The sequence below is a fragment of the Tiliqua scincoides genome, chromosome 5 (genome assembly GCF_035046505.1).
Source record: "Tiliqua scincoides isolate rTilSci1 chromosome 5, rTilSci1.hap2, whole genome shotgun sequence".
Lineage (NCBI taxonomy): Eukaryota > Metazoa > Chordata > Lepidosauria > Squamata > Scincidae > Tiliqua > Tiliqua scincoides.
Window position 1 is genome coordinate 92149510 of NC_089825.1, and position 140569 is coordinate 92290078.

Sequence of the window (140569 nt, forward strand, 5' to 3'; positions counted from 1 at the left end):
AATTCTCCTCTGGAGAGCAGCATCAGGACTGGCAGACTCAAAGGAAGGCCCGAGGCAATTATGTCATCTGGGTCAAGCCAGAGTCTGACCAAAGGAGCCAACATTCAAAAGGAGTCGGAGTAATCAAGTCATGCAGGGGGTTGGGTTCCAGAAAGCAGTGTCCAAGATGAGGCACAAAAATCTGTACAGATTGGTTAGCCTTAACCAGGGGTGCCCAAACCCCGGCCCTGGGGCCACATGTGGCCCTCGAGGTCTCTCAATGCGGCCCTCAGGGAGCCCCCAGTCTTCAATGAGCCTCTGGCCCTCTGGAGATTTGTTGGAGCCCGCTCTGGCCCAACGCAACTGATCTCAGCAACTGAGGCAACTATTTGACCTCTCGCATGAGCTGTGGGGTGAGGGCTCCCTCCACTGCTTGCTGTTTCACGTCTGTGATGCAGTAGCGGCAGCAAAGGAAAGGCCAGCCTTGCTTTGTGCAAGGTCTTTTATATGCCTTGAGCTATTGCAAGACCTTCATTCGTTCATATAAGTTCATCTTTAATATATTCATTTATGTAAGCTTATTTAAATTTATTCAAATTTTAAATGTAAATTAATTTTTTCCCCCCGGCCCCCAACACAGTGTCAGAGAGCTGATGTGGCCCTCCTGCCAAAAACTTTGGACACCACTGGCCTTAACCATTATAGGGCTAGCCGAGCTCTTACTGGTTCCCTAGATCATCTGGTCTGGCTAGACTTATGTTGCAGTACATCTTCTGGCCATTAGGTGGTGCTAATGAACAATGAGCAGGCCAATAGCTCTCTGCCTGAGGACTGTTCTGGTGGTGCAGGGTTTAAAGACTCCTTAGCCCTACTGCTGGGTTCCCTGGTTCAATTCTCCCAGCACCTTTCGAGTTAGGGAAGAGATGGAGAAAACATCTTTCTCCAAGACTACTGCCCCTGACCTGTGTGTTATTTGGCAGTAAAAGCAGGTGGGTGTGTCCAGGTGTCTGGGATTAGGCATGGCTTCCATAAGTGTTCATGCTCCCTAACTGCCTGTGTGCTTCTGCTGTCAGGAGATGGTCCTGTGCTCTAATGTCTTTTCTCCTGTAAGAAGTTTGTAGTGGGACTTGGGTTGAACAGGAAGTTTGTGCAGAGATCAGGGCAGCTCAGGCTGTATTTATAGAAGGGGATTGAGAAACCCAAGGGAGCAGAGGCAACTGCTTTTCTTCTGGCTCCATTGGCGCCTCCTGGTTTAGTGCTTTCCTAGATGGGGCTGAAGTTGCCAGAGACAGAGTGGAGCCTTTCGGAAGCATATAGTGCTTTATCCAAAGTCCTTCTCTTTCTCCAAAATGCTGTGCTGGGGCGTGAGTCAGCGAAGGCCAAGAAGCATGTTGCATGGAATGTGTAGAACTAGGGTAGGCCCACCCATAAGGCCACCTGGAACGTTCACATGGAGCAGCAACTTTGGGTACCCTTAAAGAGGTGGTGAACAGGCAAGTCCCTAGCCTGTCTGTCCATCACCCTGTCCAGCTTGGTGTTCCGTTCCTCTTCTGCCTTGCTGAGCCAGAAGGTTGCTGAGTGGGAAGAGGGTTCCCTAGGTCACCTGGTCTGGCTTGCAGTACATCATCTGGCCAGGTGGCGCTGTTTCACAAAAAAAAGACAGGCCAATCTCCCTCTGCCCGGGAGCTCTTCTGGTGGTGCAGCAGCCTCTTTCTCCCTCCAGCACTGCTGGAGGAAAAGAGAGAAACCAAAAGCTGCTCTGGCTCCAATGTCCTTCACTCAGTGCTTGGTGGTGGAGCCCGCCCAACCGCCTGCCCTTTCCTGGTACACTTACAAAGATCGTTGTGCAGCCTCCCTGCAGCACCTGTCTTCTGTGACAGGTGAGCCAGGAGTGCAGGCTTCCTAGAATGCCCTGCACCTGTCCATTTCCAACAGAATAGGTGCAGCTGGAGGAGGCTGCAGAACCTGCAATGTGCAGGTCAAAGGAAGGGGGAGGGCAACAAAAGCATGCCTGCTTGATCACCTGTCCCCCCTTCGTGGGAAGGGTGTGTGTGGATGCAAGCAAGCCACCGGCAGCTGATTCAAGCAGCACAGAAGTATGTGCTGCCCCTGTGTTGGCATGGAACCGGATACCCCTTCCTGAAGAGGAAAAGGCATTGCCAAGGAGGGGCTGTGAACGGGCAGGCACAGAGGGAATGCTTCACATTTTTCCAACTCCAAATTCCCCCCTCCCTCCAGGCAATTACATCTTTAAATGCAATTACCTATCTTCAAACCCTTGCAGGGGATGAGGTGTGGGGGAGGTCGATTTAGAGCAGGGAAAGGGCTAGTGGAGGAAGGGCTTAGCACCCCTTCCCAGCTTGCTGCAGCTCTGTTCTTGAGCTGTGATTTCCTTCTTGGAAGGCGGTGTCAGGCTACAGCAACAGGTGCTTGTGTCCAGCTTGGACCCGAGTCTCACTGCTCATTCATCACCCTGAGAGATGAGCCTGCCCAATAAATTGTATATGTCAGTGTGTAACTTTGGTTCTCTGTCCTAGCCTGCGAAGCAAACCTGAATCAGGGCTACTCTGTTGCAAGTGGAAGGTCTCCTCCAAGGATCACCCTCTAGGACCAGAGACGAAACTCAGTGCTTGACCATCTCTCTATTTTATTGGGGGTCATGATTTAGCTCAGCAGGGCAAGAGCTCCTCTTGTTAAGGGTGACAGAAATACCCATGGCAGCTCCTGAGGATGGGGGGGCTCCTTCCTGGGAGCCCAGGGACAGCTGCGAGTGGAGGGAGCTCAGCTTGCTTTGTAGGTAATCCAGGCCAGAAGCCTTATCCCTGCCAGAGGAGAGGAAAAAGAAACACATGAGCCTACAAAGAAGTCTACATCTAGCCCCACAGCCTGCTATTCAGCTGCTCTGAATCTCAATAGACAAGTAGCCTTACCAATCAATGTACCAGCTTTGGGTGGTTTACCAACCCAATCCACCTACAGCATGTCTTTTCCTCCAGCCATTTTATGTAATGTCACTGGAGATTTTAACCTTAGCGGTTAAATGAGATATTTACTGTAACTCTTTTTCCCTGTGCCAAATTGCCTCCCTCTGTAACATAAGAGCCCTGCTGGATCAGGCCAGAGGCCCACCTAGTCCAGCTTCTTGTATCTCACAGTGGCCACCAGATGCCTCAGGGAGCACACAAGAGACCTGCATCCTGGAGCCACTCCCTTGCACCTGGTATTCTGAGGTAATGCGAGTCTACGCTCCTTTCCAGTGAAGAAATGAACTGCCAGGCTCTTGTTATGCCTGTTTGCCTGTAGTATGCACTTATGCCCTAAATAAAGGCTGTACCCACAGATCTAGGATTAGGGGGCAGAACTTCAATGTTGGAGAATATGATTTCCTGGCAATTTGGGGCTCCAGTGCCTTTCTTTTCCTAGGGCTGATGTGGTGAAAATGTTTGTGCTGCTCTGCAGAGGGGAAAGAAACTAGATCTTGTGCTGCAAAGAAAGGCAAAGGATAGTAGTCCTGGCAATATTGGGGATACCCAAGACAGTTGAGGGCTCAAGGTAGTGGTGAAGCCAGAAAGGGAAAGCTGTAGTCTGCTGTGATTTGTTTTGTTTCTTGAGGGATGCAGTTTCTTTTGAGAGTAACCAAGGAATCTCTCGGGCAGTGGCCAGATACTAAGGCTGCAATACTATCCACACTTACCTGGGAGTAAGCCCCATTGACTATAATGGGACTTATTTCTGGATAGACATGCATAGGATTGGGCTCTAAGAGAGATAGCAATAGGATCCCAAAGGAGTACAGGTAAATTCCAAGATCGGGTGCTTTGAAGGAATGCCTGTTTATGAAATATTAAAGGGTACCCAAAATCATAAAGTTGAACTTGCTTCTTACTTTTTTCCCTCTAGGCAATACTCTTATTAAAATTCTAACAAAAGCCTAAAATGAGGATTAATTTGGCAGCATACTGTTTTGTTGGTCGATCCGGCTTACGCCTGAGACACCTTTGATCAGCTAAGGGCGCAATCCTACCCTGCGCTGGAGCAGGCACGCCAAGAGGCTTGCGCTGTATCCAGCACAGGATAGGGGCCCAAAGTGGCTCAACCAAAGGTAAGGGGAAACTTTTCCCTTACTTCCGGGTAAGGCAGCCTGGCCCCTATGGGTCTCCTCAGACTTGCACCACCTCCAAAGCTGACACGAATCCGAGGAGAGTGGAGTGACTTGAAGCTGCTCCAAACTCCCTGGGAAAGGGGGTTGGGATCCGGCATAACTGCCAGGTTCCAGTCCTGCCTCCCACTCCCCACTTGCCTGCCCCTGGGGCCACCCACTGCCCTCCCTCCCCATCCGTGTTGAGTGACAATCTGTGTTGAGTCAAATCCGTGGATGGACAAACCGCATATGAGAAGGGTGGACCTGTATCTCAAAAGGTCTCAGCCTAAATAAAGACACAAGGGAGACTCCAGCAACAGCCACTGAGATGGATGCTATGCTAGGATGAACAGGGACAGTTGCTCTCCCCCTTCTATGTATAAGAGAATCACCACTTAAAAACTGCCTCTATAGCCAGGGAATAGCTAATTAGCAGGCTCAAAAACTGGAAACAAGGTTTTTGTAGCAATCTCTCCTATGCTGCCACGTCTTACGGGCCTGTGGGACTCCCCTGTGGGGCAGGACAGGTGTTTCCAAGTTTACTCACTCTGGGTTGATCCTTCCTCGCTCTAAATAGTTCTTAGCTCTCAGGCCTTCGTCCTGTGGCAGGCGTGGATTCAAAGCCAGTGCCTCTGTTCGTGCATGAGTCTCCACAGCTGACGGTTCCAAATCCTGCCTCCCAGTGATCCGTTTTGGGGAGGGGGATAAAAAGAGAGAGAGAGAGACAAACAGTAGAAAGAACTACAGAGCTCATCACTCTGCTGGGATGGGGTAGGAACTGCACTGCCAATTTAAGCAGTTTTTAGCAGATTTACATTGCATCAATTTACGTTGCAGCCCCTGCTGTCAATCTGGTGAGTGCACCGATAGTGGCCACTAGGTAATGCTGACATCCCAGCCATCTGCTTGTAACATCACAGTTGTACCTTACTGCACAGCCTGCTGAGCTTTCCTTCCCCCTCAGCAGTGTACCCCTGGACATCTCTTGCTCTTGCCCCCCCCAGTGGCTATGCAGGTGTAGTATCATAAGGAGACAGGGTGGCCAAGTTCAGAAGAAAGGTAACCAGGCAGCATAGCTGGTCCGCAGGACAGAAGATGGCCCAGAGTACTGCAAGTGAAGGAGGTTTGTATGTTGAGGTGAGTTACATCACTGTACATGTATGTATCCCATACAGTGAATCCTGTATGTTGAGGTAGAGGACTACTGTGAAGTTCCCAGTGTGCAGCCAAGTGAGTCTGCATGTGCATTTCAGCTATGTGACTTAGGGTGCAATCCTAACCAACTTTCCAGCACTGAGATAAGGGCAATGCAGCCCCCAGGAAAGGAAACCAACAGTCCCTTACTTTGAGGAGACCTCCGTGAGTGCCACCCAACTGCAGGATGCAGCACATGCCCCATTGGCACATTTATGCCAGTGCTGGAAAGTTGGTTAGGATTTGGGCCTTGTGTGAAGCAGTGTCAGTGGGGCCTGGGTTAACCGCACCATGGGAAAACCATGTGGGTGTGCTTCCCAGCAGTGACTAACTGCAGAATGGAACATCTGTGCCAGATAATGCACTAGGGCACAATGGGTGAAGCAGGCCTTGGTTACTGGTATAGCATAGGCGTGCCCTTGCTAAAATGGAGAAATGCAGAACATCTTGGTCTTGTGAGCAGGAAAAAGAGGAAAAGCCATCTGCCTAAAAGAGAAAGCAGTGGGAATAAAATCTTGGAATAACCAAAAGGAGGTTTTGAAATCCCACAGTGAGTGCTTAACCCTGTAGAGTGGGATACAGATGAGACAACTGCTCTTAAAACACACATTGAAATGATTGTGCTTTAAAAGCAGAATGCCAAGAGGCATTATTATCATCATCACAACACCTCTTTGATGAGTAGCTTGATGCTCATCATTGCCATGACCCCAGGCTGTGAGAGTGAATGAGTGGCAGAGCACCACTGGCTGAGCATCTGGGTCAAGGAGGGATTTCAAGCCATGCCTCCCATACCCAAACCCCTGTTGGCTTCTCTCTTTTCAGCTGGAAATTGCATCTGTGTGACAAAGGTGGAGGGAGAGACAAAGCCTGCCCCCATACGACTGCAGACACCAGAGCCCTTTCGCCAGGGAGCTTGCATGCACATTCCCTCCTTTTATTAAGCTGCCTGAACAGTACTTGAGAGACAGACACCGAGGCTCTGCCGAGAGACCAGAATCCCCAGAACATAAGCCATGTTAAAAAGTTAAAGGGCTTTTCATGCGCTGTAAGTACTACATGTTGACAAAGAAGCCACAGCAAAACAGACAATCAGCTGTTCAGAAAGTGAGCTCTAGTGAGGGAAGGGAAGAGAAAGCCAGCCAGCAGACAGATGTTAATAGTTTGCATTTCTTTAAAACAAACAAAAAAACTCCTGCTATAAACAGAGGCTCAGATCCCAGTTAATGTCATTGGGAAACCTAAAAGTTTGCAAATGGAATAATTTTATGTCACGAGGAAGGGTAGGGCAGGGGAATGTAATGCTTCCGCAAGATCGGTCCACTGTATTTAGATATATTGCATCCCTTTCACCCCTGAAATCACGAATGGATGGATTTTTAATTTTTTGCTTTCTTGTATCCTTTCTCCCTTAAACCCTAAATGCAACATCCTTCCCAAAAGGTAAGGGCACTGTTTTCTTTTTTCCATGGAAATTGAGACAAATGAGAGAGTGTGTGTCATCTGAAAGCTGAGGAGTCAGCCAGTGAGTGATCGCTGCAGGCTATGGCAGGGGCAAGAGTGAGTGGAGGAACACATATTTTGCAGGCAGATGGTCCCAGGTTCAATCTCTGGCAAAAAAGGATCTGGGGGAGTGGCTGGGGGAAAAAAAACCCTCTTCCCAAGACCTAGGAAGGTCAGATAAGTCAATACAGGGCAAGAGCACCGAATGCTCAGACTCATTGGAGTGAAGCTTCATAAGAATGGAAACAACCTGATTAGGCAAGGTTTAGGGCCAGAAATAGCCCGTGTTGGTTCTGGGGCCCGAAGAATGCTCCAGAAAGGTTGCACTCTGGATCTTTTTTATTGGGGGTGAGGGGCGGCTGCTTGGGTTGGCATACTCTGAGCCTCATGGTACCATTATCTTCTTCTGCAAACGCTGGCAGGTGGTGCATGGTCCCGGGGGTGGAGTCCTCTGTTTCAGCTCTTCCACGATGGCAGCCACGGCATGATCAACCATCTGCCGCAATGTCTCTGGGTTCACAAAGCTATAACTGTGGGTGGGGGTGGGAGAGAGGGAGGGAGAAGAGATGGACACATCTTATGCAGAGGCAGGTGTAGGCATTCCCTCTCTCCTGACACTGCACTACACCTTGGAATACACTCCCCCCCCCCCAATAAAATCTCTGCCAAGGGCCCCTGTTTATCCTCTGCAAGAACAATGGTTCAAATTATGGCCTCAAAGAAATCCTCCATTCAGTGCAGGAAAAAATGCAATCAAAATGAGTGGTACAAATCATGACTTATAGATGAAAGTGTGCTTATTTTGCATTAAAAATAAATTTTGCATAGATTCAGTATAAATCCAGTATTGGAGCATTTGAAGGTTGTTGGTTTTTTTGTGAGAGAGGTCTTTTGCCTTATCATATCTAGTTTTGGAGATACAGCATAGCTGCCTCAGTGAATGGTTCAAGCAGCTTCCTTGTGAGGAAGCCTACGCTATGGTTTTTTCACAAGCAAGCTGCTTGAACCATTCACTGAGGCTATGCTGTGTGATGTGGCAGGGCAAAACGGATGCTATTTTTGGAATCAGCACCCGAAATTCATATAAAACCAGTTGCGGACCTACTATTGAAGTCTATGGGGGTAAATGCCCCAGGCGCTAGCCTCTAGGAACCTGCAGAAGCCTCTCTGAGGCTTCTGATAGGGTCGGAAATTGTGCTTCCGGTTTTCCAGAAGCACAGTTTACAGCATCAGGGAACCTCAGAGAGGCTTCCTCGATGTGGGCTCAGGTCATGAGGCTCCATGAGCCTCAGGTAAGTGTGTGGGGGGGTGGATTTTTGTGCGGGGGTGGCAGCAACAGCCTGTGGGAGGGTGCTATCACAGATCTTTGCCCTAGGGTACAGGGTTGGGGAGGTCTGCCGCTGTATAAAACTACAATAAATTTTGAAAAAAAGGTTTTTCTGACCCTCAATTTCGCAGGCCTTCGTTATTTGCCAGTTCACAGAAAAGGAGCTGTGATTGTGTGTGAGTTTACAGCTCCAACACAGGACTGTTCACACAAGTGGACCATATGTGAAACTTCAGCACCACAACTGACTCAGAGAGCATGTGGGATTAGAGAAACCAAACCCTTCTTCCGATAGTCTCACACGCTGTCTTTTACCCTGTGCCCTCAACTATCCCAGACTTGGCCCGTATCCTTTGATTCTGACTGTCTCATATACTGTATGCTGAAGTTAGTACCTGGCACACCTGGTGCAGCTGCTGGGGTGTCTATCGGGTGCCTCTGGGGCCTTGAGTGCTAAGAGATGCCGAGACACCTCTTCCAGGAGTGTCTTCATTTGCCACAGGCCATCCAGGTCAGTACGAAGTTGGGTGAGGGACACTGATGTCCGCTTTGCCCTGAGCCAGGAAGAAAAAGTCAAAGGTCATTAAAAGCAACTATTCACACTTTTCTGCCTACACCATGCAGAACATACAGCGGACATTCAGTGCCCTGCTGCCTGTCTAAAACATGCAAATTTTTCCATATAATTTGGGCTGAGTGAGAGTGGCTCCATTTTAGAATTTTATGTGAAGGAGGCTCCAAGTAGGAGGCAGGTCTCCTAGGGATAGTATGAGCTTGACCTTGTCTCACTTTGCTTGGCTCTTGATTCAGGCTAGGAGGCAGAGTGCCAGCATAATGCTAACTATGTATCACTAACTCTGTATCGCACTGGAGAGCTGGAAGCATTCCGGTCTCCTGCCAGGACTGGGGTAGCTGTGAAAGGACTCTTCACTTACAGAGTCCTGGGCAGAAACCTTCCAGGCTGAGGTTTCCAAAGACCACTTGACATGTGTTGCATCTTCACTGCACTTGGCCTGATCCTATTTCACCCCTGCCAAACTCCCACAGAGCTCCCATTGGCCAACAGGGAGGGTGAGAAAAGAAGAAGCTGTTGCACAGTGGCCAAGTATTGACATTGACATCATCTCACCTTCCCCAATCTCCCAGCACACCATTAGGGGCCCAGTGGTGGACTATGCCCCAGAGCCTTCTGCAAGCTGGCACCAACGCTGACGGAATGGGATGGGCCAGGTAACCATCATGGGATGGAAACACACACATACACACATATGAATGGAATTCGGTAGACACTGATGCAACCACAAAGGCTGTTGCTTTTTTTTTAGATAAAAGCCAAAATGCTCATCGGTTTCCATGGCACTAAGAAGAGCAACCCTATGCAAGGCAGTGGCAGGACACAGGCCAGGGCTTCTTGCTTTCCTGTAACTGGGGTTTATTTATTTATAAACCCTAGTGGGGATTATATTAACCCTAGTGGGGTTATTTATTTATTTTTGCATTTTTAATACTGCCCTTTCTCCAAGGAGCTCAGGACATGGTTCCTTCCCTCCGTTTGTCCTCACAACAACCCTGTGAGTAGGTGCGGCTGAGAGATAGTGACTGGCCCAAGGTCATCCAGGAAGCTTCATGGGTGAACAGGGATTTGAACCGGGATCTTCCAGGTCTAAGTCCAACTCCCAAACGACTACACTATCCTGGCTCCGTCTTTGCTGATGGAGCCCCACTGGAAGAAAAGCAGCTGGGGGGGGGGGTGGCGTTCTGCAGGAGCAAAGTGCAAATGGGGAAAGATTCCGCTCCCCACATGCCACCCATACTGTGCTTTCTTGCCCTTCCCAACAATCCATTTTATAGGGAATGGAAGGATCCAATGTGTTCTGCAACCATCACATAAACTTTGACCCACTGGATTCTATGGGCACAGATTCAGAGCCAACCACAGGCCTGGTAGCTAGAAGCCGAATCCACTGCTTCAAAAAAAAAAAAGGGGGGGAGCTTATTGGTCAGGGGAGGGAGACACATACATGGCAGAGATATCGTCCAGTTCCTCACGCAGCATCCTGAGTGCCTGGCCATGCTCCATGTGTGTTCTCTCCCACTGTGGAAGCACCCCCTCCAGGCGCAAACCCAGCTCGGCCAGTAAGCGCAGCACTTCCTTCTGGGTCACTCCTTCCCTCTGAGACTGCCCTGCTAGATCTGTTACACATTTCCTGGGGGGGAGGGAGGGAAGACTGGTGACGGGAGGCTAAGCTAGTGCCTGTCACTAGGCACAGCCTTCCCTGCCCCAGTCCCACTTCAGTACCTGATCTCTTCCAGGAGAGGGACACAAGCCAAGGTGGAGGCTGAGCTGGGCCTGCCATCACTGTTGGGGGTACCCCCCTCATCCCCAGGCCCTCCTCGCAATTGCCCACTCTCCAGGGCCCCTCGCAGGTTGTTGATGGATGACAGGATGGCAGCCGTAGACCGCTGCAATTCACCCTCCTCCGAACCAGCAGGTCGAGGGGATGTGGCTGCTGGGTTGCCCACCAGCTCCAAGAGCTGTTTGGGGACGCAAGTGGCCACCCGCTGCTCCAGCTCTTGCCAGTCACGCTCCTGCCGGCCAAGATCTTCTGAGTGTACCTGCCGCTGTAAGAAACGCAACTTCTCCTGGAAGCGGGCAGGGGAAGAGAAACAGTGATGTGAGCTTCCTCCAGTAAGAGGTCTGCATATTCTTCTGAATGTCATCCCCCCCCCCGAAAAAAAGAATAAGTGCATTGTGCAAACTTTCCCACTCAAAGAATAACACAAAAATCTCATTTCTATGATGACAATAGCAGTGGTTCTCAAATGGTGGGCCACAACCTGATTTTGGGTGGGTCATGGTACCAGTATGACCCAGAAGCAGCAAGGCATTATCGGTCACATCATACCACAGAATGCCTTGCTGTTTTCAGGTAGTGCTGGCATGCGACCCACTTTGTTGGCCATGTTGTGCTGCACCCCAGAATGCCTTGTCGCATTGTATTCTGGGGCACAATCCAGAAGCCACATTCTGGGATGCTATGCGGCCACGGCTGCCAATGAAGTGGGTTGCAGTGGTAAAAAGTTTGAGAACTGGCACTGAGATAGAGCCATAGCTCAGTGGTAGAGCACCTGCTCTGCATGCAGGTCCCAGGTTCAACCCCTTGCACCTCCAGGTAGTACTAGGAAAGACCCTTCTCTGGAGAGCTGCCACCAATCAATGTCCTATATATAACAATGAGCTAGATCAGGGGTCTCCAAACTTTTTAGTACAAGGGCCACATTCTTTGCTCAGTCTCTTGCAGAAACCTGGTTTGTTATGATTTGTTCACAACGTGCAAAAATGACCCTCACTGAGATCGTTTTATGGTGTTGTTGAAAAGTCAACATGCAGAAAGCCAATTTGTTTTATTGGCAGGGGGGAGGCCAACAATGAATAATTATGGTTTTAATTCGTATGGCTGACTGTTAGGATTAGCCAGGCTGACACCACTGTGGCCATATAGAAATGAGTGTGACGTTAGAAATGTGTGTGTTTACTGTCTGACTGCATGGTTGGGAAAGAAAAGATATTTTAAGTTGTTGCAGGTAGGATAAAATCTTGTAGCAGGCCAGATGTGAACCCGGGCTGTAGTTTGGAGACTCCTGAGCTAGATGGATCCATAGTGTGACTTGAGTCATATTTTTCATAGGGCTACAGTACTGCCTCTGCTCCATCCCTGTCATTCAATTTCCTTCTTTAAGGCAAGGCAGATTGCCTCATGTAGTGGCCTGGTTTGCAGCAATCAGATGGCATGGGGAAAATGGGCAGCGACATTGACTAGGACTGGTCAATGGTGCACCTGTGCCAGCACTGTACACCCACAGGGTCAATTTCATAGAAGGCTGAGTTCTGCAATCCACATGTAGATGTGCAACATTTGATAGCCTCTGTGGGAGATGGGGAAATGAGATCTGGAGCCCAAATAAGGTTGGGGTTGGGATGGATAAACTGCACGCAGCTCTTTCTGCTGACATAGAGCCTTGTTCCCAGATGCCCTGCTACTGGTGGAAGAGGAGAGAGCGACCTAACCCATCCATGACAACCACGGTTCTCCAAACAGTATGAGCCATTGTTGCCATGCGTGGGTTAGGATTCAGGACTTGGGTGGCTCCTGTATCCACTCTCTCCTCTAAAGGCTGGCAGAAGCAAGACTGCTATAGTTGTGGTTATTATTATTACTAGGTATGTCTGCTGTACTTCAGAGTGCTCGAAGCAATTCACGTACAGTAACTCAGTAATCCTCACAACAACCCTGTAAAGTAGGCAAGTATCATTATCCCCATATTGCAGTTCAGAGAGACTGACTTGCTTCTGGCCACTTGGTGAGTTCATGGCAGAGGTAAGATCTGAACCAGGGGCTTTCCAATTCACAGATCAGTCTCTTAACCATTCCACTAAGGCTCCTAGAACTAGGGTATGCATGTAATTCTGTTCAAAAAAAAACAAAAAAACACCAAATCCTTTTAGCATTCCAAACTCCTGCTTGGAGAAGAAAGATGTAACATCTATAGAGCCACGGGGTGGGTTGAAAGCTTCCTCACTGCATCAAGCTCAAAAGCATATATTCTTCTCTAGGGTCAAAGTCTTAAAGAAATGGCCCTGCAAGTTTGCAGCAGAAACTGGTGTGCACTACATGGACTGAGTGGAGCATGTGATGTCACTAACACACACAGAGCATTGAACCTGGATCAGTTTTGCGCTTTTACAAAAAAGATTTGTGTGTGTGATATTTTTTACATAACAAAACAGTGATTCTTCCATCAATAAGTTGAGGTAAGGGAGGAAGATTGAAAAGTTAGCCTGTGCTTGATTTGAACACAGGACCACGTGTCTTACACCACCGAGTCAGAGCCCCGGCCCAGCCATCTCACTGCTGCCTGCACTGGATTGGCACTCTCAGAGTGACGCTAGCACTCTCCTGCTTGGAGAGTCCAGGAAATGAATCTGGGAACCTCTGCAGGCAGGTGCTATATCGCTAAGTTGTGGTCTCTCCCCTTGACTTGCTGGTGAGCAGGTCTGTCATTTCTGCTGAGAACTGGAGAGGAAGTAGGACTTGTCCCATGACTCAACTTTCTTTTTATATATCTTTTTATATTACATCCCTCTTCACGCTTTGTGCCTGGAATAAATTACACCAACTGGGCAAAGTGGCATGAACTTGCTTAACGGTCGCACTACAAGTATGTCACAGAGTGGCAAAACTAGAATTTTGTGAAAGGGGTTTTTTTTGGTCCAGAAGCGGAACCCACAGCAAATTAAGGACAACAAAATGGGAATTCGGATCATAGTGAGAGGTTGAGTTTTAAAAATGTCCCCCTCTCAACCACAGAAATCACAACCTCCTTTTTTCCACCCCAACTTCAGCAGATATTGTCAAAGTATTTCCTGTTTTGATTTTGCAACCAGGAGGACTAGAAACTTGAATTTCTAGTTGAATTGAATACTCCTGCTAAATGGGTAAGAGGCGCTTTTTCAAGTGGGTGCTTTTATTTAGCAGGGGAAGGGTAACCGATCCTCCTCACCCCAGTAGTATCTTTTCTAGTGGCTTCCTGCTGGTGTTCTTTTGCATCTTTTTAGACTTAGCCCTTTCAGGACAGGGCTTCTACCTGCACTACATAATCCTATACGTGGTCTGTTTGTTCCACAATGGATTACCTGTAATTTCAGATCGACAATATTAGGCATTGCTGCAAACTTGCCTTTTTTGAAGCAGTTTCCTTACAATTCCACCTGCTTTTGCTCACAGTGTCCCTATGAGCATGGTATGCAGCAACATGTCCTCACCCCCATGTTCCTCTCAGCTCCTCTCACCTCTAGGAATACTGAATTCTTCTTGAGCACATTGGTCTTAACTTCAGCATCCTCTACTGATTTTGTGACCTTTCGGCAACTCTCCTATAGGGTAATATGAAAAGTGTTAGGATCCAGAAAGGGAATGGAGAGAACAAACACAGTTTCTTCATTCAGGCACAGATTCTTCATTCACTCATTCATTCATTCCCAAAAATGACCCCTCCTCCCAGGAAGAGGCACCTAAAAGCGCTAGATTTCTGCTTGCTGCAGTTTTTTTTTTAAAAAAGTCCTCTCAAAATAATCAATTGGAGGGGATTTCCATTTGCTTTTAGCCTCTAGCAGCTATGGAAACAACCTCAGCGGCCCACCTGCTTCAGCCCACACCTTCCCAACTCATTCACAGGGATGTTGTTCTAACATTTAATCATTTCATCATCATGATTCTTGGCTAGCTTCTTCGGATCCAAATGATTCGGCTGTTGGCCGCCACCCATCTAATTCCCACTTCGCCATCCCCATAGTCTGGCATCAAAATGGAATGGGTATTTTAATACTTGCATTCATGCAGATTAGATACGCTTTACTAGATACGCTTTACTGGATGGGTCTGCAAATACTTCTGTAGCCTGCCTAAATTCCTGGCAATGAGCTAAGAGCTGCTTGCAAGGCCCTAGATCTGAAGGAACTAGCAGCATCCAGCAATGTCTGTTTCAGTTTGCTTGACAACGAACTGTGATCTTGCAAGGTGATCTGATTCAACATCTCAGGTTGTGCAAGGTTTATTTATTTATTTTTCACATTTTTATACCGCCCTTTCTCCAAAGAGCTCAGGGCGGTTTACACAGCTGATCCTCCCCTCTTTCTTGTCCTCACAACAACCCTGTGAGGTAGGTGAGGCTGAGAGAAAGTGACTGGCCCAAGGTCACCTGGGAAGCTTTGTGGCTAAGGGGGGATTTGAACCTGGATCATCCAGGTCTAAGTCCACCTCCCAAACTACTACACCACCCTGGCTCTCATTGACAAGGTTCCATTGTCTTAGGGCTAAGCTGCACATTTCATTAATGATGTGCTTGGTCCCAACACATTTAACTTTTCTTTGCCTAATAGCAGCCACAGTGGGGTGGGGGCGTGTACTGATGCAGTCAGGACCATGGTAGAGTGAACCTTTAATCTTTGGTCCCTGCCACAGTGATTCACACAGCATCCCTAATCTGATGCATGAAACACTACACCACACTTTACGTAAGAAACAGGCAGCTTGCAGAACTGGGTTGGGATTTCCTCACTGCCTGCCGGAATAGCCCCTAATCCCAAGACACAGTCACCAATATAGTTATTTAAAAATATTTTTACCCAGGGAGTAAACAAGGAGGGACCCTAGGAGGCTCGCAATCGTTTTAAGAACAAATTACAAATAAATAACAACATCTGAAACAACAGAGCCAAAAAAACTAATAGAAGCCGAAGGCAGTCCTGCAAGATATATTAGAGAAACAGAATGCAAAAAATTCGGCTCATGGTACACAAACACATTACAAGAGGTGTTGATTCCAAACAAACATCATACCTATTACAGAGTTATCATGGAGTCATGAGAAATTAAAGGCTAACATCTCAATTTACTGAACGTCTTTTGACCAAAACGCTCCTATTCAGCAGCTTAAAATCATACAGTCCTTACAAGAATGATCAGATCTGGAAGGGCAGAACCAGGTTTTGTCTGTAATTATCCTCTGATAGTTTGATACACCTCCTCAAGTAACAATGCTATCCTTAACCTTAACCTTTACTAAGTTAAAAGTCAAAACAGGTTGGGCATTCCTTATCTGAAGTGCTTGGGACCAGAAGCATTTTGGATATTGAATTTTTCCATATTTCAGAATACTTGCGTATACATAATGAGAGATCTTGGGGATGGGGCCTGAGTATAAACACAAAATAATTTATGTTTCATATACTGTTTAACACATAGCTTTACGCAATATTTTTAACAATTTTGTGCACAAAACAAAATTTGTGCATGAAACACAGTTTGTGATTTTATTTCTTTAGGGCCAGGTAAGAAGATTTCAAAAAGACATGTTAAAGCTCAAAAAAGTTCTGTTTTTTCAGAATACTCTGTATTTTGGAATTCTGGATAAATGATGCCCACCCTGTACCCCCATAATAAAAGTAGATCTCTCATGGATCAGAGATTTTCAACCACTGTGCTGTGGCACACTGGTGTGCCACACAAGTTCTGTAGGTGTGCTGCAGGTGTTTGTGGAAGAGTCACATATTAGTAGGGCTACTGGGGAATGCAAGTCCCTGGCCAGCTGTGCAATGAGTCTTGTTCATTGTCAAAAAAACTGATGGTGTGACAATTTTAGCATCTTCTCTGTGCGCCATGAGATGGAAAAAGGTTGAAAACAGTCCATATCTTGTGTGCAAAGCATTGTCATCATAAACAGACCTCTGCCCCCAAGATGAGGCTTCAGAACTGATGGACTGTGGGAAACATGACACAGGAGATGACTGCGTGTGCCCACAGGCAGCTGGCACAGTTGCTGCCGCCTGCTGAGCATTTCCTCCTGCCATCCAGCATTCCCAAGCCCCTCCCCACTCCTCACCTTGAGCTGCGTGCAGTACTCCTCCAGGTCCTCAGCCTCCTGCCTGCGCTGTTCCAGGTTTTCGCACAGTGCGGCGCACTCACTCTACACACAGGGAGAGCAGAAAGGGCATGGCTGAAAAGGTAGTAGCATCTCCAATGATATTCAGTATCACCTTGGCCAGATACCTCTTTTGGTTAGCAACCCCCTCCAAATAAACAACCCATGCTCTCCCTTTCCAGCAGCTACCTGTGTGACCTCCCCTAGAACGGATGCTCTGACAGGGACTTGGCTAAAGCAGAAAAGTTTGTTAACCTGTCGCTGCTTCAATCTAATTAACATGATGTCTGAAAAACTGGGAAGTCTCATGGTCATGCTGGATGTTATTTTAAACCTGAGATGGGGACTAATGGGAGTTGCCCCCCACCCAGTCATTCAAAGAGGCCCCCAAACTGGGACCAGAGCAGGGCAGAATGTTACTCTTCCTCTCCCCTCCATGATGTGGTCCCAGTCAGGGGTGGGTGGGTGCTGATCTGATTGCTGTTTAAAGGAACAGATCCAATCACATCCTGAACATCACATCTAGTTTGACCCTCATGTCGGTTCAGATGTCATGCAAAGCCAGAATTAAACCATGATTTTATGTGACATCCCCAAGCTCCAGAATGCCCACTCTCCCCATCTGTGCATGAAGCAAGAAATAATTCTGTTTCCTATTGTGGCTTGTAATAAGCCAAGATTGGGTGTGATGTGCATACCAGCTGATTCTGTTTTGTTCTAACCAGAGTTTCCTCCACAAGCCATGATTTGAAGTTGAGATGAATTGTGTGCAGAGGGGAGGGAGAACATGAATTCCTGAGGCTAGGGCAGTGGTTCCCAAATTCTTTCAACTGGAGGCTCCCTTGACCTATTGGGTCATTGGCCCCAGCTTCCCATTATGGCTACAATCTGTACATTGTATAGGGTGGCAGGTTTTTTGCAATGATTCAGTAGTTCCCCTGGCTGCCTTCCTTGGTTCCCTGGGAAGCCACAGTTCACAGTTTGGGAACCACTGAGCTAGGGAATTGTGTTAAGCCATGGTTTAATCTTGGCTTTGGTGATGTCTGAGCCTGGCCTAAGAGAGTCAACACAGAAATTCATAAAACACGAGAACTCCAGCAGTGTTCTCCTCGTGAAAATTACCAAATTTGAATTCACCCAAGTGCCTTCAGGTTTTTGCTCAGTTCTTTCCTGCATTAAGACACCAGGTGGGGATGTCAAAGAAGGGGTTATGGATTTTACAGAATATCCTGGGGCAGGATACACCTAGATGATAGTGGAATAATGCAGAACACCCACCCACTCTCTATAATTGGAGGGTCAGTGGGTGCAAAGTTTAAGGCCTAAAATTGTTTGAGAAAAGGGGGGATGTGTTAGGATATATGTATGGCTAATTCAGTGGTTCTTAAAATGTGGTTTGGGTGCACTTTCTGTTCCTCCCTAAAAATAACTGAAGAAGCCTGTGTTTTTCTGAAGTTTCCTCAACAGGCTGAAGAGGCAACTCACAGAAAAAATCTAAAATAAATAACAGTTTGCCTCTTCAGCAGTACAAGCAGCTTCAGTGGAAAGTTCCATGAAAATCCAAGCTGCATGCTCTTTCACCTGGTTGGATAGTAGCAGCATCTGACAAAACACAGCAGCTAAGTATGAACTCAGAAGCCTGTTTGCACACCTTCCCATGAGGTGATAGGGAAGAAAACTGGGTGGTCTGTAAAGAACAAATAAACCCGCATAGTGGTCCTCAGCAGAACAAAGCTGAAGAACCAGCGGCCTTCAGATGATGGGCGTGAGAGCCAAACAGGGCAAGCTGGGGTGGTGGTGGCTGCATTGGAAGTGGTGATGCTGTATTGGAACTGGTGATGGGAGGGGGACAGTCTCCAGACCTGCAGGTTCTGAACATGGCGGTTGACCTTGGACGTCCTCTCCTTGAGGCTGGTGATGGAGTCCTTGGCTCGCAACAGGCCGCTATTGCTCACTTCCTGCTGGGGAGAGCGCAAGAGGGGGTGGGTCAGGTGAATAGTACAGTTACTCCTGCCCTCTCCACACCTCCTGGGCATTTCATTCTACCCATGGATTTTAAGCAAACAAAGGGGATGGATAAAATCCTCTAAATTAGGGAGACTTTTGGGCAAGAGTATGTAGAAGTATGTTAGTGGCAACTGGCAACCTTGAGGGATAATATGCTTATGCATGAACCTTTTGCAGTTACAATAAAAAGAGGGAAAGGGAAAAGAGAGTTCAAGTGTGACAGATGAGGGGAACCACCTCAAGGTGGAGCTGGAAGGTTGCAAAGACCTCAGGCATCATCCTTGTAGAAGGATGTGGAAGGAGAATGCAAAGGGGCAGCTACCATAGCCAGAGGGGGAGATTTTCACAAATTTTACTGTTGTATATATGTTAATGCAGTGGTTCTCAAACCATTTAGCATCAGAACCCAACTAAAAAAAAGTTTATTTTCCCAGCTGCTCGTGCCTCTGTAGCTATAATGGTGATTGTGCAACAGTTGTGCAATAGTTCTCCCCAAGTAACATGTTGTTTAACCTTTGATGCACATAGCTTAATCTACCCTGTCAGTTTCATGAACCACCAAAAACTGATGGCCACAGACCCACAGTTTGAGAACCACTGTAATGTATTTAGCTTTTAAAAGAGAAACTTTATAAGTACATTTTAGAGTAAAAAGTGTTGGGGTTGGGATCCCTATTGGGAGGTAATACCTCAACTGTTACCCTGCACATACCCGATCTCATCTGATCTTGGAAGCTAAGCAGGGTCAGGCCTGGTTAGTACTTGGATGGGAGACCGCCTGGGAATACCAGGTGCTGTAGGCTTATACCATAGTCTTTCGAGACTGAAGGTTGCCAACCAGTCAGTCCTTTTCAGAAGACGGGCCACAGTTTGAACCTGCAAGCCTGGACTGATCAAACCCCTGAATCAAGACCAACCCTAGATCCAAGTCCAACGGGCACAGCCGGCATAAGTTTTCTTCCAAAAGAGAGTCACCAACAACTTTTCCTAGCTTTGTTCCTGTGCCTTTTACAAGGTGTCATGCAGAAATTTAGTAGGGGAAGTCCTTCTTGACCTGAAGCTAGAGTGAAGTTAAAAACTTCACCTGTTTTATTTCTGTCTGCCAGGCTGCTGCTAAGGCACAAGAGCAGGGTCAGTAAGAAAGGTGGTGACCTTATTTCAAAAATATGTTCTAGCTAGAAAGAAAATACAGCAACCCACACAATCCCTCCATTTTAAATAAATATACCAAACATTGACTATATTCATTAAAATACAGGTACGTTGATTGGTTTACGATAAGACACATTGATATAAAAGTGAAAAGGGTGGCCACCTTGCTGAGGACAACTCTGCTTTAATTGGGAAAAAGAGGTTCAGACCCAGCTAGGGATGCCCATATTTGCTTGGGCCTTTGAGACCCTATCCAGAGCAAATCTTTTGCACCACTATTTTAGGTGCTCTGCTATGTCAACATATAAATAGAGGTCCAATTGAAACCCACATAAATGATTAAAAAATGGGAGGAAATCGGTTGCTATACAAAAAGCGTCCCAATCCCAGGGCAGTTTGATTGGCAACTTTGATTGGGACTGGCAATTCCAGGGCAGTTTCATTGTTTTTCCTTTGAATGTGACCATTTGGATGATGATCAGTGACAGACAAATAGGTCCCTAAGACAGTGTGTGTGAAGGGGTTAATTTCCCCCTGCCTGTTTCATGGTCCAGAGGAAGTGAAAAGAGTGCATTACTCTAGTTTTCTGTTTGCTCTAAGGAAACAGATACGAGTGCAGTTCTTTTGCCTTTTTCCTTAGCTCTGCTACGTACGGATTGTGCCTCCTTATCCAGTGGATAAAAAGATATCAGTGGATACCAAATCAGTGGAAAAATAGTTTTGAAGACTCAGGATTCTTGCTCCTCTATTGTCACACCAGAATGCATTGGTAGCGTATACACACTATACAGCATTCAGCCACTAGATGGGGGTGAACAATGGAATCTAATAAAATGAAATCATAATTATTTAACAGCACAAACGTGGGAAATTGGATTTTGGTGCTTTTTTCCTTGTTACAAGGCATTTAAAGGTGGACCTCGGTATCAGAGTCAAATCAGTGGATACCAGATGCATGGATATTGAGGTCCCACCTGTACACAGCAAAAAAAATTAAGCAAAGTGAAATTTTCAATGCACCGGAACTGAGTGTGCACATGATACTAATCTGGGCATCTCACGCTGCAGCTCTCCCCAAGAGGCTGCTATATCCAAGTGCACCACTGGACCAAACTGAATGAACTGGGGGGCGGCCTAGTGTATTTTCTCAATGTGTCTGCCCCATTCACCCATAATACTATGCTTATGTGCATACATGTGAATGCATGCATGTGCATGTATTTTTACTTACACAAAAGGGAGTGCACAGGTGAGAGGAGCAGAATGTTCTCCCGCCTCACCTCAGTTGGGCTTGGCTGCCTGCAGCATTTTTCTCTGAGCTGATACTGAGCATATAGTGAGCTGGGAAGAAAGGTTTTTGAAGCCAGGGAGCACCACAGGATCAGGTAGGAAAGCATTTCACTCTCCTTACCAGCACTTCCCTTCTATAGAAATACCCCACCCTACTCACTCACACAAACACGCCCTTTCTAATTCCGGAAGCTCAGATTTATGATTTACCTGAATAATAAAGTAAAGCAAAGCAAAGATAAAACACTTGAGCTGCTTCCGGCTCAAGACCTACTACCAGTCCCAAACTGAAAGATGTGAGACGTTTTCCTAGAAGTCTGCAGGAAGCTGATGTTGACTCTGGAACTAAAATGTTCAGCCTCCCTGTAATGTGACCCCAAATGGTCCACACCCACACCCACGCCAGGGGAGGTTCTGCAGACCCAAAGCAAAGATCTCCATATGTATGGCAGAAGTAAAGCCCTGAGATTGCTAAGGCAACCCATGACCAAATACACTTTGGTCTGGTGCGTATTCTGGAAGTTTCTGCCAGGCTTCAACTCTTCCTTGGCCAAATGTTCAAAGGAAATCAGCCTGTCCCATTCATAGGCCTCTAGTGTATGGGATGGGGGCAATGGCTGCAGGCTGGGATATGATGGAATTAAAATGCATGACCAGGCCAGGCATGGGTGAGGGACTTCAACAGACTGACAGCACACTCCAGTATTTGCAGTCTTTCTGCTTACCTGTTGGCTGGGGGTGTCTTCTTCATCCTCAGACCAAGCCGGCTTGGTGGAGATCAGGGGATCCTTCCGTTCACCGCCTGCACCCCCGGGAGGACCCCCATCATCAGTAGACTCGTTCTCCGTGGTGGAATCGTCCCGCTCCCCATCAATCAGGTTCAGGAGTGAAACGTTGGTGCAAGCAGAGGAACGCTTCAAGTTGAGGTTGGGGCTTTCACTGGTCAAGTGGGGCTCAACCCTGCAGCAGGAAAACAGCATATACATTAGCCTTGCAAATAAAATGACATCATCCTTTGTCACACAACCAGAGGCCAACCTACGTGTTACGTTAAGAATCAGAGTGGTGTTTCTTTTTTCAGAAAAAGCAGGTCGGTGGCAACCTCTCCAAGTGCATCAGGGCTACGGCATTTGTGTGTGTATGTGGGGGGGGGTACCTTTTTTCCCCTGTGCTGTCGCTGAAAATCCCCCCATGGCTATTTATTTTATTGCAGTCTTTCTAGACTACCTTTCTCACAGACTTGAGCCTTGTACGCTCAAGGCGGTTTGCTTAGGCAGGCTGACCTAAACCTCATTTTTTCAGATGGAGTTTTTTTTAACCAGTTATTCTATGAGAGAAATTCATAGAACCCTCCGTTTCTCCAGATGTTCCCCACTGTGGTGTCACCCTGGCTGCACAGCCCTTGCGCTTTCCAAGCTTCCACAGGCAGTTGCAAAATGTCTCAAGCTGGTACTCAGGATGTTATCCATTTCTTGCCAACTGACTCCTCCACACTCCTTCGTCTCTAGCCAGTGGCTTCCAGTCACCCATCCAAGGTGAGACCTGAGCTGATCCTGTTCAGCTTTTTTCAGACAAGGCAACCGCTCCACCTCCAGACCACACACAATGCCCTCCTGTCTCCATAATATCAGCAATAAAACCCCCACAATGCACCCACCCCATAGTGGCTACTTTTTTGTGGCAGGGGAAGGAGAGATAATTCTGCTTTTAAGTTCATCTCTTCATGACAAGCTTAACGTGTAGTTATTTGTTTCCTGACTAGGTACAATTTCCCTGAGCCCCAGTCTCCAATTATCACCCCGCCACCTGCCCCAAAGAAATGCCAGCACGCCAAGGTAGAGAATGGATGTGAGTCAGGAATCCTAAATTTCAGAAGAAAGGAGTCTGGTGGATTAATTTATAATGACAAAGGAGGCAAGTAAGAAGCAAGAAGTTCTGGGTTTTCAGTGTCAGCTGCTTTGAGATGTATGCACGTTTACTTGGGAGTAAGCTGAGTTGAACACAGCGGGACTTACTTAAGCACATATGCTTAAGGTTTGAGATGCCCTTTGGCCTGTTATAGTTCTCTCTTTCCCAGTGTTCTCCTTTGCTAGACCCAATGGCATAGCTAAGAGGGTTTGGGAGTCACACTACTCTACCACGGCTTGAAAACTCCAAAAGGCACTTCTGGTTTTGGGCAGAAACTGGAAGAGCCTTTCAGAGGTCTCAAAGATGTTGTATGAGGGGTGTTAAAATTTGGGGGTGTTATGGGAGGTATGGGGTAAAAAAAAATTTGTGTCCCTGGGTGCCAGATGTCTTAGCTATGCCACTGGCCAGACCCTAATCAAGGCCTCCCTAGATGTCAAATGCTATCCCCCTTGCCCAGCAGGCCACCAGCCAGCACCTTTTCTCCTCTTACTTCCTGGGCTAGAAAAAGAAATGTAGTGGAAGAGGAAGTGCAAAGGACAAGAGAGGAGAGCAGTGGGCTACAATGTCCTGAAGATGTCAATGTCTCAGTCAACCTGATGGATGGGCCAGCTGTGAGCATGGCTGGTATGTTCAATTAACATGGAAGAAATCTCTAGATTTGCCTGGGCCTGAGGAAGAAGCTAAAAGGTAAAGATGACAAGGGGATCAAGGATCCAAAAGTTTGGTAAGGAAAGAAAGATGTCACCACAACAAGGGCTGCTGGAAAGGATGCAGGGCAAAGGGGTGAGTGGGCTCATGAATTAACTAGGGAGATATTATTTCTAATAGGTCTGTGCTCTGGGGTTATGAAAGTCAAATTACTTCATGAAAGCTAGTTTTGGTGTGATATGCCCACCCCAGCACAGGATGTTACCCTCAATACCCTTCTCAAGTTTATATAATAACCCCCCTCAACATATCCAGAGAGGTGCACTGAACTCCACCTCCACCCCCCGCCTTCCCGGGGCTCCCACCCATGGAAAGAAACAGCTTTCTTCTTTTTCGCGAAGCTCTTGACACTGGTTGACTTTCCCAGCTGCTCCTTGCTGCCCTGAGCCCGACTCTCAACCCCTGCTGATGTGTCTCCAGCTTCGTTAATTTCCTTGGACTGCCAGATAGTCTTCACCACAATGTTGGCCATTGATGAGCTGGGTATCGATTTCTGGTGGAAGCGCAAGTTTTTCTCTCCTGCGCCACACCAGAGAATATCTACCACCTCTAAGCCAACTGGCTCTCCAAGGAGGGCGGGGTACTCCCAGGTGCTACCCATGACCTCACAACTGTTGCCACGGTGCCTATGATCACATGAGCTCACTCTTCCATCTTTGCCCTGCACCGCCAACATTCTATGATGTCAGTATGGGACAGAAGTACAGTCTAAGGCTACACTGTTCAAAAAAGGGAAGGAACTATAAATTGGGTTCAGCAAACCATTTTCTTCCTCTGCTCTGCCCCAGCCTCTTTCAGGGAACTGATAGGTTCAAATTTCCAGTCTTTGCTTTTTGGTTACTAGCTAATAGAACTGAACTGACAACTCTCTCGTTTCTTTTGTGCTATTCAAATACATTTGTTGTTGCTAACAATAACAATATTGCTGGCTTTAGCTGCATGACAATTTTAATTTTGCCTTATCACTTCTCTGTCTTTCAAGGGAGTAAGATCAGAAATAAACTACCAATGGGAACACACTTCTGCCTTGCAGCTGATTTTGTATTTTAACTTTATCACTGCTTTTTCTCCAGGCCCTTAGGACATGAACTCACACAGAATCACCAGGGGGTCTTAGGAAGAAGTAAAAAATAACTCCAACATCACAACTAGCTGTACTGCCTTGCAACCTGCAATAAATTTGGTAAAAACAATAAACCACAGTTTTTGCATTTGAAGTGGTGTCAGGATCTGTCAACATAAAATGTCATATGGAAGACATAGTGAACAGAACATAAAAAAGGTCCGTTTAGATCAGACCGAAGGTCCATGTGGTCCAGCAGCCTGATTCCCAAAGTGACCCACCCTAAGATGCCTCTGGGAAACCCATGTTGCCAAATACCCCCCTCCTGTTATTGCTCCAAGCAATTCAGAAGCACAAAGCGCTCTTTCACCCATTGATAGACTTGTCATCTATAAATTGATCTAATCCCCTTTTAAATCCATCTAAGCTCGTGGCCATCACCATAATCTTGTGGCAGTGAATTCCACAGATTAAATTATGTGCTGTATAAAAAGAATTTCCTTTTGTCTGCCCAGAATCTCCTGCTGATCAGAATCATTGAATAACCACAGGTCCTGTGTTATAGGAGAAAAGAAAAACCTCACTGTATCCCATTTCTCTGTGCCATGCATAATTTTATAAACCGCTATCACACCTTCTCCTGTCCAATCACCCTCTTTCTAAACATGGACACCCAAAATGTTGTAACTTTGCCTCACAGGGAAGGTACTGTAGATCTGATCATTTGAGTAGCCCTTTCTCCACCTTTTCCTGTTTTACAATATTCTTTTAGACAAGTGGTAACCACAAGTGTACACACCTCTCCAACTGTGACCACACCGTGCATTTGAATAAAGGCCTGACCGTATTCACATGGGTTGGCTCAAGCAGACAAACTGGGTTCTCTCTGAAAGGTCTAGCCATCTGTGAGGCAAGGAAGGGCACACTGGATGGGGCGCTGAGAAAATTATGCACATCAGAAAAGACTGACAAGACTAAGGGAACTCACATGCAGCACATAGGTGGTTGAAGTGAGTGAAAACAAGACTAGATAAAATCCTGGAGATTGAGGGCCCAATCCTATCCAGTTCCAGTGCAGTCGTGCCAATGGGGCGTGCACTGCATCCTGTGGAGGGGAGGCAGTCACAGGGGCCTACTCAAGGTACAGGAACATTTGTTCCCTTACCTCGGGGCTGAAGGCCACATCAGTGCTGGAAAGTTGGATAGGATTGGGCCCTAAGTCCTTCAATAACTATTAGCTGGAACTGCAAGACATCTGCTCAGAGGCTGATCCCCAGATGATGGAATCAAACGACTTTGGCAACCATCTGTCTCCACATATTGGCAGCATTCCTGAGTGACTTGGATAACAGCAGGGTACTTTTCTTTCAAAGACCAAAGAAGCCAACCCTAGATTGTCAGGGCCAGCCACAAGTGTTCTACTTCTCTGTACCATACAAAACTTTTAGTGAGTAAAAGAATGGCTGCCACAACACTTTGTAATACATCGACATCGCCTCTCCTCGTATTCCTCTTGCTGTGTACACCACCTTCTGAAGTTTTTTGGGATGAAAAGCGATATATTAATATTCTAAACCAGCGGTTCTCAAACTTATTAGCAGTGGGACTCACTTTCTGCAACATCTGTTGGGACCCACCAGAAGTGATGTCATTAACCTGGAAGTGATGTCATGGCCGGAAGCGACATCATCAAGCAGGAAAATTTTTAACAACCCCATAAGACAAAATCAAATCTAAGTCAGCAAGGGCACAATCCTAACCCACTTTCCAGCACTGACATAAGGGCAATGCAGCTCTGAGGTAAGGGAACAAGCATTCCTTTACTTTGAGGAGGCCTCCGTGAGTGACACCCAACTGCAGGGCACCCTTGGCACCACTATGCCAGTGCTGGAAAGCACTGACATAAGGGGTTAGGATTGCACCCTCAGTCATGTGTTAGTGTGCCATATAGCTACATAGTGTGAATTAAGGCTGCAGTCTGATCATTACTTTCCTGTGAGTAAGCCTCATTGACTATAACAGCACTTACTTCTGAGTAGACAAAGGCTATTTGTTCAGGGGGGCTCTTGGCATCACCCCAGTAAGGGCCCAACACTATGCATGCCTACTCAGAAGTAAGTCCCATTCTAGTCAATGGGGCTTACTCCCAGGAAAGTGTGGAGAGGACTGCGGCCTTAGTTCACACTATATGGCACACTAACACATGAGTGAGGCTGCCATCCTATCCATACTTACCTGGGAGTAAGCCTCATTGACTATAATGGAAGTTACTTCTGAGTAGGCATGCACGGGATTGGGGCCTTACTGGGGCCCCTCTGAACAAGTCACCTTTGCCCTGAGAGAAACTCCTTTGAGAAGAAAGGGTCAGCAGGATGGCACAAAAAGCAAAGGATTCGAACTCAAGACTTCCTATTCTCCCATCCCCTGCGCCTATTGGCTGAGATCTCGTGACGACACTCGCGCCTCCTCCCCGGAAATGCAGCCCAATCTCCCAAGCCTCCGCTCCCCAGCGTTCCTTTTGCCGCCGTTCCACTGTCAGCGCCGTCCACCAATGAGGTGAGGGCGGCCCCCTTGAAGGACAGGACCCCATCGCCCAATAAGAGTGCGGAATACGTGTTGCCTGGGCAGCAGTAGGGCGGAGCGTTCGAAAACTCCCGAGTTCGCTGATTCCAGTATTAAGGAGGGAGGGGAGGGCGGGCTCTGCTTGAGTGACGCTTCTCAGGAATCGCGGGAAAAGAGAGATTCTCTAACGGGGCGGGACATAGGGAGATATAGGCGGGCTTATTGTGCCCGACGCCCAATGAAAAATGCAGGCTCGCTGGGACTTATTTGACATACGGGTCCACCGGGTCCAATAGGGCTGGAGTGTAGGCGGGACTTATCCCTGCAGGCCAATCCCTTAGGAGGCGAGTTTGACGTCGGCCAATAGAGAGCTGGATGCGTCTGAGTGGCGACCATGCCGCCCAATAGGGAGTGGAAGCGTCCCGTGACGGACGGCGCGGCCGGCCAGTCGGGTCGCTCCGGGTCGGTTCGGTGCTGCCTGGGCCAGGTTCGGGCGCGGAGCGGAACGGAGCATCGCCCGGGGGGTCCCGATCCGCCACCGCCACCATGCCGGCCGTTTCCAAGGGAGACGGGATGCGGGGCCTGGCCGTCTTCATCTCCGACATCCGAAATTGTGAGCTGGTTGCGGACCGTGGAGGGGACTGGAGAGGGGAGGGGCCGTGGAGAGGAGGAAGAGGTGCCCTGTGGTGGGGGGCAGAAGGAGATCGCACTGTGGGGAGGGGGTCTGAGGGAGGGGGGCCTGAGTGATTGCTGGGGAGGGGGGCTGCCTGAGAGCCACGGGGAGGGAGGGGCTCTTCCGGCCTGCTGGGGGTCAGGAGGGAGCAGGAGGCCACCAGGGGGTGACTGTGTGGGGCGCCAGTAGCCTGGGCAGGGGGCGAGGTGAGGGGTGGACTCCAGCCAGCCAGCAAGGGGGTCCTGCCCCTGCCTGCAAGGGGAAGAGGACCCTTGGGGAGCTCAGGGTGGGAGAAGATGGTGAGGGTGGAGGGGGCTGCCAGCCACTGGCTGCGTCGAGGAGAAGGTGCCCCAAGGGAGGTGGGTGGGTGGCTGGGTGGGGGATGCTGGATCGACTGGAGGCTCCCCAGAAGGGTCAGGTGGAGAGGATGATGATGATGATGATGCTCCTTGTGTGCCTGATCCTGGGGGAGAGAAAGAGGTGGGGAAAGGATGTTGATTGCCAAAAAGTTGTGAGAAGGGGCTTGCTGTCATTGGGGTGACAAGAAGGAGCACTTGGGTTCAAGAGCGCCGTCTTCAGAAACCGACATTCTTCACCCAGCGCGTCAGTGGTCTGTGGGACTCCTTGCCACAGGATGTGGTCATGGCATCTGGCCTGGATGCCTTTAAAAGGGGACTGGACAGATTTCTGGAGGAAAAGTTCATCACAGGTCACAAGCCGTGATGGGTAGGTGCAGCCTCCTGATTTCAGATGTCAGCTACTTCAGAATGCCAGTTGCAAGGGAGTGGCACCAGGATGTAGGTCTCTTGTTGCTTGTGTGCTCCCTGAGGAACCACTGGGGCTCATGTCATGGGGTAACAAGGAAGAGAAATAGGAGTACAGTACTTGGAGTTGAGCAATGGGGTCTGCCTTTTGCTCTGGTGTGATCTCTTTTCCTCCTTCCTTCCCAAGGCCCCATGACAAACAAATGCATTCAAAGAGTTTGTTGGTAAATTAGGCACCAATATACAGGTCCTGACACTGACAAATGACCAGATATGCATGTGGATGGGTAGGGCTAGGTTAAGCCTTGTGTGAATTACTCTTACCCAGGAAGGACAAGTGGAGGGTTAAATTGATCTCCTGAAGCTGGCACTAGGGACTGTGATGATGCTTTTGACAACAAAGTGAGGATCTTGCCATCCGGTGTGCAAACAAAAAAAAAAACAATATATGTGTTGTGGGTTTTGAGTTGAGTTGAAGCTCTGTGCTTAAATTATGGAAGAGTTTCTGTTTTGCTGTAAGTTAGAAAATCCCTTGCTACACATGGATGCAGTGCTAGAGTCTGGATGAGTCGTGACAGTGAGATGCTGCATACTCTTGATAGAGCAGTCTTGGAAAGTACATGTCGGTAGCTACTAGAATGATGTGGTGCTGAAAACAGTATTGTTCAGTACAAAAGTGTTTGAGGCGTGTGAGATTTTTCTAGCATCTGTGTTCTTTGAGCAGGTTCCACTGGTCAGGGAAACGAGAGAGCGAAATCTGAAACCCATGAGATCTGAATTCAGATTCAAGTTTTCCTCCCTCCTTTTTTTGCAGCTTAAGAAAGATCAGGGGGTGACGTGGATGTGTTCTTCTGTGGCTGGATTCATTCCACTTCCCCTGACTGCTTCTCATGAATCTCTCTCATAGTCTCTCTCCCACCCTTTCCTCTCCTTGGCCAAAGGAAAAAAAAAAGTAATGTTGTGCAACCTATCAATTTTGCAAGAATCATACATGCAAACGGAACAGTGCTTGCCAATTTGCTTTTCTTCGGTTGACAACCAGCAGGGTTAATTTTATATTTCCATGGTGAACTTGCCAGAATTTGATTCTCTCCTTCCTTCCTGTCCTCACAACACACACACATACAAACTTCTGTGGGGGTGGGGTGTCAGAAAAATTTGAATGCAAGATCACAGCCCACCACCATCCTTGAAAACCCTCATAAAGTGAGTTTCACCAGACCATGGTGAGCTGTGGCTAGATCATGTGTTGGAGCATTCCTAAGATAACTTCACTGCACAGGAATTTCAGGGAAAGGTCATGCAGTGGTGAACTGAATATGGCAAAAGACTGAGGCCCAGATCCTAACCAACTTTCCTCCTCTGTTATGTGCTGCATCCTGCAGTTGGGGGGCAGTCATGGAGGCCTCATCAAGGTAAGGGAATGTTTGTTCCCTTCCTCGGAGCTGCCTTGCCCTTAGCTTGGTGCTGGAAAGTTGCTTAGGACTGATCCCTAAGAGAAGCAGCACAAGACTAATGGGGAATGTGTTGGATCCGGACCTGCAAAGTCAGTACCAATTCCAGTTCAGTCGTGGGTCTCCCTCTAACCATGCTTTGTAGGAATGCAAGGTCCATGTGCTGGTATATTGCTCTTGTTTGGTTAGAGGTGCCAGTGTTTTGATAATTTTGCCTTTGAAAAGACCTGGAAGTAGGTGGAAGGTCCATTTGGGGGGGGGATTGATGCATATAAGTGGAATTGGGGTGAAATACGGGGTGGCTGAATTCAGTGCACAACTGGACTCCACTGCCTTTAATAATTGTGCTTGAGGTGGTTTCAGCAGGCACAGCTTGTTATCCAGGGGTAGGGAAGCTGCAGCTACTGACATTTGATTATTGGGTGGGGGGAGATTCAGGAGCAATCTGAGAGGTTTCATAAGGCCTTAGGGCTAATATTTTAGGATGGGATGCTGCGCACAAGGTCTTTGAGTTACAGGTGATTCTTCCACTGGGGGGGGGGGAAATGTGTGTTGATGATTGTGGAGGTGGGGCAAATTGTAGCTCAGTTTCAAAGGACCCAACAGCTCAGACAGTCAGAGGCTTTCTCCAGCACCGGCATGTGAAGTAACAGGCAGCCAAGGAAACATTGGGGAATGTGTGGGAAGTGCTGTGTCTGAGCCGACAAAGCCAGAGTGAAGGCTGCATCTCGGTGCCAGCACATACGCAAAGTTTTGGAGATGTAGGAGTACAGTAATTCCAATAGCTGCAGAAATGGGCAAATGTTGCATGTTAAGGAATGGGTTCTGTTGTCTGGAGACCTGTTCAGATCTGAAATCCCACAGTGGGCTTTGAATTTGCCTAATAATTGGCCTGGGAGCACCAAATCCAATACTAGTGTTGAAGTATGACTCTCATCATACCTGCCTGCATGGGAGACAACTGACAGTCCTATGGAAACTGCTCTGAGCTTTGTAAAGGAAGCATCAGATGCAATAAATAGACAAGTGTCACAGTCATGTCGCCTGGTCAGTCTTGCCTTGCCTTGTCTGTGTAGATGTTCTAAACCTGGATATGCAGTTAAGAGAGCAAGCCAGCCCTCTGTTGTGGGTGAGTTGTTTTAATGTGAACAGTGCCCCCCCCATCCCAAAGGTGGCAGCATCTTGGAGTTAGATACGTTCATCTTACCTTGTGAGTTCTCAAAGCATCATTCACACTTCCTAAGCCTTGCAAAGTCCCACAGTTCATCTGGCACTACTCACACAGCAAATTAATATGATTTTTTTTTCAACGAATGTGATTTTTTTGGGGGGGGGGGGCTGCTGACAATGAACTTTGGGAAAGATACTGCACAAAGTAGTATTGGGAAGGCTTTTGGTCAGGTCAGGGATCAGCTCGTATTCCCTTCTGAAGGACCACCTTGGAGTGTGCTAACCTATGTAGTATAAATAATTGCCCCCGCCCCACAGGTAGCTGTCCTACTGTCTATTTTCTTGGGTCCAATAGCTCTCTCTCTCTCTCTCTCTCTCTCTCTCTCTCTGTGTGTGTGTGTGTGTGTGTGTGTGTGTGTGTGTGTGTGTTCTACTTCCTCACAATTACAAATGCCAGCTTCTACTGTTGTGGTAGCTGGGTTTCAATTCTTGTGAAGGAATCTCTGTACAGACAGCCTCTACCCCTCCCCCCAGCGAAGCGGCAGTCAGTGTGCTCCATATTAAAATAACCCCACATCGGACGTGCCTGCGAGCGTCCCTGTGTAGTTCTTGCCCCGTTCTGTAGGCAGGTTATTTGTTGGTTTTTGGCCTGGTGGGGTGATCTGTTGTGGGGCCAAAAGAACATAAGAAGAGCCCTGGTGGATCCAGCCATAGGCCCATCTAGTCCAGCTTCCTGTAGCTCACAGTGGCACACAAGCAACAAGAGACCTGCATCCTGGTGCCCTCCCTAAGCAAGCCAAAGTAAGCGTCTTCTTATGGGGTATCATGCATGTCTTTGTAGAGGCTCCCCTCATGAAAGTCCATCACTTCTGAAGCCATGGATGTCAGAGTAGGGACTTTGGCCCAAATTCTTCAGTTTGGAGGCTTTCCTTGCAGTGGTGCTGAGTCTTGAGAAGTTCTGCGTACCTTTCCCCCCCACCTCCATTTCACATTGGTGATTCTTAAAGGACACGTTCCCAGCCCCCCTCCCCAATTTTGTGGCATAAAGGGGGTATTGGAGGAATTTGATTTGGGGTTTATGCCACTGTCTTCATTCCAGTGCCAGTTAGCTGGAGGACCATCTGGAATTTAAATGTTTCCTCTTTGAGTGCCCTTACATAGAAGTCTTTTTGCCTTGTTTGAATGGCTTTGTCTTTGATTCTAGGCAAAAGCAAAGAGGCCGAAATCAAACGAATTAACAAGGAGTTGGCCAATATCCGGTCCAAATTCAAGGGTAAGTTCTGGTGCTTGCTCTCTCCTTTCATCCTGATCTGCAGGACACGCTCAGGCTGCTTCACACCATGAAGCCTTCCAACAGCTCTTCCGTGACTCAGCCCAGCTTACTCATTCTCACTCTCTCTCATTTTTCTATCTCCCCCACCCACCCCCAACCGTGCTTATCAGTAGTTGCAGCCCAGGCTTGCTCAGCTCTTGTCGTCCATCTTTTCTAATACCCTGTCAGTGATCCTCTGTAGAAAGGTGCTGTGCACAGCGTGTCTGCAGGCAGTCGATGAGGGATGACCTGTGCTTTAGGGTTGAATTGCTAAACAGCTGGACCGTGTTTGCTGCTCTCCAGCTGTGGCATTGAAATGAACTTAAAGGTGTGATTCCCAGGCCCTCTGCTGTAACCAGTCACCTCCTTTCTTCTCCAGTAAGCCCTGAAATCAGCTCCGTTAACCCTGGTCCCAAGAGTTTTCACCCAACACCCATTCTGTTACCCCAATGAACTTCACCCCTTTCCTTCCAGATTCAGATAGTGACTGTGGATCTGTGCAGAGGGGAGGAGCATGGAGTAGGATTCCCTCTGGAGTTTCCTTCTACCCTCCTGGAGGGTTAGTGGGTAACTTGTGCTGAGTTGGAGAAGGCAGTTTCCTCTGCTTCCACTGCAAAAACAATCCCTAAAAAACACAATGTCTGTGTCTTATGGTTCAGAAGCTGTCAGGGTTTTTTTGTTTTAAATTTTTTTCTTTTCCTCCTCATTCCCTTACATCCGATAAGCAGAATTTAACATGCTCAGTTCCGCTACTCTTTGTGTGGTTAAGAAATAAAATGCAGGGAAGGGCATCTAAAGTGCTCAGTTGGCAACTCATGCCAATAATTTTTTTTAAGGGAGGAGGAGCTTTGAGTTAGGAGGATGACAGAAATCAGAAATCCCAGCTGTTCATCTTCCCCCAATATCAGCAACTGCAAGGAAACACAGGCATGTTGTCAAGGGCTAGGCAATGCCATTATTCCACATATCTTGATCTGTGGGGAGCCAACCGGTGTTCAAATAGTAGTGTGTTCACATAAAGCTCAATCTCCATTCTCCTGAGGGACCCAACCTATCTCATCTCATTCCACTAAATTTGAAGCTGCTTCCAGAGAACCTGGAAGTCTTTGTTCCTTGCCTTAGGCACTCCTTGTAAAAGATACCTGGATTTTTCAGCATTTTTTTTTTAAATTCTCCTTGCTGTTAAACATCCCAACCCAGATGCCTGGTGGCATCTCCTTCCTGTTGAACAACCCAAGACGGAACAGCAGATTGGCCTTTTATTCCAACAGCAAAATCCTTTGGAATTCTAAATAAAAGGGTTTTTTTTGGGTATAGTTGTAATTACTTGAATCATTGTTAGGCTTGCTTGTGTCTATTTTTTTTTTTTTTTTGCTCTCCAGTGTCAATTGATTTTGAGATTGAGGCAATTGTTTGTCTCGGTTGTTTGAGATTGCCTCAAACTTGTGTTGTGTAGCACTCTTGAAGCATTTCCTCCCCTTGCACACACACGCACATATCTTTGGACCCAAGGTTCTGCCCAATTCTTAGAAACCCCATCATAGTGAAGACCAGCTTGCTCAGGGCCTGAGAGGAGTTGAAGAGGCCATGTGGAAATTGGAAGACTGTCCCATTCCTTAGTCATGGGCTTACTCCTCGCCATGCCTGAGCAAAGGTCTGCGATTCTGCCTGCCCTGCATGATGTCCCCGCCCATACTTGCCCAATATCCGTGGTCTTAAACAGTACTTCCAGAAAACCGGAAGTATTGTTACTGATCCTGTCGGGGGCCTCAGAAGGCTTCCTGCATGGTCCTGGAGTCATGCGAGTCTCAGCGCCTGGGGCATTTGCCCCGTTTGCTCTGCCCCAGGTCTGCTACTGCTGTTCTTTTCCTCCCTTGAGTCACTTTGAGGCATGAAGTCACTCTGGGGGCGAAAGGCCAGGGAGCTCTTGCAGCGGATTTTCCCCTTCCCTGCTGCCTTGCAGTTGCCTCTCCTTCTAGCTGTACCAGTGACCTTCCTGCCCACCCCCCTTCCTGTTTTCTCCCCTCCCAGGAGACAAAGCCTTGGATGGCTACAGCAAGAAGAAATATGTCTGCAAGCTGCTCTTCATTTTCCTGCTGGGCCATGACATCGACTTTGGGCACATGGAGGCAGTCAACCTGCTCAGCTCCAACAAGTACACAGAGAAGCAGATTGTGAGTGGGGTGCGGGGTGGAGGCCTTCTTAAGTAGAAATTAAAAAAGAGGCTCCGCTTCTCCTTTGGCTTAGCTTCCCATCTGAAAAATGAACATAAGAGTGGCCTACCTCCCAGAGCTGTTATCAAAATGTTCCAACATCTGTAAGTAATTAGTTTGTAAGGACGGTAATATTTATTTATTTGTTGCATTTTTATCTTGGCCTTCCTCCACGGAGCTCAGGGTGGCGTTGATGGTTCTTTCTTTCCCCTTGGCTGGGTTCAGACATCACACAAAACCATGGTTTGTGCTAAGTAACCATAGTTGTTTACTTATACCAGCGCTTGCCAAGCTATGGCCTGTGGGCCAGATCCGGCGCAGCGCCGCATCCCTCCCCTGTGTGAGCAGCTCTTACCATTCTGTTGCTCTGTTTGGAATAAACTCACCTGAGTGCTGTAACAAGACATTCTAGGCAGTCTTGTCTACCCAGAAATGCAGGCACAAAGCCTGCTGGGGCAGTGGGCTACAGACGTGACTGCCTAGAGCAGTGTTTCTCCAACTGTGTGTCAGGACCCACTAGGTGGGTCACGAGCCAACTTCAGGTGGGTCCCCATTTATTTCAATATTTTATTTTGAATATATTAAACTTGATGCCACCAAGGTATGTGACTGCATTTGGGGAAATGTTACAGACCTGTACTCTTAACAAGCTAAGATCTATATTCTTTTAACAATGATAGTAAATGGGACTTACTCCTGGCTAAGTGTGGGTAGGATTGCAGCCTAGAATTGTTAAAAAATTTCCTGCTGGATGATGTCACTTCTGGTCACTACATCACTTCCAGTGGGTACTGACAGATTTTCATTCTAAAAAGTGGATCTCAGTGCTAAATGTGTGAAAACCACTGGCCTAGAGTGCTGCGTTACAGCACTTGGCTGGGCTTATTTCAAGCAGCGTGACAGAATGGTACAAGTGGGTCCAAACAGGGACCGCTTTTTTCCATGCACAGTGGTCATGAGTTTGGTGACTGCTGACCTATACCATGGCTTGAGCTTCCAGACATAACAGTAAACAAACTATGGTTAAGAGCAGTTTTATCTGCTCCTGTTTCTCATCTGCTCCAGACACAGCTGCATAAGTTCACTCCTGTCTCCATGGTGCAGCAGCCCCCTTGAGGCCCTAACTAGGCTTTCTCAGCATTATGTGAATTCAGAAGTAATGGAAAGCTGGTTACCGCAGACCATGGCTTGCAAACAAGCTTTTAGCTGTGGTTTGAGATCTTGGTTTGTTACCATGCTTTAAGTAGCCAGTTGAAGAAACGGTAAGCCAGCGTACTCCACAATAAACCCGAATGCATGTGCCAGTTTCTTTTGCTGGAGGGATTGTAGTACAGAGGGGGAAATCAAATCAAAGGTTCCTTTCGCTGAATTGTTTATCTCCTTTGAGGGTTCCAACCAACCTTACTGGTCCTTTTCTCTGTGGGATGTGGCAATGACATTGGAAGAGCCCTGGCATGCTGTTTCGCAGAGACATTCCCCCTGCAAAGTATGCCTGTGCCTTTTTCTCAGGTTCCAGCTCACTCTGGCTTGCCTGCATCTCTTCCTCTGCCTTCCCCACTGTTTCAGGGCTACCTGTTCATTTCGGTGCTGGTGAACTCAAACAGCGAGCTGATTCGCCTCATCAACAACGCCATCAAGAATGACTTGGCGAGCCGCAATCCTACCTTCATGTGCCTGGCCCTGCACTGCATTGCCAACGTGGGCAGCCGTGAGATGGCTGAGGCCTTTGCCTCCGAGATCCCTCGCATCCTGGTGGCTGGGTAAGCCAGCACATTGCCATTTCCCTTATTCTAGTCTTGCCTCAGCCTTGAACCGGCTAGCAGTGCAATCCTAGGCATATCTATGCAAAAGTAAGCCCTGTTAGGTTCAGTGGGACTTAATCCCAGGTAAGTGTATAGAGGATTGCAGCCTCGGTGACCTTCAGCAAACCACCTCTCCACAGCCTCAGTGTTCACCATCTGTAATATGGGGATAATAATACTTTTATGAGGTTGCTGTAAGGATCATATCCATGTAATGCATGTGATGTTCTTTTCCAACGTTAATTCAGAAAGTGCTATTCAAAAGTTTTATTATTATCATTTTTCTTGGAGAAAGGGATTGCTGGGTGAATCACAGAGGGTGCATGACAAGCGGGCACCTGACCCAGTTTTTTCTCTGCCATTGCACCTCAGTGACACCATGGACAGTGTGAAGCAGAGTGCCGCTCTCTGCCTCCTGCGCCTTTACAAGACCTCGCCTGACCTGGTTCCCATGGGCGAGTGGACGTCGCGTGTGGTTCACCTTCTGAACGATCAGCACATGGTATGTTCTGTCATTCCCTCCCTCTCTAATTTTGTTTTCAAATGACTTGTGCATGCAGCCTTCTGTCGTCCCCACGATCAACTGCCTGTGATATATCTCACTCTTCAATTGTTGCTGTACAGTACCTCCCTATGCAAACTTTATACCCTCTTATTTTCCATGTTCGGTTTATTAAAAGTAAGTGTAGCCAAGGACTCTACGTGGACTAGAAGACCAGTCCCTTGTGCCAGGAGCCCTCCAAGAGTGGGATCTGTGTTTGGTGGCTTAGTGTGCTCAGAACCCCTCTCCTCTCACACCAACCTGTGTGTGTTTATGAGGCTTTGACTACCAGGCCACCCCTGCCCAAATGAAGCATACAGCAGTGTGCTGCACACTGAATGGCCAACATGAACAGACCTAGTAGGAGCCAGAAAGTCATGCATGTTGCACTTCTTTCAGCATGTACACAAATGCATTCAGGTGGCCTCATCTATCTCACCATCTTTGTCTCTGTCTCTCCCCCCCCCCCATACAGGGTGTGGTCACAGCTGCTGTCAGCCTCATTGCCTGCCTCTGCAAGAAGAATCCTGATGACTTCAAGACGTGCGTCTCTCTTGCTGTGTCCAGGCTTAGCAGGGTGAGCCCTAGACTCCTGGAAAAGATAGCTGGGGGCCAGTTCTTTTGCCTTTTGTTGAAGGGGTAAGAGGTGGTTCTCAAAGTTGCTAAAAACCCCGGGAGTCCTGTGTCTGGAAACCAGGAGTCCTAAGTGACCAGAGATGGGAAATCTGTGAACGGAACTGAAATGTCAACTCTGCAGTGTGTACATTTAATGCACAATTGCCTAGATCAGTGGTTCCCATACTGAAAACTGCAGTAAACTCAGAGGGGCACCATGGAATGTTCCCAGCGGCCTTTTCTTACTGGCTCCCGAGGGCCCTGCCATCTTGAATCATGTGATTCAAGATAGCAGTGTCCGAGAAAGCTGGGTGATGGCACTGTGACCACAGGGTGCTGCGACCGCAGTAAGTTTTGGAACTGTTGGCCTAGAGCCTTGTTTTGCCTAATGAGATTCAGCTGTGAGGGGATTGGGGGTGCTTGCCTTGAGGCCAGGAGGCTCATGCCAAGGAAGGAAGGTAGAGAAGGTGAGGGGAGCTTGGCTCATGTGAATAACTGAGGGTCTTGTTTTGTCTTCTTGGGCCCTTGGAAGCCAGGTCGTATAGGTTTTGTGGTATCAAAATGGGGACAAATGGACTTGCTCTGACTAATAAGACTGTGAACTCTCATCAATGCCTTTTGTGACCATTGCTTGTATTTTCTCCCCACAGATTGTATCATCAGCCTCCACAGACCTCCAGGACTACACCTATTACTTTGTGCCAGCCCCTTGGCTCTCGGTCAAGCTTCTGCGGCTGCTGCAGTGCTATCCTCCCCCAGGTAGGATACATCCCGGAATTTTGGGGCTGGTGATAGGAAGCACCAAAGCAAGTGAAGCCAGTTCCTCCAGATAAAGTTTTTGCAGCTTCTCTGCATATCTTGGGGCAGCTCTGCTGTCTTTGCAAGCTTCTGTCTTTGCAAGCCAGGTGGATCATGAGTAAGGTGGACTCAGGCAGTTCAGTTGTCAATGCAGAGTGGATGTTTGTTTCGGGCAGCCAGCAGGCTCAGTTTAGAGTAAAACTGAGCAAATTAAATCTAACCCCCTCCATTCTAAAAATGCTTTTAAACAGAAAGTACTATTTTAATGGGACATGATGGATTGAATAGGAGAGCACATGAGTGTTGGCTCCAGGATGTTGCAAAGGCGGGCATGTGCCAGGGCTCCCCAGAACCACAACAGTGCTGCCATTCTCTCTTTGCACAGAGCACCCAGGAAGGTCAGAGGCACTGTTAGCCTGTCTTTTCCAGGCTGAAGGCCTCCACTGGGGGTGCCTTGACTCCAGACCCCCTCAACAGGGCTGCCTCAGGGCTTTGTGACTCCTAAGGTAACATGACAAATGCTTCTCTCCTTTACCTGGTGATGTATCAGCCTCTGGTTCTGCCAGCCCCTGGATTGAAAAAAAAGAGAGGGGAACAGAGCAGAAGAGGACATGTGAAGGAGATCAGAGAATGGGTTTGAGTATCGGAGACACTGTCTCTTCATTTTCCTATCCAGGGAACATGAGGAGAAGCAGTGGAGGCAAGTGGAGGAATGGAGGTGGGTACTCCCTTGTCAGTCTGGGGTGACTGTCTCAGTCAGCTTCATGGATGGGTTGGCCCTGCCCCCCATTCCTGGAGCTGACATTGAATCACCACTGTGCATGGTGGGTCTGTTTATGGATCAACCTTTTGGTTATGTGGGCGATTGCACGATCCTGCTAGATCCACGCTGCTGCAAGGTTCTGCCACATATGAAAACCGGAGACTCTTGTGAGCACAGGGAGAGCCAGGTCCATTGTTTAACACCTGCAGACACAGAAGCAGATACAGCTCAAGTGGAGTCTCACAGCCTTCAAGCTCAGCAGTGCGTGACTAGCTGTTTCCATATTTGGACGTGACTGGCTTTCTGCCTCTGATGTGTACGGCTGCAGCACATTTTTGGCCTGTGAGCATCTCTGGATCAGGGCTATGTCTCTATAACAAACATGCCCAGTTTTAAGGGTAGCTGAATATAATCATGTGATTTTCATACCTGTGCTAATAAATATCAGTTTTGTGTGAATTGATTGAGGGTGGTCTTTGTTTTTGTTTTTTCTTACTCATTCTTATGCTATATATTTCTATAGCACCACAGATTGGAAGAAATGGAGTTGCCCATCCTTTTAGAAGCCTTTAGCACACTTGACCTGGGTTCAGGCATAATGTGAAACCATGGCTTTTGCTCATGGTTTATGGTTATGAACCCCCTACTGTGATTTGAGGTGTATAACAGGCACACCATGGTTTAGAGTGGCTTGCCTGTTTTTGTTTCCTATCTACTCAGGACTCGGCTTCATAAGCACACTGTTTCTGTGGTGTGGCAGTGCTTCCTCCTGAAAGGGAAGCAGTTGCCCTAACTGTGTTTTGTCTGTGGTCTGTGTATCTGAGCATAATGGGAAACTTTAGAACAACCAGTAATTTGCAAGCCATCTTCAACCTGTAGTTTCAAATTCTGGTTTGTTACCTCCAACGCACCCACAGTTTGTAAGCAGACTCAGGACCCAATCCTATCCCACTTTCCAGTGCTGATGCAGGCGTGCCAACGAGGCATGCGCTTGCATCCTGCAGTGGGGATACAGTCATTGTTCTCTTACCTCGGGGCTGCATTGTGGCTGCATCAGCACTAGAAAGTTGGATAGAATTGGGCCCTCATTGGGAGGGTGATTGAAAGAATTAATAGAAAGGAGTTTGTGTGAGAGTAAGATGGGTGCTAGGAGCCAGGACTTTGGTGTTCTGTTCCTGCCAGGACTCTTTATTTAAAATATTTATACCCTGCCTTTCCCCTCCCCATAAGGAGGTTCCAAAGGATTTTTTTCCCCCCTACATATTATAGAACAAAAAAGTAAAGGAGGAGGAGGCTTCTCTGACTTCTCCTCACAAGTTAGTTGGTGTTGCTCTGTGAGGGGAGCAGTTCAGCTTCGGAAGGTGCTAGCAGGTGGAGGCAGTGGTGATTTTAGGCATTGCTGGGTATTCTTCCTCCTCCTCCGCCCTTAATATGCCTTTACCCTCACTCATTGCCTTCTCCACAGAAGATGCAGCAGTGAAAGGACGCCTGGTTGAGTGCTTGGAGACGATCCTCAACAAGGCCCAGGAGCCGCCCAAGTCCAAGAAGGTCCAGCATTCCAATGCCAAGAACGCCATCCTTTTTGAAGCAATCAGCCTCATCATCCACTATGACAGGTGAGCCCTGAGCACCACTGTTTCTCCTCAGTGCCTCCACCCCCCCCCCCCCAAAAAGAAATTGCTTGAAGCTTTTGAAGGAGTTTCCTTATTCATTTGGTGAGCATCACAGAGGTTCTGTCAGCCATTTAATAGGATTGGCTGGGCAGAGAGGCGTGTAGTAGTTCCAATCCAGGATTTTGGAAAGCGTTACACTGAGTTATTTTAAAATAATTGATTCCTGTCTAGGTCATCACTGGCAATTGGGGAGACTCCAGAGGTTTTGCACTAAGTGCGATGCCCAATCTTGTCATGCCTAACCTTGGGTTAACCCTGTCTTTTTGGCCCACAGTGAACCCAACCTCTTGGTGCGGGCGTGTAACCAGCTAGGCCAGTTCCTACAGCACCGGGAAACCAACTTGCGATATCTGGCACTGGAGAGCATGTGCACCCTGGCCAGCTCTGAATTCTCCCATGAGGCTGTAAAGACCCACATTGAGACTGTCATCAATGCCCTCAAGGTCAGGATCTGTTGGGGTATGGACGGTGCAAAAGGACATGACAGCTTACGTGGGGAGTGGGGACCTATGATGGAGTTGTTGTATAGAAGAGGCAGAAACTGAGAGCTATGAGGACAGATAAACATGCTTGCTGAAAGAAAGAAGATCCCACCCACGGACTCAGTCCTATTTAGTTGCTAGGCAGCATAGCCATGAGAACTAAAACTTATTTTTCTGTTTCAAAGGAGGAGCAACATCCAGGATAAATGGCTCCTTCTATCCACTGGTAGGCAGGAGGGTTTAAAATATATCATTTATTTTAAGAAATTTATATTCCTGCTGTCCTAGTGCTTGAGGCACCTGACAACCAATAGACTAAAGCAACCAAATAAAACCATTATGATTGCTGTTGGCATCAACTGGAAAGAGACTAGCAGAAACGGCAGCATCTACAGTTACAGTTAAAAACTATACAGTTTTTTTTTAATATAGTGTTAGTAAGATCAAATAAATACCACTTTAACCTCTATTTGTTTACAGGGTTTTTTTGTTGTTCACAATTTTTTTTTTCTGAAAGATTTTTTTTTCAGTGACTAGACTCTGCTAGAAGCCTCATTTTGCACATGGTTTTATAGTAGTAGCCTCTGAGATTAGTAGACCCTTGTGTCTGTTTCTAGATTGTGAGCCCCTTGGGGCAGGGACTTGCCCTCTTCTCTCTGTTGTATTGTGTCATGTACATACATGCTGTGAAAATGATCATGATAATAAATAGATTCCCTAAGTCTGGGCTGGGGGGAGGTTGGGAGTTCCAGCGTGAGCATGATGACTAGCCTTGGGGAGTGATAGGGAAGAACGAATGAAGCTGCTGGAAAGAACTGGGGCATGTCTTCTATCATATTTTTTTCTCCTCCCCACTCATCCCATCCTGCTGTGTTGTTGACTGTAGTGGTGAGTTAAGGTAGGACTGTAGAAGTTGCTCTCTGCTTCTGGGTATGTGCTAAGTCAAGCACTCAGCTCCCACTACCTCCTTTCCCCTTTCCCAGACGGAGCGAGATGTGAGCGTGCGCCAGCGGGCTGCTGACCTGCTTTATGCCATGTGCGACCGCACAAATGCCAAGCAGATTGTCTCAGAGATGCTTAGCTACCTGGAAACGGCAGATTACTCCATCCGTGAAGAGATTGTGAGTGGGGACACCCAACGTAGGGGTTGGGAATGGATGAGAGGTTCTGGTAGCCAAAGCCTGTTCCTTTATCTTGGTGGATTTTTGCAGGGCTGATAGGTGGTAAGTTATCCCAGGTCCTCTTAGTAGGATTTGGTATGGGATCCTATTGGTTTAGAACCAGATGTGTTGGGAACTGGCAGAGAGCACGTCTTCCTCCTTATCTCAGGTGCTGAAGGTGGCTATTCTGGCAGAAAAATATGCTGTGGACTATAGTTGGTACGTGGACACCATCCTCAACTTGATCCGTATTGCCGGGGACTATGTGAGTGAGGAGGTGTGGTACCGTGTCATCCAGATCGTCATCAACCGGGATGATGTGCAAGGCTATGCTGCCAAGACAGTCTTCGAGGTGGGTGAAATTCAACATTGGAGCATCAAATGTCTTTCCCTTAATAATCACCGGTAGCTGTGGAAACAAATCTTTACCTCTCTTCATGGGTTCCTATGACACAGTTTGGCCTGTCTGGTTAGAGGGCTGCTAATTGACATGAAGATACCCAAGAGGAACTAGTTCTATGAAGTATTGAGGTGAATTAATGTTGTCATATTATTAAATGAAAATGTGAACTGGCCCCATATTTTCTGAGTTTAATGGACAAGATCCCAGATCTGCTACATAGGCTGCATACAGACATACCTCCCTGAAAGAGCACGTGTGGGGTTGTTTATCTTTTTCTTGCTGTGGGATTATGCCCCAAACCTTTCTCCCCATGTTTCAGGTGGGCTGTCCACTTTTTTAAATATCAAAGACTCTTGCGTGGTTATTTCATTTTAAAATACTTTAAAATTCTCTGTTTTGTGCTAGTACCTTGAAATTGGGTCTGAGAAGGGGGGGAATGTTGCTTTATGATTGACACAAGGGCCAGCCAATCAGTACTGTGCAAATCCAGCTTCTCTTCAAACAGGAAAAAAAAGCCCAATCCTGATGAGAAGGCTGTACATGTGTCACAGCTGTGGTGAGTGCACTACCACAGCGGGTCCATCACTGGCTTTATGTACATCTGTATGCAGCCATAGTTTCTTGGGCTGGAGACCCAAATAGAAACTACAAGAGCTTGAGGTACCTGGGGCCATTGTTCTTATGAAGCTTGTCAGACGAAAAGAGCTCTTTAAAAACCGTGACCTGCTTATGGCTTGGTCACCCAAGATGGGAGCTTCCTTTGGTGTTGCTTTCTCCCTGCCTACCCATAATACATTGCCTGCTCACGTTTTCTATAGGCCCTGCAGGCTCCTGCCTGTCATGAGAACATGGTGAAGGTTGGCGGCTATATCCTGGGGGAGTTTGGGAACCTCATTGCTGGAGATCCTCGTTCCAGGTAGGGCATTGCAGAAGAAAGTGAACTGGGCGAGGGGGTGGAGCCTAAGAAGTCCCTATCCTGCTCTGTTTCAGATGCTTGGGCAGGTTATGATACATCCTTCTCTTCTTCTCCCCCCCCCCAGTAGCCCTGTGGGGTATGTTAGTGTGGGGGGCCCTATCTCTACAATTCTGGTGAAATTCTGGTTATGGTGTAGCTAAGGCATTGGCACATGGGGCAAAGGCTTTTTAACACCTCCTATATAATAAAATCAAATTTAGTTAATATTGACCTGCATTGCATGTTGAATAATGGCATTACAGTATACATTTATGTGTGTTTGTTACAGTGACTTGTCACCCCCTGAAGGTGTGGTAACTGTGGCAATTGACCCCCCAGCCCTCCCCTTAGCTATGCCACTGGGTCAGAGAATGCCCTGTTCCAGATTCAATTCTTTCCCCCCTAGATCTCTAACATTCTCCCTCTAAATCCCAGCCAATCATGCCTCCATATCACCTCTTCCTTCTCCAGCCCCCTGGTGCAATTCAACTTACTACACTCCAAGTTCCACCTGTGCAGCGTATCTACACGGGCCTTACTCCTCTCCACCTACATCAAGTTCATCAACCTCTTCCCTGAGACCAAGGGCACCATTCAGGAGGTGCTGCGCTCTGATAGCCAGATCCGCAATGCTGACGTGGAGCTGCAGCAGCGGGCCGTTGAATACCTCAAGCTCAGTTCAATCGCTAGCACTGATGTCTTGGTGAGGAAGAGACTGGGAGTGTTGATGGTGGGGCCAGGCCAGGCGCCACCTCGGAAAAGAGATCAGTTTCCTTTCCCTACTTGGAATGAAAATATGTTTTCCCTACTTGGTCTCAGGCTGTGATTTGAGGGCACATGTTATCTTGCCATCTTCCTGAAACTTTTCACTTCTAAACCTGGTCAGGGCCTGGATGAATGACCACCTGAGAGCTTCCTATGCATTTCCATGATGGGGAAAAAAGCTGGGATATAAGTATAATAAATAATGCTCTTGACTTGTGAGGAGCTCGTCCAGGGAGCATGACATAGTGGAAGATGAGAAGTTCTTCTCTCACTTTGTTGAATTAGGACCAGCCCTGGATAGCCTCGTCCTTTGGTCATAGACCTGTTTCTGCCCCCTTTACTGTAGAAAGTCCCTTGATCTGCTTTGCTGGCTTTGGGAGAAATGAGAAAGTAGGCCTTTGGCTGTTGCCTGGCAACCATAATTGGACAGGCCTATTTCCACTTGGGCTCACCATGAATCCCCCCCTAAGAACAGCTACAGCAGGAGGAACCGCAGAAAGCTGGAGACGTTCTTTAACATCATGTCCCTCCCAGAATTTCTTGTATGTGCCTCTGTACCAAAGCAACCAAGAGGCACATTGATTCCATCTGCCCTGGGTGAAAGGAAGCTTCTCCACCCATGACAATTACATCTGGTGCTGCTTGACAGCATGTTTCCTAAAGAGGGCACTGTTTCCAGTTGGGCTTGCCTCATGCCCCTAAGGAGAGCAGTAGTAGTGGCAGGATCACCAGAGAACAGGAGAGTTTTCATACTATTTCCTTACCCCCCTCCCCTCCACCACCAGCATCTCTCTTAGCTTGCCAGCAACATTGCATTAATCATTTTGTTAGCTGCTTTGAATATGGTCTCCTAGAAGTATTTTAAGTAAGTAATAGAAATGAGAGAGTCAGATGTCCAGACAGGACCTGATTCTAGTTCTGTGACATGAACAGACAGCCTTTTACCACACTCTTGCCTCCAGAGGGTGTTGGTTCTGCTCTTGTTCCAGAACCATGCCTGGTGAGTTGCTCAGGGTTTCTGTTCCCCATTTTTGCCCTTTCCTCTTTAGGCAACGGTGCTGGAGGAGATGCCACCATTCCCTGAGCGTGAGTCATCCATCTTGGCAAAGCTCAAGAAGAAAAAGGGCCCTGGAGCTGGCAGCGAACTGGATGATGGCAAGAAGGACCCCAACTCAGAGATCAATGGGGGCATGGAGCCCTCTGCCAGCACTGCTGTGAGTGCAGTAGAGGGAAGGGGCTCACACTTGGGGAATCTAGAGTTTCACTGGAAAGAAAATGACCCTCTTTGTGCAAGACTAGGGGTCTCTCCCTGTTGGGGAAGGGACACATTACTTAAAGCTCAGAAAATTGGGAACCATAGGCCCTGATTTGTAAGAGCGCTTGCAGTATTGTGAAGCAGGACTTCTGAACTCATAACAACATAAGAAGAGTCCCACTGGATCAGGCCAAAGGCCCATCTAGTCCAGCTTCCTGTCTCTCACAGTGGCCCACCAAATGCTTCAGGGAGCACACAAGACATCAAGAAACAACCTGCGTCCTGGTGCCTTCCCTTGCATCTGGCAATCTGAGGTAGCCTACCTCTAAAACCAGGAGCTTGCACATACCTACCATGATTTGTAATCCGTGATGGACTTTGATTGATTGTATTCCGCCTTTGATTGTATTCCGCCTTTCTCCCCGAAGGGTACCAAGGTGGCTATTTCCTCCAGAAATTTGTCCAATCCCCTCTTAAAGGCATCCAGGCAAGATGCCATTACTATTTCCTGTGGCAAGGAGTCCACAGACTAATTACTGAGTCTCTGTGTTCACATTGATATGGGAAGGGATTGGGAGGGCTATGACTTTGGTGATGGTGGCAATGTCCACACAAACGTCTGCTGTCACAGCTTCTGCTACCAGGATTCCTTCTCGTAGCCAATGAAGATATCGTTAATGGGATTGGTGCCTGAGGGCTGCCACACATATCCATGATATTGCCAGTAGGCACTCCTTTTCTTCTCCCTTGTCCTTGCCAAAAGACCAGTGCAGATCCATGTGGTGTGCAGCAAGTGTACATGACATGTGGCTCCAAACATTGTAATTTTAGAATCCTGGTTGCCCTTCTATCCTCTTCTCATCTCTCAGCATTCAAGACAATAAAGTCTCCAGTCCTTGGTTTCTGATTTAGACTTGATACAGTAAAAATCAGCACGGCCGTCTCTTCCATTACTTAGAAATGATGTAGCACATGAGGTTTATGTAAATGTGGCAAATTGCACAAGTATATTATAATTGCAGAGTAGTGTGTGACTTCTTTTTTTCTGGACACATTTCAGTGACTAGAGAGAAAGTATGGTCCCATCGTTCAAGGCCCAGTGCCTTGTCCTCAGCCGCCAGTTGCTTGGATTCAGTTTTTAGGACGGGCGCATAGACAAGACTTGGTCATGATTTCTTTACTTCTTCCCCCACTTCTTTCCTCACAGTCCACGCCATCCCCTTCTGCCGACCTTCTAGGCCTCCGGGCAACCCCAGCAGCCTCTTCTGGTGCCCCTGCCAGTGCTGGCAATCTTCTGGTGGATGTTTTCTCCGACAGCTCCTCAGCTGCAACCGGCCTCGTGTCTGGTGCTGAAGAGAACTTCCTTAGGTGAGGCGGCAGCACTCCCAATTCGGACACAACCGCCTCTTCCTCTGTGGTTCTGGGGGTGGGGGCAGGTTAGCTGTGCAGTGGCAATTTCTGAGGTAATAGGGATGCTGTTCCTTTGCAAGAGGATTTCTAGTCAATGAAATTGCTGAGAATGTTTCTTCGACCAAGGGGTTGAATGCCATTCTGGAGAAAAGCGGTATGGGGAAGGCTCTTGTAGGGTGGGGTTATAGGGTCATTTTTTTCCCCTGCTGGAAATATAAATTCTCATTTATGGCAGGCTTGGAGAGCATTAGGGAATGGGATTATGGGCATTGCCCAGATGTGATGAGTGAGCAGGCCAGAGGGGCTTCTGGGTGCCTGTTTTCAGGAGGTTTGGGAACTCTTGGGCTTTCCCTCTGCCCTTGGGAGAGGGGGATGTGCAAATCCTCATAGCCTGGTCTTGCTGTCTGGTTGTTTGCCCTGTGTGTGTGTGTGTGTCTATCTGTCTCTCTGTCTGTCTTTTCTGTCTCTCTTTCTCTCTCTCTCTCTTTCTGCTGCCTCTTGGGGATGGTTTTCTCTTTCTCTCTCTTGGATGAAGCGGTGACTTGGAGCCGCCTCCTGAGAGTCCTGCGTCCCTATTGGTGGAGGCTGGCCTGCCTGCCGAGTAAGGGGCTGAAACTCTGTCTCTCTCTGCTGATTCACCTATCCCGCTATTTACCCACCAATGCCCAGACAAACCTCACTCTTTAGTTTGGACTCCCATCAGCAGGAAGGAGAGGAAGGGATCTGGTGACTTGATGGTGTGTTTGTTCAGGCAGCCATAGCTTGACTTTAGCATTCTGTGGGATGATGATGATGATAGAAATGAAAATTATATTCTATAAAGTGGGTTATAAAGGAGGGTGCTAGGAATAAGAATGCAGCCTGTCAAGTGCTATATAAATAACTCATGAAAGGGACTGGGCCTTAGAGGCTGCTGCTGCAGAACATAAGTTTCCTTCTCTGGAAAGGGAGTTCTCTGTGTACTTCATCACTGCAAAGGCCAGAGGTCATTGCAGTTTGGAGATGGGAATGGGGGAGGACGGCACAGTCTTCACCCCCCGCAAAAGTCTCCCATGTGCACTTGAGATTTGGGGGTGGGGGCTGAAATCTCAGATTTCAGAGTTTGCTGGGAAGGTGTGCAGGTTACAGCTGTTGGGGATCAGGTGTCCTGGGTTCTCAGTGGCAACAGTGTAGGAAGTTGGGGCAGATGTGGCCCTTAAGATACAGCACTCCTGGGTTTTCCTGGGCAGGATGTTGGATCAGGGGTTGGGATGTGGAGTTGAGATCCTGGGGTTGCGGGTAAACTAAGCTCTCAAAGCAGGCCGAGGGAATCCAGATTGTTGGCAGGCAGGATTTGTAGATGTTGTGTGCACACCCAGCACAGTAGCGGAGACCCCAAAGTTGTAAATCTCATTATGCACTCGACCCAGTTTAGAGGGTCCTTACAAATGATGCCCAGGCTTCACCCTCCTCACCTGCTGTGTTGCATGCTGCCTCATGTGTATATATTTCGTTTCCTGCATCTTTCTGGCCCTAACATGGTGCTCAGGCTCGGTGACTCATCTTTTCTGCTCTTTCTCTCCTCCCGCCACCAATTGCTGGACCCTTTTGCTATTCCCCTTGCCACCACCTTCAGCTCAGGGGCTGCCGCTTCTGTCTCTGAGGACCCCGCTTTGCCTATTGCTGAGGCCGATGAACTGCTTAACAAGTAAGATCCTGGGATGGGGCTATGGCTCCTAGTTGGGACTTGGGGGAGGGGGAAGTCGAGGCGGAGTGAGAGCAGCTTCCTCTCGACCCTGGAGCGGGAAGCCTTCCCCTTGTACACCAGCACTGATCCCATTTGTGCTGCTGGCTTCACCTGGCACCATTCTCTGATGTCTTGCCATTCCGCCTCCAGAGAGTTCTCTCCACATGTGGCAACTGGGAAGAAAAGGATTGCCATTCAGTAGGTATTTTATTTTTCCAGTGTGCCAATCCAGCATCAGCTGAGCAAAAGAATATGAGGGGTCAGTTGTGAAACCATAGATGGCAGGAGGGGTACTGGTTGCCTGGATGCATGTCTAAATGGATGAACATTGCAGAAATGGTGGTGCGGGGAGACTTTTGGCTTGATAAATCACATGGTGGGCACATGTTCAAATAATCTGTGGTTTCTCCCTGCCCCTAATGAATCTTCCATGATCCATTGCAGGTTTGTGTGTAAGAATAATGGAGTGTTGTTTGAGAACCAGCTGCTGCAAATTGGAGTGAAATCTGAATTTCGGCAGAACTTGGGTAAGTGTGCCTGAACAGGTTCAGTTGGACTCCTGTGCAGGAATCCTTAAAAATCTATTCACTAAAGAATCTGATCTTCCCATCCCCATGCCCTTTTTTCCAGGGGCACTTCCCTATCTTTTGCCAAGCCTGGGGAGGGTTGAAAGCTGTAGAATGCCATGGGACCTGTTTGAGAGGAAGACTAGAAGGAACTCTTACAGCCCAATCCTGACCTGTGCTGGAATGGGGAGCAGGGTGGAGGCTGCCTGCTGTTCACCCTGGGAATGCATTCCCCTTGCCCTGGGAAACGCCACAGCAGCCTCAAGGCAGCTACTTGAATCTGCGCCACCTAAAGAGGTGGTGCAGGTCTGAGCAGCCTGGAGCTGTGCCAGGTCCCCTGGGAGTGGGGTAAGGATTCAGCCTAAGTTCCAGATCCTGGCCCTACCCACACTCAGCCCCAGCCAGCCCATGGGCCCGCCTGCCTGGGAACCCCTCTGTTCTGCCTGCCACAAGCCCCGTGCCGGTCTGAGTTGGCCAGCATGATCTTACCTGTGCGCCGGTTCCGTGGCACCCAGGTCGGCCTCTGGAGGCCGGTGCACATCCATGTGCTGTCCTCCCTCCTCTCCTGGTGGCACAGAAGTGCCTTATGGCACTTTCACGACATCTCCACACCAGTGCATGTAACTTGGGCTGGCCTAAGGGCAGGTTAGGATGAGGCCCTTAGTGAGATTACTTTAGAGCAGGGGTGTCCAAACATTTTGGCAGGAGGGCCACATCATCTCTCTGACACTGCGTTGGGGGCCGGGGGAAAAAAAGAATTAATTTACATTTAAAATTTGAATAAATTTACATAAATGAATTGATTAGAGATGGAAGTTATATGAATAAATGAAGGTCTTGCAGTAGCTCATGGCCTATAAAAAGCCTTGTACAAAGCAAGGCCAGCCTTTCCTTTGCTGCCATTGTTGCATCATAGATGTGAAACATCAAGTAGCGGAGGGAGCCCTCATCCCACAGCTCAGGTGAAAGGTCGAATAGTCGTCCTCATGCTGAAAGCAGTTGTGTTGAGCCAGCATGGGCTCCAGCAAGTCTCCGGAGGGCCAGAGGCTCATTGGAGACTGGGGGCTCCCTGCGGGCCTGATTGGGAGCCTCCAAAGGCTGCAAGTGGCCCCTGGGCGGGGGTTTGGGCACCCCTGCTTTAGAGTAATACTGAAGTTATTGGGGGGGGGGAGGTTAGACTAGAGGCTTGGTGTACAACCTCCATGTCTCTCAGCACTGTTACACAACTTCATTAGACTTGTGCCATCTGAAAATCCTTTTGTAGGCCCACCCTTGACTGACAAAATGCCGGGGCAAATGCATTGACAAAATGCTGGGGCAACTAACCACATGCTGGTTCGGACCAGCTCTCAGCTCTCTTTCGATTTCAAATGGGAAGAATGCACCTTGTTTCCTTCAGAGTTATAGTTCCATCCCTGAGAAGGCCATTGGTTTGAAAGTGGAATTAAGTATTGTTTATCAGTACAGTTGCATTATTTTTTTTTCTAATCTGTGGTCCACTAAAATTGGGAGTTTCCCTTATGCATTTGACCTTTATAATCGGAAACAGACAGTATCGGACAATTCAGAGTTATTTGTTTAGAGAGATTTGACCATTTGGGACTTGGGTAAGGATTGCAGGTGGTTGGAGCCTTCTCCAGTGCCTCCATTTCAATTGCATATTGGAGTGATGATAGACAGAAGATGCAGAGTTAGAGGTGATAGGTGCAAGTATGATTTTTTTCGGTGATAACGAAATAAAAACATATAATACCACTTTCTGTGCTTCTCATTTTTGTAAAAAAAAAAAAAAATTAAAAATACCCCAAAATCTGAAAAAGACCCATTTTCTAACACCTCTACATATTGGTCACTGTAGGCTGGTTGGACTGGACAGGAGAAGGGGGTGCATGGATAATGACTATGGCTGTATCTGTTGACACTGTACCACCTATACCACTTACTACCTAGTACACTTTAAAAACCATTATAATTTATAATTATAGTTTATAAAAATACACCCTTGGAATGAAAACTCACCACACCGCTTTCTACACTTTTCCTCCTTGGGGGGGAAACAAAACGTGTAAAAATGTCTCTAGCAATAGGACTTGCTAAGTTCAACACCCTCTGAATGTCTCCTCTGAATTCCTCCAGGTCGGATGTATCTCTTCTATGGGAACAAAACATCCGTCCAGTTCCAGAGCTTCACCCCTACAGTCAGCTACCCAGGAGACCTGCAGAGCCATATCCTTTTGTGTATGTCTACAGAGGGAGTAAAGTTGGTGCATTGGGGTGGGTGAGGGGCCCTGGGGCTTTGTTCTTTTGCCCCTCAGCTTTGTTCCTTAGCGCAGCTCACAGCTCAACATCCAGACGAAAGCAGTGGAGCCACTGGTGGAGGGGGGTGCACAAGTTCAACAGGTTCTGAATATCGAGTGCCTGAGTGACTTCACAGAGGCCCCCCTCATCAACATAAAATTCCGGTATGGTTGCCAGCATCTTATGCTCTCCTTTAAGTGGAAAGAGAAAGGCTTTGCCATTTGGGTGTTTGGGACGGGGGGAGGGAATCAGAAGTGGCTACAGTTGGCAACCTAAATCTGTGCCACCAAGCACATCTCTGCATTGGAGCAGGGTATATTAACACAGAACCTGGTAAGTGTTGGAAAAGCTTTATTTGAGCTTCCACTTAAACATAAAAACTTCTAGGGCTCAGTGTTGTGGAGAAAGTGTAGAGGCTATATATGGGCAAGCCCTATACGATATTCTCAATAGTCACTCATTACGTATCAGTCTTTGCCCTAGCATATTTGTTTGACAGGGGATGCAGGGGATGGACAGAGTGGCTAGAGAGATGCTCTTTACACTCTCACATAACACCAGAAACAGGGGACATCCACTAAAATTGAGTGTTGGGAGAGTTAGAACGGACAAAAGAAAATATTTCTTTACTCAGCATGTGGTTGATCTGTGGAACTCCTTGCCACAGGATGTGGTGATGGCATCTGGCCTGGATGCCTTTAAAAGGGAATTGGACAAGTTTCTGGGGGAAAAATTCATTATGGGTTACAAGTCATGATGTGTATGCGCAACCTCCTGATTTTAGAAATGGGCTATGTCAGAATGCCAGATGCAAGGGAGGGCACCAGGATGAGGTCTCTTGTTATCTGGTGTGCTCCCTGAGGCATTTGGTGGGCCGCTTTGAGATACAGGAAGCTGGACTAGATGGGCCTATGGCCTGATCCAGTGGGGCTGTTCTTATGACCCTGTTCTCTCTCTCTCTCTCACCCATTTTCCCAAGAACCTTGACCTTCCTTCACCGATGTTTCATAGCAAGGGGTTCCAGTGATCACTGGGCTAGGTCTTCTCTCTATGGCATTGTTGCAGTCTTGTTAAAATCTAGTTCTGTCTGTCTGTAATCTAAATTTAGTCTGCTGTCCCCTTCTGTCCCTCCCTGCTGCTTTTTTGTCAGGTACGGTGGGACACTGCAGAACCTCACGCTCAAATTGCCTATCACCGTTAACAAATTTTTCCAGGCGACAGAGATGCAATCGCAGGATTTTTTCCAGCGCTGGAAACAGCTCAGCCTGTAAGTGGAGGTGTGGGGTCTGTGTTTGTGTAATACCACTGACAGTTGAAAATGAAGACTGTTAAATGGCAATTGTTGCATTGGGGTGTATGCATATGAGAACTCGATGACCCTATCATACCTTCCTCACCTTTCACACTGTCTCTTCCCCTGGTTCACCATCCTCCCCAACTAGTTCATCTCAGATGCCTCATTTCACTTGTGTCTAGTTTGGGCGACCCTCTTTCACAGTCTAAAGATGCTTGCACTGAATCACAGACTTTTCCTTCTCTCTTCAGGCCACAGCAAGAAGCCCAGAAAATCTTCAAAGCAAACCATCCAATGGATTCAGAAGTGACCAAGGCCAAGGTGAGCAACACTCTCCTTCTTCGTTCCCCACAGATTTGATGTGGAGGCTCTTGTGGAGAGTTTTAAGCTTTAATTAATCTGTCCAGCTAGTCAGCTACATTTAATGGCAGATCAGAATTTGTCAAGCAAAGACTTTGGAGCTTCTGCAAGCCCAAAGGAAATTCTAAGATGATTTCTCCATTCCACCTGTATCCAAATCTAGCAGGAGAATTTGCTCTGAATGGAAACCTATGATAGCTTTCCTTCTAACAGCAGGAAACTGCTACCAATAGAGTTCAGCTGACACTGGCATCAATAGTTCTGTAAAACTTAGACCTTCTCTGCTACTTTATATTTTTATATATATTTGAAACCATTTTAATGGTAGTATCTAATTGTAATAGAGATAATTCAATATTTTGTATTTTCAGGTTCTTCAAAATTTTACCCATATCTCTTCCTTCTAACAAAAATTCCGATTTCGGTCTATAACGGGTTTTAAACACTAGGCCTGCAGGCCATATGCAGCCTACAGAAGCTCTTTATCCAGCCCATGTAGTAATTGGGCTCTCCCAGTGTGTCCTTTCAGCAGCGCTGCTTCTGCCAAGGCTCTGGGAGGGAGAAATGAAAGGAGACCTCAAAAGGCAGGGAGGGGCAGAGGGAAGGGGCAGACCAAGAGAGGTGAGAGGGGGAGATGCTGTCTAGGCCCTGGGAGACCTCAATTATCATGCAGGCCACCTTTTCAGCAGTGCCACTTCTGCCGAGGAATCATTTTGCAAAGCATCTCTCAGCTGCTGAGCTGGGAAGTGAAGCCTCAGTAGAAGTGGAGCTACTGAAAGGATGATCCATGTGATTGGGCTGTCCCATATCTTGAAAATACGATCAAGATTTGCATGTTTTTCACTTACGTCGTTTGAAGTTAATGAGCTCTTATGTGAGAACAACATACTTATTTCTGGCCATTGTCTGCTTAATATAATCACTTCCTGTTTAATGATGTCACTTGTGGCCCTCAACAGGTGCCATGAATGCTATTTGGCCCACTGTATGAAATGAGTTTGACACCCCTGCTTTATAGCCTTGTAATAGTCATTAGTACTTTTGGCCGCAGTCTTCTACACACTTTCGTGGGAGTAAGCCCCATTGGACACAACAGAATTTAACTTCTGAGTAGACATGCCTGAGTAGACATGCCTAAGATTGTACTGCAATAAAGGCACTTTCACGGAGGATTTAACAGTATGTACAACTTAATTAATACATAAACTAAGCACTGAAAATCAACACAACACATTGATTATAGAATTATTAATTTGTTGACTGCCAGGAATTGCATTCTGTTGCCACATTTTCCTGATCCTGACAAAGGCATTGATGTACAAATCTTTATCTTCTTTCTGTGTTCTTGTCTTTGAAGGGTATCTGCTTTGAAAGGTTATATGGAGAATGTAACATCTTCGCAAAATTGTCTAAATTACGTGATCTGAGTATTTGCATAATCCCACCTTCAGGGTGGGATTTGAATATGTAATTCGAATTATATTTTCAAAGAATTTGAAAACATAATTCCCTCCACCAAAAAAATAATCCAGAAGAGAATAAGGGATAGAGATAAAAGGGCATGGAGTTGAGGATCAGTAGTTAGGGTAATAGCAGACACGGGAAAAGAAAAGGGGAAGTTTGGGAGACACAAACCAAAGGCAACCATTTCATCTCCCATTTTATACCTCTTCTCTACAGCCAAGAGGACTAGTTTGGTATCTTCTCCCCACCCCTCCTAGCTCTGAGATAAGATAATCAGGCTTGCCCGCTTTCTTATTGGATATCTGCATGGGCATGGCATGCAGTGTCCTTGGGACTGAATTTGGTCTTGGAGCCAGGGGGCACAGCTGATTGTGATGTCGTCCCCTCTATCTGACTTTGCAAAGGTTGTATTCCCTTGTACCCCTTTCCCCTGATTTCTTCAGTAATGGTGAACTTGGCAGTGGAATACTCTCTGGCAACAGCTGCCACTCAACTAACTTCCAGTCTCTTCATCCCACAGTTGTTGGGTTTTGGCAGCGCACTCTTGGAGAAGGTGGATCCAAACCCCGATAATTACGTAGGTGCTGGAATCATCCAGACAAAGGCACTGCAGGTTGGGTGCTTGCTGCGGCTGGAGCCCAATGCGCAGGCTCAGGTGAGCAGACAAGTGTTCCCATAAATCACAGGCAAGGACTTGGACACAGGAGCTTTGGAATTGGAGCAAAGGAGAGGGAGGGTGTAAGGATGTTAGAGCTGGAAATTGGGGCTGTTGAGGAGCCCCAATACCTCTGGGGAGGTAGCAGGAAACATGTTATTTCAAAGGGGGGAACAATTAAAAGCTCTTCCCCACCCCCAAAGAGAAGGTGCTCTTCAACAACAGCAGAAGTTGAAATGAAATTTTAAAAGCTGAACTGTTTGTTACCTACTTTCCTTCATCTTTCCTGCAGATGTACCGGCTGACGCTCCGCACCAGCAAGGAGTCTGTATCAAAGCACCTTTGTGAGCTGCTCTCACAGCAGTTCTGAGGCATTGGCTGCACCGGAGGAGGGACGGGGAAGGCTGTTCCTGCACACTGGCTGCTCCTGTCCGTCCCCTCCCACCTCCCTCCAAACCAGGGGCCTCCAGAAGAGACTGTACTGCTCCCTGCCTGTTGTCGTGATAACCTCTGTGTTCTCATTGCCTAGCCCGGGCCAGCACAAAGGGGGATAACCAAGGGGGAGCAAAAACTGTGGTCCCTGGGATGGACAAAGTAGAATTGGAGAGGGACGATGTGTGTTTGGTGTAGGGCATTCCTCCAGGAGTCATCTTTTCCCCTTGCTAGGAGGGAAGTGCCCTTGGAAGAAACCCAGGATTGCTCTCACTCCATAGGCCTGGTCCATTCTAACTCAGGATGAGGCTGAGATTTGTGGTCTTAACCCCTGTCCCCCATCCCATATGATCTAGGCTGGCATTTTGGTTTTGTTTACAATACTTGCCCTCCTCATTTCCCATCCGCTTCTTCCCCCTTTCTGTTGGGGAAGTGGAGTAAACATGTCGGCTACCCAGCTTCCCCTGGAGCTGGCTGGGGGAAGGAATGGGGTGGGGTGGGGAAAAAATGCTTGTAGGGGGATTGTTTTTGTGTTTCTTTGCCTTGTGTATTTCCCCCCTGGGGCGGGGGTGTGAATTCTCCCTCTCCTTTGTCAATGGACCATTCCAGTGTTACAGTGTGTGTTTGTGGAGAAGTAAACTTACTGGAGAGCAGATCTGCTGCCTTCCCTTTCTCTCACTGAAGGAAAGTAAGCTGCACAATAGTGGAGAGTTTTGTGAGGGAAGAGTTGTTATCAATTCCTCTCCTGACTCTTCCCCCCTTCCCCACTCATCCCAGCCAAGGATGTTCTTAACAGGATCCTTAAGCAGCTGTGGGCTTGGGGAGACTGATTCTGAAGTGCTTGTCCCTCCATGCATTTTGGAAAAAGGGGGGAGGGTTCAGTTCATGCTAGTTTGGGGGTGTCCCAGCTTCCCATGCTGGCCCGGGCTTCATGTTACTCTGCTGTGTAGGTGTTATCTAGCGCATCTTAGTTTATCTGGTTTTGAATGCCTGTATCTATCTCCATGTGACTCTAATAAAGCCGTGGGGGCGGGGGAGAGCCAGAATCAAGCCAGGCTGGGTCACCCCCACACCGCTGACTGACTTGTTGTGTGCTGCTCTTTGTATAAATGGGATGATGGGGTGTAAGAGATCACACACCTGCAGCTTGAAACACAGCCACTCCAGGGTTTCAGGCAGCCATCTGGTTCAACAAAGGCTGGTCATTCGCAAACCTGAATCTGTTGTTCACTACATAGTGGTTTCTAGTCAACTAATGGTTACTTTCTGTTCAGTTTGAGTCTGAACCTTGAGTCACATGACTAGCAGGGTGGGTTGCCCTGGCATCTGTAGAAGGGTGTTTAGTTTGACCCTTATGGAGCTGGTACTAGCTTGGATTTCTCCAAAGATGACAGTAATCAGTAAGAGACAAAGTATGGCTCTTTTTTTGCAGGTGTGTAAATGATTTTGCTGAAGCAGGGATCCTAGCTTTGAGACTTGAAGGCTGATCATTAAGTGGTGGGAGGCAATGCTTCCCTAGGAAGCACAATGCACTTGACAAGAACTTCTATGGTCTCTTCCCTCTCTGGTGGGCATAAAGCAATGGGAGGAGAGAGACCATAGTGAGAAATGGGATAAGGGGGCTCCTTAAAGGTTAGGAGAGAATGTTTGCTTCTCTGGTGGGAGTCAGATTCTGTAACAAGAAACCCCCCCCTTTAATTCTGTGGTCTGAATAAATTATGCAGATTATCTGCATAAATGTATTTTATTTGCATGCCTCTTATTTTGATTGCCAAATTCAAGGTCTTTTGGAAGATGGGCAAGGGATATGACCCAGGAAATGCTGGGATTAAAAGAACCCTGGATGGAGGAAAAGGCATTTGGGGCTGCACAAGCAACTTCTCTGCTGCACCATTCCCGCTCATATATATTGTGTGGAAGGAGCATTACTTCCCTATAGGCCAGGGCTTTTCAAACTGGGGCAGCGTGACGTCCCAGCCTGTGGGCCCTGGCCTCTGCCTCCTTAAGGGGCGGGGGCAGCCAGGAGACAGGGAGGAGGCAGCGGCACCATCCTGCAGCCTCCTGGGGGTGCAGGGAGCCCTGCGCGAATGTCTGCAGGGCTCACCGATGCTTTAGAAGTGAAAGTGCAGCGATTGCACCCCGCCTCTGCTAAACCGGAAGCCTCAATCTAAATTAATTCTAGTAGTCCTCCAGGAACCAGCAGTAGGAGGGCAGTGAAAATGCTTCTGAGACTTAATGTTTTTAATTTTATTTTATTTCAACTCCTTTTCTATCCTGCCTTTTTACATTCAGATGCACTCAAAACACTGTACATGAAAAGTTAACACTAAAAATCATTATAAAATTACAAACAGCAATTTGTTGTGCTTAGTGTGTTCAAGTGCTTCACAAACACTATTTCATAAATCCTTAGCCTTGTAAGGTGAGTACTATAGGAAGCAGAGGCCCAGTACTATTAAACTTTTCAGCACTGAGGCAATTGGGCATGTGCTGCATTCTGTGGTGGTGGGGGGCAGTCCCAGAGGTCTCCTCAAGTTAAGGGAATGTTTGTTCCCTTACCTTGTGGCTGCATCAGTGCTGGAAAGTTAAATAGGATTGGGCCCTGGGTTATCTAAGGCTACCTGGTTAGTTCACAGCTAAGGCAAGAGCTGAATTGAAAACTTTCAGCTTTTGCCACTGTACGAGCTCTGTTGCATCCAGATAGCACTAGCTGGCCAAAGTATCAAATGATGCTCCACTGCTAGGAAAGACAAGATCCTCAGTAAAAAGATTAAAACTGGCCCCCTGCTTTGGTTCAAAATCAGTTCCAGCTGTTTCCTGAACCAGACCCTAACACATTTCTTATTCTTCAGCTACATTATTTTAAGCCACATGCCTTTGTTCAGCATATGTGTCTAGATAAGAACAGGAGGTACACAGTTCTTGCTGATTCCCCCCCCCACACACACACACTTTAAAAGGTGGGAGACCAGTAACAAAGCTAGAGTCAACATTAGCTGGCTCCTGCTTTGAACAATTCTTCGATATTTAGGACTCTTCCTGCTTTTGAAGGCTTCCTGCTTTTGAAGGCGCAAACACTGGAATGTTGAAGGGGTCCCATCCCCCTATCCTCACTTTCATTCAAGAGTCTAGCAGAGAATATTTCTTCCTTCAGAAAGCAGAGTCCTCAGCAGTGAGGGTCTGCAGCGCTGAAGTTGCCAGCGAGCGTAGAGCAAAGGTAGGCACATCCGGCTTCAGGACCAGGAAGAGCTGGTGCTGCTTGCTGTGGATGGCATAGGCCTTGTGTGTGTTGCAGACCATGTAGCAGTGCTGAGGACAATGAGAGAAACCAGCCTGGAATTCTTCCTGCAAAGGGACTAAAGGCAAAGACAAGATGTTTGGCTCCATGAGCTACAGCAGAGGCACAGAGAAGAGTTGTGAATGAGTTTGCTGAACTGGACAAAACACCCCAAGAATCTTTGGTTTTAATTGCTTTTGTAAACCAGTTTCTAGCCTACCAGATTACAAAAATATGGAAGAGATGCCATGCTTGTTCCTTTTCTCACTGAACAAAACATTCCAAATAATATGAAAACCTGAATACTTTGGTGCCAGTGGAAGCTTTTCCTGATGTACACAGCACACATTGAAGTGTACAAGCCAGACTATAACCATGGGCGGCCGGGGGGGGGGGGGGAGAACAGGACAATGCTGAAGTCCTTCTATTCCCATCACAGTTCCAGTATCATTTCTATAGCCTCCATTTGTGTGTGTGCGTTTTTCCTTTCTTTATAAAGGGTCAACACAACATTTAACATGGTTTGACCCTTGGTTTTGAAAACAGTTCAATTTACAAATGCTTCATAATTTCAAATAGTGGATAGTGACTTTTTTATGCACTGCATACAAAGCTATGGTAAGCTTGCCATATGGCGGACACAGTCAGGAGCCACTGCTATCGATGCTCACCTGTGTTCCCTTCTGGCTTCTCACAGGGAAAGTACAAGGAGATTACAAAGGCATAGAAGGAGCGGAGGGCACAAAGCCGACTCTTTAGGGGCATCTCAGATCCTGTGAGAAAGGAGAAAAGGTGTGAGACAGACTTGGGGGCAGAGGATTAAGGACAGATGGGATATTTTGAGTAGTAGCCCATCCCCTCCCAGATGGCTCAAGATAAGGTTAGAATGGTTAATCGGTTTACAAGATTCACTGGCTAGGTGGGCTGTCTAGTATAGCACTTGAAATGTTCTGGCTAGACAGAAGGAGTAAAAATCAACAATGAATCCAGGTGTTGCTGCAAAGCAGATTGAACTCAAACTAGATGGAGAAAGGGTTATGTAGTCTGCTTCAAATGGCATGGCCCTGTCTGTGAAGCAAGTGGGAAGAGTAACCCACATCAGGATACCCTTCCCCAGCAAGGGAGAAGAGTTGTGTTCTCTTTGTCAGTGCCCACTCCAAAACACCTGACATACCTTCAGTCCAGGTACCATGAGGCTGCACTGTAAAGAGGCTTTTTTTCTGCTCTTGGTTGATCAACAACAGTCTGTAATGGTAAAGGCAAAAACAACCCTCAAATAGCCTGTACGCTTTTGCCAAGAAAGAATGAAACATGCATGATCCCAGTCCCTTATAGGAATTTGGATGTAAACAACAGATTAATGCTTCTCTATGCCTTCCCTGTATCTGAAGTGATGGAAGACTTACCCCAGAATCCCAGGAGCGAGACTGATGCCTGGAGGGAGGTAGCGAAGAGAGGCTCTGGCACTTGCCTTCAGGAGGTCAAGCAGTGGTTGCCAAAATTGCTTTACTAGCTACCAGCAGGGAAAGAGAGAGATCATTAGTAATGACTCATCCCACCTTTCTGGCTAGCTTTCACCATTTAATAATTCTATGCCCATTTCAGGGCCCAATCCTATCCAATTTTCCAGCACTGGTGCAGATGCAATGCAGCCCCAAGATAAGGGAAAAATGTTCCCATGCTTTAAGGAGGCCTCTGTGACTGCTGCCCCACCACAAGATGCAGTGCGTGCCCCATTGGCACAGTTGCACCGGCATTGGAAAATTGGATAGGATTGGGCTGTCAGTCTCCCATGCAATTCAACAACAGTGGTGTGGTGGAGACAGAATCCTATCAAGCCAAAGGACTGCCCACGTGCAGCTTTGATATCTGTACCCCTCACCTCATCAGCCAGGTACTGTAAGGATGGATTTGGCCCACATAGCAGTACTGCTTCCAAACCAGGCACAAGCTGAAAGGTCAAGAAGCGGTGGGGAACCTGTTGGAATTAAGAGACATGGAGAATCAGAGAAAACAGGACTCATCTACAGCCTGCTTCTCCTTGAATCCATCAATTTGCTTACCGTGGGACTGCCATGAGGAAGATAAACAGGCAGATCACGGGAAGTGTGAGGGGGCAGTGAGCACACCAGCCACACCAGCAGCATAGCCTCCTGGGCTGAAAGCTGCCACCACTGTTCTGTTGCACACAACACCCGACCTCCCACAAGCAGACTGCCAAACCGTGACTCGGCTGCAGAGGCAAAGGCTTCCAGGCACTCCTGAATCAGGAAAGAACAACAGGTCAGGAAGGTTTGCCCACACACACAAGCTACAGCTCTTGCAAGAATCAGCAGCTGGCTGATTTAAGCCAGGTTCTAACAGCACAGAGTTACTGTCTTAGCAAATCTTTAATATTACATTTTCAATCTTTAGCTTCCCCATCAGTGAAAACGATGTAAGTAGCACATACTCTCCTCTCAAAGAGATCATACCCCCAAAAGATTATGACAGGGTCTCCATGTCTTTTCTGAATGCCTCTAGCTACCCCAAGATCAGCAAATACCTCCAATGGCAAAAGAGTCTGCCATCAGTTCAAATAATTACAGGAATTTGGAGAAATCTCAGGTCTTCACTGAACATGGTCATAATGGGAAGAACTACATGTTATATGAGTGTTTTCCATAACAATGCTGCCCAGCTAATGGCAATGTGGTGGGGGAGGGAATCTGCAGGGGAGAATCAGCTAGCAAGGTTAAGGGACTTACATACTTGTTTACATTTAAAAAATTTATAGAACTTCGTGGATGCAAAAAGTCCTTTAGATATGATTTGCAAGATAGGACACAAGGAATTGGGCAGGGGAAAGAACAAGACAAAGGAAACCTTCCCCTTTTCATGGCCTCCAGTATATCCCTTTGTCTCCAGCTCTCCCTTGCCCAGTCCTTTCTCCTCAGTTACCCAATTGCTCACACTCCCATTTACCCACTTCTCCATTATCTCTTCTCCTTGCCTTCTCTCCCTACTTCCTTCTTTGTGCTACAGAAATGCACCTACCCAGCAAACACACCAGATGGGGTTCCAGCTGATACAGAAAATGTGGTTAGTGACTCTGAAAGGCAGGCTCTTCTCTAAAGTCACCCTAGAGGTAATTAGGGCTTGGAATCCTGCCATACTGTGTATTGGGAAAACCCTGTTTATACCAAATAAAAAATAGGGTATGCCCTGCTTTGGAAGGGAGTCAGGCCAGGCTCACCTGCAGGATGGCCCTGGAGGGCAACACAGCACATTCCACACATTGGGTCAGGTCAGCGCTACATTTTCCTGGCTCTAAGAAACTGTCAATCAGTTTGTAACATGCCTGGAAGGGAAACATTTCATATTTAATACTCAAGGGATAAAAATACACCTGGAACACTTAGAATAGGCAACAATAATGAGCTAAACATAGTTTGGAAGATAAAACTGTAAAAAAGAAATAAAAAGAATCCTGTTGCTAAGATCTCACTTCCCATCTTTTGCCATGAAATAACAGTTGTCTTCATACAGTGACTATACATTTCCAGGAGGCACTCTAGCTCAAACTTCGGTAGACTCTCTGAAGGGGCTGCAAAACAGGCACCAAGAATGCCCATGAGCCATTTAGACTTGATACAAAGGCAGCAACAGGTGACTCACTCAACTGATTGAAGTTTCCCAAGGAAAAGAGTGACAGTCTCCCCAAAATATGGCTGTGCCACTTGGTTCCAGTCCCACTGCAAAATCCCCCTGCAGCCCACATGTCCACCAATATAACCCACACTTACTTCCTTTACCCTCCTCCACATCTTCCAGCAATCTTTGGTTCATACGTTACCTTCAAGTCCTTTTTGAGTCGTTCAATATTCCGTGCATTTATCAGTTCCTCGAGGCCCAACACTAGCACCTGCAGACACAACCCCATACCTTTACTCGAAAGAGCACACAGAAAGAGTCCTCTCAAAAGATAAGTGGCTTTGTAACCCTCAGCTTGGTGCATGTGCGTTCTAAGGCAGTGGTTGTCAAACTTTTAGCAACGGGTCTCACTTTTTAGAATGAGAATCTGTCAGGATCCAGTGGAAGTGATGTCATGACCAGAAGTGACATCATCAAGCAGGAAAACATTTAACAATCCTAGGCTGCAAGCTTACCCACACTTACCCAGAGTAAGCCCCATTGAGTATCATTATTAAAAGCTTATATATAGTAGCCTGTTAAAAGTACAGCTCTGTAACATATCCCCAAATGCATTCACATTCCATGGGAGCATCAAGTCTAATATATTAAAAATAAAATATTGAAATGAATGGGGACCCACTTGAAATTGGCTCATGCCTCAAACAGTGGGTCCCGACCGAGCCAAAACTTGTGGGAATTCTAGCAGCCCATGTTCAAGATCACACCTTGTTCCTTCTGATTAATTTATCTGGAATGACCACTATTTTAATCCATGCTCACATCACAATTATAATGCAAACTAGAATTCCCATCCCATCCATGAATATCTGTTGAAAAGGTCAGGAAGAAATCTACATTTCAGCATCCTAACTGCAGTGCAAAAGAATGGGACAGGCATGCTCTGAGGTTACTAATGCATACAAAGTCAGCTGCTTAGTGGGCAAGGCTTAGCAGCTTGGGCAAGAGAAAGGGCTGGGAACTGAGAGTCCTTGGTTCAATGGGACGGGATCTGTTTTCAGGGAAAACAGGTGCTAGCAAGACAGGGCTTTTCCATGCTTTGTCTGGATCAAACAAGCTGCAAAAGGCTTTGTCATTTTATGTCACCAAAGGCAGATCAACTCCAAGCACAGTGATAACGTAAGGCCCTATGGCTGAAGAGGATCAGTGATGTGCTTGCTCATGTACACAAAGAGCCATATCTATATAGAACAAAGTACCATTTCAATTGCACCAGCTGTCACACACTTGGAATTATTTCCCCACCACCACCATCCCAGTGGATTGGACTCCTCTCCTAATTTCCCTTTACAGACTGAGACTAAAATGACATTCTTTTCATCACCTTTGATTGCTTACCATGGCACTGAAGACATTCTCAAGGAGCCTCCCAAGGCTAAAATCGCTATCAGCTTCATCTGAAGACAGGACAATGAGAGTGATGCTGAAAACACCAACATAAAATGTAGAGGGAGGGATATGAGAGACAGGCTACAGCTTTGAAGACCAGAGAAGCTCTGCACTGTGCATGCTGGAACTTTCACAGATGCTGCCTATACATACTGCCTATGTAATGCTGTCCATACAAGAGATGTCTACTATCATGGTGGCTAGTGACTAGAGAAAGAGAGAAAGAGAGTAAGATGCATCATGCCTGCATATAACCTTAGTATTCCGAGCCTATAAATACTCTGAAGCATCTTAATTATTGCAGAAAAAAAATTAGTCTTGTGTACTGCAGATACAGCTGAAGAGTACACACAACAGTCAGTTACTAATAAGACAGCAGTTCTTGGGGCACAAGCAGGCTTAATTCTCTGCTCACCTGTTGTGAAATACTTTCCACACCACACGTGTATTCTCTGTGCAGGCGGCTGTCAGTAGGACGTCCAAGTTGGAGCCAAACATGTGAACCCCGTTCAGGGAGCCAATCACAGAGAAAGGCAGCTAAGAAAGAGCAAATATATACCATCTGTTGATCTCATTCAATACTGTCCACTCTTGCTGGCAGCGGCTCTCCAATATCTCAGGCAGTGGCCTAGTCCTGATACCTGAAATCCTTTGCCTGGAGATGCCAGGGATTTAACCCAAGAATTGTCTGCAAGCAAAGCATGCATTATTGTTTTCCACATTTATATATCAGCCTTCTTCCCTAGTACACAAGGGAGTGTGCATGGCTCCTCCCCCCTCCTTTTATCCTCATAACAACCTTGTGAGGTAGATTAAATTGAGAGACAGTGACTGTCCAAAGTCACCAGGGACACTTCATGGCTGAGGAGGGATTTGAACACTTCATCCTGGTTCAAGTCTGACATTCTTACCACATTAGCAGTGCACTCTCCCAGCACTGCCCTATGGGCTTTTGCATACTGCCAATAATACTTTTGGCATACAAAGTGCGTTACAGTGATCAGTTTCAGACCCACAACCACCTGTGATATAGGTTTCTTACGCTGCAATCCTACACACTTACCTGGGAGTAATTCCTGTTTCACTCAACAGGGCTTATTTCTGAGTAGACAGGACTAGGAAAGTACTGCAACATTAATATGACCAATTCCAAAGCAGCTACGTGGCTGTCATTGTTGAAGACTCTTCATGTCATAAGCAATTCTATGCGCATTCACTGAGAAGTAAGCCGTACTGAACAAAGTGAACCCATGAAGCTGCTTTATAGCAAGTCTGATTATGGTTGCATTGTGTTGCACATACATTTTCCAGTAACTGTGCATAGGACTGCAGCCATATAGTGCAATCCTATGCAAGGAGGCCTCCTCAAGTTGAGAAATTGTTCGTTCCCTTGCCTTGAGGCTGCATCAACAGTTGGAAAGTTGGAAAGGACAGGACCCTTACTCCAAGCTCAACGTGGACAGAACTGCTAAGCTCTGGTTTAGCAGTCTCCGACTGCTCCTCGCTTGCCAAGGATTTAAGTCCAGAGCAATTTCGCAGCCTGACTCCCTGAGATCTTTACAGCTGCAGATGCCAGGGACTGAACCTGAGACTCTCAACAAGGCCTGAGCTATGGATAATCCTGACACACAGAACTACCTTTTACAGAGGTAGGGCCCAATCCTATCCAACTTCCCAGCACCAATGCAGCTATGCCAAAGGGACATTCACTGCATCCTGTGGGGAAGCAGTCACAGAGGCCTCCTCAAGGGAATGCTTTTTCCCTTACCTTGCGGCTGCATTGCAGCTGCATCAACACTGGAAAGTTAGATCGGATTGCGCCTCTAGGTTGCAATCCTATTCACATTTACCTGGGAGTAAGCCCCACTGACTATGATGGGGCTTACTTCTAAGTAGACATGCATAGGATTGAGCTCTATGGTCCCTTTGGAGAGCAGCCCTCCAAGCAGGGGACTGTGGCTGCCATCCTGTCCACACTTACCTGGGAGTAAGCCCCACTGACTATGATGGGGCTTACTTCTGAGTAGACACGCATGGGAGTGGGCTGCGCCTCTGCAAGCATCAGGCTGAGCCTTCGGGGCTCCCTGGACCGAAGAGCAGCGGAGGAGCCTCACCCACCTGCGCCTTGGCAGAGCCGCCCCGGCTCCTGCAGTAGAGGGGGACTCCGCTGCTGGCCGTGAGGCAGAGCAGCGTCACGGAGCCCCCCGCCTCCTCCCACATCCTTCAGGCGCAAGGTCGCCGGCACTCGCGGGCCACGCGGGCGGGGGCTCCGCGGCTGGGTCTCTGCCCGCTCTTCCTAGACTCCCTGCCCTCTACCGACCCGGCTCCTTCTACTCAGGGCCACCATCTTGGTCGCCCGCTCCATGCCTGCGAGGAGGGGGTGCAAGCCGCACAGTTGTCATGGTAACAGTCGCCCTTTCCTGATTGGCTACTTCCTCCGACTGCTCCTTCTGCTCAGGGCCGCCATCTTGGGCGCCCTCTACATACTCGGGGGATACAAGCGGCGCCGTTGTCATGGTAACAGACGCCCTTTCCTGATTGGCTACTTCCCCCTCCTTCCTCCCAGGACTCCATTTCGTTCCAGGAAGGAGGACAGGGCATCTTTAGCGAACCTGGAGGGGAAGGGGGTGGGAGCTCGCGCATGCGCAGGGGGGTGTTTACCACGCGTGCGTGCCTCTCGTGGAGCGGACCCGAAGGGAATCACTTCCGGCGAAGCCAGGGAGGTGGAGGAGTCGGACGTCAGCGGCGGGTATGGTGGCTGCTGGGGGGGGCGGGTTTAGTGAGGGAGGGGAACCAAAGCCTGGGGGCGGTGCTGGAGGGGAGGCCGTTGAAGGGGAGGAAGGCCGTTGATGGGCCTTTGCTGCCCCTTTGGCTTTAGGGTTCCTTCCTGCTGGGCCTCCCCGCCCCAGTGTATGCCGGGTGTGGAGGGGGCAGAGACCAGCAGGAAGCTGCCTGCCTCATAGGCTCTAGTGCAGCTGTTTTCAACCAGTGCGCTGTGGCCCACTGGTGCGTACCTGTGGCTGGTCTCCAGGTGTGGCCACAGGAATTTGGGGGAGTTTAATTTACTAGTAAGGTTCTTAGGGATGTGAGCCCCCCCCCACTGGCAGCAGGGTGTGCCTTGTCAATTTTTTTAAAAAACTGCTGGTTGCCCTGAAAATTTTAGCACCTGGTCAGTGTGTGGGGAGATAAGAAAAGGTTGAAAATCACTGCCCTTGTGAATTTTTTTTTTTTTGCACAGAGGTCTCAAAAGTCACCAGCAAATCACCAGTTAGAGATGTGTTCATGAATATCACCGTTAAAAACAAATGACCAAAGATCCTCCACTTTCTTCCTGAATTTGGGGGTTGCCTGTATAGCAGTGGTTCTCAACCAGTTGGAGTTGAGGTGGTGTCTGGTGATACTCACGGGACACCTACCGCCCAGCAACAAGACCAGGAACGTGACACAACTGACAGCAGTAGGAGGCTTGGCTCGGCAGGCAGAGCACTAAAGCATACTTTTCTGCGCTCAGAAAAGCTCTCCTCTCCACCCTGAGCCTCTTAACTGGTTTTTGTTGCATCACATCTGGCCTCCCAACCCAGAAGTAACTGGCGATGTCATCATCACCAGTTACTTCTAGTGGTACTTTGATTAGGTGGACCATGCGAAGTGTTACGGTGGAGGACAAATGTTGAGAAACACTGCTATATAGACATTGATGGGCAGTTGATTGAGAATAAATAAAAGGATTGTGGTACGTAATGTGCCATTAACTTGTGGAAATCATTGCCACAAGATGCAGTGATGGGACATTGGAGCGGATGTCTTTGAAAGGTTGTTGGATGGACTTGCAGCCTATCAGTTATTGTACTATGATAGATAATGGATTTTCACTTATAGAAACTGTCTTTGAATGCTGGTTGATGGGGGTGTGAGGACACAGCTGTTGTGGCCTTTATGTTCTCCAGATGGGCTTTCTGAAAGGGATTAGTCAACCACTGTGGGGAAAGGATATTGTTGACTTTTTCTTACGATCGTTCTGTGTTCACTACTAGCTTTAAAATCCTTTTCCCTTCCCCTTTGTTTGCTTGTTTGTCAGTTGAGACTTCCTCTCATGTAACTCCCCTCCATGTGTTTTATTCAAAGGAATGCCTATCATTCCTTTGACACTTAATAAATATGACACTTAATATGACACTTAATTCCTTTGACACTTAATAAATATGAAACAGTCTCTGACTTCAACCTTGTTTGTCACCATGTTGTTTTGTTTTCCTACTCTACTGGGTAGCTGGAGGAGATGGTGGTTCCAGCACTGGACATGCCTGCTCAGCCCATGGGGATGGTGGCCGATGTAGTCTTCGTCATTGAGGGCACTGCCAATCTTGGGCCCTACTTTGAGGTCTTGCGCAAGAACTACCTTCTTCCTGCCATTGAGTGAGTTATCACAGGGTTCCATGGTACTTCTGTTGGCATTCAACAAGGAAGGAGAGGCTCATGAAAGCTGTTCTTGTGGGGAAGGTAGTGCTATGAAAGCATCTTTTTTTGGGGGGGGGAGAACAGTACAATGATTAACTGTATTGTTACTAAGAGCTGATCTAAGAAAGCAGTAGATTATAAAGCACACACTTGTTTCCAGGAATGCCTCTTCTAATGCATGAGGTCCAATGGCTGAGATTAACTTTGGCTAGCTTGGGAAACTGCAGTTTGAGAACAGATTCGGTGAACAGTTCAAGGCAAGTCTCTCTCTCACTCTGGCCTTTTTCCACATCTGTAAAATAAAATACATAATGACTTGCTTTGCAGTGTGGCTGTGTTGATTACTTACAGCCCAGTCCTAATCAACTTTCCAGTACTGATGCAGCCGTGCCAGGTGATGGGCAGTCATGGATTCAAAGGAAGTTGAGGGATGTTTGTTCCCTTACTTTGGGGTTGCACTGCAGTCCCATTGGCACTGGAAAATTGGTTAGGATTGGGTTGTGAGAGGACTGAAAGTGACTTGTGTACTAAAGAGGCCACATAAGTAGATCATGTGTTTTTATTTAAATATATAATTACAAATCGTGCAACAGTATCAAAATAGTAGTGCTTCTTTCTTGATAAATGTGTATAGGATTGCCAACTGGTTGTGTAATCCTGTGCATTTCATGGGAATAAGCCTCACTGAGATTTGACTTCTGAGTAAACTTACATTGGACCATGATAGTGCATCATTTACTCAAACATTTTTAGCCTACCTTTCAGCCTTGAAAGGGTTCCTGAAATGGCTTACAGTGATATGTTAAAACCAGTATAAAAGCATAAGCATAATTGGAACAGTAGCAATAAAGCAAAAACAAAGCAGAAAAATAAATCAGTTTAGTAAAGAAAAGTAGTGCTAACACATGCCTGGCAAAATGAAAACCTCTTAACTAGCAATTCAAAAAGCAATTCAAAAAGAGGAGTAAATAGACCTCCTGGGGCACAGAGTTCCAAAGTGGGGGCTGCAGTCAAGAAGACCCTGTCACATATCCCCCCCCCTCACCATCCTAATTGCATATTTAAAGGTGGAGAAGCAGGGCCTGTAAAGAGGGTATTCAGTCTTTGATTACCCCTTTGCATTCCTTTAGATTTACTTTCTAGTAAGTATGTATAGGAATAAGGAGCCTGGAAATAAGGTGCATCCCAAAAAGTGCTGTTGGGTTTTTTTACAGCTGAAGGTAGGTAGCTGTAAAAATACAAGGAATTGCTAATCTTCCACATTCCAAATTGCTTGGCCTTCAAAGGAAGGTAAACAGAAGGGGGAAACCCTGTAATATTTAACTAGTACCAATAATCAAGCTGACTTTAACAGTATAACTACTGATATGGGAACCTAAATTAGGTGAAAAACACAATATAAAGGCCCCCTGTGTTGTTTGCAGTTTATCCTTGCCTTTGGAAACTGGGAAGTGGTAAAATATGGCAAATAACTATATTGGAATAATTAATTTAATTAATTAACAGTATTTATATATCGCTTTTCAACTAAAAGTTCACAAAGCGGTTTACAGAGAAAAATCAAACAACTAATGGCTCCCTGTCCCAAAAGGGCTCACAATCTAAAAAGGTGCAAAAAGAACACCAGCAGGCAGCCACTAGAAAAGACACTGCTGGAGTGAGGTGGGCCAGTTACTCTCCCCCTGCTAAAAAGAGGAGCACCCACATGAAAAAGTGTCTCTTGCCCAATTAGCAGGGGAATAATGGTAATAAAGGCGAATTCTGTGATTTTTCTACCACTTTCACAAGTATGTAGCTAATTGCTACTTTCCATGAACTGTGCTTGGAGTATTCCATTGTGAGACAGCTCTCCTCCCACCCCCATAATTTCTGTCTTTCTGAGATATTCTTCTCTTATTTCCAGGTACTTTAATGGTGGTCCCCCAGCTGAAACAGATTTTGGAGGAGATGTGAGTTTATAAGACCCCTTTTGGTGTTACTTGTGAATTGAGGTAGTGAGCAGGCTCTGAAGCTTGCCTTTCTGCAATCATAAGTGCTTCAAGGATTAGTTTAGATTAACCCCAAATCTATGGTTTGCAGAAGTGGGGAGGGGGTTTGGATCAGCTAATGCTTCCATAAGGAAGCACACCTCACTCTTTAAGAACCATAGCAGGACCTGATCTTGAGGCTTCAGTGGTAAGAACTCATGGGTTTGGAGCAAGGAACAAAAAGAGAGGTCAGATTTCCAGAAGTAAAAGCTTCTACTTCTGGAAATCGTTGGCTTCCAAATAGGTGATGGTTGTTTGATTTCATCCCGTTGATATCCCGCCCTTCCTCCAAGGATCTCAGTGTGGTGGAATTCTCTGTTTCAATGACCCTGAGAAGCCGTAACTTGCATAATGTCTCCCAGTTCTTCTTGACTGAGCAGATCCTTAAATTCTAGGTTCTCCAGTATTGATGTTTGTACTTGTAATATAGCTTCTAGGGGTGTGACTGGTAACAAGTTGGTCAGCAGGCACAGGCACACTATTGCAAGATGGTGCATGTTTGCACAGCTTTGTAAGAACTAATTCCAACGGTCACATTTTGTCTGTCCAGAGTAGATCCAGGAACACTCCTATAAACCTAGAACATGCTTTCAAAGCTTGCAGCAAGTGCACATTCAGTCATCAACTTCTAATTGGGGGTGTTGGTTCCCTAGAAGGTGCCAAGAGCTATGATCCTTCCCACTGGCTGCTGGAAAGTCTGCATAAACCTTTAGGCTCAGAAGTTTTGGCAAAATTTGGCAAAAAAGGAAAAAAAATCATTGACTTTTGCTTACCTTTCTCAACCATCAGAGGAAACAGTTCCTTCTCTTATGAAATCTAGGCATGTGACAGATGCTTTACATGCTGCAATGGAAGCCAGAGTCCCTGATTAGCAACACAGTCACAGCCTGTACTGTACTGAAAACACAGTGTTCCTTCTCTGATGAAACTGTCTCTTCCAAAAGCCAGTCTTCATAGCCGACTAATTCCACCCACCTGTCTCCCCTGCAGTATGGTGGTACCCAGTACAGCCTGGTGGTGTTCAACACTGTGGATTGTGCCCCTGAATCCTATGTGCAGTGCCACGCACCAACTAGCAGCGCTTATGAATTCGTCACGTGGCTTGACAACATTCAGTGAGTCTGGGAGGGCAGATGATGGAGGGAGATGGTTCTGTATTGATGCAACTTAATTTTGCATTAGAGAAGGGGCCTCCAAACTGTTGCCCACGGGCTGGATTTGGCATCATGAAAAAGCTATCTGGTTGCAGTGCTTTCCATTCTGCACCACAGCCACCTTTCTTTGTGCCCGATTGTCTCCTGCCCTCACACCAGGCAGCCACTGCCTCCATGAAGTCGGGGCGCAGAGGCATCTGGGGTGACCAGCATCTGAAGCAGCAGCTTGGTGCAAGGCTGCGAGACAATCGGGCATGAAGAAAGATGGCTGCAACATGGAACGAAAAGCGCCATGCCCAGACATCTTTTTCTTGATGCAGTGGGCTGCGGTTTGGAGACCACTGCATTAGAGGTTGTAATTCCATGTGCCATGGTTGAAATAGCAGAAGAATCTGGGGCCTCAGTTGTGGCCTGTTGGGATCAGGAAAGATCTTCTAGAATAGTGTTTCTCAACCTGTGGGTTGGGACCCACTAGGTGGGTCGTGAGCCAATTTCAGGTGGGTCCCCATTCATTTCAATATTTTATTTTTAATATGTTATGCACTTGATGCTACTGTAGTATATGACTACACTTGGGGAAATGTTACAGATCTGTACTTTTAACAGGCTATTATGTATATGCTTTTAACAATGAGTAAATGGGACTTACTCCTGGGTAAGCGGGGGGTGGGATTGCAGTTTAGGATTGTTAAAAATTTTCATGCCTAATAATGTCACTTCCAGTCATGACATAACTTCTGGTGGGTCCTGATAGATTATCTTTCTAAAAAGTGGGTCCTGTTGCTAAAAGCTTGAGAACCACTGTTTTAGAAGATTAGTATAGCAAATGTTTGTGGGAAAGCTGAATGAAACGAAATACAAAGCCGTAAATTGGTTATCAGTGGGGCCTTAAGTAGATTCCTGAAAAAGTCCATATTAGATCTTAGCAGAAGGACAAGTTTCTTTGGATCAACTCTGAGCTCTCGTATATATAGCTTTGCCTCCTTGGTATTGAAGTGTAGTATTTGGAGAGTTTTGATGTAGATGTTCAGGGAAGTGTAAAGAATGGACCACTAGATGGATTAGGGGTCTGACTTGGTTTACCAACTTTGTATTTGCCTGGACTTTGTTTGTGGCTTGAGAATGAGGCCTTTGGTTCCCAGCATTGGTCCTGTGATCATTCTTGACATCTTGCTCCTAGATTCGTGGGTGGTGGTGGCGAAAGCTGCAGTCTTATCTCAGAAGGGCTCAGCACAGCTCTGCAACTCTTTGATGATTTCAAGAAGATGCGAGAGCAAATGTAAGTGTTGTTTTTGGGGAGGGTGAACAGAAACCCAGAAGTCAGGATGCAATCTAGTATACATGCAGGCACCCATCTGTTTGTAATATCTGCAAGTGATGAGTCATATTAAAATTGCAAAATGTTTTATGTGTTTTGTGGTTTCAGAGTTATTTTGCAAAATGGGTGGAAACCTTGTTAAGTAAAAGCTGCATTCCATGTTTTCTCATGGCGTTTTGGGGACCCATTTGCCATTTTGGTCTGTGATTCATGAATATAGAGATAACAGGCTGCTGGGACAGAATGTGTGTCTCTGGGCCAGCTATGGAAGCCCTGTCCTTTTACTTCATTAATTTGAAATAATAGTGCACGCTTCTCCCTTCCCAGCCAGTGAGAAGTTTCAGGGATTACAGTACCAGGATTTTATTTTGTTTGGATAAGGGAGCACTGAAGACTTAGGGTGTCTTTTTTTGGTAATTGTTTTATGTACAAATAGATACAATCAGAGAGTGAAGGGAAATATACTTCTAAACAGACAGTACCACCTCTTCAGATTCTCAGGGAAGCGCTTACACTGTTCCCTTATAATCCCTAGATCCACCTAATGCCAGCTAAACTCTTTGTGTGCCTTCTCTCTCCCTCTCCCCATTCAAACTGTCAACTATTATATTTCACATTCTTTCATCTGCTCTGCAAAGCTCTGGTCTGGCGACACACCTTCCCTCTGCCCACGAAATCCCACGAAGTTGTGCACTTTACAGGGTTTCCCTCTCTGCTCAACAAACCTTGCTTGGGAGAGGGTGGGGTCTGCATTTTCTAAGCATGTCCCAGATTTTTCTTCAGATTCAGCTATCTGATCAGTGCCATATGAATCAACCTTCAGTTCTGGATGAAGATATAAACCTGAAAAAGCATGCACAACAATAAAGACAATTAGCTGGCTTTCCTCTTTCAGGGAATGATGAACCCCAGCTGCTGTAAGGAGGAAGTTGTGAACTGAAAGCTTAGAGTCAGTTTCTTGAATTGGTGTATGAAGCAGTTGTGGTCTAGATCCCTACTGCTCCGTAAAGTGTCTACTTGCCAAGCCCCCACCCTCCAGGTAAAATGCCTGTTCATGGAACCACTGCAGCCATTAAAAGAATATGAAGGCTCTCTTTTTAAATCTCTGCTCGCATCAGGCATCTCTTTATGCAAAATACACAGCTACAAAGGCAGAGGAAGCTCCTATATTGTACGGAGGTCTAAACGCTAGTTGGGATCAATTAACAACATTCCACGGCATGTCCTTCCCCAGGCCTCACCTCTTGTATCTTTCTTTTCATAGAGGCCCCACACATAAGGTCTGCATCCTTATCTGTAACTCCCCACCGTACCTGCTTCCAGCTGTGGAGAGTACCACATACTCAGGTTATACAACAGAGAACCTGGTGCAGAAGATTGGTGAGGTGAGTGGAAGGTGCTTCATGTCAACTTGGGTTCCTAATTTCTTCAGAATTATGAGTAAGGCATGCTGGGTTCCAGTAATTTGTTGCCTTTTGCAGGGATCCTGAAAAGGCACTGGGTGAGCCAAATAGTTTAGAACTGAAGATGTCTGTAAGATAGGAACTTCATTTTTTTAATCTTCAGGGCAGTGGGTCCCAAACTGTGTGCTGTGGTGCCTAAGGACGCCACAGTGAACTCACAAGTGAAAATGTGGTGAAAATGTGATTCACAGCTTTGCACAAAAGAAAAATGCAGGTAGTTAAGCTGTGAGAAGGCTAGTGACAGTCCTTGCCTTAAGCTGAGATTTCCCATGCAACTTGGAACCTCATCTGCCTATTTGGGAATTAATTTGGTTAAAGAAAAGGGGAACAGGATACTGGAATTTTGGCATCTCTACCAAGGGTGGATTCAGCTCAGTGGTTTAGAGTGTGCAGTAATAAGATTTGCGTGCTTATGAGAAGGAGGTTTGCACTAAAGGAGGAGGAAAGACCTTCTGTATTGTGTGAGTATCAGTTGCCAATGTGCTGAAAGAGCTGTTGGAGCCAGAATGCCTCAGGGATTGGGGGAAGAGCAACCTTTAGAGGCCTCTCTTCCCTGTGATTTCAGGGTTAGAATCAGTGTGATGCTCTCTCTAACTTTTATTTCTCAGCGAGGGATCCATTTTTCCATTATCTCCCCACGAAAGTTGCCTGCCCTGCGCATTCTCTTTGAGAAGGCCGTGATCGGGAATATGATGGAAACCCAACTCAAGGACTACAGCCAGGATCCCCGACATATGATCCTTATCCGTGGCATGGTGCTGCCAGGTAAGCCCCAGCCTGGAACTGAGCAGCTGGTGGAAACAAAGAAGTGGCATGCTTGGGAGTTGCAAGCTGAACAGTCTGGCCTGGGAAGTTAAATGGACAGAGGAATGCATGAGACTGACAGCCCCCCCCCCAGAGCCTACCTGGCTCTCTAAAACACTTTTGTTGGAGAATCTTTCAGACTTAGAAGTTCTGTCCAGCCTTTCTATTTGCAAAGAGAGTTTTCAAAATGTGTGAGCGAAATACCCAGTGAGATCCTTCCAGCAGAGTTCCCATGTTAGGTCATTGCAACAAAAATGACACCAGAGTCTTGTGGTACCTAAAGACTAACAGCTTTATTGTAGCATATGCTTTCATGGATTGTAGTCCACAGCAATTTATGCTGCATCTGTTGGTCTTTAAGGCACCGTAAGAGTCTCTTATTGTTTTTAGTGAGAGCCTGTTTTCATTGAGAGACCAGCTGGATGAGAAATCCTAGGCTTGGAGTTCCAGTGTCCTGCATAGTCCCTGCAATTAGCAGAAGCAGATTAAATTGTGCACTAGTAAAGCTTATGTTCAAAAGTTCTTGAATATACGAATCATGGAATCCAGCTGTTCTTGGAACAGATTATGCATGCATCCATGTGTATAGTGCAGAGGACACACACAGCTCTGGTTATAGTGTTGTAACCAGCAGAGATGGGGTAAATGGGGATTTTATCTATTTGAATGTTATATCCTGCCTTGCTGTGCTCAAGCGTAGCTAATATATTTTTTAAAAAATCTATAAAGCAATTTGTGCAAAAAGATACTAAGGATAAATGTTAGAATCTCCCAGTGGAAAAATTCAGGTGATGGTGCTAATCCCTCTATCTGCTACTGACAGTGTTTGCTGTTTATTTCCTACATTTATTTATCACCTTTCTGCCTGTGTGTCAAGGCTGTTGACAGCGATGGCATACCATCTCATAGGCATGGGAGGGGAAGGGGGAAATCAGCAAATATAGGGACACATTCTTTACATAGTGTGACCTAATTGTTAAAAGTGTCAGGTGGAGTGGCTACTAAGAGAGAGGATGGGGGGGGGTAGAAGCAAATGGCACTTAGTCCCTGGGACACAGCTGGGTTGGCAACTACGGTGCCATTCTTGGGCCCTCTCTTGCTACTCTCAGTTGATATTATCCAGTGGCCACAGCCACAATGGCAAATGGAGGTCAGATGTTGTTCCCTCCAGTCATGGCTGGCAGTAGATATTGACTGTCCCTGCAGCAACAGGGCTGATTTTTGTGGGATGGAAGAATTACCTGTTACTAATATCATCCCCCCCCCCCATTTTTCTGTCTGCAGTAGGAGGAGGAACTGCCACTAATAATCTGCCCCCCAAACAGACTGTTCCCCAGCCACAGCTCCCCACAGTCTCGCCACAGCTTCCCGCTGCACCGCCCCAAAACCTTCCGCCAGTTTCCCAACCATATCAGGTAAGTTCTTTGCCCTGAGAGGCAGGGATGGGATCCTGCCTTTTAAAATGCACTCCTTGTTCTAGCATCTGGTTTTTGCTTTAGGTTACACCATCCACGACCCTCACTGCAGCCCAGGCAGCTGCTCAATCAGCTGTGGAGGCTGCCAAGAACCAGAAAGCTGGCTTAGGCACCCGCTGTAAGTCTCTGTCTGCCCGGCCTGGGCAAAATCTTATGGGGAGGAGAGGTGAGGAGGTATAAGAGGTGGGTGAGGGTAGCTGCTTCCATGACTGTCTTGCCTTCTCTCTCCTCTGTAGTCCCCTCCTTGAACCCCATGCAGCCTGCCTTCAGCCAAGCTCCTGCACAGACTCTCCCAGCAGGTTCAGTCCCAGCCCTGCCCCCAAAACTCCCCACCTCTTCACAGCCCAGCCTGGTTTCCACGGTAACTACAGGCTCTGGCCTGCTGGTCCAGCCACCTGTACAGCCTCCACCACAGCCTGGTGCCTCAGCAATGGTATGTGTGAGCCTTAATAGCTTAGGGTACACTGGTGTGTGCTGAATGAGAACCCTTAACCTTAGTATAAACCCTTCCCCCCTTCCCTGTGCAATGTGACTTGGAGAAGCCAGCAGTTGTTCACCTCCATTGATCTGATATTTTTCACTGCCGTGTTCCTGGTGGCAGCATGGCTGAGATGTGGATTGGGACTGCCAACAAGTCTGTCCTCAGCAAGCCAAAACAAAAAGGTTGAACAGGAAATGGCCAGGATTCTGCCATGTTTGGAAGCCACCTTCCCACTGGTCAAGTTCAATAACCTGAACCTGGCCGGGGGCGAAGGGCTTTGAGGTGGTGACAGCTTGCGAGGCTCACACCCTGATGCTGTTCAAAAAACCTGACTGAATGTCTCCCAGAACTGGAGAGAGCGCACTTTTGCAAGCTGGCAACCTAGAGGTGCTGGTGACAGAAGGGAGAGGAAGGAAGAGCCCAGGTTCTTTGCCCACCCTTCCCATTATCAAAGGAATCGCCCCAGTTGAAGAGTAGGAAGCTAGAGTCAAACAGGTGCCCATTAGCAGGAGAGGGAATTTCCACCCTAGAATTGAAAGAAGAAGAAATGGGGGAAGCAGTGATTTACTTACTGCAACTTCCAAGAAGCAGCTGGCCCACCTTTGACTGTTGTTCATCTCTGCTCCCCAGCCCAGTAGCGTGCCTCCCAGCAGCATGAACGTGACCCAGCCGGCACAGGCACAAATTGGGGCAACCCAGCAGTCAGTCACAAACAAGGTGATGGCGTGGAGCGGTGTGCTGGAGTGGCAAGAGGTGAGGGCTGAATTTTGAAGGTGGGTCATGTGCTGAGAACGACATGTTTTTTATCCTGGCATCTTTTCACTGTCCGGTTCCTCTTTTCCCCCAGAAGCCCAAGCCAGCTTCTGTGGATTCCAACACCAAGCTCACTCGTTCCCTACCCTGCCAGGTGTACGTCAATCAAGGAGAAAATTTGTAAGTGTCTTGTTGGTGTCACGGGGGGGGGGGGGGGACACAGTAGTCCAGGGGCATTGTTTAGGGGTGGTCAGGGAGATTTTGTTAACTGGAATTCTAGTGGGTGTTGGTAGCCAGACAAAGAGCTGACATGGTGGGTGTCTTTGTTGTCATTGTTATGGAGGAGTCAGAGTTGGGAGAGAGAACACATCAGAAGTGCAATGAGTAGAGAGTAACAGTTGTCTTCTAGTCCCAGCTTGGCTATGTTCTCTTGGCAAGTTTAGGGAACAGAAAAGTAGAAGGGATAAGGAGAAGTCCTTGTTCATAAACCTACAAAATTAATGCAGCAGCCTTCATAATTTGGAGTGAGTTAAATTCAGTGGGAAAGCTAAGGGATCTAGTACCTGTGGGCACACATTTTTTTTTTTACACCCCCGGGGCCAGATGCCCAGAACATCCCACCCCACCCCCCCAGGTTGTCCAGGAGATCTGAGGTGACCATCTTGTGCCTCAGAACTCCTCCTGGATGGGCTTCTGAGTACCCACCTATCTTGGGATATGCCATCAGGGGTGCAGATTAGCACCCCTTCAAGGCCTGGTACCTGGGGCATGTACCTCCGTCCCCCTTTAGCTACACCACTGGCTAAATTATTTATTTAGAAAAACCATATCCCACCCTTCCCCTGAGACCCAGGAGACTTACAGTGTATAAAATGAAAAACAATATATTAATTTTTTTTTTGAATATTCATATAATGCTCTTTTGTTTATCAAAGCAATTTACTTAGCAAAGGAATGATAAGATGGTTGCCTTATTCCAAAGCACTTAACAGCTAAAAAGAGACACAGAGGGGAGACAACAGAAGAAGGGAAAGGGAGACACGGAAAACAGGAAGAATATGTGACTGATGCACAGATACTGGGATTTTTGTGACAGTATTGTGCTGCTTCCTACCAAGCCAGTGGGGGAGGGGGTGTCTCAGCAGCCCACCGCTACTTCCTGGTGGCTGAAAAATACATTTGCGGGAAGGGTGTAATGGCAGCTGGTCCTTGTCAGACCAGTGGAGGGGACCTTGATAGGCTTGCTTGTCCCTCTGCTGCTGCTTGATGGAAGTGGGATGAGGGGGTGTGGGGTTCTGGCCCCAAGTGGTTATGGTCTGGAGACTTGTTGGATTAAGATCCCTTCTTTTCTGAGAAATTAGTTGTTTTGGTGCTGAGAGCAGGGGTTTTGGGTAGAATGACTTCTTTTCTGAACACCCTTCCCAAAAGGCACACCAATTCATATTGAAAAAAGGAGAAAATGGAAAGCGTACCCCAAAGGTGCTGAAAGGAAATGATTTTATTTTAGGCCACATTAGCTACATGTAGTATTGTGTTGAATTTGTCTTGCAGTCATCTCTGAGGACAAGGTGTGTTTTGGTTAAAATGCATGAGGTACAATAACAAGTCACGGAGTATTATATTAAACTTTTTCAGCACCTTGGTATTATTCATCTCCCCAAGTTACAGCCACTAGGTCACGACTGCCTTGGTTAATTTTGTTGTCCTAGGGTATGTGGGCTTTTGATAAAACCACCTTGCTGAAACTGAGCAGGTCTTGAACTGGTCTGTGCCTGGATGAGTGACTATCTGGGGACATCAGGTTCAGCACCTTGAGCTCCTTAATGGAAGGAAAGCAGGATGTAAATATGTATTTATTTACACTTTGTGCACATATGCATACACTTTTAATGTGATGTAAAGACCTTCCCCCATCCCCAGAGCAGTTTAAGCTGAATGGTCCGTATTTGGATGGGTGATTATCTCCATTATGGGTGTGTGTGTGTGTGTGTGTGTGTGTGCATGTTTCAGATTTTGTTTCAAACTGCACTTATAAACGGCTCACCAAATCTTGGAAATGAATCTAAACTGAACATGATAACATACGAATAGTAGCAAGCAACTGATTTGCCTCCCTTTTCCCCTTCTAGGAAGGCAGAGCAGTGGCCCCAGAAGCTTATCATGCAGCTGATCCCACAGCAACTCCTGGTAAGGGAAGAGGTTGTGGCAGTTGTGGGTGGAGGGTACCCTAATGCTGTACTCCTGTTTGTCATCCTTTGCGGATTTCATGGTTCACTTATTTTACTGCTCCCAAAGGTAAAATGGGGGGGGGGGGGGCTGTAATAGCCCTGCCATACACAGTTTGTTTTATTTGTTAAAATACTTAAATCATAGCTTTCCATATGTTAAAGCAGCTTACAGTAGTCAGTTCTTCCAAAAAACAATAAGCTGTGTAAAAACTGCATTATGGTGGCTCTCTGGTAGAATGACTCTCTAGCAGTGTCATGGTTTCCCCCAAATCTGCCTTCATCTGACACCACTCTCTAGGGCAGGCGTCTCCAAACTTCTCAGTACAAGGGCCACATTATAGCCACATTGTGTATATTATACATTTTCGCGAGCCAAAAAAAAAAATCAGTTTTATTAATGAGTGAATGAAATTTAAATGAATGAATAAGTTTTATTTGGATTTTTTTTGTAATTGGCATGATATGATTCAGAACAAAAGAGAAATGTGACAATTACAAAGAAAAAAATGCCATACTTAAACTGAGAAATAACATATAATGAGTAATAATGTCAAACATTATCAAATGCTCTGGCAAAAAAGTCAAGTTGCTGAGGGCCGGATATGGCCCCCGGGCCGCAGTTTGGAGACCCCTGCTCTAGGGCCAAGGTATTACGGTGTGGGCTGCGCAGCAAGCTCTGGATCCTGATGGGTCACTCTGTTGCTTCCGTGCAGACAACTCTGGGCCCCCTCTTCCGCAACTCGCGCATGGTGCAGTTCCACTTCACGAATAAGGACCTGGAATCGCTAAAGGGACTCTATCGTATCATGGGCAATGGATTTGTAAGGCACTGCAGAGCTGCAAACTATGGTAGAATCATAAGTTTGGGGGAGGATTCAGAGTGGGGGATGGGCCTGCCTGATTTGGTGAGGGGCATGATCTCCTCAGTGAGGTTTGGTCATAAGGGTTACACATTGCTATGGTAGTGTTGGATGGGTAGATTTAAACTTGTGGGTAGAGGTTCTTGCCCATGGGATGAAGCCTGGCAATTGCAGTTGCCACATCTGAGTCCATAAGAGTTGGATCCATAAGAGTTGGATTTCTCTAAGAGTTGCTTCTTAGTCCTGGGGTAGAGCCTTACAGCACAATCCTATGCATTTCTATTCAGTCTTCCTGTGTCCAGCAGGGCTTACTCCCAGGAAAGCGTGTATAGGATTGCAGCCTTGTGAATCAGACTTCTTGCCCCTGCTTGAGGATGGAGGGCAGTGTTTCAGTTCTTGCTGGAGCAGATTTTTTAGCAAATGAGCTTCTTCTCGTTCTATGAGCAGGCGGGCTGTGTGCATTTCCCTCACACGACCCCTTGTGAGGTGCGGGTGCTGATGCTGCTGTATTCCTCTAAGAAGAAGATCTTCATGGGGCTCATTCCCTATGACCAGAGTGGCTTTGTCAATGGCATTCGGCAGGTGATCACAAATCACAAGCAAGTGCAGCAACAAAAGGTAAGGAGTTGTCTCCTTGTGTTCTCTCACTTCCACACTTTATCTTCAAAGGATGCATGGTGGGGGGGCTCTTCCCCAGATACTTTGGCTCTCCATATGGTGATCTCGCGAACTCTTTTGACTATCATAGCACACTGTCTCCCACTTTACATTGAGCTGAATCAGAAAAGATGCCACTGTATGTTCCAGGACCAGGGACCTCTCTGTGCTTCTAGTGGCTTTTCATATTCCTGCTTGATGCATGAATGAACTTGGCTTTAAGACCCTCTCAGACATTCAGCTGTTCCATATGAGCCTTATTTAAAAAAAAAAAAAAAAAAGTTGTACCCTACCTTTCCAGCTGAAAGGGGCCCACAGTGACTAAGAACATCTTGAAATATTCCAGTAAATCATGAATCCAAAGAAAATTGTTTAAAATCAGAAACCACCATGCAGACAATAAAAGGGAAGAGAAATGCAGCACTAAGACACACATAACCCAGCCTAAAAACAGAGTGACTTGGGGAGCAAGTGGGAGATTGTGGGTTGTTTCTTAACTTTTTAGGATGGGTGGGTGGAGGAGTTGTATGAATGTAGTGCAGTGGTTTGGTTTGCTGTGAGCTTGAGTCACTTCTTAGTGTATTCTACCTTACTTTTAACTCCTGATGCAGTCTCTTGTGCACCTTTTTTGTTTGGATTTGTTTCTCTCCAAGTTTGCTCTTGCATTTGCCTTTTGTCTCTCAGAAAGCTTCCAGTGTGGGAAAGGTCTAGGCTCTTCTGGCTTGAGTGATGCCAGCCCACCCCAAGAAGGTCACTTCTGCTGACCTGGAACTTTTCCCCATTGCTCTCTCCCTCTGTGCTTATTTCTCCTGTGTCTCCCTCTCTTCACAGCAGTTGGGGGGGTCCCAGCCCCTGGGATCCACCCCCAGCACACAAACCTTCTTGCCAAAGCAGCCTGGCGCTTTGCCAGTGGCACAGGGGGTCCAGCAGCAGGTAAGAAGGTGGATGAGATGAGCTTCTTTATGCCATGTAGAGGGGAATAGCCAGATAAGGAAGAGGGCAAACCCTATGGGCAGTCTGTCTGGCCTTGGAACTACTGATCTCTCTGTTTCCTTCGCTTTCTCTCACACACTTGTCCCTGTCTTTTCCTGCAGATGGCAGGGCAACAGGTGAGCCCTGGGATGCCTCAGGTGGGGCTCCTAGAAGAACAGCAACGGCAGCAGGGCCTGGTGAGTCTCTCATGGAGGTAGGGCTGGGGTAGGCCTCTGCTGCGGGCAGGTGGACTCACCCTGTCCAGAAAACTTGGCAATCCTGTAAAGGCTGGGCTATCTGATGCTTAGTTAGGCAGCAAACTCGATACAATGGCATCTCTGCAGTGGACGGACCAGTTAGAGGGGGTTGCTTAATGAAGTATCAGTTAAGCAAGCTGCCTGCCCACCTCTGAGCCCCTCTCTCTCACCTGCTCGACAGGGCTTCCTTCACAGCACCTCACGACCCTCTTTTCTTCACAAGGGCCTCGAGGAATGGCAGTGTTCTACTTCCTTCCATAGGACAATTTTATAAGGAAGGAAGTGGAACATCTCTCTTCCTAGTGGGCCCTTGTGAAAAGGAAAAGAGGACAGAGAGGCACTGGCAGGGGGAACCTTGTCCAGTTCAGGAAGGAGCCGGGGGTGTGGGGGAGCCCTGGGCATGGTGAAAGTTTTGTGAACTGGCACATTCGACTAACTGGCATCCCCCTATTCCAGCCAGATAACACGGTTTTTACTGTATTTCTCTTTTCCATTTTCCCAGTTGCAACTCCGAGTGCAGCAACCACAAGCAGCCGCCCCTCCTAACAACCAGCCTCCTCAAGCCCAAGGCCCTCCACAAACTGGACCACAGGCCACTCAAGGGGGTGCCATGCTTAGGCCACAGAACCCTGGCGCCAACCCTCAGCTCCGCAGCCTCCTCCTGAGCCAACAGCCAGTGAGTACTCGCTCCTCTCTGCTGACACCTTAGTTTTTTTGTCTGTCTTGTTTGGGAACTGCCTTTGATTTGGAGCTGTACAAGGATGGATCTGGTTCTGAGCTAGAAGCTTCTTCTTAGCCTTTCAGAGTAGAAGATGCCCCATGATCCTCTCCTCCCTGAGAGCCAGCAGACTCTTTTCCTTTGATGGGGGGGAGGGCATCATGAAAAGAATAACTCCTTCTGTCAGTGTAAGAAGTAAAGCTAAGCAGACTGCTTTATCTCTTCTGATGGATGAGTCAATCTATCTGCTAGAGAAGGGATGGCAACGGGATCAAAAACTGCCAGAGAACAGAGAGGTGCCATAATATCAGTCAAATGGACCATGTGGGTGGAGGAGACTGGGGATTTAATCATCCATGCACGATCTGACGGAAGGATGTGCAGAGACACAGTCATGTTGTGAGTGGGGTGGTGTCCATTTTTCAGCCTCACTGGGCAAGAACCTGGCTCCTGGGAGGTAGATGGCATCAGAGATGACAGAGAGTCCAGCATCCTTATCAGTAAGACCTCCTCTTCCTCCCCCCGCCCTTCTTGCCTTTTTTAATATACAGCCTCAACCCGGAGTTCCTCAGTCCCAGCAACCTCTCCACCACCTCCAGCAAGGCTCTCCAGGCATGTTACCACACCAACCTATGGGGCAGGCTTTGGGGCATCAACCTCCTGGACAACAGCAGCTCCAACTTGCAGGGCAGCCCCTCATGCACCAAGCCCCTGGGCAACAGTGGCCAGCACAGATGGCACCACGGGCACCATTGCCAGGTATGGTGTGTGTGTGTGTGTGTGTGTGTGTGTGTTTAAATCTGCACCCCACCCCTCCCTCTTCTACCAGTGAAAGTTGTTCCATTATTCCTCCCCAGGTCAGATGCTAATGAACACTGGTCCTCGGGGTCCTGTACCCCAACCAGGCTTGCAGCAGGTTCCAGCACCCAGCATCATGGAGGATGACATTCTGCGGGACCTCATCTGACGGTGGAAGTTCTTGCTTTTGTGGCACTCGGCATTTGGATGGTTTCTAGATTGGGAAGACTGTTTCCCTTTTAGAGAATATTCCTTTTTTCGTGTGTGTAAATTCTTTTCCCCACTTGTTAATAAATATCCTTGTCCCTTCCTATCTTGGTCTTTATTGAGAGAGGCTGCCATCCACTACTGCCATGCTAAGTATTTTGCCTGCCCGTCTTCATCTCCTCCTCTCCACTGCCCTTTTCAAGAACCACCAGGCTCTAGTGCATTTACTACAGCTGGGCAGAGAACCACAGAATCATAACCCCAGCCCTTGAACTTCCTGTGCAACTCTTCACTGAACTCGAGGATTGTGGATACCATTATTCATGCTTCCCCGAATGTCTGTGATTTCTAGAAAGAACAAGTGGGGAAGGTAAGAACTTTTTTTGTTAATATGTATTTCACACAGAAATATGAGCTAAGAACTTGGTGAGGTCAAATAATAAAGCAAGGTGATTGCATTTTCTGAGAGGCGAGGACAGATGTGACCCCACAATTCATGGGCTGTCAGATAAAGAAGTGGGGTTTAGTGAACTGGAGACTTCCCAAGAGGGAGGAACAGATTGAGAAGGCTGGATTCTCAGCAGGGTGAGGGTGTAGAGAAAGATGTGTAGGCTTGGGTTGTTTCCCTAGAAGCCCAAAATCTCAAAGTGAAATCTAACCTTTTTTTTTTATAATAGGTATTTATAAAACCTTCCTTTTTGGGAGTCTTCAGGAAAGACTATTTTCTCCTTTCCCGTTTTCTGTAACATCTGTTCATAAGCTGCCCAGCATGCCTCTTGATCTCTACCCTCTACCCTCATTTCATTTCACCATCCCTAAAGTATTGCAGTGTATATTCAGTGCACTCGAGCCAGTGTTCAAACTGGATATAAGTTAGGCAGTTTCTGAAATCCAAGTTTTCTTAGCCCAGAAATGTCGGTGCCTGCATAATAGTGGAGCAGTTAGGAGGGAAAGCTTAGAACCAGCAATGGTTGCTGGTTGCATTGGTTCTAGTGAAAGAACCAACAGGAGAGGTGAAAGGTAGTGTGTGCTGTGATGGAGAGGTGGAAGGGAATTGGGGGTGATAAGAACAAGTAAAAGGGGCTGGAGGCAAGGGCTTCTGGTTTCCACATGTGTGCACTGACTGAAGCCAACCCCAGAGACAGTCAGACAGACACCCCTTGCTGGTCTTGGAGGCATTTATTGGCTGTTGCCTTCATTAAGCTGAGATGTTTTGATTGCTGCAGATGTTGGGCCCAACGCTCTGAACAGTGCAGTCGCTGGAGTCTGTCTTACAGAGATCACAGTGGCAACTGAGTGCCACGGGATAGGTGAAGGATGGGTCCACGCCTGATGGGCATCCGCGCAGGAGCACTGTGTCATAGCGGACCTCATTGTAGGTGCAGACTCTCTGATCAAATGCCGACAATGCAGTCTTTAACACCTTCTCCTGGAAAGGATGGGGGTTTAAAAGTGGAGGGGGCTATGCATAACTGGCTTCCCCAGAAATCTTTGAGAAGGCAGCAGCCGAATAAATGAGCTAACTGTGTTTTACACTTTTGTTGTTCAGAATTGGCCCCTATAAGAGACTGGCACGAAGTGTGATGTCCATGCACTTTGCATCCCGTGCCACCCTCCCGTCATTCACAGACCTGCATCATAGGATCAAAAAGCCAGCCATCCTTCAGGCACATCAGCACAAATAATGGCTCAAAGATGATGGGCTCTTTCTCCACAATAAGCTGTAGAGTGCCCAAGCCCTTACTGGCAAACTGTAGTCTCACAAGAACCAGTGAGGTGGTCAGAAGGCCTTTTGAAGGCTGGGTAGGGTGCACAGCCTCTCCAGCCCTCAGAGCACCTCTCCATGGGGAGGCAGCTGGCACAAGCCTCCCAGGAGCTCTTGCGCTTGTGGACCCCTCTCAAGGTACACCACTGCCTGCGTTTGATATAAAAGACTCCCCCCAGCTCCACTCCATTGCATGCAGTCTTAATACTGGTGCACAGATGTTCAGGATCTCCTTCCACCACCACTATCCTACACCCTGCTCAGCTGCACAAATGCTCACACACCCTGGTCTCACAGTAGCCACTGCAGATGGAGGTGGTGATGGTCATGCAGACAGGGCAGTCATCCTTCTCGGCCGCAATGGTGGCATTGACAGGGTGGCAGGCCAGGCTGCTGGCTGGGCTGCTCCTGCGGCTGGCACAATGGGTGGCAGCCAAGAGTATGAGTGCTGCCAGCAGGGGGTTCTTTCCTTGGACCTAAGGATGGGAGATAAAAATGTCATTGGAGAGAGAGCATTCTAAAACAGAGCCAGCATGCACCTGATGATACAGTTGAGGTGGGGTGGATTAGTGATTTCTCTGAAAGCTCGGACATGTCTCAGACAGTGAATAATATCTCGGGTCAGAATTTCTTGATTTCATGCCATCTTTTGGAGTGGTTTCGGGGTAGGGTAACCAATTGGCAGCAACTCTGAGAATGCTCACCTCCGCATCTGTTTGTCTGATTACCGCCCCGCCCCTTGATAAACCAGCTGTTATCTTAGATGCACTGTGATTGGGACCCACTTGAGGAGCTGGTACCTCAGTCTGTCCACTTTCCCTCTACCTCAGGGCTGTACTTACGAAGAGGATATGGCACAGACTTGACCTCTTTGGGGGTTGCTCTGATTCCTTCCTGTACACTAAAACAAAAAGACTAGCCCAGCATTTTCAATCCCTGTGCCACGGCACATTGGTGTGCTGCAAATGGTTTGCAGGTGTGCCATGGGACTTTGGGGAAGGCGCATATTATTAGGACCACTGGGGAATGTGAGCCCCTGGTGGGCAGTGCAATGTGCCTTGACGATTGTCAACAAACCAATGCCTTGACAATTTTAGCACCTCCTCCGTGTGCCATGTGATGAGAAAGATTGAAAATCACGACTCTAGCCCTTTGATTTAGGAATGATGTCGAAAAACTGTACAGATACTATTCAGCCCAATTGTTTAGTAAGAAGGAAGCCCTGTTCTGCTTCCAGTGTTTTAGCTAATGAGTGCAACATCACTGGAATGGCTGACAAGCCAGTGGCCACTTACTTGTAGATTGACATTTAGTTTAAATAGTGGGTTTTCTGCTAAGATACCTAAGCCGCACAGGAAGGTTTTAAACAACTGGGTTACTATCTGCTGTTTATTGGGGCATGAAGCCCAAGGCCCCCCCCCCCTGTATTTTGAGCTGTGTGCTTTCCATAATCCCATAATCTCTGGCTATGAGCCTGCTTTTCTATTGGAGTGTTAAGGGTAGAATAATTGCTGAATGCTAACTCTGCACTGTGAGTTATGCATATTCCAAGTGTGGATCTATTTTACTGAGTCTCCCCTTCCCCAGAGTGTGGCTCTACTTTACTGAGCCTCCTCTTCTCTCCCCCCTCCCGTTGTGTGGAAGATCCAAGCTGTTGAGTTACTGTGATTTGTATTTAACTGGCATTATCTGATCGAGACTCTCTTACAGTCTGATCCTATGCAATAGAACGTGCTCCCAAGTAAAACTGCATAGGGTTGCCTCCTCTGTAATATAGTGCCAGCCACTTCCACATCTTTCATTAAAAAGAAAAAAGTAATATCTGTCAATCTTTAATGACAGTGGCTCATGCTGTCCCCTAAACAGAACCTTCAGTTACCCTTGTACAGCTGCCCCTTCTTTGCACATACCTGTATCAACTTCATCACGGCACCTGGGCAGGATGGCAGCAGAATATCCCTTTCCGTGTTGTGCATCATCTTTTATATAAGCTGCCCCCTCCCAACACCTGACCAACAGGAGCCCCAAGGTCAGACAAAGAGGGGGCAGCATGTCTGTAAACCAGCATGCAATGTCTAAGGAAGGGTCTCATCCACCCCCACACATACCAGATAAAAGGCATTCTAGCTGTCCCTACCCTAACCAATCGCCTTCTCTCTGGAGTCCTAGCTTTAGCTTTGTGCTGATAATTCTGCCAAATGCATCAGTAAGCGCTGGTAGTATCGAAGATCTGTGGAGCTGCTATGGTGATTCCTTTATCACAATTTGGTCTCCTCTTTTCTTGAACATGACCACCTACGAGTTTCCCAGTTTCACCTCACAACAATCCCATTGGGGAAGGTTAAACTGTGAGAGTGTGATAGTTCCAGTGATCTGCATGAATGAACAATAAATAGAACATGAATCTCCCTTTAACAACGAGCAATCCGCTACCAGTCACTCAGTTATATAAAACTTCTGGGATGAATTTGGGCTCTGGCACATTTTTGGGATTGTTGCCCCCCTTTAAAATCTTAAATAGGATTGTAGCACTGGGGCTATGGATTCCAGAATTCTTGCATTCTGGAAGTGAATGGAGACTGGTTTTATGAGGAGATGCTAGACGTCTTCGAAGAGAAGGGATTGTCTTAGAGGGTAGATGTGATGGTAGCGCTTCCCTTGCTCCTTTCTCTTCCCCCATCTGTTTCCCTTAAGGAAAGCCTCTGCATAACTTTCAGTAAGAAAGAGGCTTCCCTGAGGCACTTTAAAAGCTTTGCAGAAAGGCATGGCCAGAAGGACAGGTCAGTTTCATGGATTCATTGTCATCTTCATCTGGGATCTCCAAGGGTTGTAGGTCCTAATCAGCCAACCTACTAGGACTGGCATGTGCCACCTGATAGGGCATCTGAGCCCACCTGACCAGGTCAAAGGGTTGGTAGGGGTACCCATGTGATTTTGAATGATTCAAGTAGGTGAACCAATAAACCGTGGTTTCCTAAGCCCAACTATGCTTGTGTATGTTTTTGCTGAGGTACCTCAGGGTAAGCATCTGTGTGTGGTCAGGTTTTCACCCACTTCACAGGGAGCAGAGAAGTGTTATGAACCCCCGAAGCCGATACTAGTGTAAATAATGAGATTTAGACTGCAGTCCTATAACACTTTCCTGGGGGTAAGCCCTGTTGAGCACAATGGGACTGATGTCGGAGCAGGTATGCATAAGATTGTATCTATGTTGGCAACCTTCAGTCTCGGAAGACTATGGTATCGCGCTCTGAATGGTGGTTCTGGAACAGCGTCTAGTGTGGCTGAAAAGGCCAATTCGGGAGTGACAATCCCTTCCACACTGGGAGCAAGTGCATTCTGTCCCTGGTCTGTCTCCCTGGCTATGGGCCTTCCTTCTTTGCCTTTTAGCCTCAGACTGTTGTATAGAGATTGTATAGAGATTGTATAGAGGGGAATTATTTTGCTTTTATGTTTGTCTCTAATGGCCTGCTTGTGTTTTGTTGCTAAGCTCTGCACCTGGGCACTGCCAACACCTTTGCCATTTTCTAAGCCTGCTTGTTCTTTCCTTGTTGCATTATCCAAATATTCTCCCCACTTCTATTTTTAAATGAACCCTCTTTTTACATTTTAACTCTGTCTGTGGTTGACAGATGAACTTGATCAAAACTTTGCCCTAGTCACCCTTGACCCTTGACTACTCACTATTGGATAAGGTTGCTGGGTATTCTCCGCGTAACCGGGAGGAAGGCTTCTAAGGAAAATCTCTCTGTCAAGCTTTGTCTTTGTGGTGGCAGGAGAATATACCAATGTTGACCTTGCCAACAGGCAAGGGCCAGTTTGGGGAAAGGAGAGAGGGACTAGAGTCTCCTTCCCGAATCACAACAAGAGTGGGGTGACAAGATGCTGCAAACCAAGATTCCTAACAGAGCACCTGTGGAAAGGGGAGAAAGAATTTTGAAACTTTCTTTTGCTGGAAAGCCTTGATCAAGTTGCATCATTGCCTTGAAAGGCCTCTTCTGTCCTCATCCAAGATGTCGGGTGAGGACACTGGCTGATTGCGATTGCTCTCTCTCCTCAGGAAAAATGTACTCTGTGTGTGCTCAGGAAATGTGTCTTCATTTTCACTTTAGGTGTACAAGGGCTCAGCAAACTTGAAGCAGGTTCTAAGCCAGAACCTAAATCAAATCACCAGTGTTGGGGTCATGCTCAGAAAGCCACAAAAAACAAACAAACAAAAAAAACAACCTCTTCTGAGAGCCGGAAAAGAGATGGCTTCTTCCACCCACCCACCCAGTGCTGCCTGACAATAGCAGAAAACAGAACCACTGGAGATGTTCTCTAGACCGTGGATTTCCATCTCTTATCCAAGGCTGCGCACACTGCGCTACACCAGGTGTGTTGCTAGGCAAGTAATCCCCCATTGGCCTTATGAAATCTCTTCCAACTGAGCTGCTGAGCAGTCTGTCCCTGACGCCAATCCCAGCCTGAGCAAGAAGGGCACCACTGCCACTTAATATGAAAAGCAGGTGGGGAGCCTGCTCCAACCAGCCCCTACCTGCTGTTCCTCTGAGGTCTTTTTCCAGCCATTCCCCCATCTCTTCCTCATGTCTGCACTGCTAGGGCTGGTACAGAGCACCGAAAGTTGACACAGCCCACTAAAGACAAGAATCTCCGAAACCCCAGCTGCTTATTACAAATTGCATATACAGTAATTTATTTTTTTTAATGCCTTTATATTCCTCCCAGGAAGTGCAGGGCAATGCACATTGTCATTACACCCCTGCAAGTTAGGCAGAGCAAATGTAGCTGATCCAAAGTCACTTGGCTTTAAGGTTGAATGGGGAAGTGAAACCTGGTTTTTCACATCCTAGGCTGATACCATCACTGCTGCACTGCACTGGCTCTCGTGGTTCTTTGTAAGTGTAATCAGATCTTGGGCCAGTGCACTGAGCATTCTTGGGAGCAAAGTGGTTTCTTGGAGCAGACCTGGTGTTCCTTCAGAGCATTTCCTCTGACAATATAGATTCCCCCCTCTCCCAAGTCTGAGAATTCAAAGCTGCTGCCACAATCCAGGTGAGGAGGCATGGCTGTAGGTGAGATTGAAGTAAACCAGGCACTCAAAAGGGGCAATTTGGTAGACCATTCTCTTCCTGCATATTTGGAGCAGCTATACTGGTATTTTGGTAGTGTGAATTGACTCCCCTAAGGTCAGTGTCACAGAGCCATCAGAGGGCAGCAATTCAGTTGCTGTCAGTGCATGGCAAAGCAGGAGCTGATGCCTAACTCCTGCTTCAGGTGCCATGCAGTGTGTGTTGTCCACTTTCCACCTGTAGTTGCAGTTTGACTCGCTTGCTCGAGACATCTTAGAGTTCCCTGTTTTGCATTCACCTTTGATGCCGTGTGACCTCCTCCCTCCTGCTCTCTGTTTAGAATGACTAGATGGAAAAGATGGCAGGATTCTTTTGATCTGCTTGGGAACTGTGGTTGTAGGTCACTAGGGTACTAAAGTGTGGTGTAGTCCAGGGGTCTCCAAACCCCGGCCCGGGGGCCAGATGCGACCCACTGAGAGCTTCTATCTGGCCCGCGGCCAGCCTCTGATCCCCTGAGAGCCTCTGGACCAGTTGACCAAACACAACCAGAGCTATGCTTGTGGAGTGGGGGAATGGGGGTCCATTTAAGAGTGTGGTTTATTTCTTGGGCTGTGTTGGTGCTTGAAAAAATCCTGGACATTTGAGCCCATTCATTCAAGTGCCATCTCTAATATATTTAAATTTTATATTTATCTTTTTTTCTGGCCCTCGACACTGTGCCAGACACTGTGCCAGATACACTGTGTGTATCTGATGCGGCCCTTCGGTCAAAAAGTTTAGAGACCCCTGGTGTGGTCAATGGGATAGATTTTCACCTGAGCTCAAATCCTTGCTCAGGATGTTGATTGGGTCACATTGAGCTAGTTATATCTCAGCCTAGTCTGCTCATTGGGTTGTGAGGATAAGGTTGGGTGGGAATTCACATATACTTCTCTGAGCCCCTTCGGGAAACAGCAGGATAACATTATAATAAGAAATGCTGACTTGCTGTCCTCTAACTAGGAAAGGAGCTTTATCTTGGCATCTAGTTCCTCTTCAGTTTGCATCTCTTAAAAATCCTAAACCTATAAAGTTGCCTTATATTGAATCAGACTCTTGGCTTATCTAGCCCAATTCTGTCTGCTTTCCAGGGTCAGATTTCTTATCGCCTCCAACCTGATCCTTTTAACAGGAGACGCCAGAGCTTGAATCTGAGACCTGAGCATCCAGGCATATGCTCTGCCCCAGTGAGAGCAGTGTCCTTGGAAAGACCCATCTTAGGCCCAGTTGCTGAAAAGGGATTCTGGGAAGGAAGGATGACCTTAGATTAGCAATCTCCTTACCAAAGAGAGCTTTACTGGAAAAGAAGGGAAGCTTTGCATCCTGTCTGGCTAATTTACTAGCTATATTGATCTGTGTTACTTCAGGTGCATGGTGTTTGTGCAACATTGTGGCATGCTATATTCAGCAATTGTCAGTGACTTTTTTTCTTCGTGGAAAGGGGGGAGGGGTCTCTTCATCAGAAGAAATTATCAGTCTTCAGTCCTCCTCAAGTCAGATGTTCTACATGACAATACACTGTACTCCAAAACTTAAGGCAGTTTCACTCCTTCATACACCAATTGTAGGATCAGACATGACAGATGAATCTTGTAGACCTGTGCATGTGATCTTGGAGGAAAGGTACCATAACACTACACAAGCATCCTGCACCTGAAGGGGGCAATATAACTAGTCAGCTAGACAGATGGGATGTGAGAGTTTCCCCTTTGATTTTTCAATAAAGCTGTCTTTGGTATGCAGGTTGCTTCAAGGCTTGTGTTCATAAAAAGGAAATACTTTCTATACTGTACTTGAATGCCGGGGAGGGAGGGTGGGTAGAGAGAATCCTACATTCTTGCTATCTAGCTGAAAAGGGATTCTGGAAAGGAGGAAGGTAGCCCGAAATTAGCAATCTTCTTAACATCTACTGTGTAAACTAGCTATGGGAAGAATGCCAAATGGGAGGGATTGTGACTTTTAAAGATAATGACAGTTTTTTTCAGCTGGCCGAGGGTTGCTCATCCACCGCAGCACCTGTAAGCCACAACTCTGGAAATGAACTTGGGCTCTCTCAATCTAATCTACTTTGTGCTGTGGTTGTGAGGCTAAAAATGGGACATTGCCTTGTACACCTCATTGAGCTCCTGAGAAGAAAAGGAGCATATAATCATGATGCAATAGAGATGTTCTTAAATGTTTTTATTTTTTCCACAGATCACGTTTTTCCCAAGGAGGTAAAGTGCAGAAAGCAGTGCTATGTGTTTTTATTCCAAGGGTGCATTTTTATAAGTTATAATTGCTTTAAAAGCATACTTGGTAGGTGATATAGGTGGTATAGTGTCAACAGATGCAGCCACAGTCATTGCATATGCACTCCCTCCAGTCTATTGTTTTCTGCAGATCTCAGTTTATTTATTTTTTTTGGCAGATTTTGGTTGTTTTTTGTTTTTACAAAAATGAGAAGTGCAGAAAGTGGTATGTGTTTTTATTTCATTATCACTGAAAAATCATACCTCTAGCAATAAATACTAAAGTATGAAAGAGCAGCCTTGGCTTCTGAAAGTGAGAGACTAGCTCAATAGTATAGCACCTGCCTCACATGCAGAAAGACTCGGGTTCAATCCCTAAGATCTCCAGGTAAGGCTAGAACAAGCCCTAGAGAGCTGTTGCCAACCAGTGTTGAGAATCCTAGCTTAGTTGAACCAAGGGGCTGACTCAGCAAAAGGCTGTGACTGGTCACACTGGAAAGGAACTACAGTATCTGCAGAGTAGGAATAAGATTTAGCCATGAAACTGCATGCTTGTGATTGTTCTACTGAAAGCCAAGCATTGTGTAGCTATTGGAATGCTGAGATGGTCAGCTTCTTTAATAGAGACAAATTATGCTGAAGCCTGTAACATATTTCTCCCACGTGATCTTTTTTCAAACAGTGTTGGTTAGAACCACAGCAAGTTCTTGTACCTGGAAATGGTTTGCAGGCAAGCAGCACACAAATAACACAAAAGGGACCCATGCCAAATGGCTTTTAATAGACTGCAGGCTGGTACTGGATGGAGCCATGCTCAAAAACACATGGAAAATAGTACAAACCAAGGTCACCAAGTGGCTAACATAGCGATTTTCAACCATTATGCCACGGCACATTAGTGTGGTGTGGATGGTCCACAGGTGTGCCACAGGAATCTGAGGGGTGCCACTGGGGATGTGTCTTGAATATGTACATGTTAGGCCTTGGTTAGCATGTGGAGCCTAAACCAAACTAAGTCAGTAACGGAGAAGCTGATAGCAGTTCCTAGCTGCAAGAATGTGAGTAAACAAACAAAAAGATTGTTGTCTCTCCTTTGCTGGCCAGAAAGGACAGACAACAAGAATTACAACCCATTGGAATGTAGCACCTTTGCAGACAGAAAGGCGCCCTATCAAGTTGATGAAGTGCAGCTGTGGCTCTCCAGTTGGGAGGGGTAAGAACTAGGAGGGCTATCAACCAGACCCACTCTGAGAAGGTTCTGTCCTCAAAAGTTTCTGATTGGACAGTCTAAATAAGTATGAAGTCACCTCAGCTCTATTAGCATAAGAAGTATAATAATGAGGGTGCAAGGGGGTGTCCGGGTCCCTTCTTGGACAGAGGTTTTGGGTGCAACATCCTACACGAGGTGAGCTCCACTGTCCACCATGGGCATCTGGCCTCACAGGTAGCCTGGAGATCTATAAGAGTAACTGACCCAGGTGAGAGTTAGGGTTGAATTGAGATAGCCAGCTAGCTTTATTATTTTATTGCTGATATGTTTCCTAAATGTTTATGGCTCTAGCATTTGTTGCCTTATGTAACCTTATGTATTTAATAAACTAAAATCTCTTTTACTAAGTTGTTTCATTGTCTGTTGGGGACAAAGGTTCAGAATCCTGCCTAGCCGTTCAGCAAGCTACCAAGTGCTCATTGAGGTCTAGTAACTTGAGAACTGAAGCCTTAATTGGAGAAAGCACTCAGTGCCTGCAAGGGATAGAATTAAGCCTAGAGGGTCTCAGTGTCCCTGGACTGAGACACTGGCACATACAGGGTGGTGGCAGTACTACTGAACAGGGGGCCTTGAGGGCTTTAGGGTTCAAGAACCAAGAACTCTGAGCACCCCAAACCCCCCTAAGTTTGCGACAGGATATGAGCCCCTTGCCAACAGCACTGTGTGCCTTGTCAATTGTCAAAAAACTGATGGTGTGCCTTGACAATTTTAGTGCCTTGTTAGTGTGTCACGAGATGAAAAAGGTTGAAAATTGCTGAGCTAGCATTTTGGGAGCTGTGTGCTCAGAAGGCTTCCTTCCTTCCCCAGTTATGTTGGGGGCTGAGCAATCTGCATTATGATCGCTACATAGCCAGGAAGTCTAGCCTCCTTCCCCATTTGATTACAATACTTGCAGGAAAGTAGGGTACAACTAGACAATAAATATGCTCGTCTGTATTTTTTGCATGGACCAAATAGAATAGGGAGATTGTGTCATTCCTGCTATTTACCAGTGTGTTTCCTTTGTTGTGCAGTTCCAGGGTGATCCAAGCACCCTCCTATACAATGATTTAAAAAAATCAAAAGGGTAAATTAAGTGTAAATAGGATTTAAGGCAGAGGTTACTTCTTGCATCCTTTGACAACCCTGTGCAATAACTGTTTCAATCCCTAGAATGATTGAGCTCTCCTGTTCGCATTACACAATTCCCTGTCCTTTATTTCATTTTCTCAGCCTCATTCTATGTATGTTTGCATATAAGTAAATCCTATTGAGTTTAAAGAGCAGGGAAGTGGACATATGAAGGCAGCAGCCTTTGCATTTGTCTCAGTTATACTGAGATGCACAGGAGTGGCAACAGGCTATAGGTGATTTATGTGCTCCCAGACGTGTCTGGTGGGCCACTGTGGCATATAGGAAGCTGGTCTAGATGGCCTTTGGTCTGATTTAGCAAGGCTCTGATAATGACAATGTTGAAAAGCAGTATATAAATATTCATCAAGAGTAGTTCACAAAGTGGTTTACATAGTAAAAAAAAAATCTGGGATATAGAGTCAAGCTTATTTTAAAGCACCCAAGCTCATTATGACACAGCCTATGGCCATGCCCACACAGGCAAACACTGTTAAGATTTACACACAAAGGTTTCTGAGGGCACAATCCTAACCAGGTCTACTCAAAGTAAGTCCTATTTTATTCAATGGGGCTTACTCTCAGGGAAGTGTGGTTAGGATTGCAGCCTAAGGTAATTTTGAATCTGAAATTGTCTATGTTGCATGCCTCACCCCAAACATGTGCCTTTTTCTGAATATTTTGAGTATTGCTTAGTATGGTCACTTCACACAATGAACACCAGAAGCAAGTTGTAGAGAGAGATTTTCTTCTTTCAGGTGGAGAAGGAAGGGGACCCAAATGCTCACATCCTTGCTACACCTGGGCTGTTACACTGGCTTGGGTTTCCCACTCCCATAGCACTCGTACTCTGTCTCATACATGAGAGGCACACACATGATCTCTGTCACAGGAACCTTGTAGGAGGAGGTGGGTGGCGGTTCCACCGGGCAGAAGCGGTCCCAGGTGCGCTTAGAGTCATGGGGTGGCTGGTACGATTCCTGTTTCAGGGTGAGTAGGCCTCGGTGGGGCACAGTGGTTGTGTTAGGGAGAAGGCGGGGCACCCGGGTGGGGCTGGGGTACAGACTGATGTCCCGCATTGGCCCAACCTCACGGATCAAAGGGTAGGGAGCCAGCGCTTGAGCATCCTTCCTGGCGTAGCCTGGTAGCAGCCTCCTATAGGGGAACGGGGAGAGAGAGAGAAAGCAGTGGTAGAATCAGAATTATTGTTTTCTTAGGAAGGAGTATGAAACAAAGTAAGCTAGAAGAGGAATTGAGGTGGGAGAAAGAGTAATGAAAAGGAGGTGTGTGTGTTTACACCAACAAACATGCACTTTCCTCTCTGAAGGGTCCGTGTGGGTCTGACCTGTGGGTGCAGGGACCCGCAGATAACGGAATCCCAAATCCGTGGATACAGTAGGCCCAGTGTATGACCAAGATCTGCATATTTTCTCTTCTGAGAAAATTGATTTGAATTTAATGAGCTCCTAAAAGAACAAAGTACTTATTTCTGGTCATCACTTGCTATGTCACCTGCTTAATGACATCACTTCTGGCCCTCAGCAGATGCCATGAATGCTGTTCAGCCCACTGTATGAAATGAGTTTGACAACCCTGGGTTACAGTGACCAACAAGATCTGGGTTCAAATCCCCATTCAGCTATGAAAGATGCTCTCTGGGGGACCATCTCTTTCAGTATCACCAACCTCACATGAGCATAAACAGGGGTGATCCTGCATAATACCCTCAGCTCCTTGGGAGGACAGCCAAGTAACTAATAACATTCTTTAGTAATGCAGAAACCCTGAAGAACATGGAATATTCAGGCCATATTGCTGATACTATATTTTAATATCACTAGCTACCTTGGATGCCTCTTTCTTTGGAGGGGAAAAGGAAATTTGTTTCTATTTAATAAAAATGTGTTTATAAATAAATGAATTTCACTTTGCACGAATTATCCTTTTTAAGTTTCTAGCTGATGTAGTTGTCAGATGAGCTTGAAAGTGGGTGTGCAATATCTGATAACATCTTGGAAGCCTATAAAGCTCTGAGTAAGACTTCCAAGAACAGGGCTTCTATATCCTATATAGCAGCTTTCCTAGGCAAGCTGATACAGGTTACACTATGCACAATTACTGCAGAACAGATGAATCAAAATAAGAGAAACCTTACCAATGGCTTAATTTCCATAAGTTGTACAGGTAGCAGAATCTGAACAATGGCTCAATTTTTTTTAAAGAGCCCAATATAAACAGTTCTGATATAAAGAAGGAAATGCCTAAAACCAGTTCCCTCTGTGGGTGGAGTGGGGGAGAGCTAAAAGGGTAGTCTGAGAGTGACAGAACTGTTAGGAATAAAGTGGTGGGGGTAGTGCAGTAAAGCAGGGGTAAGAGAGGTGATGGGCTGTAAGTCAGTGAAGAGCACTGCTTTGCTGTCAGAAGAGGTCTAGGTTCAAATCCTAACGGCAGATTCTCATGTTCACCTGAATGTAGACAATGACAGAGTGCATAGGGGGAAGGACAACAGAAGTTCCACTTACTCTGTATAGGGCCGGAAGTCCTGGGCAGTGATGGTCAAATAGGGTTCATCAAGCCGCAGGACCGCCTTGTCACGGATGTAGAAAGGTCTGCCTGCTAGCTCTTTATTCTCTGTGCTGGGCACAATGTCCTGCAGGGAGGGATGACAAAAGGCCACTGTTGGTGGAGGAGTATGGAGTCCTAGACTATACTTTTTTTTTTTTAATCTGTTGTTAAATTATGTTTTAATCTGTTTTTAACACGTTGTAAGTCTCCCTGGGTCCCTTTGGGGAGAAGGGCGGGGTATAAATAAAGTTTATTATTATTATTATTATTATTATTAGACCACCCAACCAGGCTTCCTTCTACCACAGAGGCTCAGTTCAACTCAGTCACAGCTTCCATAGCTCCTTGCATGGGAACACAGAAAGGGAAGACACAAGCCAAAGTGTGGTGGGGGCGGGAAAAGGACAAGGAGGAAGAACGCCAGTCTCAGTGCTTCAGAAGCAGTGCTGACATAGGTGCACAAGATATGTGTGAATGCTATGAGCAAACACTGCACACATTCTCCTCCACATAAACACACATGGCAGGAATACAACGAACCCCACCATGAAAGGGAGAGAACTTCTTGCGACCACCCACTGATCCAGGGCAGTGATGCCCAGTGCCAAACTCTCACTCCCTATCCCCCATTCTTCCAATCAGTTTGGACATGTAGCTTGGTGGGACAAGACTTGGTAGATCTAGTCCACTGCCACTAGCCCAAGAGATCCTATTCCCAGAGGGGTTCCCTGGGCAAAACTCCTCCCCAAGAATGCTATTTAGGGTTGTTAAAATACCCTCCCTCTGACAGTAGTAGCTGCAGAGGGGAGAGGCTGACAAATCCACAGACCCCAGAACACAGCAGAGGTTTTAAGCCAAAAGGTTTTATTAACAGATGGGGAAAAAAACAATGTAAACAGGCTTGGTTTGTCACAGATAAATGCACCCTGAATGGTGCTAGTTCTGCAGGGAAGCCTGACGTGTGCAGGCCATGCAAACTAGGTCAAGAGTCTGGATCCCAACTTGGCCTAGCCTGAGCTGAGGGGACAAGAGCTCCCAACATTTGGAGGGGGAGGACAGACCAACATAAACAGAACCTAACACTCCCACTGATACTTGGTCCCTGTCTATGTCCCTGGGGCTCTCCCCAGTAGCCATTCACTCTGAATGTCATTGCCAGTCAAGCACACAGAAGAGAGAGAGAAAAAATCTCCTCAGGCCTGGTGACCTTCTCTTTCTGGCCCTACTGCCCTGGCTCTCTAATTTGCTAGTTCCTTCTGGAACCTAAAGCACCTCAGATTTGGAGGGAAAATCCTCCACAATAACCACAACTGTTTCATCACAACCCCGAACAATAAATTGCTCAATTTAATGGACACCCTGCCTTTTGCAGTTTGGCATGCCAAGTGAAGCATCCTTTATGAGGGGCACTCTGGCGCACAAGATGAAACCCCACGGGAAGGCCGTCTTAAGGATGATGACATGCAGGATGGCCTCCCCTGCCCCCCTGAAATCCAATACCTTGGATGCGCCATTTGTGAGATGCGCAGCCAAGCCAAAGGGCTGAGGCCCAGCGTGAAAGGTGGGGTCGTGCGGCAGATTGGGCCAGCCAGGAAAACGCTCCTTCATCTCACTCATCTGGTTGGCCATAGTCAGCGGAGTCCTCCATGCTCTCAGCTTCAGCTGTGAGGGAGAAGAGCAACATGGAGTAGTGGGGAAACAATGAGAAGAAGGGGGAGATTATGGTCAAACTTGGGCTCTGGACACTACTCATTTGAATTCCCATTATCACCATTGTGAAAATCCCATGTTCCTGAAGGGGCAGTTGCCATTGTCTTCACCATTTTTAGCCTCAGAACAACCCTGTGAGGTAGACTAGGCTGAGGTCAATCACTCAGCTTCATAGCTGAGCAGAGATTTGAAGCTAGGGCTCCCTGGACCTAGCGTAATCACTATACCACTCTTATACCCTCGCACTTTGTTTCCCCAACCTCTAGGTGTTCAAAGCAGTAGCATAAAGATGATTTGATTCACCCTCACCCCTTAGCCTATACCATGTATTTTTTTGGATAGCATCCTCTTGTCCTGTTCTCCAAAATCCTCCAAGCTGCCCACCTCCTTCTCCAGCAAAACCTGTCACCAACAGTAAAGGGGGATGCTTGCCCCTGTAGGGATAACCCAAGCCCCTTCCTGAATGTTCAGGTGTCCTTAAAAATAAAGCACAAGTCTCTAGCCCTTTCATTGGTGGAGATTATAAGGAAAGGCACTCCAGCTGCACTCTGCCCAGTTGTTCACTATGAAGTATAATTGCGCCTGCTTTCCACTCTTCTATTGAGCGTAAAGGCACTGGGATAGCTGATAATTGTTAGTCCCTTACTATTAAATTGCATCAAATTACAATTACATTTGTAATGTTTAATGCAATTACATGACTTTAGTTATGATATTCTGGCTGTTCTGCCACCACCACAACAACATATCTGGCTCTGACCTGTCCCCAGTGCTAATTCCTGAGAGTTGCCTCCTCCTTGGAAGCTCAAGTATTCTGGCTCCCATCACCCTCTCCTTTACCCAGCAAACCCCTCTCTCTTCTAGGGTACTGAAGAGCCTTGGCATTCATAAAACCCATTAACGTGTCTTTCTTACAAAAGTTTTGGGGCACATCCCTTATGAAGAAAGGCTATAACATTTGGGGTTCTTTAGAAAAAAAAACACCTGGGGGACATGACTGAGACATACAAAATTATGCAGGGGATGGATGGAGTGGATAGAAGGATGTTCTTTTCCCTCACACAACACCAGAACCAGGGGACATCCACTAAAACTGAGTGTCAGGAGAGTTAGAATAGACAAAAGAAATATTTGTTTACCCAGTGTGTAATTAGTCTGTGGAACTCCTTGCTACAGGATATGCTATGGCATCTGGCCTAGGTGCCTTTAAAAGGGGATTGGACAGATTTCTGGAGGAAAAGTTCATCACAGGTTACAAGCCATGATGGGAATGTGCAATCTTCAGGTTTTAAGCTACCTCAGAATGCCAGGTGCAAGGCAGCGTCACTAGGATGCAGGTCTCTTATTGTCTTGTGTGCTCCCTGAGGCATATGGTGGGCCATTGTGAGATTCAGGAAGCTGGACTAGTCTTATTAGACTCTACTCCTTTTGCAGCCATCCCAGAACTAGGAGTCCCTATCCCACTTGCCAACTCCTCTCCAGATGCAAGCCTATGCAGACTTATCTGGAAGTCCTATTCAACCTGGTGCAATTTACTTTTAGTACACATGCACAGGTTTGCAAAGTCAGCCTCCTCTCCTGCGTCCCTCCCTACCCCGTATTCTGTGCAAAGATCTGAGAATTGCCCCTTACCTTCTCTTTCAAATCTTTATTATAATAGACTTCCCAGTTTGGGTAGGCAACAGCATAGCGGGGATGAGCCAGAATCCCCCCTTGGGTCTTTGGGCCATGGGCAAGTTGTGTGGTGGTTGCCAGCCGTGGAATAATCTCCTCATCTCGCCATGGTCTTTCAGAGGCGGGGGGCAACGGCTCATGGATTGTAGACTAGCGAGGGGCAGGGGAACACAAATGGGAAGAATGAGCAAAAAACACAAACACAACTTGGGGTTTCTGACACCCCACCCACCAGGGCCAGCTTTCAGCCAATTGGACCAATCGCTCCCAACTGAGGCCCGCGCCTAAGGGGCCTTCACACTAAACATAAAATTAATATTTTTACCAAATCATTTCAGTCACTGAAACAAGTGGATTTGTAACTATTTACGTTTCAAAGGTCATTACACTTTTTGTCTGTTTACGTGCATGCAAATTTATATGAAAATGTGCTTAGAGATCCTTTTGGTCCAGCAAGTCACATGCACTTTTTAAGTGCCCATTTTGATTGCTTTCTATTCTGCCTTAGAGAAGTCAAGTCTATAATAAAATTTATTATAAATTAGAGTCTATAATTTATTTTATTATACTGCAGATCTTGGCTGTGTGAACCTCGGGCCCTGCTAAAAATGTTTCCAGTTGAGCCCTGCAGCTCCTAAGGCCAGCTCTGCCACCCACTCACCTAGTTTACTTCCAAGGACCCAGGCGTCCGGGCTCCAGATCAAGTACCACTAGGTTTTACTGCTGTGCAACTCCTATTTCTCGGATCTCAGAACCAGCCACACTCAAACCAAACCGACTCGACTACTATAATCCGAATTGAATCCTGCAGTTGCTGAAAAGAAGAGGCTTACTCGTGCGTAGGGCGGCGGGAAAGGCAACGGGGGCCTATATTTGAGCCCCACTCCGCTACTGGTCAGCCTCCAGTCTTGACTACCGCCCTGGGGGGACACCTGCAACCTGGAGTCCGTCTCCCAGCCGAAGGGGAAGCCGAGGAAAGTGCCCGCCATGCTCGCCTCCGCTTTGGGGACATGGTTGCATGCTGCGACTTCTACGGCCGCGGCAAGCGGATACCTAGAAAGGGGCGGGGCGAGTGGAACGTTGGAGACAAACGTTGCTATGGAGATAGAACGCTCAGCAGCCAAGCGGAGCGTTCCATTCAGTCTCGGGATTCTACCTGAGCCGTGGTGGGGGGTCTGTTGGGCGAGTGCGTGCAAGGCAGGAGTGGCTGCCTGGACTCCTTGAGTTCCCTGGCAGGAGAGGGGCTGTGGAAGAGCGAGTCCGTGGCCAAGGCTCACCACCAAGTATTGGGTGCTCCAAACCGCCCTTGCTTCGCTTATGTGATGCTCAAACCTACCTATGTCTACTCAGAACCCAGAAACCTACCTATGTCAGTCCCATTGTGTTTAATGAGGTTTACTTCCATGGAAGTGTGCGTGCATGGGACTGTATGCTTGCCTTGGGCAAGCTGTTCCATCGTGGTCGTAGCCGTTTATTTATACCAGTGTTTCTCAACCAGTGGTAGGGATACCACTAGTGGTACTTGAGGTGGTGTCTGGTGGTACTCGTGGGACCCCTGGCAGCGAGACCAGGAACACAGCACAACAAACATTGGTAGGAGGCTCCGCTTGGCAGGCAGAACTCCAAAGCATGCTTTTCTGCACTTCTAAAGGCCACCTGTCATCCGCCCCCCAGAGTTTGTCAAGTCGCATCTGGCCTCCCAACCCAGAACTAACTGACAATGGTGTCCTCACCAGTTACTTCCAGTGGTACTTTGAACAGGTGAACCATGTGAAGTGGTACAGTGGAGGACAAACGTTGAGAAACACTGATTTGTACTGTATTGCACTTGTGAGTGTTTACATACATGTGTCAGTTTATCAGTAGTTCTTAGGAGAGCCTCATAATGTAGACTAGCATTATTATCCCCATATGGAGAAACAGAGCAGAGACCTAGAAGCTTGAACTTTCAGGTCTTATATAAGAACATGAGAAGGTCTTATAAGAACGTATGAAGAAGAGCCCTGCTGAATCAGGCCAATGGCCCATCTAGTCCAGCATCTTTTATCTCTCAGGGAGTACACAAGACAAGCACACAAGGGAGTGACATCCTGCTGCCACTCCCTTGCGTTCAGAGGTAGTCTATTTGGAAAACCAGGAGCTTGTTTACACCCATCATTGCTTGTAACCTCTGATGGACTTTTCCTCCATAAATCTGTCTAATCCCCTTTTAATGGTGTCTAGGCCAGGTGCCATCATCACATCCTGTGGCAAGGAGTTCCACAGATTAATTTCATGCTGGGTAAAGAAATATTTTCTTTACATAAGGCACAGAGCCACCACATAGAACAATGTCCTAGGTCCTAAGACACAGCCCCATCTTTCCATCATTATCCCCCTCATCCCAGATTTTTTGAACACTGAAATTTAGAAGCCATTTATGGTGTTACCACTTCTGACTGACAGATGGTTAATTAATATCACTGAGATGGTATGCTCATGGATCCTGATGGTTAGGAAATTGTTGGGTTCTGCGTTTGAATGAGCTCAGGTGTGTGTGCATACCTTCTTTCTGGGGGATATGATGTGGTATAGCTGATATGAACATAAGAAAGGGCTCCTGGATCAGGCCATCTAGTTCAGAATCTTGCTCCCCATAGTGATCTACTAGTTGTCTCTTCAAAGCCCACATGTGGATGTGATGTATACAACTAGAGAACCAGATTATAAGGAGTGGGTCCAAATAAAGGTGCAGCCTGTGGCAATTCTACATGAAACATAAATGCACTGTGCTTGTCCTGTGTCAAAGCTTTACACAGAACTAGATTGGCCTATGCCTCTTGTCTCTCCTGTAAGTGGATGGGTGAAGGACATGAGCATGTCCATTTATGCAGGGTGTGAATAGAATAGTCACTATTGTAGGCTTTGAAAAATACACAAAAAAACCAAAAAGTGCTTAGCTACATCCACTCACATAGCAGTGCCTCATTCTTTCACTAAAATCTTGCTTGTTGATCAGGGCAGGTATACCTGATGGTCTCTGTACAAACTAAACCAGTACCTTTAAGCGACAATCCTGCTCAAATAAGGCCTTACAATTCCACTTCCAGCCATTTGGTGTCACTCAAGATCTGGGAATATTTTCCCTTCAGGTGTTCTAGGAGAGAGCTTGTCCAACTTCCACAGAACAGATATGAAGCTTGTGTGTGTAAAATGCAGACTGTTGGGATTGAGAAAGCATTAAGAAAGCTGGTTCCAAGCTACAGTTCATTCACTGACAATCCAAACTTCTCTGAAAGGGGATAAGGATGTTCTGGATTGCATCCCCCCCAAGTCAAGTAAGCTTTAAACCATTTTTGCCTGGCCTGCTACAAGTGTACACATTTAGTCCCTGTTGTGTGTATGCAATGTTTGGCAGAAATGGCTTAAGGTTGACTTTGCAAACTTTGGCTCAGGGGTTCCAGCCAGCATTCCTGAGCTGAATAGCCTCTGGAGATTGCTTCCAGGCTCCCTTGACTGATGCACCTTAAAGGTGCATACCATTCCCTATTTTAATCCCTTTCCCTCACTGTCCCTGTCAGGTATGACCAATCTGGTTACAGTCATTAGTTGCTGTCTTTACAGTTAGACAAGTAGGTTTTTTTTTGCTTTTATGTCAGATTATGGATAATATTTTTTATTGAATTCACACAGATAGGCAGGAAAGTATCAAAGAGCACAGACAATTGTGAAAAGGAATTGAAAGACTAAAATTAACTTCAAGATACAAAGGCTTGAATGGGTCTTAGGACAAGTCAGCTGTACAAGCGTAACTATGGCTTATGGCATATGCATATAAATTCACACCTAAAAGGGTTCTTCATGAGAGTGAAAAGCACTGCTGCAGTAGTGTTGACTCCAGAAGAGTGGTGGGGTCCACTGGTCAAGGCAGGGCTGCAAAGGGGTCTTTTGTGTGTCAAAGCCAAGCCCATACGACTCTAAAGCAAGAGCTCTAAGACACCTGTGCCCTGGTCACATGTGGCAAACTGCACATGCCTCTTTGACGACTAGTGACTTACTAAGACCTTTGTGGCCACCCCTCTGCCCTCCAGGTCACAAAAGCTACCTGATTACCTCCCAGTAATGCTCAAAGTTTACAGTACCAACCTTGTGAACAAGACACAGCAGTGGCAGCAACGTCTCTCCCAATCAGCCAATGAACACACTGACTATGGCCCAAATCCCCATCAACTTTCCAGCACTGGCACAGCGATGCCAATGGGACGTATGCTGCATCCTGCAGTTGGGTGGCACTCACAGAGGCCTCCTCAAAGTAAGGGGATGTTTGTTCCCTTACCTCAGAGCTGCATTGCCCTTATGTTGGTGCTGGAAAGTGGATTAGGATTGTGCCCTATTTCTTTTTTCTTTTTTCAAATTTATTTATTTATTTAACTATAATAAACATAAAATACATAAACAAATACATAAACAATATTCTAATGGTGTAGCAAGAGCGAAGCCAAAAAATTCCTACTAGTTATATTTTAGATACATAAAGTCCAAACATTAACAAATGGTAATCTATACCACTATCTAATCCTTCAAAACCAATCTTCAAATCCATAATACATCAAATCATTGTCTTCTCTCTGTTTCAAAAAATCAATAATTGGTTTCCAATTTTTCAAGGTTTTTGTTGAGTTCTCCTTAAGTAAAGTTGTGAGTTTGTCCACCTCTGCAAAGTTCATAAGTTTTGTCCACCATTCTTCTATCGAGGGTATGTTTATAGTCTTCCAATTTTGAGCATAAAGTATTCTGGCAGCGCTTATCATATACAAAAATAAAACTTCATTTTTTCTTTCCACATATTCATCTGTCATACCTAATAAAAATACTTCTGGCTTCAACTGTATATTTGTTTTTAAGATCAACTGTATCTGTGCATGAATTTGTAACCAGTATTTTTTTACTTTTGAACACGTCCACCACATGTGGTAAAAGGTTCCCTCTTGTTTCTTACATTTCCAACAACTATTGGACATACTTTCATACATTTTGGCTAATTTACTTGGTGTCACATACCATCGATAAATTATCTTATATCTATTTTCCTTAATGTTAACATTCAGAGTAAATTTTATCTGTTTTATCCATAGTTTCTCCCATCTGTCCATTGAGAGTTCATGGCCCACATTTTTCGCCCACTGGATCATGCATTCTTTGACCTGTTCATGCTCTGTTTCAAACTTCAAAAGCAATTTATATATTTTAGATATTACTTGCTCATCTGATCTTAGTTGTTTCTCCAATATTGACTCTCCCTCTTCAAAGCCATATAATTTTTTATCAATTTTAAATCTTTCTAATAATTATAAATACATAAACCATTGGCAGTCAAAACCCTCTGCAATCAATTCTTCTCTAGACTTCAACATACATTGACCTTGGTTAAATTTCAATATATTCTTATACAATAACCATTTGTCTCTTTGTACTATTCCCAAACCAAAATGTGCTTCTTGTGGTGAGGCTGAGAGTGGAATTTTGTTATAAAACCTTTTCTTATAATGATTCCATATCTTCCACAGTGCATGTCTAACATAATGATTCTTAAATTCCATATTCACTTTCAACTTATCATACCAAAGATATCCATGCCAACCAAATCTTAAATCATATCCTTCTAAAGTCAACAATTTTTTATTTCGCAGCAATATCCATTCTTTAAGCCACAGAAAACAGGATTGTGCCCTATTTCTGAAGACATGACTATACACTTTGTCAATATGGAATACTGGCTTGCTTAGAATTCCATGTCACTGTGTGGACAAGCATGGCAGTCTCCTGCCTGTCAATCAGCAGACAACATACACCCCCCTTTTTCCTGGTGAGTAGCCCCATGGGAAAGACCATGTTGGGTCCAGGGATCACAACAATACATTATGGAGCAAGGAGATGGCCGTGTCTCGATCAGTCCAAAATGACAACATGGACCACACCGCGTCTCTTTCATCCCTATATTGGATCTGTGCGTCTGATGAGGGTACAGACACACGAGGCGTCAATCCGAATAAAATGCCAGCCCACCACATCAGAGTCCACAGTGAGTGCCTTCACATATGTCTGCTTTGTTTCGCATTTGGAGTCCCAGTAGCGTCGGTCCACACCTCGGCAACCACGTGCCTTATGACTAGCTGGCCGGCACCTGGTCTCATAGAAGTACTGCCTGAACGTGCCTCCATGCGTCTGGACCTCAGAAAGAACCGTCACTTGGCGGCCTCGTATGTCGATTGCTGAACGCTTATCTGTCACCCAGAGAGTGTCACTGTCACATGTTGCATATTGTGACTGGGCGCTGACTACTGAGGGCTGAGTGGTAGGCTCCTCTCTAGAGAAGGTGACATATGGAGAGGTTTGCTCCCATTCCCCATGCAAAGTCTCAATGCAGATGACCTCAGAGGTGTTGAGGGGGGCAGTGGTGTTGGGAAGTGGGGCAGCATGAATGATGCAGAGCAATGGCGTGGCCACGGCATAGACCAGAATAAGCATTACCCTTTGCATGGTGGCAACCTATATGGGGAAAAATAAATTAGTTTTGGAAAATGTTGTGTCAGTCATATCACCTTCTCTGTTCCTAGTGTTATATTTCTTCTCCATCCCGCTCTGTCCCTGTACCTTCAGCCTTACAAATCCAGCAAGGTTGCCAGTTCAAGGCCCACCTGGGAGCAACCAGCCTCAGTGCCTCAGATTCTAGGAAATGGGGGAGGTGTTAGGCTTCAGTGACCACACCATACCTGCTCAGTGGTCCAGGTGATCAAACCTTGCATAGGAGTCATTGATCACCATTTGAGGAACCTCCCCCCACCATTTGTGGGGAGCTGCCAGCAGCCAGGATTAGACCATAGTGAATCATACAGGAATTTCTTTTGGGTCTGACTCTTTGTAAAGCACCTCTGACTATCTCAGTCTCTTAGAAACTAAAATGTTAGTTTAGAGCCAGGATGATGCAGTAGTTCTGGTGTTAGACTTGGAAGATCCCCACTGAACCACAAAGCTTCCTGGTTGACTTTGGGCCAGTCGCTATATCTCAGCCTAACCTGTTGCACAGAGTTGTTGTGATGATATAAAGGAGAGATTCTCACAGTAACAACTGCCTGAGGAGTAGTAGCAAAGTTAGCCATTGTAACAAATATGAAGATCTTGTAGCACCGTAAAGACTAATCTTGGGGCATAAATTTTCATGGACTTCATTCCACCATCAGATGCAGAAAGCAGACTATGAAAGTTTATGCTACACAAGATTTATTGAATTCAAAAGGCTCTTTATTACTGAAAATCTCATTATTCTTTGTATCAAAAAGAACCAATTGAATTTTCATCAAACAATTTCTAATGCAAATCTGTTTTTAATAAACGTGTTCCATTTTCTTTCTTTTTTCGTTCTTTTAAGTTTAAAACAAATTCTGTAAGGGGAGGTCAGGTTCATTGGAAAGAGGAACATGGGTGAAAACCATGAAGGAGAGAAAAGGAGCTGTAGGGGGTACAGGAGCTTTGCTCTGCAGAATGTTGGAGGCTTTGCAGATGCAGCCTATAAAGTTTTGTTTCCATCATGAGGGCTAGAAACTTTAGTACAAAATGAAAGCCAACGTTCTCAGGGATCCCAATTGTGTGGGAGATACTAGATTGACTAGAAACTCTGCGTTTGGAAAACCACGGTATTCAGTCAGTTCTTGTTATCTGCCAGGGTTAGGTTCCTGGAAAACCTATAGGATACCAAATTAGCGAATACTGAATCACTGAGCTTATGGGAGAAATGGCATGTGGTTCCAGGGGATCCCCTTCAGCATTTCACCAACTTTATGAATTTGAATCTTAACTTGGTCTATGGGGCTGGGTGATAGTGAGAACATACCAACATCTACAACATCTGATACTTCCTCCTTCATGCTATTTAACCCTTGATGTGTTGAAAGTTCTGGCAATGGCAATTTTCTCTGTTCTGGTGATCCCTAAACTCATTGAAGGTTGCTAGCCCAGCATTGAGGACTCAGAGTTCAGCAGTGGGGAGGGGGTTGCTTCACCCATCCTCCTCCACCACCTCTTGGCTCCTTTCCTCCTTCCCTAGGCTTGCCCCAGCTCCAGAACAGCCCTCAGGTAGCCTTCCAGAGACCTCTCATTGGCCTCTCATCGCCAGAGTTGTGAAAGTTCAGCTGGGGTCCCCAAAATGGTGCCCAAGATAGTGAGGCAAGTCTGGAAGTTGATACAAATGTGTCTGACTATTTTCCATGAGTCAACACCAATACCCATTTGATGCAGAAAATTGACCCAATCCAGACAACTGTCTTAAAAAAAGGAGTGTTTTCCTCATCCACGCCAAGCCCCCCCCCGCCACAAGTGCATTAGCACAGTATTTGTGGATAATAAGAACAGAGTTACAGATAATGAGATAGGTGGCAATTCTGCCCCTTGCAGATAAGCAAATTCACAGATAGTGAATTTGTATATAAAGAGAACTGACTGTATAATCCAGACTGTGCACTCTCACTTGCTGTTAACAGTCATCTTTAACCTTTCCAGACCCCTTGTTAACATTCAACCCCAACCTGCAACATGGGACTCCATTTTCCTTTTAACAACCCCCATATGTGTTTACCTCGATCTACTGGATCTTCTCTTCTCTTTCTTTTCTCAGGCTTCTTTTCTCTCACTGTCCATCTCTCCCTATTTACGCTCAGATGATGTCCAAGGTCCTGTTGGTGCATTTGGTTTGGCAGTTGTTACTTATACAGCAAAGCCCAAGTGTCAATGAACCCCAGAAATTATGACACTGCAGACTTTGACCCCCTGTTTGTTGTCACTGCTGAATTTACCTTTGGCTGTCTGACAGTTCACCTCAAAGAAAAGGCCTGGAGTAAACTGGAAGGAGTACAAAGCAAGATTTTGGCATGGTTTGACAAGGGGTTTGGTGGTGATGCAGCAGAGGCAAGCAAGCAGCCTGGCCATAATATTGCATTTCACTGACTCCATGGCAGCTAAAAAGACACATTTATTATTTGGCAATAGAAAGGCAGTAACCTCTGAGCAGTGGCATCACTACGGTGTGCGTTACCCTGAGCAGGAGGCCAGCACGTCACCCCCATGATGGACCTCCTCCCATTCAGTGGGCAGGGCATCAAGAGAAAATATTTCTTTACTCAGCGTGTGGTTGGTCTGTGGAACTCCTTGCCACAGGATGTGGTGATGGCATCTGGCCTGGATGCCTTTAAAAGGGGATTGGACAAGTTTCTGGAGGAAAAATTCATTACGGGGTACAAGCCATGATGTGTATGCGCAACCTCCTGATTTTAGAAATGGGCTATGTCAGAAGGCCAGATGCAAGGGAGGGCACCAGGATGAGGTCTCTTGTTATCTGGTGTGCTCCCTGGGGCATTTGGTGGGCCGCTGTGAGATACAGGAAGCTGGACTAGATGGGCCTATGGCCTGATCCAGTGGGGCTGTTCTTATGTTCACTGCCCCAGGACGTGGGCATGGTGATACACCATCACCCTGTCACTGCTGCTTTTTTTGCTAGAACTTTTGATCGAATAGAGATATTTCAACACAGTTTGTTTCACTGCATTCTGCATGAAATTATGCATCAAACAATGAATAACATGATGGTATTATTTGAAAATACCAAGATTTAAAAAAAAAAAATTGGCCAGTAGTAGTGTCACCCCCCCCATACGCATTACCCTGTGCATCCCCCACACACCCTCCAATAGCAACGCCACTGCCTGTGAGCATCCTGGATTCAATCTGTCAGGAAGAACTGAGCCCGTTTCTAGTACAATGGATAGGAACATTACGTGACTGCAGGCTGGTTCTCAGTGGATCAGTGACTGTGTCTGATCGCTCCAGCATCTCTCCTCACATTTAATTGTTTCAGAAAATTATCTGTCATGGCACCTGTCTGTCATGTATCTGGGTGCAACATGGCCCCCGTCCACACCATGGTGGGCAATGACAACATTCAGTACTGCTGCTGTGTTTGGTTGGTGGGCAGTGGTGCTGACCAGAGGTGCAGTGGGAAATTTTAAAGGGCAGGAGCTCATGATGACCCCCCTTCTCTAGTCTCGCCCCTAGAGCCACATCCCTAGAGTCACATCCTAGAGCCACATCCCTAGAGTCTAGGACTCTAGTCTCGCCCCTAGAGCCACATCCTATGGGGTGATAGTGGTCTGTGGTTTGGCTAACTTTTATTTAGTATCTATATCCTTCTTTTCATGTTGCACCTATATCCTTATTTGCATCGATACCCTTCCTTTCATCTTTCATGGCCTCAAAGCAGCTAACCAAAGAACTAAAAGCACAATCAGAAACATCAGAAATGAAAATATTGTGACAGAGACTAGAATTCCAGCTCTGGTTCACCTCCCACTCAAAGCCCAAATGCCTGGTGAAATAAATATGTTTCAAGTAACTTCTAAAAAGCAGGAGGCATCCTGCATCTCCCACAGCAGGGAGTTCTAAATCTGGGGGCCACAACAGAAAAGGCCCTGTCCTGCATATATATCAACCTGGCCTCACTTGGTTGATGGCACATGCAGCAAGACCTCTTTGGAATATCTTAGTAGGTGGGCAGTTTCACCTGGCAGCAGACAGTTCTTCAGAGGGGCCAAATAAAACAGAGGTTAATGGTAAGCACCAGAATCTTGAATTGAACCCAGAAACCAGTGGCAAGCCAGTGTAACCCCCACAAGATAGGAGTAATAGGCTTCCCCTGCAACACCCTGGTCATGGCATTTTCCACCAGTTTCCGAATCCACTTCAGTGGCAGCCTTGCATAAAGTACACTGCAATCATTCAACCAAGAGGTGATCAAGGCCTGGATAACTCTGCTCAGATTTTGCTTTCTCCAAGAAGGGCCTTAGCTAGTACACAAGATGCAGCTGTGCAAAAGGAATCCTGGCCATGGCCACATCTTGCCCCTCTAGGAAAAGGAGCACACCAAGTTGAGTACCTACTCTTTAAGAGGGGAGTGAAATCCCAACAAGAACAGCTGACATCCCAATCCAAGGTCAACTCTCCCGTTGACCACCATCTGCTCCATCTTCTCTGGATTATGTTTCAATGCATTAGCCCAGGTCCTGCCCATCACTACCTCCAAACCTCATTACAGAACAGTCTCTTGAGTTCATGGGCTCCATAGTGAGCTGGAGCTGAATGTCATCTGCATGTTGGTGACAACTCAGCCCAGATTTCCAAGTGACCTCTCCCAATAGCTTTGTGTAGATGTTAAACTGCATAGGGGACAGGATGGACTCCTCTGGGACCCCAAAGGCTACCGGCATTAGGGCAAACAGTAGCCCTCTGACACCATCTGCCTTATCTCCCTTCAAGATAAGACTGGCACAAGTTGTTCACCGGACCGGTTCTGTACGTTGTCTTCTCAAGCCACAGTGGGTTGTGTTCAATTCATCCTTTGTTCATCCAGTTATTGGACTTGTCCTTCCATGGCTGGAATTGTAGATTTATCATTGCCTGTTCTACACCCATCCATTTCTCTGTTTCACCATGGGCTTATGGTGAAACTTGTAAAACCAGTTTCCCCCAATGCATCAAACTGTGCCTGAGAAAAGCCAAAAGAAACCCCCAGCATAGCTACAATACATGGATTCACTGGAGATGAATATAACACTTTGCATCCTGCCACATCATGCCTATCCCCCCTCCCCCATGCCTTCAGCCATTTGTTTTTTTAGCATCGTAAAGAATGTCTCCAGATCCACTCTCAAAGCGCAATGTTAGAAAAAGATAGTATTCCTGCTAACTGGTTAACCCCTGCTAACTGGTTAAGAGGCACTTTTTCAAGTGGGTGCTCCTCTTTTATTTAGCAGGTGGAGAGTAACTGGCCCACCTCACCCCAGCAGTGTCTTTTCTAGTGGCTGTCTGCTGGTGTTGCATCTTTTTAAATTGTGAGCCCTTTTGGGACAGGGAGCCATTAGATATTTGATTTTCTCTGTAAACCGCTTTGTGAACTTTTTGTTGAAAAGCAGTATATAAATACTGTTGTTGTTGTTGTATTCCTGTGTCTCCAGAGATAATTCATCACCCGCACACACCACATGATTGGATCAGTTTTGAAAGGTTTTTCCCCCTCCCTAAGTACCCAGAATAAAAAATCACCAGGGAAACAGATGTGTGTATAATTATATCGATTTATGAAGGACCATGCCCTTGGAGTGGTTGTAGATCTCTCAAGAAACAGCACAAGGAAATCAGCTTTTGCACAGCAATGTCCCACTATTTTGGAGACGATACCTCTTTTCTTGCCCTATAGAAACGATTGTTCAGAGCAGCCCCCCTCCTTCATTCCAAGCCTACTCAGATCATACAGCATTGCAAGTCCATTTACAGTCATCAGGTGGTGCTCAGTGTCACACTCCCTTCTGGAGTTTCCAACAAGAGTTGTGGATTTTGCACAGAGTAGCTGGGGAAGGGGGTATGTGTGTAAAATGCAGTTTCTGCAGAGGCCTGAGAGGCATTAGGAAAGCTGGAGGGACTGGTTGCAAATCAGCTTCTCATTTTCAAGGCCCTTGCCTTTCCACCTCCTGAGAATGTAACCCATTCAGAACATTGGAGAACAAGTAGCAGACATGTTCTTTTGGTTTTTAATCCAGCCGACCCACCCCCTCCCCCCACGCATATTTTCCTAGACATTACTCCCCACAAAGAGTAATAATGCACACAAATAAGTTAATAATTAAAATGGCAGGATAGGGTCAGTCACAGAACTGTAGCTGGTGGGAAGGGAGGTAATAAATATGGGGAGTGAGGGGAAAATATGGAAGAAAGGAAGGGGAAATTCCAAGTGTAAACTTACACCTAATACAGTGGTTTTTGAACTCTGGTCCTGAACTTCCTCAGAAGCTTATCAGGGGTTTCTTAAGGAGACTATCCTTAAAAATGGTGGACAAATTTCCCTTACTGACTGAGCGTCCCCTTCCTTTGTTGGAATGTTATGGGGGGGACGGGACTCTCACTTTGTGTAGGACAATGGGTGAGACTGAGCAAGTGTGGTTAGTGACCCCACATGTATGGAGTGTACCCTAGAACTTTATATCACATGTGGGGAATCCTTGGCAGATACATTGAAAAGGAAAGGCGTTCCCTGAGGGTAGAGATGACCTCTGCTGCAGTAGAGTGCCTGAACACAGAGAGCACTGGGGTCTACAGTGTGTGAGAGGTCTTCAAAGGGACCATTTGCAAGTCAAAGCCAAACCCAACTGACTCTATAGCAGTGCTTCTCAAACTTTTTAGCACCAGGACCCATTTTTAAAAAATGATAATCTACTGTGACCTACTAGACAAAAAAAAGAGATATATAAAGAAATATTTTGTGTATTAATAATAATAATAACAAATAAATTATAATGATAATCAGATCCTGTGCTTCCGAGTCTGCTAGATACCTTACATATAATATGTATTTGTAGTCATTTTCCTAGACTCTCCCTAGAAATTGAGTTCAAGGACTGTTTCCCCAAACCCTTCCAGTCATACCAGGGTACCCAGAAGGTTAAACAGGAGAGCAAGATAGGCAGTTAGGGACTTCCAGGTCAGACAAAAGGCTGAAACTGGAGTCATATGTTATCTATGGCACACCAATGACTAGAGAAATTTGGAAAATGTGACATTTTAATTTGGGGGTATGGCGATTACCTCATACCAGCTAACAATTTTCTTCTACATACTAGGCAAGGGTGCTTGCAAATGTGTGTGTGTTTTTTTTAAATGTTTCAAAAACATTTCGCAACCCACCAAACATCAACATACGACCCACTGGTGGGTCCTGACCCACAGTTTGGGAAACACTGCTCTAAAGCAAGAGCCTTAAGACACCCTGGTGCCCTGGTCCCATGTAGAAACCCTATACATACCCTTTCGACCACTAGTGACCCATTAAGATCCTTTTATGACCATCCCCTACCTAAAAAGGAGGTTGCTTCTCCCAGTACACAGAGACTGCCAGGTCACCTCCCAGCAATTCCTAAAGTTCACTTTCCCAGTCCTGTGAATGTGTGGCGGCAGCAGTATCACTCGCGGTCAGCAAATGGCCACATCCTGCAGTCATAACTATGTACTCTGTGTTGGTGTTGAACCCTGGCTTGTTTACAACTCCTGCACTGGCAGACATGACTGCCCCTTGCCTGTCGATCAGCAGTGACCACCCGCCCTTCTTCTTGATTGGTGGGAACTCTACACATGCCCCCTTGGCCTGTGAGCGACCATGTTGGATTTTGGGACAGCCCCAATCCATATCTGATGATGTCCTGTATTGCAGTGCATGGGAGGCAGCCCTGCCTTGAACAGGAAGAAAGACAACGTCGATTTCTCCCCTTTCCTCCCTACGTCCGGCCAGTGCGTGTGAGGAGGGTGCAGACGCAAGAGGTGTCAATCCGGATCCAGCGCCATGCCACGATCTTGTCAGAATCCACAGTGAGCGCCCTCACATACGACTGTTTTGCCTTGCATTCAGAGATCCAATGGCGTCGGTCCACACCCCGGCAGCCCCCCACTGTACCCCCAGCCAGATTACACTTGGTCTCAAAGAAATACTGCTTAAGTGGGCCAGTGAGGGTCTGGACCTCAGACAGCACCGTCACAGTTTTGCCTCGGATGTCCACAGCAGTGCGCTTGTCCGTCACCCAGACATTCACACTGTCACACACAGACATCTCTCCCCGTCGTATGGATCCGTCCAGTGACCGCTTGGATTTCAGTGTCCTGTTGGCAGCCTGCCCCGGCTGGGCACTGGAATCCTCAATGAGGAAAAGTAAAGGAGGCCCCACAGGTTCACGGCTGGAAAGAGTGACGCGTGGCGAGAAGAGGTCCCAGTCCCCAAAGGGAGACCCAGCCCAGGGAACATCAGCGGAGGTGTTACGGGAATCACTGGTGTTGGGAAGAGGGGCGGCACGGATAACACAGAGCAATGGGCTGAGCATGGTATGGAACAAAATGAGCATCACTCTCTGCACGGCGGGGACCTGTGCGGGAAGAAAGTAACAAGTCTTAAAAAAAATGCAACATCCCAGCAAAATGCTACTGAGAGCCCTATTGACCCTATTCCCATGTTCACATTTTCCCCCATCTATCCCTCTGGTTCAGCCTATGACCAAGGTTGTCAGTAGTGCCAACACCAGGGCGCTAGAGGTCCTGGGGAAAATCTCTGCTCTGGGACTCCCCTGGCACCCCCATGTGCCCCCTGATAGTATTATACCATTGCCCCAATACTGTGGGGGACAGGGGTCAGCCTGATCAGCTGGGTGCTGGCACTGGCATGGACCTTCAGCCAGTGCCCAACCTGACCAATCTCTGACACAACCCCTGGCTGTCAATGTGAGGTCCACAATGGGGCAAAGGAAGCTGAATAGGGGCATGTCCACCTCTAGTTATCTCAGGGAACTAGGCTGGGGAAGGATCACAAGGAGTTGTTAACTAGCTATCTGGACGGGCAGTGCTAACTGAGGGCCCAATCCTATCCAACTTCCCAGCACCAATGCAGCCCCGAGGTAAGGAGGCAAATGTTCCCTCACCTTGAGGAAGTTTCCATGACTTCCTCCCCACTGCAGGATGCAGCACACGTTTCATTTTCACAGTTGCAACAGCACTGGAATGTTGGATAGGATTGGGCCCTGAGTTACCCAGTTGCACTGTGGGATCTTTTCTGACACAGAAGAAAGCAGCTCTGGCTATTCCACTCTCTTGAAAACTAAAATTCTCAGTATTATCTGCATTTTGAAAAAACAACCTTTTAGCAACAACAACAACAAAAAGTAGGATGGAGAAATATTTTCAATAAATATGACCAGCTTGCACAGTAGTCTTTCCAATTTACAGTATAAGTACTGCAGCGAAGGTCTGCCACGACCCAGCTTAGGTCAGGAAATCTGTCCCTGGTAGCAAGAGACAATGGCTACTAGTCGGTACAGCAACCAAGAGGTTAAAACAAGTCATAGTACCTGGATGGATACTATGACACTTAGGACTTTGACCGCTTGTTTGCTCTCCAGGCTAGTATCTAATGACTTTGCCTTTGGGCAGCTCCAAGCATACCTCAAAGCAGTGGCCTGGAGCAAGCAGGCAATGCGGAACAAGGATCTGACACAGTTGATAGGTATATGTGGGGTTTTATGGCTTTATTTGGCCACTAGGCTAAAGCGTGCCAAATAACAGAAGCATTCTGGCCATAATAGCCAGAAACAAACAATAGCTTTTGTCCTTTTGGTTTTGCCCCTCTTTTTTGTTTCTGTGTTCTATGTGTGACTTGACCGTAGTCTATGTTTCAACTTACTTTCATAAATTATCTGCTCTTTCTGATATCTCATCTGTGCTTGTTTTGAGTTCTCTGCCATGGAATGAAAGGATGGGACCCGTCTTAGCCTGTGTGTTTCTTATCTGTAAAATTTTTGAGAGTGCTTTCTGCATGTTTCATTCCTCAACCATATACTACCTATGGGCAAGAGGCCTCAGGAATCAGCCAGGTGAGGCACTAACCAAGGACCCATGCCCACTGTAGGGCCCATCTGGCCAGCCCAGCCCCTCTACTCTCAGGACCAGTGGCAACATCCAATGCACTATGAAATGGTGGGTGAGGGTGTCCATGGGGGGGCCTAGTTCAGAGCTTGGTCCCAGCATGCCTAGAAACCTGATGCTGAATATGAGTGACTTAACTTGTATTCTGTCGTTTCGTTCACCTTTCCTGAGTATCTGCTGTGTGCATTTTTGTTAGTTTTCTGCCATAGAGTCACCGATTGTCCTTGACACTAGTCTCGGCCTTTATGTTGGCCATATGTAAAATGGGTAAGCATTTTCTCCAATGTATTTGACAGTTTGCTGTTATGTATGAGTGCTATACACTTGACATGAAGACTGCAGCAGAGCTCAACTGCCTGAGGTATCTGCTGTGCAGGCACTCATCATTCTTGCTTTCTGCCTGTGGTACGATTGTAGCCTAGTTAGTTTAGGTTGTCCTATGTGGTGCCCAATATCTGTTTGGTATTGTTTGATCACAGATGACTTGGAAACACATGCAATAACTGTACACCTAATTCAGTAGCTGCCAAACCGTGGCCCGCAGGCTGGATCTGACATGCAGAAAGAGCCATCTGGCTGAGGGTCTTTCTGTTCTGTGCCACAGCCGCCTTTCTTATTGCCCAGTTGTTCCACAGCCTCACACTGGACAGCCACTTCCAAGGCCTATAGCCCCAGATGCCTCTGTACCCCAAGGTCTGCAGCTGCCCTGTGCAAGGCTGTGGAATGATTGGGTGATAAGAAAAGTGACTGTAGCGCGGAACAGAAAGTGCTGTGCTCAGACAGTTTTTCTGGCATGCAGCGGTCTGCGGTTTGGTGACTGCTGGCCTAAATGAACAGACTGCTTTTCGGCAGGTTGCTGACGTGTTGAGCTCCATCCCCAGGTGGCCGTTTTGTGGATGGCACCAGTTGGGGAACCCCAGGGGTCCAGTTTCAAAAAAGATGTTCACACAAGCCAGAAATCTGTCCATCCCTCCTCTAATGAATTTAGGAAGGATGACCCACTCTTCGGTGGTAAATGCTACAAAACTTGTGCCTTTTGAAATGGGAAGGCAAACAAATGGATAAGTCTTCAGCAGAGTACAGGAGAAAGAAGAAGCAACCGAGACAAACTATAGATACGTGGGAGATTGGGAAGAGTTACCTGAGGTTTCAGCGCTTGTTTCGATTACAATGATGTAGGTCCCACAGTTTATTCATGACCCCCCCGATCCAGGGTCTTCCTTGGATGCTCCTGATGCAAGCCAGCCTGGGAAGAGTGAGATCTTTCACAGGACCTACTCTCTGCTGTATGGCTCCTAACAGGTAACTGAACCTGCTTGAAGTTCATTTGTCTGGAATCCTGAACTCCACAAGGTCTCTGCAAACATCATGCTGCATCCTCATTTCTCCATGCTTATGAGCAAGGAGAACGTACCCTTTCCCAGTGGCCAATGCTTCCCACCATTGGCAAAGGATTGTAGGAGGCTCAGAAGGCTGGAAGACGCCAAGATGTAGGGCTGACAGACGGTTCGGGATCACTTGCAGGATCTGGCAGAAGAAGACAAAAGCATGATCTCAGTAGATAGAACCTGGGAATCCTGGGTAGCAGTGCTGCCTGATTTAATCTTCTTCTAGACTCACTTTGTTAGTACGGTTCCTAGGGGTTTTTGCACATGCATCCTCCCATGACATAAAATTCCCTTATGAAAAATCCAAGCCCATCATTAGTCCAGACTCAGAGCATCTGTCATGCTCCCTTTCCCCAGAGAGCCATGGGGTTTTTGTTCCTCTTCTTCAATGTCAACATGTGCCTCGACCCTCTTCATCTCTCTCCAATAACTCTAGAGACCTGCCTCGATGTACATCCTACGCACCCTATGGAACTAATTCAGCTTGCAAAGAACATTTCTAGCCACTGTTTCTATCCACTGTTCTCTAACCCCCTTAATGACATCTCAGGCATATTTTTTCTGATCCAAGATAACTGTAGCAATTGGAAAGGGTTCTAGACTGTGTCAACTAGATCATGCAGGCCCCAAGAACCTTACTCTTGAATCTAAATACTGTATACTGCAGCCATAGCCACACAGATTTGGTATATAAACACAGGAGCTAAGCCATCAATTGTCAGTGGTTAGAATGAGGGCCACAAGGGGTCACACTGTGATTTATGGTGGGACCTCACCAGGAGTTCAAGGGTTTCTTTTTATCACGAGAAAACACAGAAGCAAAAGGAGACAAAGCTTTTTTTAACATAGCTGTTAACGTAGCAGATGGAAGGAATTGTGGCAGCACCAGATTCTTGCTCAGAGGAGAGAAAAACTGAACTTGCCCTTGAATTCTCCTTTCACAGGAGCCCCAATGTGCTCTTTTGTATCCGGTCACACTACAGAGAAGAAAAAAGTGGCCATCCAAGGTTACAATATTAAAAGCGGGTCCCATGTTATGTAAAGGTGAATTCCCAAATCCAAGGAACTAGAAGCTGAACTGAAGAAGTGAATCCAAAATCATATTTACACCTCAGAGGTCACTTCAAAAATCTACCCTTTTCTTAAACATGAAAGTAACAGAGAGTTGTTTCTGATTTCTCTTACATTCTAGCAGCATCTTCTGCGCTTCAGGCTGACATGCTCACACACTCCAGAGAAGCCACCGATCCCCCCCCCCCATTACGCTGCATGCAATCTTCTAATGGAGGGGAGAACAGGGTGGGGTATGGGGACAGGGCAATATGGAAAAAAAATACCTGTCTCCCTCCATTTTACAGGTTGGGAGAGACCGCATAGAAAGGGGGTGTGTGAATCCAACTTCCAGGTCCTCTTCAAAATGCTCTTCATGCACCAGAGATGTAGAGAGAGATCTAGAGTTTCATCCTCTAAAACTCACAGCCCAGTGAGGCTGAAATGGCACCGAGATCTAGCATTATCCCAAACAATCCATTTATTATTCCAACCTGCAGACCATTCCCACAGCTCCTCTTCCCCCTGCTCACATACTTCTGAGGTACACAGAACACCTTCACAGCCAACCACTCCCCACCACCCCATTCCACCCCAGGGACAGCTGGGAAACATCAGGTGATGCCTAGGCATTCTGCAGCTGCTGAAAGGAGCCAGAGGAATGGGATCCAGATGTAGAAACATCTGGGGAAGACTGCCACATGGGGGATGGGGTCTGACTGGTGGCTAATCTCTCCTGCCTTTGAAACTGACACTAATGGAGCTCCAGCCTGCCCTCTCTTTCCACCACTCCCAGTCAATCTAGGCTGAGCTAAAACCACCCTAAACCTACCCCACCCCATCTCACAAATACACAACATGCATCCTTATCAAGGAGAGGAGAAGAGGATGTGGCAGGGTAACAGAACTATAAGGGTCAAAAATATATATTTCCTTCCTTTGATGGTTGGGAGAGACCTCATAGAAAGACTGGACAGTGACACATAGGCAAGGCATGCAGGTGAATGCTTGGTGCTTAATTCATTCAGATATCCTGACCTTACACATCCAGATCTGTGACCTCATAGATTTAGAGCAGGGGTGCTCAAACTTTCAACTTTAGGGATGCTGGACCTTTAACAAGTGTATAGAAGAGAGAATTTCAGCAGGTGTAGCTTGTCATCTGTGGGATGACAAGTTGCATCTGCTGCAATTCTCTCTTCTATACACTTGTTAAAGGTCCAGCATCCCTAAAGTTGAAAGTTTGAGCACCCCTGATTTAGAGCAACATTTCTCAACCAGTGGTACATGTACTACTGGTGGTATGCATGGCACCCCCAGACATCCACCACCTGGCAGCAAGACCAGGACGTGATGCACCAAACCACAATAGAAGGCTTGGCAGGAAGCACTCCAGCAGGCTGTTTGGTGCATCACGTCCTGGTCCTACAGGCCTCCCAACCCAATGACATAATCGCCAGTTACTTCCAGTGGTATGCACAATGAGTTGACATACCGAAAGTTGTAGGTGGTGTTATGCTGAGAAATGCCAATCTTCCAGAAGAGAGTGTTGCCTAGTGGACAGAATAAAGGAACAAACAATTACACTGCACAAGTGTGCAATGGGATGGAGCAAGAGGGGACCAGGAATTGGTTCTCTTGCCTTCCCTGGCAAATCAAAAAGGTTAGCAGCAAGAAAAAACAGGTTCAGAGTTCACAAGTCTCTGGGAACAAGGTGGAGTCAGACTGCCAGACAGTTTCTTGGGGCAAGAAGGACAAGTGTTGATTTTGTTCCATATGGGCTTAGCAAGGGCAAGGAAAGGACCCTGGAATCCCACATTCTCTGACTTACTAGAGGGTGAGGCTTGGACTCTTGGTCCTTTGGCAGGGGAGTGGTGCCTAGTGGCTAAGCAAACAATTCTTAGAGAGTAACTTAAGCCTGACCCTTAGGCTATTTGTATTAGCCATCTTTTCCCCACAATGCTCAGCACCCATTGTGACCTTGCTCTCCTCCCCCCCCCCCATTCAAAAGAGTCATGGCTTTTGTTGTGCATGTGTGTGTTTGAAGCTTCAGGCACTCAGTGCATGGAACCAGCTTCTGTTCCGAGGAGGTATGCGTAACTTAGCACCAGGCAAGCTCCGACCTGCTGCCTTCCAGCCTGAATGCTGAAGCAGGAAGATGCCTGGCTTTGTCGAGGATGCCCACAATTTTGGTCTGCTGCAGCTCCCATACAGAAATCTCTCTCTCTTTCTCTCTCTCTCTCACACACACACAACCTAGCTTCCCATTCCTTCAGCTGAAAGGGAGGAGAATGAAGTCTTCCCAGCTATACAGGCAAACCCATATCCAAAACCCGGTATGCAATCATGACAAATAAGTAATCTAATTTCCATAGGAAGGGAATCCCAAGCACTTTGCAAGACAATCTAGATTCTGAAGTAAAAAAAAAAAATGTTTGCAATCAAATAGTTCAGGGCATGTGCAGTGCTCACTCTTGTTTTGCATACTTCCTTCTGAGTCACAAACTTAACCTCTTCTCAACAGGCTTGGGAAGAGGGAAGCTTATGGAGCCTGGGAGGAGGTATTGTGAGGGTCAGCAAGTAGTGCCCTGTGGGAGGGAAAGAGGATGCATGCAACGGGCTGAAGCACTGCTCTCTCACCATGTCCCCCAGACCCATTCCATCATCTGAGATTTCAATTGTGCATTTTGAGCTGAGCCAGAAACCTGTTGTTGTCTTTTTAACAAAATTTGAGTTTCCAAGGCTGCCCAAAGAGCCAGGATGATGTGAGAGCTAAGACAGTGTAGTGGTCTGGGAGCTGCACTTAGACCTGGAAGATCCAGGTCAAATCTCTGCTCAGCTATGAAGCTTCCTGGATGACTTTGGGCCAGTCACCATCTCCCAGCCTCACCTACCTCACAAGGTTGCTGTGAGTACAAAAGGAGAGAAAGAACCATGTACACCACCCCAAGCTCTTTGGAGAAGGCAGTATGAGTGAGTGAGTGAGTGAGCGAGCAGGCAAGTGAATGAATGACTAAATAAATGTGTGCTTATGCAATGTCCCATGGACATACATGGGAAAAGCCAATAATCTTGTTCCTATTATCAGGCAACCTGCTCCACAGTTTGGAAAATCCTGTAGCCTTACCTAACTACAGCCACGAGCCAGAGAGTCTGGGACCTCCAAATGAGGCAGCACCTGCCTCCATTCCTCACGCCTACTCTGAAGGAGGATCTGGCTTCTCCATCTGCTTTAGCAACTCTCTGATGCCTCACCGTGTCAATCAAGTGGCTTTGAATTTGTTCTGAAGTGAAAGCAGATGCCTTGATGTTATTGCTGCTGCCCCAGGAAATCAAGTAGGGAGGCAGGGAAGATGGTAAGCTGAAGTTGTTCAGTATCCCAGAATGGGACAACAGCCACATAGAAAAAGGCTCTAGGTTTACCCCTGCTAATTGGGTAAGAGGCACTTTTTCAAGTGGGTGTCCTCTTTTTAGCAGGGGGAGAGTAACTGGCCCTCCTCACCCCAGCAGTGTCTTTTCTAGTGGCTGTCTGCTGGTGTTCTTTTGCATCTTTTTAGATTGTGAGCCCTTTTGGGGCAGGGAGCCATTAGTTGTTTGTTTGATTTTCTCTGTAAACCGCTTTGTGAACTTTTCGTTGAAAAGCGGTATATAAATACTGTTAATAATAATGTTAATAATAATAATAGATTTGGATCGTATAATTAAAGACGGGCTAAAAATAGATATTCTGTTTCCAGAGAACCCAGGTATGCTCAGAAAGAATCAGGTATCCTCTTTCCCTCTTCTATTTCACTAGGTTGATCATCCAGGAAAAATTCCCCCCTCCACATACACAAACCAGTCTAACCCACTAGGACATTGTCAGAAAATTCAAGAAGCTTAGCACTCAGATCCGGCCCTGTTGTGATCTCTGCACAGGAACACAATTTAATAACACTTAAGTAATATTTGCATAGCACTTATTGAATATGCAGATGTGATAAGGAAAACTTCAAGATAATACAACTCTATAAGGCTCTCTTATTATTAACTCAGTGTTTCAGCTGAAGCTGAGAGGGACTAACTTGCCTTTTGAATTCATAACAGAGGTGAGATTTCAGTCTGGGAAGTCTTGGGTCTCAGGCTGCAATCTGAGACACGCTTACTTGGGAGTAGGACCTATTGAACTTGAAGGGACTTATTTCCAAGCAGACATGCAAAGGATTACACTGTCAGTCTCTAAGTCGCTATGCTCCACCACTATTAATTATGGGCATCTGTTCCGAGTGTGTGTGCATGCGTGCATGTGCTAAAGGCATTTTTATCTTGTGGTTTGACAAAGTGTGCATGTGACTGGCAGACCTGTATCGATAAGAAACTCTGTTTTGCATTTGCTCCGACTTCTGTTCAGCTTCTGGGAGCTCCCAGCGAAGCTGTCTTACATGCCACCATTGTGGTGCAGGGGAAACAGTAGCTGCAACTGAATTCACTTAACATGCACAGCTTGGTTTGGTGGGATGTTTTTGTTTTTTTAAATCTTGAATATTGTATATCCAAGAGTGGGACTTCAGTCTTTTGGAGAATCATAACTGCTCACTGAAATCCTCGTATGTGTCCCCCTTGCTAAAATCTGCACATTCCCCAAGGGTCAGGCAATCAGCAAAAGGTTCCCCAGATAAAAAGTGGCTTCCATACCCCCATTCTCTTCTCCAACTTCTGAATTTCTAACCCCTGTCCTGGCTTTGATGCATGACTTGTATGAGTGATTTATCCCTGTCATACAAGATGATAAATTGGCAGGCACACATGGGATCTGTTTTCATTCATGCCAGACTTCAGTAAAGAAAACCATTTTTTTCTTCTGTTCACAGAGCTTTGTCATATTAATAACTAAAACTCCTGCTGTCACACATACCCAGCCCAATGTCCTAGATGTTCACTTGGGTCACCTGTCTTGTAAAGCCGTCCTGGCCTGCCCGCTCTTTCGGTTTCCCCCAGAGAACAGGGCACCGCCTGAGTTCCAGCACTTTGGCTCCCCACAAACCCTCTTGCCCTAGAGTGATGGCTTCTTCATCACCTGCTAATGAGACCCCAAATGGAATTTCCCACCACTTCACAAAGAACTCAGGGACTGACAGAAGTTGCTTAGAGAACCTCTCAGCCTGGCCTTAAAACCCTCTAGCATGATCAGCAAGCAATCTGAGAGGCTGGTGATCGGAAGGAGACTCATTCAGCTGCTTGGAACCTGTGTGGTTGTCTTGGATTCTGCGAATCAGTAGAAGAGAGGCAAGATGTTATGCTGTCCTGGGTTGGGGGGTTCCACAGTCCCTGCGACTGCTTGATGGCCCTTCCTGCCAGAGAACCCAGGCATCCTGCTTTCCATCCCCAGCTGGTAATCCAAACCAGGCAGCCAAAGGGGTGAACAAGGCATGGATATTTCCGCCTTTCCGTTCTTCTCTCTCCAGCTGGTTTCCATCTAGCCATCCTTGCAGGAGCTGGGGGGGGGGGAGTAGGGAGGTGGCATTTTCCCTTGACCATGGCTCTGTTTTTCTGCCCTGCCTGCCTTTTACCTGACTGGGATGGCCAGGCTGGAGTGGAGGCACACAATACTACCTTGTGGCTTGTAGCTGGGATTCCTGAAGAGGCTTGGTTGGGAGTCTGGACTCCTGGATTCCAGGTGTGGAGAGGAGGGTCTGGAGATCAGGGAGGGGGGCTTCAAGGGGTGGGAGAGTCTGCAAGCCTGGTTCTGGTGAGGGGGGGTTACTCTGAAGCCCAGATTGGGGTGCCATGAGTGGGCAAATGTGCCTGATGTGTAAGGGGGACTCCAGGTAAGGACACCTGGGTTCTCAGGGAAGGGGGCAGTGCCAGGCTCCCGCTTCAGCCCTTTGCCACCTACCTGAGAGGCTGCCCTCGCTGTCGCTCTCCTGACCTCGGCATGGAAGAGGGACCCTCTTTTCCTCCTCTTCCTCCAAGCAGACGCGCGCCTGATCAGGTTGCCACAGGCGAGAAGGGGCGCGCTGGCAGTGGGGACCCCATTCTCCGCCCCACTGTTCCAGCCAGCGCGGAGGTGGCAGCAGCTGGCCGGGGAGGGGGGGGAGGAAGAGACCCCCCAAAAATGGGGGGGGGAGGAGAGAATGTATGGGAGAGAGAGAGAAGAATGGGACGGGAGGGCGCGGGGAAGACCCGGGTGGGGAAGGACCGGAGAAACTGGTTTGGAGGAGTCGGAGGAAGGAAGGGGAGGCTGGAAGGAATGGTTCGGAGGGGGGCTCCTCCGAGGGAGCGGGCGGGGAGCTGGAAGGTGGACGGAGGAGCTTCGCCTCCCCGCTCTCTCCTGCGCACTGCTTCCTTCCTTCCTTCCTTCCGTCCCGGCTTGCCCGCGCTTGCCCTACTTGAGCCTCTCCAGGCGTTCCCCTCGCCGCTGTCAGTCGCTCTCCAAGAGGTCCCACCGGGCCCCTGCCTGCCAGGCGCCCACCTGCCCCCAGGTGAGACCCCTCCCGGCTGCAGAGAAGGAAAGAAGACCGGGATCACTGAGGACTAGCGCCTTGCCTGCCTCCCGGGCACGGGCTGCGCGTGCCGGGACGGGAGCGCCCTCAAGCGCCGCCTCCTCCCCCAGCAGGAAGAGAAGACCCCCCCTGGGGACGCGTCGAGGGGCTGCCGGCTTCTCGTCCGCTCCGCTTCCCAAGGACCCTCCCCGAGCGCTGGCCGGGGAGGCAGGCAGGGCAGCCCAGGGCGCGTGCCGCGGGGAGGAGGTCCGGAGCATCCCCCGCGGACGCTTTTCCCACGCGCAGAAGGACCTCTTGCAGCCCGATCCTAAGCATGCCTACTCATAAGGAAGCCCCGTTATAATCAATGGGGATTACTCTCTGGTAAGCGTGGCTAGGATTGCAGCCTTAGTGAGTAGCCTCAAGTGCTGTGCGCCTCAATGATCCAAGAAAGAGTGGGGTCAAATGTCCACCCAATGCAACAGGCACAGGCTGGGTGAAACTTCAGAGTCTGCAAGTCAAGCAGGGCACATTTGAGCTTCATGCAAACTGTCATTTTGCTTCCCCCCCCCCCCCCCCCCCATATACATCATGCATCTGAAAGCTCATGGCACAATAAGGCTGCAATCCTTACTGAGAGGTTTCAAAAAGACTGAGGGCCAAATCCTGGGCAATTTTCCTGTGCTAGTGCAGCTGCGCCAACAGGACAGTGGGAGGGCAGTCATGGAGGCCTCCTCCAGACAGGGTGACCAGATGTCATAATCACAAAAGAGGACAAGGCATCCCAAAATGTAGGACATCCAAGAAAAAGGTAGGGCACGACAAAATGAAAGCTCAAAACAATCATATATTTATTCCATGTGGTTAATTTAAACATTATGTTACTTATTATTAAATTTCAAACTACATTACATATAATCTATTAATTACAAGAAGGCTCTGTGCTGCTTGCAGGGGCCAAATCACAGGGAAAAGGAGGACATATAAGTTCTTTTCCAGGACATGTCCTGGAAAAAGAGGGCATCTGGTCACCTTGCCTCCAGGTAAGGGAATGTTTGTTCCCTTTTGTGGGGGCGGCATTGCGGCTGCACTAGTATTGGAAATTTGGATAGGACTGGGCCCTTAAGCTGCAATCCTATCCACACTTTCCATTGGATACAGTGGGACTTAGTTCTGACTAGACACGTATAGAATTGGACTGTTAGTCCTGAGTAAACAGGAATTCCACTGAACATCTACTCACCTTTATCATGCCACAAGCCTTGCTTTTTTATACCTAATGTAACAGACTAACCTTGGCTACCCTTCTTTGGAACCTGACACCCATATCAGCCTTGGTAATGCAATTGTAATACCCTGGGCTGGAGGCCATGTGCATTTCATTTGAAAGTGATTTTTCAAGATACTTGTAGACCATCCATAACGTACAGCATGTCACACTTTTAACACTCTCCCCTGTGTCCCACTCTGCCTTCAAAGAGTTTGTCTTCTCCTCCCCTTATCCCCGACCCTTGTAAAACAAATGTAGTGGCCAAGGAGAACAAATGGAGGACAGCTCTGTAAATATATATACTAAGATATTAAGAGCTCAATTCTTTGCATGTCTACTCTGACCCAGTAAGTCAGTACTAAGTTCCATTATAGTCACTGGGGCTTACTCTCAGGTAAGTGTTGATAAGGTTACATGCTAAGGGCCCAATCTGAACCAATCATCTTGTGCCAATGCTTCTGTGCCATTGGGGCATGCATTGCATCCTGTGGTGGAGAGGGCAGTCACAGAGGCTTCCTCAAGGGAAGGGAATATTTATGTCCTTCCCTTGGGGCTGCACTGCAGTTGCATCAGTGCTGGAAAGCTGGATAGGATTGGAAAGCTGGATAGGATTGGGCCCTAAGAGTCATTCTGATCCCTGAATTCTGCTAAGGGCAGATATCATAATGGTGTCATTTTAAAACTTTGTGATATGCTTGAGAATTGGATGCAGAGATTGGGGTAACTTGGAATGTACAATTGTGTCCTGTATATGCAGACCAACTTTCAATGAATAAAAGGGGAAAGTGCAGATCATACATCTTTTAACAAATAACTAAATTCTGGGGGGGGGGGGGGGGAAACAGGTGCAGGGACAAGCTGTTGTTCAGGCTTGAAATGGAAAAAGACCTTGTAAATATACATAGTAATTTTGAACATAGTTTGTATAAAGGAAAAAGTGCAGGATATAAATCTGATAATAAATAAATTCCAATATCTCAGTCTTCATGGAAGATTCTGCACTGCAATATATACCACACTGAATAATAATATTCAATAATAATATTCCACATTGAATAACATATGATGGTACTATTTGAAAATACCAAGATTTCATAATTTTGGCCAGTAGTGGTGTCACCCCCCCCCCCCGAATGTGTCACCTGGTGCAATCTGCTTCCTCCACATCCCTCTAGCAATACTACTGCTCTGGACTGTCTCCATGCACCCAGGCTCCCTGATTGGGAAGAACTGTGAGAGGCTTAGGGTCAGGCTGAAACTTTGATTAGATAGCAGTACTATCTATTGTTGACTGTTTTCTTGCTCTCTATGTCCCAACCCTGACATCATTCAGCACCACACACACTTCTAGCACCACACACATGTACAGTTCAAAAAGAAAAAAATCAGAGGGTGGGCAATGGGTGAACTGTGTATTCAGAGCAATCAGTGCTGATCAACAAAAAACAGACAGTTTTGCCACCTACTGTCTACATAAAATAATGAAAGTTAGATGGTGGTAGCAATGGAGAAATAAAAATGTATGGATCCAAGTAGATGAGAAACCACCTTCAGTGCAGGTTTTAAAATCTAGGTTGCAGTGGTTTGGACATATACTATGTGTGGACAATTCCCATCTAGTCAAGCTAGTATGTGATGCCAAAAGTAGAGGGAAAAGAGCAAGAGGAAAACTAAAGAAAAGATGGCTTAATAGCATCCTAGAGGAAATATGCAAAATGTGGTTTACCAACTGACACACAACTTTGTCAATATCGCACTGGATGGCTTAATATCATGGAGGATGCCGCGACATTGTTTCAATGGGAACTTGTTTTATAACATGGCCTTGACAACACACACACACACACACACACACACACACACACACAGAGAGAGAGAGAGAGAGAGAGAGAGAGAGAGAGAGAGAGAGAGAGAGAGATGCTGGGTGGGGCTATCATGAAGCAATGTGTATTCTGGGTACCTTCATAGGGAAAATGATGATGCTGTCCTTGGGTTTTGTCTAACATGAAAAATTGGAAAGTGTGGAAGGACTGGAAGGAAAGCATTTTTATGAAATACTTTCTAACAACCTCATTTTTTTAAAGTGGTGGATGGTAATGAAATAATGAAAGAACACTATTTTTGGTGACAAAAACACCAACCTAACTTTTTCCAGCCTGGCTAATTCCACGAGAAATATTTCATAACACCACTTTGTTTTCATTTCCTTCCTTTCCCAATTCCTCTTCCCCCCCCCCCCCCATCAAACAAAATGTTGCTACCCTGCCCATCAAAGCCCATTCTATGGGACAAACACTCTGTGGGTATTTCCTGTAACACATTTTAGCTGTAGTGAAAATAATCTTTTGCTAATTCCCTTAAATGCCTGCTTGAAGATAGATGCAGCTCTAAAGCGTTTCTCTGGTACATGTTGCTTAGATGGAAGATTGAGAAAACACTCCTGGAATACAAAACACAGGTAGAGCTCCTGTATACTAAGAAATACCACCCTTGTTTGCTACAGAATCCACAGCCTCAAGATGTGGTAATGGCTGTCCTCTAGTACAGATGACTACCTTTGAATGTCCATCATGGTGTCCATCAACACCTCTATGTCATGATACCACAAAATGGCACCTTTGGGTACACCTCTTGTCCACACAGCATTGCTGCTTAGTCACTCCCTTCTGCTTTGCTTGGCAGTTGTTTCTTAGCATTTGAAGATTCAGGTTTGCAGTTAGACGTCTACCTTCCTCGGTTGAAAGGGCTGATACTGAGCTTGTGGCAGAAGCAAAATTTTACTAGGAACTTCTTAGTTCACAATGCAGTTTATTTACCACAGGAGCTCACAGCTTTTTAAAAACAGAGCCATTCCCCATTCCACCAAAAGTTGTGAGAACTAACAAGAAAAGTCACATGGGAAAAGAGAGACTGTCCTGTCTCAATGTCTTGTAAATTATTATATATTATTATAAATCATGAACAACCTGTCGTGAAAATTCCTAATTTGCAACCCCCGCCCCCCCACCATTTTGGACTTTGTTTTCCCCTAAAAGTTTTCTTGATGTCTCCACATCCTGAAGGAACTGCTGAGTCATTCGAAGAATTAACCGTGTTTGCTTTATTGTGTTGTTTTTCTGTTTGAGCAAGTTCTTGTTCTCCAACAGATTCCTAAGCAGAGAAGGTGGCTTTGAGTCAGCTCATTGGACTGCCAAGCCCACCTGATTCTCAGGAGTGGGCAATTCAATGGCTCAGGTGACTGCAAATATCCAATGTGACAGGAAAAGTTGAAACACAGAGCGGTTAGAAAAAGCGGGCTCGTGCACTTTTTGATGTTACCTTTAAATAATAAAAAATAATAATACAGGTATTTCTATACCGCCTTTCTTGGTCGTCAGATTTCTCCTCAGACTTTATTCAAGGTGGTTTACATAGGCAGGCTATTTAAATCCCTGTAGCGATTTTTACAATTGAAAGAAGGTTCTATCTTTCAAGAACCACAAGATTCAGATGTTTCTTTCTGATTTGGTTTCACATTCTGGCCTCCATCCTCCCACGCTCAGAGCAGATGGAATAACTTGGCTCAGCTTGTCAGCTGCTTCAAGGTCGCACGGTGCCGGTGGCCTCGAACTGGCAACCTGTGGATGTTATCTTCAGGCAAACGGAGGCTCTACCCTCTAGACCAGACCATCTTTGCCAATGCTTGTTCCCTTTTTATTCTCCTTTAATCTGGATGATCAATGCCTTGTTTTGATCCTTGCATTTTTCTTCCAATTATTTTTATATTTTTGCAGGCTTGGAATCCACTTCGTGTATTTGTATAATTTTACGCACCTGATCTCAGATCACTCAGGAGGGGGCAGGTCGCCACATCTCCCAGTCAGCCTCCTTCTGTCTGACTTTCCAGTTTGGGGAGAGAGCAGTGATTTTCCTTTCCCATTATTTCTGGTGTGGCCCTGTTTAAAGGGTGAAACATGAGCTTAGTGGTGGGTGCCAGTGGGTAGCTGCTTCACTCAGCGTCAGTCTGCTCTCCATCATCCCTTCCACGGTGACTTAGCAGAGGGATGTGTTATCCCCACAGCTGCCCTGAGCTGAACTGTGGCAGGTTCATTTGCTCCTTTTTGCTGCCTTTGAATTCTTCACTGTGGGATGCTGTTTCTCCGCAGAGGATGTGGTCTGGCATTTATACGTCTGGGATTAAAAACAAGCAGTCTTTTGCTTATTTTTTATCTCTCAGAAAAAACTGAGCAGTTATGGTAGAGGTAGACAGAGAGCGGGCAGGATAGAGAGAGGGCAGCTCTCTGAACATTTTTACTGCCACACATGAGCATACAAAGAGCTCCCAAAGCCCTAAGCTAGGATTCCAAATGCCATGGAAAGGCCCAGGGGAGCAGAGAGCCCCCAGAAGATTGGGGTTGGTTATGCTAAGGTCCAGAAGTGGCAGGGAGAACCTGATCACCTCAAAACAGTTCAAATACCAACTGGAACTGAGGCCCCTTGAACTGGAGGAAAAACTGTTTGAGAGGGAAAGGCAGAAGCAAAGGCTAGCGGCCAAAGAGGAGATTGAAGAATGAGAAACTGCAAGGGAAGAGAAGTGCCAATATATCACTGATCATGCCTCATCTTCTGGCTGCAGCGTCTCCTCTTCTTCAGGCCAAATGTTTAACACCCCAGAGAGGCTGGAGAAAGGCCACCAAGGGGCTGAATCCAACTTTCATGTTTCTTCCAAATATTCATCACATTTCAGTGATCTAGAAAGATACAGAATTCCATCCAATTGCCAAACAATCCAGTTCTTACCACAACCCAAAGGTCGCAGGCCCCCCAGCTCCTCTTCAGCCTGCTCACGTACTTCTAAGGTTTACAGAACACTTTCATGGCCAACCACTCTCCACCACACCATTCCATCCCAGGGGCAGCTGGGAAACATCAGGTGATGCCTAGGCATTCTGCAGCTGCTGAAAGGAGCCAGGGGAATGGGATCCAGATGTAGAAACATCTGGGGAAGACTGCCACATGGGGGATCGGATTGGAAGGGTGGCTAATCCTTCCAGCCTTTGAAAATGACACTGATGGAGCTCCAGTCTGCCCTCCCATTCCTTCACCTCCAGCCAGTCTCGGCTCAGCTAAATCCATTTTCTGCCTACTGCACCCCCACAAATACACTGCATTCATTGTTATCATGAAGGGGAGAATAGAATGGAGTAGTAGGGGAATAGGGACCTGTTTCTTTCCAAATGAAAGGTTAGTACAGGATTGAACTATGACATGTGGACAAGACATGTGTGTGTTAGTGTGTATGTGTCACATGTGCGTATGTTTGTGTGTATCCACTTGTACATGCAGTCATGTGTGCATCACACAATGCAAGTGTAATTCATCAAGATCTCCTGACTTCCCAGACATAGTTTTCTGAGTCTTTCTAGAGGAGAGTGTTGCTTAGTGGACAGAATACAAGCTGCCAGGAAGTACAGGTGTGCAATGGGATGAAGCAAGAGGAGACCAAGAGTTGGTTCTCCTGCCTTCCCAGCAAATCTAGGTTAGGAGCAGAAAGAAATGGGTTCAGAGTCCATGGGAACAAGGTGGAGCCTTAACAGCCAGACTGTCTAAGTTTCTTGGGGCAAGAAGGACAGAGTGTTGATTTTGTTCCATATGGGCTTAGCAAGGGCAGGGAAAGGACCCTGGAATCCTGCATTCTCTGACTTACTAGAGGGTGAGGCTTAGACTCTTGGTTTTCTAGCAGGGGAGTGGTGCCTAGTGGCTAAGCAAACAACTCTTGGAGAGAGTGAGAGTGACTTAAGCCTGACCCTTAGGCTATTTGTATTAGCCATCTTTTCCCCACAATGCTCAGCACCCATTGTGACCTTGCTCCCTCCCATTCAAAAGAGCCAGGGTTGTGCATTCTGGTGTGTGTGTGTGTGTGTGTGTGTGTGTGTGTGTGTGTGTGTGTGGGTGTGAAGCTTCAGGCACTCAGTGCAAGGAACCAGCCTCTGCTCCAAAGAGGTATGTGTAACTTAGCACCAGGCAAGCTCCAACCTGCTGCTTTCCAGCCTGAATGCTGAAGCAGGAAGTTGCATGGCTTTGTCAAGGATGCCCACAATTCTGGCCTGCTGCAGTTCCCATACTGAATATCTCTCTCACTCTCTCTCACTCTCACACACATACACCCTAGCATCCCATCCTTCTCCCTCTGGCTGAAAAGGAGGAGAGCATGACCTTCCCAGCTGCACAGACAAAACCATATCCAACACTGGTTATGCATTCTTCATAAACAAGTCATCCAGTTTCAGCAGGAAGGGAACCCCAAACACTGTGCAATCCACAATCCTGATTCAGCAATCAGATAGAATGACATGACCTCAGGGTATGTGCAGTGCTCACTCTTGTTTTGCATACTTTCTTCTCCTTTGGAGACTCAAACCTAACCTCTTCCCAATAGAATTGGGGAGAGGGAAGGGCATGGAGACTGCGAGGGGGATATTATGCAGTGTCAGCCAAACGGCCGAAGCACTGCTCTCTGACCACAGCCCTGAGACCCATTCTGCCATCATTTTGAGCTAAGCCAGAAACTTGCTGTTGTGTTATCTTTTTATATAAGGTTCCAAGGATACAAAATGTGTGCTTGTTCAGTGTCCCATGAAACCAGAAAGGTACCTTTTGTTTGAATGAACCCTCCCTCCTTCCCTGGCCAAGAGATTTTCCTTTCCATGGAAATCAGAAGTCCCAATTCCACAAGCCCCTTTCCTATTCTCACTCAGGCAAACTTGAGAAAATCCTGCAGCCTTGCCTAACTACAGCCACAAGCCAGAGAATCTGGGAGTATTTCAGAAGTGTTAACCCAACATACAGGTGATGGTATCCATGGGGGACCCATTCCCGGACCCCCTGCAGATACCAAAATCCACAGGTAATCAAATCCGTGAATTACAGCACCTATCCTCTGATCATGACCGGAGCTGTGCTCCGGTCATGTTTGGAGGCTCTTCTGAGGGCCAGGGAGGCTGTGTGTGGCCTCCCCGACCCCCAGAAGACCTTCTGAGACCTCCAGAAGTGCTTCAAAAGGGCCAACTGAGGGTCTTGGAGGCCACGCACAGAAAAGCCTCCTTGGTCCTCAGAAGAACCTCCAAATGTGACCAGAGCACAGTTCTGGTCATGATCAGAGGATAGATGCTGCAATCTTCAGATGTGATTATCTGTGGATTTTGATATCTGCAGGACAACAGGTGGGGTAGATCTGCAAGTTTTGGACCCTTGGTGAAGTAAAACTATGGATCCCAAATCTGCTGATAAAGAGGTCCCAACTGTAATACTTACAACAATCTTGCAAGGTGTCTTTATACTTATATTGCAGTATAAGGCTGAGAGAGAGTGGATTCCCTAAGGCCAACTGGAGAGTACATGGAGAAATGAGATTTAAACTGACGGAAGTCCCTATCTGCAGTTCTGGCTCTTAGCCACTATCGCAGTGGTTCTCACACATTTAGCACTGGGACCCACTTTTTAGAATGAGAATCTGTCAGGATTCACCGGAAGTGATGTCATGACGGGAAGTGACATCATTAAGCAGGAAAATTTTTAACAATTCTGGACAACAATCCTACCCACACTTACCCAGGAGTGAGTCCCATTGAGTATCATTGTGAAAAGAATATACATAGTAGCTTGTTAAAAGTACAGGTCTGTAACATTTCCCCAAATGCAGTCACATACCATGGTAGCATCAAGTCTGATATATTAAAAATAAGATATTTAAATGAATGGGGACCTACCTGAAATTGGCTTGCAACCCACCTAGTGGGTCCCGACCTACAGTTTGAGAAACACTGCACCATGGTATAGCTGTTACTTCTTTTTCTGAAGCACCTATATGGTTGGCCCACTCGCTGGCTTCACTTGAAAGCTTGCTGCTTTGCATCATTTTGGGTGGCTATGATAAAGTAATGTGACTTTAGGTTCTACAAGGGATTGTTGTGACAAACAATAATACTGTATTGGCTTTATATCATGTTCTTGGAGTGTACAATGATTTTGCTGCTGTCCTGACTGTCCAGCCAGTAAGGTAAGTCACTCTTATTCTTAATCATCCCTCAATATTTCAGCAGAGGCTGAGAGTGAGTGGCTTACCTAAGGCCACCTAGTGTGTTCATGACGGAGGTGAGATTTGAACCAGGGAAATCCTTAGTTGTAATGGGCAGCCCAATCCTATCCCTAGCAGCTCTGCAGGGTGCAGTGGCACAAAAATGGCTGCCACTGCATCCAGCGGCACCGCCAAGGCTACCGGTAATCTCCTTTCGTCCCGTTCCCTTGGGGAAAACCCAAAACCCCACAATGGGTCTTCTCAAGTCTGTGCTGGCTATTTTGCAGGACAAGATTTGAGAGCCTCCGTGTTGGACATTGCAGCCCAACACGGAGGACAGGATACGGTTCCCATGGTTCCCACCCCAGTTCCTCCCCCCCGCCCTTGCCTCTCCCACACTGTTCCATCCACTCCCCGCCTCCCCCCTGCCCCGAAACTACTATTCGCCAGCCAGCCCTCCACGCAGCTCTGTGGTAAAGCACTGACTGGAATTGGCCTAGTGTCGGCAGCCCCTCCTCTCTAAGTGCCGCAGATGTGCCTTATGGCATGTTTGTGACACCCAGTGCTGGCACTGAGGAGGTTTAGGCGTAGACCCTTAGGGTGCAATCCTAACCCCTTATGTCAGTGCTTTCCAGCACTGACATAAGGGCAATGCAGCTCTGAGGTAAGGGGACAAACATTCCCTTACTTTGAGGAGGCCTCCATGAGTAACACCCAACTGCAGGATGCAGCACATGTCCCACTGGCACTGCTATGCCAGTGCTGGAAAGCACTGGCATAAGGGGTTAGGATTGTGCCCTTAGTCTCTTAGGCTCTGCACTACACCGTCTCTCAAATTAGACCTCTAGCCCAAGTGTGTGTGCCAAACGTGTATTACCTCTTGGCTTGACCAAATGTGTATGCGACTGGCAGGCCTGTGTTAATAAGAAACTCTGTTTTGCATTTGCTCTGACTTCCGTTCAGCTTCTGGAAGATCCCAGCGAGGCTGTCTTACATGCCACTGTTGTGATGAAGGGGAAACAGTAGCTGCAACTGAATCCACTTAACACGCTCAGCTTGGTTTGGTCCTTTAAAAAAATTTTTTTAAAAAAACAATCACGAATATATCCAAGACTGGGTGTTCAATCCTGTGGAAAAGCTTAACCACCCACTGAAACTTTGCGTGCGTCCACCTTGCTGAAATCTTAATTCTGCCCATAGGGCCAGCCACTGACCAAAAGGTGCCCCAGATAAAGAGTGTTTTTGATGCTTCCCATCTATTAGGTCAGCTTTGGAATTTCTAACCCCTGTCCTGGCTTTGATGAATGATTTATATGTGCAATCTATCTCTGTCATATGAGATGATAAATCGGATGCATGCATGCGATCTGTCTTCATTCATACCACATTTAAACAAAGAAACCCAAATTTGTTTCTATTCTTAGAGAAGCCTTTTAATGTTAAGATTAATGGAAATGCCTGCTGCCACACACTCACACATACCCTAGGTTCACTTGGGCTACTTGCCTGTAAACCAGTACTGGCTTACCTGCTCTTAGTTTCCCCCAGAGAACAGGGCACTTCCTGAGTTCCAGCTCTTTGACTCCCCACAAACCCCCTTGCCCTAGAGTTGTGGCTTCCCTTCCTCCTGCTAATGAGACTCTAAATGGTGTTTCCCACCTCTTCCCAAAGAATTCAGGGACTGACAGAAGTTGCTTGGAGATGCTCTGAGCCTGGCCTTTAAGCCCTCTAGTATTATAAGCAAGCAATCTGAGTGGCTGGTGAGTGCAGTGAGACTCAGGGCCCAATCCAGAACTTGACCAGTGCTGGCGCTGAGTCCTAGTGCTGGCGCTGGATGCTGTAAACATGCCATTACCCAGCATGTAAGGAGCCCCAGTGCTGGGCCTGCACCAGTCAGGTGCTGGGTCTAGCACCAGCAGGAAGAGGACGCACTGCTTCCAGGGATAAGTTCAACTGCTGGACAGTAGTGCAGCCTCTCGGGGTGGGGAGAAAGTGAAAGGAGAGGGAAGGGAGGGCGGGGGAGAGAAACCAGGGTTGGAGGATGGTAGGATAGGCGGAGCTCTGCTCCGCTGTATCCTGACCTCTGTACCTCTGTGTCGAGCCTTCCAGCCTAACATGGAGTCTCTCAACTTTGTGCCAGCAAAATAGCCAGCTCAGACCAGAGAAGCCCCATTGTGGGGATTGGGACTTTCCCCGGAGGAAAGGGAAGAAAGTCTCCTCCCAAGGAGACCTAGGGCTGCTTCCCTGTATCCATTGGATACCACAGTAACTGCTTTGGTGCCACTGCTCCAGTAGGTGCTGGGAAACTCAGGATTGGGCTGTCATTCAGCTGATTGGAATCCACATGATTGTCTTGGATTCCAAGAATCAACAGAAGAGAGGCAAGGCGTTGTGCTGTCCTTGTTTGAGGGGTTCCTTGGTCCCTGTGAGTGCTTGATTGCTGTTCCTTCTAGAGAACCCAGGCATCCTGCTTTCCATCCTTAGCTGGTAATCCAAACCAGGCAGCCAAAAGGGCGAACAAGGCAGGAATATTTCCGCCTTTCCGTTCATCTTGCTCCAGCTGGTTTTTATTTAGCCCTCCTTGTAGGCAAGCCTCTCTGTTTGTGTATGTGCATGTGTGTGTATGGTGGAATTTCCCTTGACCATGACTTTCTTTCTTCCCTGCCTCCCATTTACCTGAGTTGGATGGTTGAGCAGGATTAGGTGTACAAGACCATGTTGCAGCTGGAACATTTGAAGGGACATGGCTTGGGAGGGAGGCTGGACCCCTGGGTTCAGGGCCTGCCAAAGCCTTCCTTGTGCCTGAGGTGGTATGCCAAATGCTGCACCCCTTACCTGGATATGTGCCTGCCACTGCTCCTCCCACCATCTGGACCAGAAAATGAAGAGAAGAATGGAGGGGAAATGTGCAGAAGAGCATGGTGAGCTAAAGTGCAACACTCTAGCCCACCACACTTCCTCTTCTGCTCCATCCACCTCTTCCTTTCTCATTGCGGGGGGGGGGGGGGGTGAGATGAGGAAGTGTGGAGGCAGGAGGCCCCTTACCAACATGCTGCCTGAGACCA

General features: G+C 46.9%; 8 protein-coding genes and 1 pseudogene across 18 annotated transcripts; 3 read left to right on the forward strand and 6 right to left on the reverse strand.

The window, feature by feature from the left end:
• Positions 1-2626: 2626 nt before the first annotated feature.
• TSKS (testis specific serine kinase substrate) lies at positions 2627-27087 on the reverse strand. Of its 2 annotated transcripts, XM_066629880.1 has the most exons (11): positions 26989-27087; positions 21800-22034; positions 18488-18583; positions 16587-16670; positions 13996-14079; positions 10444-10787; positions 10166-10351; positions 8540-8698; positions 7212-7347; positions 4668-4792; positions 2627-2801 (listed from the first exon to the last, which is right to left on the reverse strand). In XM_066629880.1, the coding sequence occupies exons 1-11, from the start codon at positions 27003-27005 to the stop codon at positions 2627-2629; spliced, it is 1641 nt and encodes a 546-aa protein (XP_066485977.1). In that variant the 5' UTR covers positions 27006-27087. The 2 variants fall into 2 exon arrangements, with proteins under 2 accessions (XP_066485977.1, XP_066485976.1); XM_066629879.1 differs by lacking the exon at positions 18488-18583.
• LOC136654787 (5S ribosomal RNA) lies at positions 19314-19435 on the forward strand (annotated as a pseudogene).
• Positions 27088-27777: 690 nt separating the features above from the next.
• Positions 27778-57401, forward strand: AP2A1 (adaptor related protein complex 2 subunit alpha 1). Of its 6 annotated transcripts, none has more exons than XM_066628231.1 (24): positions 27778-27928; positions 32581-32649; positions 34720-34862; positions 36468-36661; positions 37076-37205; positions 37720-37821; positions 38510-38618; positions 40886-41036; positions 41368-41536; positions 42559-42696; positions 42905-43087; positions 43957-44054; positions 44565-44796; positions 45908-46072; positions 47321-47481; positions 48059-48124; positions 49139-49210; positions 49694-49776; positions 51952-52040; positions 52153-52277; positions 53264-53380; positions 53659-53728; positions 55752-55886; positions 56179-57401. In XM_066628231.1, the coding sequence occupies exons 1-24, from the start codon at positions 27862-27864 to the stop codon at positions 56254-56256; spliced, it is 2946 nt and encodes a 981-aa protein (XP_066484328.1). In that variant the 5' UTR covers positions 27778-27861; the 3' UTR covers positions 56257-57401. The 6 variants fall into 6 exon arrangements, with proteins under 6 accessions (XP_066484328.1, XP_066484329.1, XP_066484330.1 ...); XM_066628232.1 differs by having other exon boundaries at positions 40889-41036; XM_066628233.1 differs by lacking the exon at positions 48059-48124.
• A 1153-nt stretch (positions 57402-58554) lies between these two features.
• FUZ (fuzzy planar cell polarity protein) lies at positions 58555-67402 on the reverse strand. Of its 2 annotated transcripts, none has more exons than XM_066628243.1 (11): positions 67339-67402; positions 65093-65214; positions 64627-64711; positions 63431-63499; positions 62831-62935; positions 61659-61856; positions 61478-61573; positions 61002-61108; positions 60770-60840; positions 60267-60368; positions 58555-59674 (listed from the first exon to the last, which is right to left on the reverse strand). In XM_066628243.1, exons 2-11 carry the CDS (start codon positions 65173-65175, stop codon positions 59469-59471), a joined length of 1122 nt encoding a protein of 373 aa, XP_066484340.1. In that variant the 5' UTR covers positions 65176-65214; positions 67339-67402; the 3' UTR covers positions 58555-59468. The 2 variants fall into 2 exon arrangements, with proteins under 2 accessions (XP_066484340.1, XP_066484339.1); XM_066628242.1 differs by lacking the exon at positions 67339-67402 and adding an exon at positions 66796-67123.
• Positions 67346-85410, forward strand: MED25 (mediator complex subunit 25). Of its 4 annotated transcripts, none has more exons than XM_066628238.1 (20): positions 67346-67426; positions 68948-69093; positions 71039-71084; positions 72153-72277; positions 73497-73595; positions 74899-75019; positions 75706-75862; positions 77186-77316; positions 77401-77494; positions 77613-77809; positions 78488-78610; positions 78705-78790; positions 80740-80797; positions 81552-81659; positions 82146-82316; positions 83187-83288; positions 83450-83524; positions 84087-84260; positions 84854-85061; positions 85160-85410. In XM_066628238.1, exons 2-20 carry the CDS (start codon positions 68957-68959, stop codon positions 85267-85269), a joined length of 2322 nt encoding a protein of 773 aa, XP_066484335.1. In that variant the 5' UTR covers positions 67346-67426; positions 68948-68956; the 3' UTR covers positions 85270-85410. The 4 variants fall into 4 exon arrangements, with proteins under 4 accessions (XP_066484335.1, XP_066484338.1, XP_066484336.1 ...); XM_066628239.1 differs by lacking the exon at positions 67346-67426 and adding an exon at positions 68450-68490; XM_066628240.1 differs by lacking the exon at positions 67346-67426 and adding an exon at positions 69296-69392 and having other exon boundaries at positions 69006-69093.
• Positions 85411-86505: 1095 nt separating this feature from the next.
• LOC136652009 (lutropin subunit beta-like) lies at positions 86506-88997 on the reverse strand. Its single transcript, XM_066628813.1, is given in 3 exon segments — positions 86506-86736; positions 87357-87541; positions 88979-88997. Coding segments are annotated over 3 exon segments (435 nt in total).
• An 8606-nt stretch (positions 88998-97603) lies between these two features.
• SAXO3 (stabilizer of axonemal microtubules 3) lies at positions 97604-103732 on the reverse strand. The gene is made up of 5 exons (XM_066629277.1): positions 103577-103732; positions 102702-102893; positions 100860-101021; positions 99317-99444; positions 97604-97949 (listed from the first exon to the last, which is right to left on the reverse strand). Exons 1-5 carry the CDS (start codon positions 103730-103732, stop codon positions 97604-97606), a joined length of 984 nt encoding a protein of 327 aa, XP_066485374.1.
• Positions 103733-108716: 4984 nt separating this feature from the next.
• On the reverse strand, positions 108717-109250 carry LOC136652342 (brain-derived neurotrophic factor-like). The gene has a single exon (XM_066629278.1). The coding sequence runs from the start codon at positions 109248-109250 to the stop codon at positions 108717-108719; it is 534 nt and encodes a 177-aa protein (XP_066485375.1).
• Positions 109251-117091: 7841 nt separating this feature from the next.
• On the reverse strand, positions 117092-117709 carry LOC136651911 (neurotrophin-4-like). Its single transcript, XM_066628658.1, has one exon. The coding sequence runs from the start codon at positions 117707-117709 to the stop codon at positions 117092-117094; it is 618 nt and encodes a 205-aa protein (XP_066484755.1).
• Positions 117710-140569: the final 22860 nt, after the last annotated feature.

Coding starts and splice junctions, on each gene's coding strand:
- TSKS (XM_066629880.1), bottom strand. Junction 16,671..18,487: donor GCCATGTTCAGAACCTGCAG/GTCTGGAGACTG, acceptor CCCTGTGTGTAG/AGTGAGTGCGCCGCACTGTG. Junction 7,348..8,539: donor AGCTGCACCAGGTGTGCCAG/GTACTAACTTCA, acceptor CCCCACCCACAG/TTATAGCTTTGTGAACCCAG.
- AP2A1 (XM_066628231.1), top strand. CDS start 27,862: ATGCCGGCCGTTTCCAAGGGAGACGGGATGCGGGGCCTGGCCGTCTTC. Junction 43,088..43,956: donor CTGCCAAGACAGTCTTCGAG/GTGGGTGAAATT, acceptor CGTTTTCTATAG/GCCCTGCAGGCTCCTGCCTG. Junction 46,073..47,320: donor AGCCCTCTGCCAGCACTGCT/GTGAGTGCAGTA, acceptor CTTTCCTCACAG/TCCACGCCATCCCCTTCTGC.
- FUZ (XM_066628242.1), bottom strand. CDS start 66,897: ATGTGGGAGGAGGCGGGGGGCTCCGTGACGCTGCTCTGCCTCACGGCC. Junction 64,712..65,092: donor TGGAAAGTATTTCACAACAG/GTGAGCAGAGAA, acceptor TGGTGTTTTCAG/CATCACTCTCATTGTCCTGT. Junction 59,675..60,266: donor GAAGCCAGAAGGGAACACAG/GTGAGCATCGAT, acceptor CTTTGCCTTTAG/TCCCTTTGCAGGAAGAATTC.
- MED25 (XM_066628238.1), top strand. CDS start 68,957: ATGGTGGTTCCAGCACTGGACATGCCTGCTCAGCCCATGGGGATGGTG. Junction 83,289..83,449: donor CACAGGGGGTCCAGCAGCAG/GTAAGAAGGTGG, acceptor CTTTTCCTGCAG/ATGGCAGGGCAACAGGTGAG. Junction 83,525..84,086: donor AGCAACGGCAGCAGGGCCTG/GTGAGTCTCTCA, acceptor CCATTTTCCCAG/TTGCAACTCCGAGTGCAGCA.
- SAXO3 (XM_066629277.1), bottom strand. CDS start 103,732: ATGGCGGGCACTTTCCTCGGCTTCCCCTTCGGCTGGGAGACGGACTCC. Junction 101,022..102,701: donor ATAAAGATTTGAAAGAGAAG/GTAAGGGGCAAT, acceptor TCTCCCTCACAG/CTGAAGCTGAGAGCATGGAG. Junction 97,950..99,316: donor GACTTCCGGCCCTATACAGA/GTAAGTGGAACT, acceptor GTTCCCCTATAG/GAGGCTGCTACCAGGCTACG.
- LOC136652342 (XM_066629278.1), bottom strand. CDS start 109,250: ATGCTTATTCTGGTCTATGCCGTGGCCACGCCATTGCTCTGCATCATT.
- LOC136651911 (XM_066628658.1), bottom strand. CDS start 117,709: ATGCTCATTTTGTTCCATACCATGCTCAGCCCATTGCTCTGTGTTATC.